The 144179-nt window shown below is 35.5% G+C and overlaps 5 protein-coding genes across 11 annotated transcripts; 4 read left to right on the top strand and 1 right to left on the bottom strand.

Moving 5' to 3' along the window:
• The first annotated feature begins 8044 nt into the window (after positions 1–8044).
• Positions 8045–40972, top strand: LOC128858360 (coactosin-like protein). 3 transcript variants are annotated; one of them, XM_054094553.1, is made up of 6 exons: positions 8045–8144; positions 9760–10060; positions 39596–39678; positions 39756–39996; positions 40154–40253; positions 40636–40971. In XM_054094553.1, the coding sequence occupies exons 2-6, from the start codon at positions 9968–9970 to the stop codon at positions 40641–40643; spliced, it is 525 nt and encodes a 174-aa protein (XP_053950528.1). In that variant the 5' UTR covers positions 8045–8144; positions 9760–9967; the 3' UTR covers positions 40644–40971. The 3 variants fall into 3 exon arrangements, with proteins under 3 accessions (XP_053950528.1, XP_053950527.1, XP_053950529.1); XM_054094552.1 differs by having other exon boundaries at positions 8050–8428; XM_054094554.1 differs by lacking the exon at positions 8045–8144 and having other exon boundaries at positions 40636–40972.
• A 4818-nt stretch (positions 40973–45790) lies between these two features.
• On the top strand, positions 45791–47587 carry LOC128858359 (polymerase delta-interacting protein 3-like). The gene is made up of 3 exons (XM_054094551.1): positions 45791–46015; positions 46098–46507; positions 46566–47587. Exons 1-3 carry the CDS (start codon positions 45948–45950, stop codon positions 47282–47284), a joined length of 1197 nt encoding a protein of 398 aa, XP_053950526.1. The 5' UTR covers positions 45791–45947; the 3' UTR covers positions 47285–47587.
• A 1549-nt stretch (positions 47588–49136) lies between these two features.
• Positions 49137–132279, top strand: LOC128858357 (serine/threonine-protein kinase S6KL-like). 2 transcript variants are annotated; one of them, XM_054094548.1, is made up of 8 exons: positions 49137–49822; positions 78975–79081; positions 79206–79494; positions 79670–79793; positions 85006–85104; positions 85184–85342; positions 106126–106214; positions 132238–132279. In XM_054094548.1, exons 1-8 carry the CDS (start codon positions 49517–49519, stop codon positions 132262–132264), a joined length of 1200 nt encoding a protein of 399 aa, XP_053950523.1. In that variant the 5' UTR covers positions 49137–49516; the 3' UTR covers positions 132265–132279. The 2 variants fall into 2 exon arrangements, with proteins under 2 accessions (XP_053950523.1, XP_053950524.1); XM_054094549.1 differs by lacking the exons at positions 106126–106214; positions 132238–132279 and adding an exon at positions 100142–100241 and having other exon boundaries at positions 49138–49822.
• Positions 85349–92555, top strand: LOC128858358 (autophagy-related protein 101). The gene has a single exon (XM_054094550.1). It carries the CDS (start codon positions 85897–85899, stop codon positions 86551–86553), a length of 657 nt encoding a protein of 218 aa, XP_053950525.1. The 5' UTR covers positions 85349–85896; the 3' UTR covers positions 86554–92555.
• On the bottom strand, positions 113727–129227 carry LOC128858356 (protein bangles and beads). Of its 4 annotated transcripts, none has more exons than XR_008454002.1 (3): positions 128902–129182; positions 114657–116329; positions 113727–114591 (listed from the first exon to the last, which is right to left on the bottom strand). XR_008454002.1 is itself a non-coding variant. In XM_054094545.1 (3 exons), exon 3 carries the CDS (start codon positions 116326–116328, stop codon positions 115072–115074), a length of 1257 nt encoding a protein of 418 aa, XP_053950520.1. In that variant the 5' UTR covers position 116329; positions 128902–129029; positions 129136–129152; the 3' UTR covers positions 113727–115071. The 4 variants fall into 4 exon arrangements, 3 of the variants coding, with proteins under 3 accessions (XP_053950520.1, XP_053950521.1, XP_053950519.1); XM_054094545.1 differs by having other exon boundaries at positions 113727–116329; positions 128902–129029; positions 129136–129152; XM_054094546.1 differs by having other exon boundaries at positions 113727–116329; positions 129136–129227.
• Positions 132280–144179: the final 11900 nt, after the last annotated feature.

Raw genomic sequence — 144179 nt, 5'->3', positions numbered from 1 at the left:
ATATTGGAGTTTTGAAGCGTTTGTGGCATCGCATTCGTCAAATTCGCCCTGATACCGCGAAGGAGAAAGCTGGCGCTTATTGCATGATAATGCACCATCTCATCGATCCACTCTTGTGACTGATTTTTTGAATAGAAATCGCATTTTAACCATCAATCACTCACCGCATTCGCCTTTTATGGCTCTTTGTGACTTCTACCTATTCGGAAAATTGCATTTGGCCAGGAAAGTAAAACGTTTTGCGTTTGTAGAGGTCATCCAAGAGGCTTGTACCGACATCCTGAAGGACATTCCGGTCAATGACCTGAAAAACTCTTTCGAAAAGCTTTTAGATAGCGCCAAACCACTGATCGAGGCCAGAGGGGACTATTTTGAATAAAGACACTCGAAGTTATAGGAACAAAGCTCCTGTCGTTTCTATTTTAGCTCAGTCTTGTTTATTTTGGACTTCACCTTGTAGTTGTAAAATGGATTTCCAGCATTCTTAATTTTAATTTTAATTATTAACTACAATATTTTTTTTTTATTTTGTTACATTTTTTTGGAAGAAAATTTATGCTTATGTTTCTTGGCCACAAGAAATTCATTTTCGATATTTATATTGTTCAAAACACAAGTTATAAATACTATTATATTTGTTGTTGTGCCCTCTACATTTCATTGAATGAGAGCTCGTCATCTATATGATGCATTGGAAAAATCTAAAGCAACTGTGCCATGGACCTCAACTGACTTGCAGACATGGCAGTTGGATCAATGTGAAAAACTACAGGTTGTGACTGATGCTGTGCTATTTAATGGAGGGGTTTGAATAAAATGAATATCAAAAGTTAATATTTCGTATACAAAAACCACATCTTCGGAAAAAAAAAATTGTATAAAAAGAAACTTATGGGGATTAATAATTAATATTAAAACTCCATTTCAGCACTACGATTCTATGCGCTTTTTGTTCTAAATTGCCAATGGGATGCCTTATACTGCACATAAAGCAATCAATCTCAGTGAACGGTTCATATTTACGAATCAAACAGATGAGACTCAATTGTGATATATAAGTCCATTTATGTAATTAGTATTTCCAGCAGTAATACATACCTTCTGCTCAAATATGAACGAGACGTTATCAATAAAACGGTCCGCGGATGACATATGGCAAAAATAAATTTTTTGTTTTTTTACTAGGACTATTATAAGCTTACATGGCAAATTTCAGCGTGATATGTCACATAGTTTGTTTTCTGTGCTACTGTAAACAAATCAAGCTCGAGTGTGTTCTTCGAATTCTCTTTTATGACTTCAATTGTCTCAAAATGTTTTCCACGGAGCGGCAACTTGAGCTTGGGAAACAGGAAAAAGTCACATGGAGCCATATCAGGCGAATACGGTGCTTGCGGAACGATATTAACATTATTTTTGTTCAAATAATCGCGAACAAGACGTGATGTGTGAGCTGGTGCATTATCGTGATGCAAGAACCATGACTTGTTGTCCCACAATTCCATCCTTTTAAGACGAATGTTCTCGCGCAAACGCTTTAAAACGTCTAAATAATATTCAGCGTTAACCGATTTTGCGATTTGTGCGATTTTCAATCACAATTTCCTTTACTTTTCCGATGCTTTCGTCGTTTACTGATGTTGCTGGACGACGTTCATGAGGCAAGTTTTCAAGCGATGTACGGCCCTCTTTTAACGATTTGTACCACTGGAAAACACGTGCACGCGATAGAGCAGAGTCCCCATAGGTTGTCTGCAACATTTTTAAGGCGTCTGAAGCCGAAATTTTGCTGGAATAACAAAATTTCAAACAAATTCTTTGTTCAACTTGAATTTCCATCGTTAAATTCGAAGAACACACTCGAGCTTGACTTGTTTACAGTAGCACAGAAAACAAACTATGTGACATATCACGCTGAAATTTGCCATGTAAGCTTATAACAGTCCTACCAAAAAACAAAAAATTTATTTTTGCCATATGTCATCCGCGGACTGTTTTATTGATAACGTCTCGTTCATATTTGAGCAGAACGTATGTATGTATGTACGTATGTAAATATTCATGTATGCAGTAAAATGTAGCTCATATACTTCAATAGTAGACGCGCATATGTAGGTATGTAACTGCGCTTACTGCCATCAACAATTAATTGTCTTTAATCCGTAAAAACATTTGGCATCACTGTTCAAATATAACTGCAAAACGCAAGCGGAAAGAAAAGTATTTAATTAATAGAAAAATATATTGTATATTGACACACATGTCGTGATTGTTTTCTAAATTCTGAAAGTGTGCTGCTCGATATGAACGTACGTCTCCCCTGGAAAAATACAAGAGTTGACACAATCTCTTCTTTTATGCTGTGTAAAAAATGCATGGCGATATCTCTTAATATTTAGTATCTTACTTTTACTTAGGTAGACATAGTGGTATGTACATTGAAAACTTTGAAGCCGTTTTTCTCAACATTTTGGCTTTTTGCATTATGACAAAATCGAAGTAAATGCGCGATATCTTCATCAATCAAAACAAAAAGTATCAAGCACTACATGCAAATACATATTTACATTAGCAGGTCATACATATTTACAACAAAAGGCATGTACATATGTATGTATGTACGTATAAGGTGGCGCAAAATTAAGCATCCAGTTTAGTTTTTGAATAATTTTTTTACTAAACCAAAAAAACAATAATTTAAGTGATAGAAGTATTTTGTCGTTTGTGCGCTTCATTGCTTGCCCGTTTATATACTGCAGCTCTCCAGTTCACAAGTGTCAAATATGATTGACATAGGATGACATTTGCAAAAACTATAAATCTTCCGATAGAGTGATTCATTTGGTGGCACCTTGTACTATTATTCATGTCTTGTACATATAATATGTATTTATGCTCACATATTACTTATGATTGGTATAGTTCCTTAAATATTTTTATTGCATCTTAAAAACGGGTTTTTCGTTGTTTGTATATGTAAGTAGTTAGCCACTTAGTTTTTGATCAATTAAAACCTGCGTTATTTTCACTGAAAATCGTTAAACAAACATGAAAATATCAATAACAACAACAAAAGTCAAATACACAACAAACATGACAAACTTCATTATCAGTGCCAGACACAAATAGAGTCACACAAACACATCACCAAAATCAAACAACAACAGCAATAAGGCGCTCCATTATAAAATGCATGCGTATACACTCGTACATATGTACATAGTTAAGTCTGTATGTGTTTGTTGGCAGACTCATACAAATAACAAAAATGTTAGTGACGATAGCACTAACAATCCCTAACGAATGTGCCCACACACACATACGAGTATATATTTCAACAACAAAACCAACTGAAAATGCAAACAACACTCGGAAACTATTTACATGTATGTATATGTGCTTGTGCATAAGTAAACTTCGGCGTCTGCAATGCGGGATTCTATCGAATGGTGGTGTAGGTTGAAAAATACAGGGTACTCACGCTTGAACAGGAATCCCAGTGAAGGATTATGCGCGGTGTTAAAATCACTTTCACTCAAATTCATATACCGACACACTCGTCCCTGTAGGAACTAGTTTCGACATATAGCAAAAGAAAAAGGTCGACAAATTAATTTATACCGCTAAATGACATAACTCTAAATTTTAAGAAAAATAGCTTTTTCATCGCAGAAATACACTTGGAGGTTTGCCATTGCCTGCCGAGTGGCGATCGCTACTAGAAAAAAACTTTTTCTTTATTTTGGTCTTTCACCAAGATTCGAACCTACGTTCTCTCTGAATACCGGCTACTATTCAACTAGCTTCTATAAAATACGTGATTACTGTACACAATAAGTATACAAGTATAACTAAATTTTAATCTTCACATAAAGAATTCAATGAACCATAAGTTACTGAAAGGGCTTTTTACAACCTCAGTAAAACCGGTAATCTGGACCCCGTCATATCAAATGTGCAGTATTTTCTTTTCTTAAGGAATTAAGAGATTTTTTTAGAAACTCGCTATGTGATACAATAGTCGTCTAAAACTTATTAATCTTCCCCCTCTTGCGAGTAGTAGAAAAATGCGAGAAATAATATTTATAGTCAAAATGCTACAGGCTCCATTTTTTTCGGTTAATCTAGCCTTAAAATTCGCTCTGAAGTATCCACACGCTTTAGGTGTATTTTTTGAAAACCATGTAAAACGAATCACAATCTTAATGAACCATTTCGACTTTAATGCCAAGATTTTAACTCTTATTTCAGCTTTTTGATGTATTGTACTCAATTTATACCACTAAGAAAACAGTACTTTCCGCTCTCAATAAATGGTTGAAGGTGACATGTCTCTAATTTTCTATTCAGCTGATGAAATTTTTCTGTATCTGAGTGGTTCTGGATCTCAAAAGTCAAAACTAAAATAATATAAAAAAATATTGTACAATTGGTTAGCACGATACGTAGCCATTTTGTTTAGTTTGGAATGAATTTTTGAAGAAAGAAATACCAACTCAAAGAAAGGTAGCAGATTCAAGGCAAAAAAATACTTTAGACATGAAAACTTAACCTTCAAATTCTTATTCAAAGCAAGCTTCTTCGTGGCCGAAGGGATCTTTTGAAACTTAACATCTGCTCCTCTTAATTTTATCTGAACCTCTTTAAGGGTGTTGCGCCTTGCAGGCGCTGACATCTGTTTTAATCAGAATCAGCATAAAAAGTATTAGATATATACTTTAAATAAATACTTTTTAGCGTATTAAATAAATACTTTTTATTGAATGATTGTTTTCAGAAACATGGTACTTTTTGTGTACAAATTTGTAGCATATACGGGTTCAATATCCATAAAGCTGTAAACTACTATGTTCGCACCTAATTAGTAATATTTATAATTTATTTACTTAAGATGTAAATGCAACAAAATGCCTGGGTTGGCAGCGCTGTTTCTTTCTACTCTCGCATAAAAACTTACGAACACTCGTATGCACACATAAGGAGCATACGCAGCATATCAGGTAGAGGGAAGCTAATCAGTGTTGCCAGACTTTTTTTAATAACTCCAAATTCTGTTCAGAATTTTCGATACAGATAAGAGTTCTCATTAAAACTAAATTTGTATGTATTTTGTGCGCAACTAAACTCTCGCTGTTTTTTTGATGAAAATATTGGTTACATTTATTCTGAAGAAATGGTTACAAGTGAATCATTGAAATTATTGCCCATCGCTGGCTACTACTTTTTCCCATCTTTCTGGTAGATCTCGTATACCGTCGCGGTAAAACTATCTTTTGAGACTATCCACGGATCAAGCCATTTGTTGATACCTTCCTATGAATGGAACTGCTGGTCAGCTAGACCATGTGCCATCGATCGGAACAGGTGATAATCGGACAGCGCAATATCTGTAGAATATGGCGGATGGGGTAGGATTTCCCATTTCAGTGTTTCCAGGTTGATTTTAACGGGTTTGGCAACAGTTCATAATAAATAACACAAACTTGGTCCCACCAAATACATAGCACAACCTTCGCAGCGTGAATATTCGGCCGAGGCGACGACTTGGAAGCATGACTGGGCAGTCCCCATGACTTTCTTTTCTTTGGATTGCTGTAATGAATCCATTTTCCGATGAAGAAAACCCTTCCTTTTTCAACATCCCTTGGTTTTAAGTCATAAGGAACCCAAGTCCCCTGTTTCTGAATCATTCCCAAAGCATGCAATCGCTTGGAAATGGATTGGCGGGTAACTCCTAATACTGAAGCAAGCTCTTCTTGCGTTTGACACGGATCCTCATTGAGCAATGCCTCCAATTCAGCGTCTTCAAAGGAGTTTCCTTCACACGGGCGGTCGTCAGCATTAAAGTCACCGCCTTTGAACCGACGGAACCAATCTCGGTACGTTGTCTCACTTAAAGCAGTATCTCCGCAAACTTTTTGTAGCTCTCGTTGCGCTTCAGCCGCCGTTTTTTTCGAATGAAAGAGGAAAATCAACAATTCGCGCAAATGACGATTATTCGGCATAAAATCAGACATTTTCACAAAACCAAAAGTATATTTTACCAAAGCGAAATCACTAATGTGTCGAAGCAGTTTGTTTACCATATGTCTAAGCGTTTAGGTTATGTTAGAATCGACTAGCACACACTGCTGGTGGCATCTATTGAGAACTTAGTTGCGCACCTAATAAATGTTTACTTTACAAAGTATTTGTAGACAAATTTATATTTGATTCGATACCAAAAGAAATTTTATTTCATAAGCAGCTCACTCAGCTTCTCTTTAGCAGTTTTCTATACGCATTCATTTTACACAAACCTAAACAAAATAATTAATAAATTAATACAAAGGATTTCCCCATACATATACGGGGAATGCTACTGAAGTGACAGCCTTTGGCCGGATATGAATCCGGGTCGTTCCGGTTACTTAGAACCGACTGTCGTGGGAACAGACAAAGATCTCTCTACTGTTGCTGTAGCGTTTTGCAACATTAATTTGCTTGCTTTGTTATTGTCAATGTTCATATTCCCGTAAATTAAAATTGATTAGAATTGCTTAGAGTATTTTATTAAAGTTGTTTGTGTCTATATTAAAAAGTTACTGAAAGCTTTTACTAATGAAATTTTAAGAGCTGATCGCTTTCTTCACACAATTTGTGGTCCCTTGTTCTAAATTATATCATAAAAAAATAAAAATAAAAATAGATACTTTTTAACCAGTTTTTATTTAGACGATTTTACTATAAGTAGTGTTTAAATCTAGGTTGAAATTATTTATACCGGTTTTAAGCTGGAAGTCAACTAAAGAGATTTTTCATCTAATCATATTTCCTCTATTTTGAACAACGCCCCAACATTTTCTTACACTACATTTTTTAGTTGTATTCAAATTAAATCTATCATTGATATTTTTTTAATAACCATATTTGGGTTGGAAAAGTTGCATAAAATTGTAAGTTTCTAGATCACTATCGAATTTATCAATCCAACCATCTGCAATTACGTCAGAGTCAAATTTTAGCCATGACGCAATATCTGAGATCCAAGTGACGCAGTTGCGGCAAACCTTTCCTATAGGGTCGGGCATACTCCCACAAATCTATGCACACGGAAGCAAATATTGATATGCATGTGCTTGAGTGTGAGTAAGTGCATGCATACATGCATATATTTGAGTAAATGTGTGAAAATGTAGGAGTGATATGTACATATATGTATGTATCTATGCAGATATTTGCGTCAGCTGGTGAATTGTAAAGTGTGCAATCGTCCTTTTGTACTCGCCTTTATGCCTTTGCATACTCATATCTACACACATATCTATACATGAATGTGTTGTATGCATATGCAAGCAAACAACCGTATGCACATATTTATGTAGATAAATGCAAATTTACATGTAGCCATATTACACACATACATACATATATGTATGTATGCGCATTACTGACGAGCCGGTTAACCCTTAAGCGAGGAAAGGCATGGCATTCCATGCAGTTGCTGATACCACACCACCAACACGTGTATTGTCGTGTTGTTCTTGCGCTATTGTTGTGCTTGTTTTTGTTGTTAAGTCTGTTGTTGCCTTATTTTGCCAGTTGTAGTTTTTCTGCTTTCTTTTTTTTATTCGGTTGGAATTGTTGCAGTTTTGTTGTCGTTTTTGCTTTTATTTAGCGTCAAGTTTGTCGATGCCACACCAAGTGTTCATTTTGAGTCACTTGTTATGCACATACCTACACACAAAGATTAGCTTGCATACATATCTACACATACATATATACATATATGCAGATATTGCATTTGTATGAGTGTGTGCATGCTGTAGGCAATACGAAGTGCCGGCATTCGCTATCGCTGATACTCCACTGACGCTCTGCTGCGCTCTTCGTTAGCGCTCCACTCCACTCCAACCACTCCTCTTCGCCCCACTTTGCTCTTGTGCGGTTTTGCTGCTGATATGGTGAATGTTGCTGTGGTTGCTTTTATCGTTGTTATTGCTGTTGCTGTTGCTGTGTCTGATTCAGCTTGCTCGCTTCGCGGAGGTGCAGCTCTCTGCCAACCGGCCAACCCGTCACAAGCCAATAGTTTAAGTTGCTCCAACTTCACTCGTTCGAGTCGTAGTCGAGAGCAACAACCCGCCGGAGTCGGACGCATTTCTGTGGTATCATCTTGTTTTGTCGCTATTCATACTGTACAACATTTGTATATATATTTTTCGCTGAACGTCGCGAAGTCGGTATATTTGCAGACAAGAATATTTCTTAATTTTTTTTTGTAGAATCATTTTTCCGTTTAATCATTTATCGTTCAACGAAATCCGAAATTTAAACTAATTACATTTGTGCGAAACTTAGGTGCTGAAGCTTGCATACATATACAAGCGTAAATAATTTGCCAAAAATACAATTAACGAAAACGTTACAAAACGTGACTACAAGAATCGAGGTGAATAGATTTTTAATGTCAAAATTTTTAAATTCTCGGAAAGTGGAAAATAGTAACTGATGTTACTAATGAATTATTACAATTTTTTTTTCAAAGTGTGTGTGTGCGTATGTTATTTTATAAGCTGCTCATTAAAGCGTATGCTTAATCTGTACACATTAATCTATACACAATATTACGAAGAACATTTGCTAATACAAAATTTTGAAATATAGCAAAAAGTTTATGTTCGACTGGATAAATTAAAACAAACAAAAGAAAAAATCACTGTGTCCTATTAAATCCTGAAAAGCGTAACTGAAACCCAACCCATTGTCGTTGTCTGTTGTCACTGTGTGCATGCCTGTACACACATACTTGTGTACATGTACATTCATATAGACGTCCAGTTGCGAACTTACATACATTGTGTCTTATTTGAAGAAATTCATATCAGCAAAAGCAGATACGCGAAACAAGTTTTACCATCACTCGCGCTTCTTTCCATGGAGTACATACATATTTACATCAATTTTTCCTTTTTTGCAATTCTGTTTAAGCAATATACCATGCACTCGTCGTAATCATAATAATGGTTGTAAAATTTAACTAACTGTAGTTTTGTAAAAATTATTTCGCTAAAGATGAATTTGATCCTTTTTTCAAATGCGAATTTCTTTATTTTTCCTGTTATAGTGGGGCAATTTAACTAAACTTAAATGAAAAATTCATTCTTAAGATAAGGTGTTAACAAATGTTTCTCTATAACAAAAATATTTATTTTTGCCTATTTTTCAATTAAAAAAATTATTTTTGGTCGAACGACAGCTTTTTTATGATTTTTGGCCCGAGAAAAATTGGAAACTAATTTCCTACAAAAAATTACTTTTGAGTCCACCGAGTGTGATTAAAATGACAATTTGCTTAACCAGATTGACTGGAAGTCAAAAATTCAAAATTACATTACAAATCTCAAATAACAATTGCAAATACAATTACATTTTTTGAAAAAGATATGCACATTTTCGAAAAAAAGAATCAAACAGAATTAACGAGCTACTTAACTTCAAAGGGATTTAGCAAAGAGTTCTTAAAATTATCGAATGCACAAAAATATTTTGCACCATAAGCATTGTTTTCCTTTTGCTAGTCCATGTTGCACTAAATGTTGTAAATGGCATAAAATCTTTGGCTTCGGACAAACTTAAATTTCTTCTACGGCAACCGGAATTTATACGAGTAGATATTTTCTCGCTAAATTATTTAAATTCACAATTATTATAATTGTTATTGCACTTATTATTAGTTTTCTTAAATTCAACTTTCACAAATTTCAATTTTATTCCATGTAGTGTGCGCCATCGATATCCATATAGCGTTCGCTCAAATAGACTCACCTGGCCACATCCAGTGAATAAAGCAATCGAGAATCAACCACAAAAACAACTCCTAATACAAGACAGTTCAGTGATTGCCGAAGTAACAAAACTACCTGAAACCGTCACCAATAATCGCAGCAGCAGCAGTAACACCAACAAAAACTACAGAAACAACGATAATATGGCTGAAGTTGAAGTAGAGCAAATCGTTGAAGTCACAGATGAAGTGGCCAAGGATGAAGAGGTGGACGAAGTCGAGGACCAGCCACGAAAGGTAAGTGTAGACAGCAGTGCTGCTGACTTTGAACTTGAAGTGGTGGATGAAGTTGATGGGGAAGATGAGTCTGCTGAAACAGACGGAGAAGATGATGAAGAGGTGGTGGTAGAAGAAGAAGAAGTAAGTGAAGAGGAGCCGATGGAATTGGCGTTGTTTAGTGGAGAAGCAATTGAGGAGGTAGAAGATGAGGAAGAAGTAGAAGGGGAAGTTGTAGAACAAGAAGAGGAAGAAGAAGAAGAAGAGGAAGAACCTGCTGAGGAGGAAGAACCAGGAGAAGATGAAGAAGAAGAGGAAGAACCTGCTGAGGAGGAAGAACCAGCAGAAGATGAAGAAGAAGAGGAAGAACCTGCTGAGGATGAAGAGCCAGCAGAAGATGAAGAAGAAGAGGAAGAACCTGCTGAGGAGGAAGAGCCAGCAGAAGATGAAGAAGAAGAGGAAGAACCTGCTGAGGATGAAGAGCCAGCAGAAGATGAAGAAGAAGAGGAAGAACCTGCTGAGGAGGAAGAACCAGGAGAAGATGAAGAAGAAGAGGAAGAACCTGCTGAGGAGGAAGAACCAGCAGAAGATGAAGAAGAAGAGGAAGAACCTGCTGAGGATGAAGAGCCAGCAGAAGATGAAGAAGAAGAGGAAGAACCTGCTGAGGAGGAAGAGCCAGCAGAAGATGAAGAAGAAGAGGACGAACCTGCTGAGGAGGAAGAGCCAGCAGAAGATGAAGAAGAAGAGGAAGAACCTGCTGAGGAGGAAGAACCAGCAGAAGATGAAGAAGAAGAGGAAGAACCTGCAGAAGATGAGGAAGAAGAGGAAGAACCTGCTGAGGAGGAAGAGCAAGCAGAAGATGAAGAAGAAGAGGAAGAACCTGCTGAGGAGGAAGAACCAGCAGAAGATGAAGAAGAAGAGGAAGACCCTGCTGAGGAGGAAGAGCCAGCAGAAGATGAAGAAGAAGAGGAAGAACCTGCTGAGGAGGAAGAGCCAGCAGAAGATGAAGAAGAAGAGGAAGAACCTGCTGAGGATGAAGAACCAGCAGAAGATGAAGAAGAAGAGGAAGAACCTGCTGAGGAGGAAGAACCAGCAGAAGGTGAAGAAGAAGAGGAAGAACCTGCTGAGGAGGAAGAACCAGCAGAAGATGAAGAAGAAGAGGAAGAGCCAGCAGAAGATGAAGAAGATGAGGAAGAACCTGCTGAGGAAGAAGAACCAGCAGAAGATGAAGAAGAAGAGGAAGAACCTGCAGAAGATGAGGAAGAAGAGGAAGAACCTGCTGAGGAGGAAGAACCAGCAGAAGATGAAGAAGAAGAGGAAGAACCTGCAGAAGATGAGGAAGAAGAGGAAGAACCTGCTGAGGAGGAAGAGCCAGCAGAAGATGAAGAAGAAGAGGAAGAACCTGCTGAGGAGGAAGAGCCAGCAGAAGATGAAGAAGAAGAGGAAGAACCTGCTGAGGAGGAAGAGCCAGCAGAAGATGAAGAAGAAGAGGAAGAACCTGCTGAGGATGAAGAGCCAGCAGAAAATGAAGAAGAAGAGGAAGAACCTGCTGAGGAGGAAGAGCCAGCAGAAGATGAAGAAGAAGAGGAAGAACCTGCTGAGGATGAAGAGCCAGCAGAAGATGAAGAAGAAGAGGAAGAACCTGCTGAGGATGAAGAACCAGCGGAAGATGAAGAAGAAGAGGAAGAACCTGCTGAGGAGGAAGAACCAGCAGAAGGTGAAGAAGAACAGGAAGAACCTGCTGAGGAGGAAGAACCAGCAGAAGATGAAGAAGAAGAGGAAGAGCCAGCAGAAGATGAAGAAGAAGAGGAAGAACCTGCTGAGGAGGAAGAACCAGCAGAAGATGAAGAAGAAGAGGAAGAACCTGCAGATGATGAGGAAGAAGAGGAAGAACCTGCTGAGGAGGAAGAGCCAGCAGAAGATGAAGAAGAAGAGGAAGAACCTGCTGAGGAGGAAGAACCAGCAGAAGATGAAGAAGAAGAGGAAGAACCTGCTGAGGAGGAAGAGCCAGCAGAAGATGAAGAAGAAGAGGAAGAACCTGCTGAGGAGGAAGAGCCAGCAGAAGAAGAGGAAGAACCTGCTGAGGATGAAGAACCAGCAGAAGATGAAGAAGAAGAGGAAGAACCTGCTGAGGAGGAAGAACCAGCAGAAGGTGAAGAAGAAGAAGAAGAACCTGCTGAGGAGGAAGAACCAGCAGAAGATGAAGAAGAAGAGGAAGAACCTGCAGAAGATGAAGAAGAAGAGGGGGAACCTGCTGAGGAGGAAGAGCCAGCAGAAGATGAAGAAGATGAGGAAGAACCTGCTGAGGAAGAAGAACCAGCAGAAGATGAAGAAGAAGAGGAAGAACCTGCAGAAGATGAGGAAGAAGAGGAAGAACCTGCTGAGGAGGAAGAACCTGCAGAAGATGAAGAAGAAGAGGAAGAACCTGCTGAGAATGAAGAGCCAGCAGAAGATGAAGAAGAAGAGGAAGAACCTGCTGAGGAGGAAGAACCAGCAGAAGGTGAAGAAGAAGAGGAAGAACCTGCTGAGGATGAAGAACCAGCAGAAGATGAAGAAGAAGAGGAAGAACCTGCTGAGGAGGAAGAACCAGCAGAAGATGAAGAAGAAGAGGAAGAGCCAGCAGAAGATGAGGAAGAACCTGCTGAGGAAGAAGAACCAGCAGAAGATGAAGAAGAAGAGGAAGAACCTGCAGAAGATGAGGAAGAAGAGGAAGAACCTGCTGAGGAGGAAGAACCAGCAGAAGATGAAGTAGAAGAGGAAGAACCTGCTGAGGAGGAAGAACCAGCAGAAGGTGAAGAAGAAGAGGAAGAACCTGCTGAGGAGGAAGAGCCAGCAGAAGATGAAGAAGAAGAAGAAGAACCTGCTGAGGAGGAAGAACCAGCAGAAGATGAAGAAGAAGAGGAAGAACCTGCAGAAGATGAAGAAGAAGAGGGGGAACCTGCTGAGGAGGAAGAGCCAGCAGAAGATGAAGAAGAAGAGGAAGAACCTGCTGAGGAGGAAGAACCAGCAGAAGGTGAAGAAGTAGAGGAAGAACCTGCTGAGGATGAAGAGCCAGCAGAAGATGAAGAAGAAGAGGAAGAACCTGCTGAGGAGGAAGAACCAGCAGAAGATGAAGAAGAAGAGGGGGAACCTGCTGAGAAGGAAGAGCCAGCAGAAGATGAAGAACAGTTAGAAGAAGAACCATTAGCCGAAGATCCTGCTGAAGAATCTACTGCAGTAGAAAATGATGGTGATGAATCTCGAAGTGAAATCGATGAAGAGCAAATTCAAGCCATTCGAGCTTTGGATGCAGTTTTAGATGAGGAAGAACAAGAAGAAGAATTACTTGAAGATGAGGAACAAGAAGAAGTAGAAGAAGACACAGATGTTGAATCAGTGGTAGAAAATGTAGAGGTAGAAGATTTAGCACAATTAGAAGAGGCAGAAGAGCATGAAGAAGTACCAGAACCTGTATTGGAGGTAGTCGAAGAAGAGGTGGAAGTCGAAGATGGAGAGGTAGAAACGTTGAGTGAAAGGGTCAATGGAGAGTATGAGTCACAAACGGTAAGTGAAAACAACAATAAAGTAAAAGAAGTAGAAGAAGAAGATGACGATGACGATGAGGAGGAGGACAACGTGCAAAAGTTCGAGTGCCGGCCACGAAGGGTAAGTCAGAATGTCAAGACAAAAATACCACCATTTAATAAACATGCAACAACATATAATTTAACATACTCGTATCCATATACATACACATATAGCATAAATGCATACATTACAAATAGTTATCATTTTTTTATTACGCTAGACGGAAAATGCATATTCAAAAATGTACATATTGTACATACATATGTAGTTATATACAAATATACACTTATATAATATTATGCAAAATTACACTATGTGCAGCAAATCCCGATAGTACTCATCTTAAGGACAATAACACTCTGACATTTACGAGTGGCCACTTGAATGCTTAAAGCTCATATTTTTCGAAACGTGTAATTCAAAGGTACGATGTAGATTTATTAGTGTCTACATACATACTTGCGTATTTGCTTTCGTTTGTATAAATATGTCTGCTGCATGGCATTATCTGCATCTTGGGACCGCGTGAGCACAGTCAGTTAGAGACACAAAATGTTTTGAGGGACTGAAAAAAACGCAGAAATGGAGTGTTTAGCAAGAAAAATTAAAGGTAGCAAATGTAAGGGTAAATGTGTGGATTTCCGGCATTACTTTTGAGGCATTATTTAATTGGCTTAGTTAATTTGAAAATTAAATTTATGTAAGTGCTTTTAAATGCAGTTATAGATATTTGATATGATGATCCATGAGAATCGAAGTACAATGTATTCTTTATTGATCAAAAAAATATTTATTTTATCAAAAAAATTTAAAAAATAACTGAAGGTATTTCACTTCAAAAAGCGTTATACCATAATTTCAAAACATTGAATAGATCTCAAAAATTTTAATTGTTTTTAATTTTCCAGTTTAATTTTTACTAAAAAAGAGTTATCTAAAAATTGTAAACGAAAGTCAATAATCTTTTTTTTTTCAAATAATTTTTTACTGAAGCGTTTTTACTTCAAATAGCTTGATACCAAAATTTTCAACATTGAATAAATCTTAAAATTTTAAATTTTTGCTTTTAATTTTCCAGTTTAGTTCTTACTAAAAAAAATTTTTTCTAAAAATTTCAAACGAAGGGTAATAATTTTTTTTTTTCAAATAATGTTCTTACTAAAAAAATGTTTTCTAAAAAATTTAATCGAAAGGAAATAAATTTTTTCTCAAAGAATTTCTTACAAAGCATATTTTATCAAAAAAAATTTAAAAAATCCATTCAAATTTTTGAACGAATTACACCGTGATTTTCAAAATTGAAAAATCTCAAATTTTTGTCCAAAAATTTCCAGCTTAGTTCTTACAAAAAAAAATATTTTCTAAAAATTTGCAACGAAAGATAATTTTATATTTATCAAAAAATGCATATTCAAAAAAAGTTAAAAAATTCATACAAATTTTTGAACGGACCGAAGCTATTTCTTTTCAAAAAGTTGTTGTCGGTTGCTATCGGTTGCTATTTCGGTTGTTCTTACTAAAAAAATGTTTTCCGAAAATTTACAACAAAGGGTTATAATTTTTTTCCAAAAAATTTTTTATAAAGCATATTTTATCAAAAAAAAATTACAAACTCATACAAATTTTTGAACGAACCGAAGCTATTTCACTTCAAAATTGAATTAATCATAATAGTATTTTCAAATAATATTTTCAACTTTGATTTAATCTCAAAATTTTTAAATTTTTTTCAAATTTTATCCAAAATTTTAATTTTTAGTTTTTACCAAAACAAATATTTTCCTAAAACTTTCAACGAGGTATTATTATTTTTTCTCAAGTGGTTTTCGACTAAGCATTTTCTATAAAAAACCAAAAAATGTGTAATTCATATTTAAAATAACCGAAGCTATTTAACTTCAAAAAGCTTTATACCATAATTTTTAATATTGAATAAGATACAAATTATTAAATTTTTTTCAAAAATTTTCCAGTTTGGTCTTTACTAACAAAATTTGTTTCCCAAAATTTTCAACGAAAAATTACAATTTTTTCTCAAATAATTTTTGACAAAGCATTGTTTATATTATATATATATATTTTAATTCATATAAATATTTAAAAAAACCGAAGTTATTTCACTTCAAAGAGCTTTGTACTATAATTTTCAACACTGGATACATCTCAAAATTATCAAATTATTTTTAAAAGTTACCCAGTTTAATTTTTAAAATAACCAAAGCAAGAAATGTTTAAATGCTTAAATGAACCGAAACAATTTAACTTCTAAAAACTGTGTACCACTATTTTCAAAATTGAGTAAATCTCAAAATTATTATTTTTTTGTTGATTTTCAAGTTTACTTCTTGCTATACTCAACCCACAAAAAACCCAATGCTTAGAAGAATTAATGACAGTGTCCGAAATGCTTTGATCGCTCGGCATGGAATTACTCAATTGCGATCGTACATATGTTTGTAAATGCACATGCAGCTATATATACGAGTATTTACTTAAACAACTGACTTTATATGAATTTATGTTTTATGGGGCACCATATGCCACCATCTTTATTCATTTTGAGAACAACACGACTTGTCGGGAAGTAAGCATTTGAAATGCTTAATTAAAGAGCGTAAATAAACGCCGCTACTCATGCGTATTTGAGTATGAGTGTCTGCTTACATATACATATGTACATATGTACTTACAAGTAACAGTATTTTCCATTTTTTGTTTTGCCCCCGTTATAGAAACGGGCGTCGTTCTACTTTTGTTAATTGTTTACTAGGCTGCTGATAGAAGCACAAGGACTGCCTTAGAACAAAATTCTGTGATTCAAAATTATAAAGCAAAAATTCTTATACAAAAATAGATGTATTTATTATTAAATCACTCATTAGTTATGGTGTAATATTGGAGACTTAACTTTGGTGCATTTTACATAGAAATTTCAAGAATATGTTAACACGAGTACATACATATATACATATGCATGTAGATGCAAAAGCATTCCACTTGCATTGCTGTAGCAAATGCTGATTAGTTGATTTCTTTTGTTTTCTTTAAGACATCGAGCTCAAGGTAAGCCAAATCTTATCGCAATTCTTACAATCAATTTACGCGGCGGATGTGTATAATACTGATAAATTTCTTTGATATAACTTTTCCACTTATTTTTTGATATTGACATATGTAGAGGGTATTCCAAAAGATCTATCTATTTTTACTTGCCAAAGATATAATTTAAAAGGAATGTACAGAACACATTAACCCACATATGACCACCTTGTCATGTTGCGTGCTTGGGCGAAATTTTCCATTTCAACATCGGCTATTCCAATCTCGTCTTTCAATTCAGGAATCGTTCAAGAATTTCAAAAAAAAGAAATCGAACGGCGTCAAGTCGAAATTTCATGGTGACCAATTCACAATGTCGCGACGTGAGCTAAAATTTTCATACCGTCTCCGCAAAACTCTCACCACTTCGGTAGTGGATATTACAAAAATTTGTACGTTGGTTACGTTTAATTGTCTACTAAGCTCGATGTGCTATGTGAAGAAAGATATTTTTATAGTAGTTCTGTAGTTCTTCTTAAAATGTCATCGAAAATTATATTATATTACGTATATAAAGAGTTTTCCAATAGAAGGTGCTGTTTTGATATCCAAAGAAAAATGCTATTTTTTAATAGAAAAGATCGGATGTTTATTTAATTATAAAGAGGAAGGTATGCCGTTAATAGTGGAAAATAACATCAGGCAAATTACCACCACGACCTCGCTAACAGGACAATATCCTTTTCATGAAATATTCCATAACCGAATTGCAAAGTGGCTGCCCCATGTCCTCGATAGCCTCACGAATTCCATCTTTGAGGTCATGAATCGACCCAGGGCTGTTGGTGTAGACCTTCTCTTTCACGTCGCCCCAAAGAAAAAAAGTCTCAAGGTGTTAAATCCCAAGATCTCGGTGGTAAATTGTGATCACCTCAGCGAGAGACAACACGGTCCGGAAGCTTTTCCCGTAAAAGATAAATGGTTTCGTTGCTTGTGTGGAACGTAGCGCCGTCTTGTTGAAAATGAAGGTTGTCCAGATCAATAACATAAAAAATTGTTAACCATATCTCGATAGCCCAATCCATTCATCTGTAACACCAGTTATTGGAAAACCCTTTATTATCAAGGAATAAAAAAACAGCTCGCGGTTCACATAAGAAAGCTGTCAAAAGTGCTTTAGGGTCGACCAAACTAATGAAGCTATACCGAGCAGATATATACAGCTGCAATACATTCTTGAAATAGCTGGGATATCCAGTCGTTGTCATTAAACGAGAACTCTAGACTGTTGTTTTAAATAAGCATAGTTCAAAACTCAGCGTTCGTTCCTTCTTAATTGTTTTCCTTAATATAGTCAGAACCAGAAAGAGTTCAAGATATCCCTCCTTTCTCTCCTTTTACTATTCTAACTCGATCTTATGACATTTTGTGGTACTTAACATTTATTTAAGTAACTGATTCTTTGAATTCTTCAGTATTTTTTAATGTGACTATTGCACTTAATTGAAAACTGCCCTAATAATTTCTTTTATAGAAATCGTGTAAGTAAGCAAGAAATTTTGTATTGATGCTCAATCTGAATGTGTCAAGAAAATTTTCGAGCTAACAGATTACTGTAGTCAAATTCTATTTAAATCAAGCAACTGTTTTGGCGTCATTAATTTTAAAAGACTGGCTTAAGCGAAAATTATAATTATATATAATTTAAAGACCACTTTTTATAAAATTTCAACTTAAGCATCTTTGAAACTGAGCTATTTGATCTTTGCATTAATGTAATACAACTTAAATAATACAGGCCGATAAAAACACTTTTTTTTGGCTCTCTGTTACGCTCTCAACGCACAAATTCTGATGCTAGACATCGAGAAGCACCAAATTTCGCCTTTTTTAGTTTTTAAAGTTTGCTATTTTCTGTTTGGTTTCAGTACATACAAATTTACAAACACAATAGGTTCTTGGCCTAGAGCTTCTACCCTCCTGACGAAGCTGCCGCCTTTGTTATGCTCCGAAGGAAAGGCGTAATGAAAGTTCAGCCGCTCGATTCAAGCCAGGCGCTATTGTTAGCCGCCAGCTAACAGACGCTAAACATAGTTTTGCTATCTTTTGGTTGACTCTGCGGATTTTATTTCCGTATCAGTATCAGAAATATCTGCTGAGCGTTCCCCTATCCATCCACTGGAGAAGCGTCCGATAGCAGAGATAACGAACTCATTGCCACTATGCGCCTCATAATTGGCGCTTAAGCAAACTGTAATAATAATTATTGTCTGTTGTACTTCGATAAGAGAGAAAGTCCATACAAACATACGAAAAACACTAAGAATATTTTCTTTTGAAATTGAGTTTTTTTACATTTTTTTGCCATTAGACTGTACAGCAAGGGGATGCGTGGTGGACAAAACCAACGTGTTTTAAGAGATTGAGTTATATGTATAAAAGTAGTCTCAAAATATCGGCCTTCGAAACTCGAAATTGGATGTTTCGTAAAAAAAAATATTTTAAATAATTGTGTGTAAATAACTATAAAAGTCAAAATATGGGCATGGCCAGCCATTTCCGCTTATTTACAATAAATGATACACAACTTTTTTTTTTGCAAACTTATGTAAATTAAAGGTGCTATAAAGTGCAAAAGTCAGATCTTTGAAATTACAAATTTTTAATTTTATTTATGTATTATTTTTATAGTACAATACCTATAACAAACAAGTTATATATAATTTGAATAAGCGAAAAAGGTGAACCGCACCCTTCATTAAAAATATTTTTTTACAAAATGCCCAATTTCAACCTTCGAAGGCTCTTATCTCTATTTCTGATACTAACTTAAAAAAATGGAGAAATTACTCCTTTACTTATGACTTAATGCCTAAAAAAATTGGTTTGGCGCAAACCCGGAACAAAAACATGTTTTTGCCGTATAGTGTTATTAATTATTATTCTTGAATTGAAAATACTCCGCTGTTAAACACAAATTTTTCTGATTGTAATTTATAATAAAATTATGAAAAATCGGTAATTTTAATTAAAACTTAGAAAAATTTCTGCGGTTTGTGGAAAAACAAACTTTGATAAAAAAATGAGTTTTCCCTCTATTATTAACATAAAAGCAACTAAAATGCGAAAATCAGAAGCCAGACCCAAAAATCGTGGCGGTCGACAGTAGTAAAACCTATACAGTTCTTCACATTACTTTTTGTTTTTGTTTTTTTTTTTGCTTTTGTATTATTATTATTAGAAGTCCATTACGCACTGCGACCAGAGCTGATCTATTGTGAAAGGCCTATTTTTGTAGCCCTAGAGTTTTAGGCTTTTTAAAAATTTTAGCACAATTTTAGGTTTGTTATTCCAAAGATTGCATGAAAATACTGCGATACCACCAAGGTGATGAAGTCTCTGTCTGCCCAACGCAGGACATTCACAAAGCACATGTTCTGAGCTTTCTATATCCATTTCGCAAAAGCGGCAGACATTGGTCTCTGATAGACCAATGTTATTTAAATGATACCTCAGGCTGCAGTGACCTGTGAGGTATCCTGTTAAAAGACGCAGATCTACTCTGTTTAGTGAGAGTAGCTTGTCTGATATTCCTTTGTTGGGACTTAGAAATAGTTTGGCTTGATGCTGACCGGTACAGTTAAGCCAGTGTGCAGCAAATTCCTTTCTTCCCACTCTCTATGTTGAGGTTTCCTAACGTGTTGAGAAGGTTTAGGCAATCATTTACCAATTTAGAGGTGATAGTTGTTGATAGAAGGGCTTTTAGAGTCGCTTGGCTAACTAAAACTTTTGTAACTCAAATACAATGTTTATATAAATTGTAGTCGACAGTAGCTTATATTGTCGATTCTATTTTTTTTCATTGCAATAAAATATATTTTATAATAAAATCAATTTAAATAAGTAAAGTTATAATATTACAAATTCGCCTAATTTTCCACCAACTATCGAAATACAAATTTTGTACGAGTAATTTTCCAAGATTGGCCACTCAATGGCATTTTTAAATTTAGTTTCACGCATTAAAAAATTAATTTGGGTTTTTTTTCAATTTTGCACATTGAAAAATTTAGTTTTATATACAGAAATTTCAAATATTTACAAGTACGTGGTTTCTATATAGTTTCATAGGAATTATAGTATTGACCCTAATCCCATATCGTTGCATTTGGCACCTTAGTCCCACGTCGAAGGGTCGGCCCTTATTTCTACTATATACCGCCAACAAAAAATTAGAAAAAATGTATAAAGTATCTTCTAAGCTTTAACTAAACATATCCGATGAGATTTTAATAAGATTTTATCATAAAAAAATGGTATGAAACATGCACCGAGCAGTAGTTTCATAAAAAACGGGCCGGACAAGAACGACCATCGACAGAGAATTAGGGTGAATTGTAGTAAATCTAAAAAATAATAATATGGCGCTAAATTAATCATCCAATTTCGTTAAGAATAACTTTAAAATAATATAAATATAATATATATAATAATAATATAATAAAATAAAAATGAGTTTAAGTGATGGAAATCTTTATTTTGAGCTTTAAGCACTCCATTACTTGTATATTTGTCTACTGCAGCTGCCTCGTTTACAAGTGTTAAATATCATTGACATGTTACGTCATTTGCAAAAATCATAAATCTTCCGACAGGGTGATTAATTTTGCGCTACCTTGTAGGTACCTACAGACATACATATATATTTATATATCGACATCTCTGAAATACTACTATAAAATTATTTTGGAAAACCCAACTGATCACCCTTAAATATTCACATTCAAGTTGCCGTAGCAAGAGGGTTTCGCAGTTATCTTTCATATCATTTTTATCACTAAAATTTATTAGTTAACATTGTTCTTTAGTTTACCAAATCTAAATCAGTGCAAATTTTATGACACTCATACCCATACGGACATACATACAGTGTTCATCATAATCCAAAAAAAAGTAATTGCTTGCTATTTTCTTTTTCTCAATATACACCTACATCCCCCGGTATACATGGTGATTCAGTACGTACCCACACCTCTGCGTGTGTGTGTGTGTGTGTGCATGTATTAAAGCAGAAGATAAATTGCTCTAGAAAATAAAAGAGATACTTATATGCATATTTATGTAATTACATAACTACTTCATACAATTGCTTTCATAATTGCACGCAAAAAGACTTGACAACAAAGGCTTTATCACGCCTACAAAAATTGGCTGAAGCTTTCTACTTTTTGACTTTCAAAAACTAAAATAAAAATACCATTTTTATGGCATGCAAATTGTTTACACATTTAAGAAAATTTTAGCCAAAAGTGAGTACCGTTAACGCGACTTGATCGAGAAAAAAATCGCAAAGCTTAAGCGTAACAATACCCATACCAACATTTACGAGCAAATAGCACATGCATACACTTGTAGTACGTCAGATATTCTACATATACGTACATACAAATGTACTTATGTATGTGTGTAGATGCACTCTTAAAGTGACTGCTGACTGCATAAATCATACCATATAAATTGTCGCCATCGAACCTCTTAAACAGCTTCAACTGGAAAAGCAACAAGAGCAAAAAAGAAAAAAACAACTGCCAAAGGTGACACAAACTCTATTGTCCATCACCGTCCGGCTTGATTGCATTGATAAACGTTTGTGCCGTATAAAATGCAAAAATCCAAAACGCACAAGTGAGTAAATTTCTTTTGCTAGCTAGCCAGCCATTCAAGCTGTAAGCGGATTTTACAAATCAAGCGCATCACGCGTATCGAATCGCAAATAAATACGCGTTTCGAGCAGCACAAGCCAACCGGCAACTGATGGTCCGGTCAGCAACAAACAGCATTCAGCAGCCGGGCGAATGTCTGAGAGGTGAAAGTATTTAACTGAAAATTTTCGATGCGTTGAAATGTGAAATGTGAATGCGGTAGCCAAGGTGGTGGCTGGTAATGATCAGAGCAACATCAATTGGTTGATTGTTTTCGCTGTTGCGATAATATTGTACATTCATGTATAAATGTATGTATGTATGTATGTACGAATGCACAAATGTACATATGTACATGTAAAATTCCATAAGCTAGTTGATCCATACTGCAGTCGTGAAATATCGATCGTAATAATCTGTGAGCAATCAATAGCGGTCAGACTGTTACGCGACATTCAGAACGAACAAATCACAAAGCAAATGAAATGCTGGAGCTATTTTCTAATTTAACAGTTGTTCAAAAGAAAGCTCGACAATTAGCAAAGCAATGCTACGTATTAATCGTAGTCAACTTTTCCTTGTCCAACACCAAATATTGGCGCTGCTATTAGCAAGCAAGTTAAACGCTCTCTCAGTAAAAAAAAAACTAAATAAAAAATGTTCTCATAAAAAAAATTATGTACTCTTTCAATAACAAATAATTAAAAAATGTTTATCATGGAAAAAAGTGTTGTGTTTTGGTGTTATCCTTGTTATGAAAGTCACAACGTCGCGATAGTTTTATGTGTGGTGTTCTAGCTTTACAGTCCCGTTATAGAAAGCATCTTCGTCGTGAAATGCTTAAGCTAGAATTCCATACTATACTTTCAAGCTGACATTACCTATGACTGAATAAAGCACTAAAAGCTAAAACTCCACGATCGTTTGACGTGGAGTTCTAGCTTTCGAGATTTACTCGGTAGGCGCTACATAAGCAACTACATCTCATTGTTATAGTTGTATTCAATGATAATAAGAATTAAAAGATTTGGCCATCCGAAGCAAAACTGTGTGAGTAACTTCAGCAGCCATGTCATAGGGGAGTGAACAGCAGAATTCTGCTCACACACTTCACACGTATTCTTACGCTCTTCCAATTAATTGTTGTTCAAACGGCAACGATATGATAAGAGGTGGCGGTGTGGCTTTTTTCTTATATCACCAACTCAATCTCAGTTTTGTTGTAAGCAAACCGCCATCATATCACCTGTTACATCAGGGAATCAGCTGATTTCTTCAAATTCTCTGAGAGCCAGTTAATGGTCTGATGTTAGTCACATGCAGATTTTCTACACTCAATATTTTATCTAATAACTATGTAGCATTTTTCGATAATACACTTCGCAACAGTGAGATTTTTAAGGTTATTCAGTAAATAAGTTACGAAGGCGGGCTGACAAAGGTCTAACCCCATAAGGGAAAACAATGTTTTTTAGGAAAACTGTATTTTACTTTTAAACGCAGTCTGCTCTCTACGTGATATACTCGTTCCAATGGTGTTCAAAATTTTCATTACTTTTCGAAAAATATTATTTCCTTAATTCTCCATGAAATGTTTCAGTCTCCATATCGCGAAAATATCTTATATATATATAATTGGCGCGTACACCCTTTTTGGGTGTTTGGCCGAGCTTCTGCTCCTATTTGTGGTGTGCGTCTTGATGTTGTTCCACAAATGGAGGGACCTACAGTTTTAAGCCGACTCCAAACGGCAGATATTTTTATGAGGAACTTTTTCATGGCAGAAATACACTCGGAGGTTTGTCAGAAAAATGTTTTTTCTTAATTTTTGTGTTTCACCGAGATTCGAACCTACGTTCTCTCTGTGAATTCCGAATGGTAGTCACGCACCAACCCATTCGGCTACGGTGGCCGCCGAAAATATCTTACCTCAGCTTAATTTGTTCAAGCTTGAAAATAGATTCAATTCATTTAGTTGAGGCATTTTTTCGATGCGTTCTTTCATTTGCGTTTTTGATCCATTCAGGATAAAAGCGGTACCCACCTTATGGATAACTTCTTTATAACCAGCTTTTAATGCAATGCGCGCTCTAGATGTTCTTTTGAGATCCCCACCTTGTCAGCTATCCCAATGTGGTTCAATCTCTGATTCTTTATAAGAAGATCGCGAATATTTTTAATGCATTCTTCAGTAAAACGTTTTTTGATCATGCATCACTTAATTCACTCTTTTTGCAATTACAATTCAAAATCAAAACGGCGTGAAATATGGATGCTGTTACGCCATGAACTTCGTTCAAGGTCTCTTTGACTCCCTTTATTTTTTAATTTTTGTTTTTTTTTATATGCTTTTTTACCAGTTTTCACAGCAAAATAAGTTATGCTTGCATGATTATAATAAAAACTGCACACAAGGCAAGCTTAGGATAAAAACAAGACGCGTAAAGTGGCGGACATAACTGGGGAATTATTATTTTTTATATAATTAAAATGTTTTTCGAGCTAAAATTTTTTATTTTTTTTTTATTTTTTTACTTTAATACCAAATGCATTGTTTTACCAAAATCGTAAATGAAATTTTTAAACTTCGTACAAAATTCTTACTGAATTCAACTAGTTTTCGTCTACATTTAGAACTTTTCCGTTTTAAATGGCTAAAAAATCGCGCCGAATTAAAAGAATGTTTTTTTGGTGGCGGCGCTTGTAACTTTTTTTCTATACCAAGTTCTTTTAATTCTTATTAATTTTTTAATTTTTTGAAAACGGTCTTGTGCTTTTTCATTCACAAGAAATTCTTTAGTTCTTAAAGTGCAATAAGTTGGCAGAAAATAAATGACTAAAAATCCTAGCGATTTTTCAAACGCTTAGGACTTTCATTTTTTTTTGTTTTTTGACTAAAATTTCATAAGCCATATTGCTGCGTCCGCGAAAATTTAGAAAAATTCATGAAAATTTGTCGAATTTTTTCTAAATTTTAAATAAAGTTGGAAAGTTTGATTTATTTGGAGTTAGTCACAGAAAAAAACAAAACAAAAAAAATAAACAAACTTCAACTCGAAAAGCCTTGTAGTTATGTATATATGGTGAGTTATGTTAGCCACTGTAAGCAGAGTATTTCGTTAAAAGGGGTTTTCAGTTCAAATCTAAACAGAATTTATCCCCAAATCAGAACTATTTTTTTTAATTTTAAAAAGGGGTAAAACTCAAATATATATTTTGCAAATCTCAGAAAAACCTTATTTAAAAATTCGATGCAACCCGTAAAATAATTCATCATAGCAAAAACCCTTTCAAACACGGCGTAAAACTGGTTAGCTCTCATGATTCAATTATTAAAGTTTTGCTCACTAGTGACATTCGATTTTTGACACTCCCTTACAAAAGGTTGTATTTAAGAAGGTGAATAAAGTGGAAAATATTTAATCCTCTTTGGTAAAAATGGTAACAAAAAAGTATTTTTTTACTTAAATGGAAGCAAACAACGAACGTTTTTATTTTTTTTTTTTTTTTATTTGAAAATTGGAAAAGTAACGAATTACAATGACAATGAATTAAAAAGCATTAGCGACTAGGCCAACGAACGTTTTAAAAAATAAATTTTAATTAAAATTTGAATGTAAATAATCGTGCAAATAGAAATATTTGTGGCATGCGTCTTGATGTTGTTTCACAAATGGAGGGACCTAGGAGAGAGTTTTAAGCTGAATCCGAAAGATATATCGCACCCTAAATACAAAAGGGGCACAACTCAAAATTTTCCACTCTTGAGCTTGACTTGTTTACAGTACCACAGAAAACAAACTATGTGACATATCACGCTGAAATTTGCCATGTAAGCTTATAACAGTCCTACCAAAAAACAAAAAATTTATTTTTGCCATATGTCATCCGCGGACCGTTTTATTGATAACATCTCGTTCATATTTGAGCAGAAGTACATTTTGAGTTGTGACCCTTTTGTATTTAGGGTGCGATATGGTTTTTATGAGGAGCTTTTTCATGCTGGTACGCAGAATGTAAAAAAAAGCAACAAGAAAAAGAGATCACTTTCATATACAAACCTCCAAATCGTAAGAAAAACAGAAAACAAGCGTTATGCTTTGTTTACACGGCACGTACTATAAATCTTTCTCCGATTCGTAGTTCGGTTTCTCATTCGTGATTTGCTCTCTCATTCGTAATTCACTTACTAATCGCCCTTCGCTAGTAAATCAGTCTCACTAACCTTGCGAACGAATTACGAACAAATAATTGTCTTCCCTAATTTGTACCGCTATTTTATAGAAATCTGCTGTCAAGCCAAAACGAAAAATAAACCAAACAAAATTAACAAACATTGAATAATAACAAAAAAAAAATATTTTATAACGGAAGTAAAAATAGATATGTGCTCAACGAGTCAAGAATTATGGAGGAGACCGAACTATATTTTAGTTTCTTCAACTCCTCCATCATCTTAACTTTAAATTTTTATTTTCTCCATCACCGATATTCACAATAAATAATAATAACAAAAAGCAAAGAACAAAAACAAGAGGGAGGGCTGTTAAAGTGAATTACGCATGCGCCATGGAAATAGGGTAATTCGCGAATCACTTAGCGAATTACTTAGAGCGCGAAGTACGTGCCGTGGGAATACTTGTATAGCATTATGTATGTTCAGACATGCACCTTAATTGAGGTAATTGAGTTTTTAACTGAGTTATCAACTTTGGTGCTCACCCACATTCCATTAGCATTTAATAGCTGAAAATGTTTTGATTTTGTTTGTGAAAATAGAAAAATGGCGGCAATTTAGCTTTAAAAGAAAGCTAGAGAGGACGATCGCGAGAGCCGCAATTCAAGGAAAGCCGCCATTTTATACTCCTCCCGTCTTAGTCTCTTTCTTTTTGGTTTTGATACTATTCATATTACAATTTTAAAAGAAATTAATGATTGAAACAAAATTTCATATTTTTTTAATTAACTCAACTTCAATTTTGGCTTCCACTTGCTTTGTCTTTTTTGTCTCATTGACATTTTGGTTTCTCATTGAATATACTTTACTTTTCTCTTTAAATATGGGAAATCTGACTCAATTTATGCGCAATTAAATATGGATTGCTCAATTAATTAAGAGAGTTTTTGTATAAAAAATTGAGTTCAATTAAATCCTTAAATGCCGAAAAGTCCTAATTGCGTAATTGGGGTGCATGTCTAAAACAAGTATTAAATATATATTCGCGTTGAATAAATACCTTTTTTAATACTTTTTTCAAAAATAGAAAATCTACTTTATAGATAGAAGTAAGAGCTTGGCTAGAGCCATTTTTCTAATAGCGGTCGCCCCTCGGCAGGCAATGGCAAACCTCCGAGTGTATTTCTGCCATGAAAAAGCTCCTCACAAAAATATCTGCCGTTCGGAGTCTTCCTGAAACTGTAGGTCCCTCCATTTACCGACCAAATACCCAAAAAGGGTGTACGCGGCAATTATATACATATATATAAGAGCTTGGCTCAACTTATTTTTAAGAGTTTTTGTATTTTTAGGTTATTTCGAAATGTTTTCGTGTCAGTTTCTTCAATTTATTATAATGCAAGGCTACAGCTGCATTGCCACTCTATAAAGTACTTCTTTCAGCATTAAGAGGGGGATTGATGTTATTTTTAAATGTACGCATCCATACATATGCATATAGAAATACACATATAGAGATATATGTATGTGTGTATGTATACTTTTATAGTTGCACTTTATTTTCTCCTTTCTCTCCTTTAAATTCTACAAAATATTTCTATATTTTTATGCATTGCATTCAACTATCCGCACCCCCACACACACACACATACACATATAACACGTACTACACACATTCGCATGTCCATATATCCACACGTAAAGTATTTTTTCACTCTCACCTTCATGATGAGTGAAGCGACGCGTCGCCTGGGTGGGTACAACGGCACTAGTGACGGTGACGACGACGTAGACGGCTATGCTAACAACAAAAACAACAATGCCGCCAACACGCACGCAACTCACACGCAACACTCGTGCATTTCCTACGCTGATTTTAAACTTGAAATTTATTAATAACCTTGCGGCGCATACTCAAATCGCATTCAATGGATGAGTCCATTCGCCGCTTTTACATGCATACATACTTGCATATATGCCTATGCACATACTCGTATATGTTTATGTATGTAAGTATGAGCATTATTTCAGTTAAGTAACAGCACACTGCGGTGCAATGCGAGGAAGTTGCTAAGTGCACGCGAGTGCATGCTATTTGAGCTGGGGCGGCAGGCATACGAGCCTAATCGAACACACGTTAAATCGGTTCTACGGCGACCAGTGCACATTTTTACCGCATATGGGCAAAAATTTACGAAAATCGCCAATAAAAAATATGAGCATGAAAATACGTGGCACAAAACAACAATAACAAAATAAGTAACAATAAAAGTGGCAATCCATCTAACAACGCCATAAAAGTAATAATGCAAGTAAGCAGAATAAAAAGTAAAGAAAACAAAAACAACCACTACTATGTTACAAAATATAAACTTTGTAACAAATGAAACGAAAAGAAAGCAATAAAACTGAGAAACAATAAAAATGCAACCTTTTTCCAGCATACAGTACGCCCGTTTTGGCCAACAAGAAAAATATGGTATCCGCTATAAATAAATACAAATATTTATGCCTTCTCCTTATATGGGTATATGTGCATGTGTGCATATATATGTATATATAAATATTTCCTTTACAGCCTGCTCGTTAAATTCATGCAGATGCATTCTCTGTTGATTAGTAACAAATTACTAAATCACTTTGCATTACACATTTGCGATTCACGAGACGAGCGGCGAAACAAAACGAAATGAATGCTGAGTTGCATGACTTATGGCAGCTACTGTTTGTTGCCCAGTATAACTTACATACATACATGCTCGTAGTAGATGAGTCTATTCGCTCATTCATTATTGTGCAAATGAAATAATTATTTGGGTTTATTTTTGCCTCTTTTTCGCTTTCGATTTCATTAAATTCGTTTGATTTCACACTTTTCCATGGTAAATATTACGGTTTAATTTGGTTTGCAAAATTGGTGCAATTTTAATCATTTAATTAATTATCCATGAAAATGAAATGAAAGCGTCTGGTGATAAGTGATGATCAGTGAAAGGTTCTTCAAAAATATACACGAATTGTAATACAATAAACCTCGTTCATTATGACGGAATAAAGGGGGTGGGCCAATATTACGTTATGGCTACAGCTAAGTTTTATTCATATACAGTGAAAGCTCGCTTATCGGAATTAATGATTGCAGACCACAAAGCGGATGGACTATAATTTTGGGTTAGCGATTGTAGCTGAAAATATTCAAATGCACAAATTCATAAGAAAATAAAACGCCATCGTGTTTCTTTTTATTTTTTTTTTTTTTTTGTAATTTTTTTATTTACCAATTCACTCCATACAATGATTGGTTGAACTTTTTTTGCATTTTATATTATATTTTTCGATAGCAGTCATTTCAGTTGGTTTGTAAAAGAAAACGAATTCTAATTTTTGTCCACTACGGCATCCTTTAGTGCATAAAATTAAATTCGGAGCAATAATTCATAACAAGAGCGAGAAAAGAAGAAGCACGATCCACAACATTCAATCTAAAATACTACTAATAGGTAATTCGGATCACTAAATGATCATAACCTCAACCTAATGAAATTTCATTGAACATAAAGAATATGCATTAAAATTTTAATTGGCTTAGTTTTTGATGTTAAAAGTATAATTCAAATTGAAAACGTGTACATCCATTCGTAATTCTTTAAGCAGAGGCACATTTTACAATGAGGATACGTTTGATAAAGGGCCACCAAACGCCAACACATTCACAATTCATTATGTATTTAGATTAGGAATGTAAATTTCTACGATTTTCACGTTCATAGAGAGATTTCGTGATTAGTACCGGGATTTAAATATTCGCTATTTTGAAAACACCATTTTGAGAAAAACGCATTTCAAGTGCTCTGAAACGCCTTGCAAATTTGTGTGTAACTTCGAAAATATTCACCGGAACGGTATTAAATTTTATGTGTATATTCTTAAATATATGTAAATTAAGAAAACAAAAATAAAAAAATCGATTTTTTGAAAATTCTAACTATGTATAACCCCTTAACTCAAATAATTGCAATATAGTTTCAATAAAGAGCTAAAAAGCTCTCCTTCTTCGTCTTGATTGGCGCTTACGCGATTTTGGCCGAGTTTAGCAAAGCGCACCGTCGCTTCTTCCTCGTAAAAGCTTCCCTATAGTATAATAAATAAAAAATAAATGGGTTTTAAATATATTTTTTATTTAAAGTAAAAGTACTTGATTATGAATTCATCATTCATAAAAAATTCTTTAAACTAACTTAAGGCATGTCGTTCGCAAAATTCGTTGCAAAAAATCTGAAATGTTAAGCCTTCCACAGAAGAAGCTTATATATTATATATTCGAAAGAAGCTTATATATTTTGTAATATCTTAGGAAGTAAGTAAATAAGTCAATTTTGCTTTTTTCTCCTCTTATAAGAGAGGGATTTTTGTCTCCCTGCATCTCGGTATTGAAATCCCTAATGTAGAGAGCAAAACTTTCGCCATGTAGCCTTTTACTAAATAAACTCTGTATAGTTTGAATTTATTTAGAGTTTTGAAGTATTAGAAGCTGTCAATGGTTTTGTTTATCTAGTTAAGGTCATTAACATGTCGGGGAATGCTGCTGGAGTGTCATTCCTTGGCTGGATATATAGTAAATACAGATCGTTCAGTTAACGTAAAACCCACTGTTGTGAGAACGCATTAGCATTGTAGTTTTAGTTAGGTTGGGCTAGGGCTACGGCTAGGGTTAATGGCTACTCATTTAAGAGCCTACTTGGACAAAGAATCAAATTCGCTAATTGTAATACCATTCAGGGGAAAATAGACAAACCGAACAGGGGGCAAAAAGGAAGAGGGTGCTTTGTATTAGAAGGCAGCATAAAACATTGCCCTTCAATTTTTGGAGAATGCTAAAAACTGTAACGTACACTCAGCTGTCTTTTCGAGCTCGGTTTATAAGAATTGATCCTTGATTCTTCCAAATTAGCAAACCTTTTAGTTAACACGCAAACGAATGTTTCAAACGATGTCACTTAATAAAAGTTGAGACGGCTCAGTCCGGATGCAATATACTGATTTCACTTCATGCTTCTAGAGCCATAGTGAAGCTAAAATGTGAAGTCTCTAGCGTCAGGTTTTTGAGAAAGATAGAGGCAAAAACATCGAAAAAACAAGCCTTTATGGATTTTTATCCCCACTTTTCTGAAAACAATGACAAGATGGGTACTTTATACCCCAGAATCGTGCTCTGCGCAACGTTATATGGTTAAAAAAAAACACGCACACTAATTGCTGAAGAAATTCAATTCATTTTATTCAATGTGTGTGCCATTTAGTGTTGAGCATAACATCATTCAAATGGCCTCCACGCAACTCAAGAAACGAGTCTGATGAACCCTATTTTCGAGCACGTTTTCGACTAAATTTAGTCATTGAAAGCATGAAAAGCAGTTTGGTTTATTCGCATCGTCCAAGGGTGTGAAATCGCAACTTCTTGGAGACATTTCAATGTCACAACTTCTTGAAATAATCGAATCGCCAAACTTTTTCCACAATAATTCGATTATTTCACTTGCTGTATGAAAAGTAGCTCCGTCGTGTTCAACTCAAATTCAACTTTTCCCAATTTTGGCCATAAATAGTTGGTTATCATTGAACACTATTCGCAATTGACACCAACTTCATTTTGTAAGAAGTGCGCACTGCTGTTTCCATCCGAAGTTGAATAATCGTTGTTCGTGACTTGTGTGATTTGTGGACTTACTTCGTACCAGAACCGAAGAACTACTCAAGCGAATAGCGAGCATGGAGAGAGGTGTGGCCAATATCAGACGGTTAACTGGCTCTCAGCAATTTTGAAGGAATCAACTGATTTGCTAACGTCATGGGAGTTGGCGCGGCAGTTTGTTTACGAAAAAACTGAAAATGTGTAGATGATGTTCGAGGCGCACATTTTTCTATGGTGAATTTGTAAACATTATTAAGTACATTGGAAAAGAGCTGACAGATCATGACCCAATAAACATGGCCAAAGCGTGATGGAGAAATCACGTTTAATGAAAAGGTCTTGGCTTACCTAAAAGAATTTGTTTAGCAAAAAATAATTAATTATTAATATTACTATCCCATATACACCTAATTCCCTTTTTAGATGATAGATAAGTTCCCGAAAAATTCGTGTAAAAAAAATTTCATGTAAAAAGAAAATTAGGTGAAAACACCACTAAAAAAATCTTTCTAGAGTTCACTTAAGAATTTATTTCGTGCTTACACAGTTTTTGTCATTAATTATCAGTAAAGAAATGAATTATTATTAAACGGCGAGAGCAAAATCTACCGATTCTCAGAGACCTTTCCTGAGACTAATTTAAACGCTTCGTACATGCGTCGAAAAATCTCACTCTTTCTCATAAAGCGATTCAGGAAAAATTTATAAAATATTGAAAATCGCGTAAAAAAAAAACCAACCCTTGTAAAAAAAAATTTTTTTCTATTTAACTCGTTTTAAATAAAATTCGTGTAAGAACAGAATTAGACGTTTATTGCGCAGACCTTCCGGTAACTATTGCAACTGCTATTAATATTAGGATTTTCACGAAAATAAATAGTATGAGCCACTTCTTATTCCAGTTATTACACTCGGTAGTACTTATCCATTTTTAAATCCTGCAGTAGCCCAAAAATTAGCTCAAAATAACTAAACCCTTATGAGCACTTTATTCCATTCATTAACTGGCAACACCCCAACATTTCCACTGCTCTACTGCATTATAACCAATTTTAATTAAATGCCACACTAAGTGATAGTAAAAAGGTGGTTTTCACAAACATTCCTGGATTTACATTCAGCATTGCTTTTGCGCCCATGTATTTATTATTAATGTATTTGTGTGCATTTCCTTATATGGATATGAAAAATGTCAGAAATGTCCATCTGGAATCGGTTAGTTTTTTATGAACATGTGAACAGCTAAAAAGGCAAAAAATAGGTCGTTGGCAATGGCACACTCCACTGCCACGAAGTTAATTAAACACTTGAACATTGAATATAACATGACTTTATGGCTTAAGAAGAGTATATACTTGAGTGTATTTGAAAACGCAAGTGTTGGCCATAAAATGGGTATGTTTTCATAAACACATGTTTGCTTATATAGATATGTATGTGTATCACATTATATATGTGCATATGCATGAAGATATATATTTACATTAATTACAAGAAACGAAGAACATAGACATGTACGTATGTATTTGCCCAGCAGTGAAACAAATTTTTCACACAACTACATATCTAATATTATATTTTCAATTGCCTACTTTTACCTCGCAATATAAGTTTGCACAAATTTGACACTTCATTTTGGCATTCAGGACCCATGCATATAATAAAATCGGTATAAAAGTGCGTACTAGGCTAATGACAGTCCCAATGCCAGAAAGGAGAATTAGGAGGCTTTACGTATGATTTTTTTGGCATAAGGATTTTCTGATTCAACATTTAATTGTTCCTTAAAATATTTTCCATATTTGTGTAGTCATAAACTATAATTGAAAATAGCAACTTCCAATAACGGAAGCAAAAATCAACTCTTAGAGCTGCTTTTGACATTTGTGGTAAGAGCAACGATCGTCTTTTATCTCTACACTTCGGTTTTGAGGGCTGTTCAATGCCTATTTTATTGGCTTTGTACGTATAAAATATTTTATTTATTTATTTATTTAATATAATGAAATATACTTATAACTAAATATATTACATATTTGTGGCAGCATTAGCAACAATGCCTTCAGCTGAGGACATATAAAACATAAAAGTCATGTTACCTCCAAGTCATGAGTGCTCAGGAATGATTAATTACAAGGTTCGGCCGTGAGAGTAACTTCGACCGGCACGTCATAGGGGATTCGACAGTAGAATTCTGCTCACTTATTTGACACCAAAGAAAATAGATTATAAGATTTGACCATTCGAAGCAAAATTGTGAGAGTAACTTCGGTAGCCATTTCAACGGGGACTCGGCAGCAGAATTCTGCCCTCTCATTTCACACGTATTCACACTCGTCCAGTCAGTCATTGCTTGCACAGCATCGATAGCATGGGGATGATTTTTTTCGTATATCACCAACGGAGTCTCAGTTTTTCCGCAAACAAATCGCCGTCACAATCCCCGTGACGTAAGAAAATCAGCTGATTCCTTCAAAATCGCTGAGAGCCGTTTAACGGTCTGATGTTGACCACACCTCCGCATTCTGAACATCGTGATTTCACACGTATTCTACGCTCTTCCAATCAGTCGTTGTTCAGGCGGCAACGAAGTGTAATAACAATGGAATGTGTTGATTTTTTCTTATATCAGCAACGCAATCTCAGTTTTTGCCGACTTCTATCGTAAACAACTGTTATCACATTCCCTATTACATCAGCAAATCAGCGAATCAGCTGATTCCTTCAAAATCACTGATAGTTGGTTAACGTTCTTCTGAATTCTCTCCACCATGATAGCTGCCTCTAAGGCCGACACTTTGATTAAAAGAGCCATCACTTGTGGTTCCATTAGGAACAACAGATCGAGAATAAAACAAGATAGACAAAAGCCACAAAGAGCATGTTCGAGCAGTGAACCATAAAAGCTTCTCAGCACAGCTATTAAGTAGATGCTGAGATGTTTCCACCATCAACGAACAGTAACCGGTTAATACCCCTACAACTAACATGTGGGGCAGCTCGGTTACCCCAGAAGCTCACTCTCTAGCCCCCTACCCGTTCATAGCCAAAAGAACTTCGTAACTCTCTAAGTCAATGCTATCGCCCAACCAGACTATTCCAATTTTTCTGTAAGGTGATACAAGTGAAGCATTTAAAAAATAAGGACATTTTTTTTATGGACAGCCAGAAACTTTTGTGCATTTTTTTACGTTTAAGTACAAATTTTATATATCCATGTGTGTGTCTGGAGAACTGAAAAACTAACCAGCCGATGGAGTTCAAACTCACAGGATAATTTTATCTTCAAGTCACTTAGAACAAAATTTCTATAGGAAATGGGTAGCGCTGTGATCGATATATCTATAAAAATCGAATTTATTATCTACTTCGGCTCAAATTCGGGGCATATATTCGCCACACAAAGAGAAATATTTTATTCCAAACTTGACTGAATAGGTGGCGCTGTGATTGATATATTCGTAAAATCGCATTTATGAACCAAATTCAAAACATATGTACATCTATCAACTACGAAACATGCATCTATTAGTAACAAAAAGAAACATGTTATCCCAAAATTGCATGAGCAGATATTATATAGGGTTTTCCAATAAGAGGTGTTATTGGAGGTCTTTTCCCGTGAAAGATCAATGGTTTCGTTGCTGGTGTTGCATGTAGCGCCGTTTTGTTGAAAATAAACGTTGTCCAGATCAATACCATCTAATTCCGCCCATAAAAAATCGTTAATCATCACTCGATAGCGCAATCCATTCACCGTAACTGTTGCTCCATTTTCATTTTGGAGAAATGACTCCGCCGGACCATAAACCGCGCCAAACAGTCACACGTTGAGGATAGAGATGCTTTTCAACAATGACTCTTGGATTTTCTGAGCCCCAGATCAAGCAATTTTGCTTGTTGACGAAGCCACCGAGGTGAAAATGGGCCTCATCACTCAAAATGATTTTTCGATGGAATTCCGGATCGTTGTCATGCATTTCAACGACCCAATCAGCAAAGACACGACGTTGTTGATGAGCGTCCGGCTTGAGTTCTTGTGTTAACTGGACTTTATAAGCCTTAAGACCCAAATCTTTATGCAAAATACGGTGTAATGACGTTTATGGAATGCCTAATTCCAAAGAACGACGAGGACTGGACAAACCTGGGTTTCTTCAACACTTTCGGCTACAACAGCAATATTTTCGGTTGTTCTTGAGCGACGTGCACGGGTTTTATTCTTCACATCACTAACTTGTCCCAGCAGCTCCAATTTTTTCAGCAATTTCTGTATTGCGGTCCGACAAGGTGCTTGATGATGACCCAAAACTGTTCGAGTTTTACGAACCGTCTCTGCCAAATTTTCACCAATTTTATAGTGAATTTCAATCATTTCAATGAGTTGTTTAAGCGTGTATCGTTCCATTTTTATTAATGGCGTAGATTCTACTTGTCAAATATCAAAAAAATTACAGCTCAAAAGTGACATCTACCGAAATAGCGGGCTATTCAAAATAACACCTGTTATTGGAAAACCCTTTATAATGTTATTGTATTGTACACTCATACATAATTATGTTTTTGTGGCAATGACAGCTTTTTTTTAACACTCTACAATAGTTTGAAGAATCGCAAAGAAATTAACCATATGAAAATAGTTAATCTTTTGTTTTTAACTATCTAAATACTATTAAACTATTATGTATGGCGAGGAATACTTTTGAAATTGCAAAAAAAAAATTAAGAAGATTAGAAACAGTGAACATTATTTTCTTACTACTTGACCATTTGACTCATCAAATGCAACACACAATTTTCAAGATTTATTTACAAAATAAAAATAGAGGGAGTGTGTGCATGAAACGCCTAAGAAAGGAAAGTAAGGAAGAAGTACGTACAAAGAATTCCTTGAATTCGATGGCTGAACTGTCGCGAACTGAAGTGAACCAGCAACAGCCATGAGTCAGATGATTAAAATATAAGCGTACCCTAACTTTCACGCATGTACACGTACATATGCATGCATGTGTGCATTTGTAGTCATATATTACAAAAAAAAACTTATAAATAAAAGTGTGCTTAAATGTATGTTTGTGCGAAAGAATACCTACACATGCACATGAACGCACATGAGTTTGCACATGAATCACATTTTAAGCGCGCATAACTCACACAAATAAAAAATAAAGAAGCGAAATTACTTACAACAAAGCATCAGTATTTAATAAGAACAAAAAAACACGCCAGGAAAATAAGCATGTAGCGATATTAGCGCAGTGTAAAAGACATATGTGCATACATACACACATATGCAAGCTCATATGCACATCCTTATATACAAACATGCAACGGAAGATATACTATGTGCATACTCAGAAATCAAACAGAGGGTAAACAAGAAGCGTGGACTTTTGAATCGAATTTTATTATTAAAATATACGGCACTATATGTAGTAAAAGAACATATGCACATATATACATATATATTTATAAGTAAAAATATGGTATTGCTGATATTTTTGAACCATATCAATACACATACATACATATGTACATATGAGGTTGGTTGTTAAGTTAAAAATTTTTTCACTTTTAAATAAAAGCGTGAAAATTCAATGTCAAATCAGCAGTGCTTAATGGTATAGGGCGACACAAAAGCTCTTAAAGTAGAACTCCATACAGGCGTTGCCGCATACACCGCTTGGCTTAAAATATGAATTACATACTGGAACTACTAAGTTCTTCAATAAGTTTTGCGGTTCGATAAGAAAAACATAACAACACAACTTTGAACGAATGCATCTATTTTATGGGAGCACCAAAGGATATGTAGAACTAAATGCAAAAAAATTGAATTTATTTCTATGTTAAATACAGTAGATACTTCATAGCATGGTAAACGTAAAACAAGAACAACAATACATATAAATTCGTGGTGGTCCATATACATATTTACATGCACTTTCGGCTTCTCATTATTGAAAATTTAAATACATAAATGGGTTCACACAAGTTCAGCTTTATGAAGAAAAGTGAGCTTTACATTTTCTGAGTAAAGAGAGCCTTTTATGTGTCTACAAATTGTTAATTTGCTCTCATCCATCTGTCTATATGAGTTCAAACGCTGGCGTTGAGATCAAGCTCACATCATAAGCATGCAAAAGGAACCATTTTCTTAGTAAATTGAATCTGAGGTAAAACTCACTCTTTCTGCATAAGCTCCATTAAGTATCAATCACATGATATACCATATCAGACAACAACATGCATTTCTCCAACCTTCGAATTTGTATCTTCTTCATTAAATTCTTCCTGCTTAAAGTCTTAAAGACTTTTAGAGAATTGAAGAAGAGAAACAAAACATAATTTTCATTACTATTTTCTCATTAATACTCTTCAATATCCATAATAAGCCATTCACTGGTGTTTTTGTCATAGACATTTTCGAGCTTTGATCGTGAATGGTACGTATTGATTTTTTTCTCTCTTTAAACTCATAATTCTCGAAACCGGAACAAAGTAAGTATATTATGTCAAAAACTTCGTAATTTTTGAGGATTCCGTTCCATCAAACTACTAGTTACTATACTTTAACATTACAACACCGACTTTTACTAACTTTGAGCTTAACTTGGTAACACTGTCTGACTAAAAATACAATTTGTTTGACCTTAATCGATTAACTTTCCTAATTTGAGCCACAAGTGGGAAGTAACTTGAGCTAATAAAATTAAAACCGACTAAACTAAAACTTTAAAACTAAAATTTTAACCAGAAGTGAAAAAAGGAATAAGGGAATATTCTCAAACAAAAATCTAACTGACTAACCTAAACTAACCTTAATTAACTGCATGCAAAGATATCCAGCTGTCAATCGGCCTGACTTCAGTTTTTCAATGCAAGTTTAACTCTGCTTTCCAACTAAGCTCCGTTTAAAAATTATTGAGCGCCAAAGTTAGTTTAAAAATTCACCGCAATTAAACTAGCACTGAAAAGTTGTGTCTTAGACAATTTTTCGTATTTAGAAATTTTGAGTAGAGGCTTTTTATAACACTTTAATTATTTACGTTCTTATTCAAACATTTTAATATTAGCAGAGATTATTTTACTCTTACAATGTACAAAATTTTTACTATAAAAATACTTATTAATCAGTACTTTCAGTTATTTTCTTTTTAATAAATGCATATTAATTGCTTAACTATTTTGAAACTTAATTTCTGATTTATATATTTTTATTTAAGCATTACATCTAATGAATAAATACTTTATTTTATTTTATATTGAAGCAGAGATCGCTGTAAATACGCTACCTGAGGCAGTAAATAAATAAAAGCGGAGCATTCTTAAGACTTTTATTTTTGCCAAATAATTTACCCCTTCTATCTACATTTTAGATGTTTTCGCCAACGGAACTGGACAAAGATGCCATTCGTGAGGCCTACGAAGATGTTCGGTCTGACCAAACAGATACCGATTGGTAAGTTTTGGATTTTCCACTTTATGATTTTATTCGCAAACAAAACATTTCACATTTACATATTCAATCTACTTTAGGGCCGTCTTCAAGTTCCATGGCCCGACTATCACTTGTACTGCACGCGGCCAAGGTTTCACCGAGTTCCGCGAACAATTCGGTGATAACGACCGCGCATTCGGTTACATCCGCATACAAATGGGCGATGAGATGTCCAAACGACAAAAGTTCGTATTCCTGACGTGGATCGGTCAGGATGTCGGCGTATTACCACGTGCCAAAATGTCCACGGATAAGGCGCTTGTACGTGAGGTGCTAAGTGTAAGTACTTTATGATTTAACGCACAATGGCTGACTGTATTTTTATTGATGGCTAAATGTGCAAAAATATGCAATTGTTTTTACAATATAAATATATATGTATGTACATATGTACACATTTGTATACTTATATGGGTATTTATTTTATTCGAAACAGAATTTTGCTGTCGAGTTATACGCGGGCGTTGACGATGAACTGGACATTGAACTTTTCCGTGATGCCTTGGAACGTGCGGGTGGCGCCAACTACGGCACTGGTGAGCCTAAGTGGTAAAGCGCGAGAGTGTTGGTAGAGCAATAAAATTGTACGTTGTACTTGAAATTGGCAAAAACAAAAACAAAAAAATACCACAGAAAAAGAAAGCAACAAAAAAATTGGAAAACAATTGGAAAAAAAAATTAGCTAAATTACTTGCATACATACGTACGTATGTATACAAATATGTGCAAGTACAATAAAAATTTTATTGCCCAGAGCCAAGCATGAAGCGTGAAGATGAAGAGAGAGAAAATGAAAGCAAGACGATGAAGTTTTTGAAGATTGAAGATTGAAAATTGAAAATTGAAGATTGTGTGGATTGATGTCGATCGCAGGAGTTAAACCCATACTACAGTAGCATAAATTTTAATTCTTTTTAGGTGTTTAAGTACATATTTGAGACGTGGCAACGCATCAACGAGTCCCTGATTAGTCATTAAGTTTATTAATTACATAAAAATATACATATGTACGTGCATATTTAAGACATTTGGAACCAACATTTACATACATAAATATACATGTACTGAGAAGCGTATATTTTATAAGCTTTTCTCATATACATACATAGACCAACTATGAAACAAATACATACATAGCAATTTTTTGTAAAGTCCAATGAAGCGTTTTAACCAAAATCCACATTAAAATGTATATGATTATATGAATTTGTAAGAAAATGCATTGCAAATAAATATTTGAGAAAAAATCTAAATACCAAAAGTTTATTAGCAAACAAAAATATGGAACAGGAGTCAAAGGGTTCTAAAACTTCAGAAAATTCGATTTTGTATTATAATATAAATATACTTTGGTAATTTTCTATTATTCAAACCATTGACTATTGGGAGTACCTACCATGCCACAGAATCTCCTAGTTTTCCCCAATATTCTCTCTGTATGGAAAATACATTCAAGGCATTGCCCTTTTAGGTGCATATACTATGAGCTGTCAAATTACGACTGCCTGTTTAGGGATGCAATGTTGTTTCTGGGTATGTGTTGCAGTTACAGTTGCGTGACTATATTCAATCCTGATTCTTGCGTCCACGTCCGTACACCCTGGCCAACATGAACAACCTATGTGCGGGAGGCGGCAGCCAGCTCGTGTGGAGCCAAAGCTAACGGGAGAAAGAGACGGAGCATTAGTGGCGCCAATTTCAAACATTCGGTTTACAGGTCCACTAAAATAAATAGCGTCTGTCTAGTAGCAAGCGGCTAACTATATAAATGTATATATGAAATTTAAATTGCACAGAGCGGTGTTGTGCGCTGGCCTTGGAACCCGCCGCGTAAATATACTTTCGAATGAAAAGCAAAGCAAAAGTATCTGATGAGACCCCAAAACGCGATGCGTGCACCACCGGGAGTTGAGAAAGAAAGCAAGAAATAAGAACCGGCTGGCCGAAATACATACGTAAGTCTGAAGAGCTTCAGATGTTGGCCGATTGGAAAACTGATCGTAAATTCTTCAAAAAACTTCGACAGCTTACAGAAAGTTTCAGAGCCAGGGTGTTTTCATGTAAGAACAAATACGATGACTTGGGTACTGACATCAAAAGTATACTTTAAAATAGAATAGAATAGAATAGAATAGAATAGAATAGAATAGAATAGAATAGAATAGAATAGAATAGAATAGAATAGAATAGAATAGAATAGAATAGAATAGAATAGAATAGAATAGAATAGAATAGAATAGAATAGAATAGAATAGAATAGAATAGAATAGAATAGAATAGAATAGAATAGAATAGAATAGAATAGAATAGAATAGAATAGAATAGAATAGAATAGAATAGAATAGAATAGAATAGAATAGAATAGAATAGAATAGAATAGAATAGAATAGAATAGAATAGAATAGAATAGAATAGAATAGAATAGAATAGAATAGAATAGAATAGAATAGAATAGAATAGAATAGAATAGAGTAGAATAGAATAGAATAGAATAGAATAGAATAGAATAGAATAGAATAGAATAGAATAGAATAGAATAGAATAGAATAGAATAGAATAGAATAGAATAGAATAGAATAGAATAGAATAGAATAGAATAGAATAGAATAGAATAGAATAGAATAGAATAGAATAGAATAGAATAGAATAGAATAGAATAGGATACCGCTATGGTTTTACCCCGCTCAGTTTGATGAAGGAAGACTTCCCAGTACCTGAGGGGGTTAAATCTCCAGCAGAACTGATCGCTGCATGGAAGGCAAAAACAATACACAGTGTTCATCCCCATGATCTTGAAATGGAATGTATAGAGGCACAATCATCCAATTTATGATTGAAAAGAAGAATATTATTTTCTGAAACAGAAGGTTTCGCAATCGCTATCCAGGATCGAGTTATTCCGACAAGAAATTTCCAAAGGTCGATACATGGCGAGGTAATAGAAGATAGGTGCCGAAGGTGTACCATTTATGGTGAATCAATTGACCATGTAATTGCTAGGTGTAGCGTACTTGCCCCCCGGAATATGTCATTAGACATAAAAATGTAGCAAAGCCCCTTCACCAACAACTTGCGATAAAACACGGACTCTTACAAGAAGAAGTCCTGTATTTTAAATATGAAGCAAAGGCAATATTGGGCAATGCAAATTTTAAACTGTACTGTACTGGGACAGATTTATATCCACAGATCAAACAGTAACTGCCAACAAACCTGATATCATCCTGTTCGACTAGGCAAATAAAAAAATCGAAGTGTTTGATATTGCGGTGCCTCTTAATCGCAACATCCAAAGAACATACTCCACTAAAATATCGCAGTGTGCAGCTTTGGCCAAAGAACTAAAACGGTTGTACAAAGCGAGGGAAGTGAATATAATTCCAATAATTATATCTTACACTGGATTAGTGTTTATATATGTATAAATACATATAAATATAATTGGCGCGTACACCCTTTTTGTGTGTTTGACCGAGCTCCTCCTCCTATTTGTGGCGTGCGACTTGATGTTGTTCCACAAATGGAGGGACCTACAGTTTATGAGGAGCTTTTTCATAACAGAAACACACTCGGAGGTTTGCCATTGCCTGCCGAGGGGCGAGCGCTATTAGAAAAATGTTTTTCTTAATTTTGGTATTTCACCGAGATTCGAACCTACCTTCTCTCTGTGAATTCCGAATGGTAGTCACGCACCAACCCATTCGGCTACGGCGGCCGCCCTAGTGCCTAATCATCTAATAAAAAAATTGAAGAAGTATGACTGCCAACACCTTTTAGAAGACATGCAGAAGTCGACCATACTGGACACATGTGCAATAGTTCGAAGATTTTTAAATATTTAAACAATAGCAATCGTATGGGCGTAGAACTTAGACTACGCTCCACCAGAGCACATTGTCTTGAAAATTTTATCCGGGATGTGTAACCTCCGGCAATAGCCGGAACGGGAGCTGACGAATAGCCGGCTAAGCTATTCAAGCGTGGTATGCGAAGGGCTGAAACCCCTATCTACCAACTGATTGGACTTTATCAAGGTGTTTTCAGACATGGAAAATCAACGAAACGACCAGATATTCACAAAACGTCAACTCTGACCCATTAAAGGAGAATCGACACACTCCATCTGCAGTTCGTCGATTTTAAAGCCGCTTTCGACATACAGAAGTCATATGTGGCATAAAACGTTAGGCTCCTCCATTTGTGGAAATACATCGGGACGCAAAAGCTCTTGCCCACGCGTAAGAACCGATCTCTTGCCGTTCTGATATAAATTGACCACCGCGATCAATCGATTTGCAGCTATCAGTTTGGAAATATAAGGTACATGTGCAAATGACTATTATTGAATCAAAAAACGATATTCGATGCACCACTAATAATCGTGAAATAAGCCTCTAATCTCCTTCTTCTTGATAGGCGCGAAAAATACTTTGCTCGAGATTAATACACCAAGCCGATCTTCCTCATGCTAACTGGCGCCGGCCGGACACATCAAGTGAAGGTAAGTCCTTCCTTACTTGGTCATTCCTCTGCTACAATCAGCGAATACTTTCAGAGCTGAAGCATTTTTAGCTGAAGCATTTTTATTCATTCGAAAGATATGGCAAAGTCCGCGGAGCCGCTGGATCATTATTGGCTACACTATGCCGCCCTAAAGCTCATGCAGCACATTGTTCCAGCGTCTGCGATACTCGATACGTAAGCGCTTTTTAACATAAAAAATTTGCAGAAGGGAGCCAAAGAGCGCGTAAAATAGCGAGAGAGCTGCAAAAATTTGCAATCATATGATTTTATCCATCACGAAAACATATGATTGCACTTTTTACGGACGTACTAAATTTTTTTTTCAGATCTGGTACTTAGTGCCCTTCTCTCTAAACAAACCATACACCTACATCTTTTAAGTTTGCATATTTCGTTCTTAGCGAATAGCGAAAATGCTTCTTAAAAAAACTTAAATTATCAAATGAAAATCGTTAATGAAATAAAAAATTAAATAAATATACCGTTCTTAATTAAATTTACTTAGCAGTTAGTAAACGAGAATAAGTTCAGCAGTTTTCCTTGCATGTCATTAGAATAAAAATTAAGATTACACTCTTAATTTAAATCTTTTATAACTTTTTTGTGTGCAAAAAATGGCGCCAATGTTTTTTACATGCTAAACTGTACTTTTCGCCAATCTGCTACCAACACCTATAAAAAGTGAGAAACACGCCTAATAACTCTTTGCTTGCAATGTAAAACTTTTATCTTTAGACCATTTGCAAGAATTACTATCCTTAACCAGCTATCCAGATATTAAAAAGTCGTGAGAGATCATAACAGCAATTAGCCAAAGAATTTTGGAAAATTTATCGACTATACATTGAGCCCAAGGGCCTCCGCACACGGGTCGTATCGTCATCGTAGCGTATGCGACAGAATGTACGCGAGGCACACGCTTCGTTGCCGCACATTGTATTCAAATGGCGAACCGCTATTCGTACTCGTCACAGCAAGCAAGCGGGATGACGCTTATCGTATCTGGCCAAGGACTGTCACTCCAGCAGCATTCCCCTTATGTAAGTATGTGGAATGTTTATGCTGCTACAGCAACAACAACAATGCTTATCGTGCAGAGTCGTCAAATATCCTGTAAGCTTGAAGTTTGTGTTTGATTTTCAGTTAGTACTTTGTTTTTGAATAGTCGGCTTCAAAATTTCTGCAAGCTCCTTAGACATTCCGTCAAAATGTCAAAAAATGTATAATCGTCCTCTTGTAGCTCCCTTGTGACAATGAATAATCTACTGTTTGAGTTTTTCCTACTTTATTTTTCCTCCCAAGCAGAAGATAATACAATAAAATAAATTCCCCTTCATTGCTCGACATATTGTCAACTCATAGTTTTATGATTGCTAGTTGCATTGTGTGCGGACAAACCACTGACGATACGACCCGTTTGCGGAGACCCTAAACATTCTTCAAATTGAATCTGCCTTGTGAATACCTAGCAGCGACGTTGAAATAAATTTTGCTTCGGCATAAGTGTCTTGCCTTTGCCTAATAGCGCTGCTTACATACTATTCACAATAGAGCAAGCGCAGCCAACTTTACACTAAACATCAATCGGCTTTTTTTACAGACGTACACGGGGACAAATTTGATTCTTTTTCGTAATATTTGAAGGTAAATTAGTTAAAAAAATCTTTAATTACCAAGGAAAACGAGAGTTACGGTACGCCACGACTATGGATCTGAGCTTGGACGAAATAATTAAAACCAAAAAGATTGCTCGACCATCAGCAGTTAAAAAATTGTAAGTATGTCGAAATATATTTCCCTGTGTTCAAGTCTGGGCAATCTGAAATCTTTTGGTTAACGCTTTTCATTAATTGCAGCAACAATTCGGAAAACCCACGTAAAGGATTAACATTGCGAAAAACATTAAATAAGCCTATATTTAAACAGAGCATTGTGACTGATGCCCGTAACAAAATAATACAAAAAAATCGTGAAAAGATACGCGATGCCCGGGATAAATTATCAGAATTGACGCGAGCCAGTGGTGATGTACGACAAAGACTGTTAGCTAAGAAGCTATCTCTTGGTGGTGGACTTAAAACTCGCGGCGCAGCAAAAAAATTGTATACAACTGCGTATCGCAATGGTGTACTGAAACCTAGGCCAGGTTTGAAGAGCACACAACCTTTTATACGCCAACCTGCACATGTATCAGCTCGGTTGCCAGATTTAATAAATGTGCCTCGTGGTTACGTAGACTATGATGATATGGAGCGTTTGGAGGAAGGTTTGTTTATAGTACAAAACGTAATTGAATAATTAATTAACATTTTAATAATTTGTAGAAGAAATAGCTGCTGCAACTCGTCTTAGTCGTACTGTCACCAATGATTTTGCATCATATGGCCAACATGAGTTATCTCCACCACCGCCAACGAGACGCTTGAATTCATGGATAGCTCCATCTGATGTTTTCGATCCATTTGATGTTTACAAACCGCGTGAACGTCATATGTCACCGCAGTTGCCGCCACCGCCTCCTAAAGGTATTTTACGGCCCAGTACGCGACAACTAAGTCCAGATATTTACCAACGCCGCTATGTGCCAGAGCCGTCTTCACATCTTTCTTATGAGATGCGTTCACGTTTAGAACGTGCACCTGATCCACACGCCTCTATGGGAATCTTCTCTAATCCGCTTAAATCATCATCCTCATCAGGTTACCGTATTGTAGTTAGTAATTTGCACAGCAGTGTTAGTCAGTCAGATATTCAAGAACTTTTTGAGGATATTGGTCCTTTGTATGATTCGCGTTTAGTGCGTCCCGGTGTTGCTGAAGTTATCTACAAATCGCTGACAGATGCAGAAAAGGCCGTGGATACTTATCATAATCGGCAATTAGATGGGCAACCAATGAAATGCCTATTGGTAAACCCCCGCGCTTCGAACAAGCCCACCGCACCTGCAATACCCTCAACCTCGAGTTCACGCAGCTCTTCAGGAAAAACACCTTTGGAGATCGATATAGACGCTTTGCACAAAGTACTCTTCCGACGCCATTAGCATTATGCTTTATTAATAAAAACTTTGAAAATAAGTAAGATACAATGGGCAGATAAGAATATGGTTCAAAGTAGCGGCAGTAATATAATTGCAAGCAATGCAAATTAAAGAGGCGTTTAGTTAGTGTCTGGGTTTCCCAGAAGACAGACGAACCTAAGTGTCAATAAATGTAATTGTTACATATGTATGTACGTGCATATACAAACATCTAAAAAATAAGAAAATTATTTGAGTATCGTAATTAGTATTTTTGCTTGTTCTGCTGCTGAGAATAAACTTTTCTGATGTATCATTATAAATAAACTCATTTACGTACAGTTTAATTAAATTTGTGTAAGTTCTACGTCACGTGGAAGTTGACTGTTGCCTGTTGCTTGACAACTTGACAACAAAATGCAACAAATTATGATTTATTTCCGGAAATTTTTTGAGTGGGTAATATCAATAATATTGATTTAATGGCATTTAAATTTATGCTGAATCTTGTCCTACAGTTTCATACAAAAGGGTATTCCGAAAGTGATCGTTATAATGCTGTAAGGCTTTGAAGTGTTCTGACAGTACTTGTATATATATTTACGTCGTCCTAGTAGAATCAACTGCCTTAACAGCATACGAGCGTTTTTTTGAAGGCTTTAAAAATTTTAAGAAAACACTTAAAAATTATATTAAAAGTTTAAATGATTTAAAGATAATATAGGAAGTGAACAGCAAAAGATATTAAATGATATTTGCCGAGAACGTTAAACGTTCTTTGATATGTAGATGGGCTATTGGAACAAAATATGCATTGACTGCGCTCTCATTAAACTTGGAAGAATGCCGGAACTAAGGCGCAATTACTTTACCTAGCAACTATGAAAAATTAATAGAAATGTACCGCACGGTCTATTCTATAATTTTTGAAAGTACTGCAATGTATGAAAGTTGGGCAAATGGTAGCTTTGCTCCACTCCTAATGTTCTACATATTTGACAGCGTTTTGGGGTTTGAATGTCATGCATCGCTTTGTTGTCGATTATTCTGCGTGCAAAGGCAGCATTTCAAAAGCAAAATATTCTCTATATCCTTATTTCAATATAGAACATATTATATTAAAAATGTGAATGCTCAGATTCAAATAATTGTAGACAACCATACAAACAAAAAAGCTAGGTTATGTAATTTTAATTGTACCCAGAATAGGAAGGTAAGAATTATTTTTAATCCAAACTCAATGATTACATCAATTCAGTATCTGACTATGATAATTTCGCAAAGAACCGAGTAGCGCTGTACAAAAATATTAATCATTTTTGGCTTGATCGCGGATAGTAATACAAGTGGCGGTATTTATTTATTGTGTTATTATAGCATTGCATTATTTTTAAAGGTTTACAGCCTTGTTGCAAGGGCTAAGCTAACATTTTTCTCATGTTCGGCAATTATTTTACAGGGATAGGTGAAGGAAATTCATAAATAAAAACAATGGAGTTTTATTCTTTATAAATATTTATAGATATTTTTCTAGATAATTTTGATATAGACTAATTTTCTATCGAATATGACTAAAATGAAGCAGTTATGCAAAGAAAATGACTTTACGCGCAATTTTTGGCAGTTCGAATGCTGTACTTTTGCCAAAGTTGCCATAATTTCACATCGAACGGTGTACTTTAAAATATCGTACATCCAGTGATTGGGCTTGCAACTCAAACAAGCCTCTTCTGCATTTTTAATTGTATTTTATTTTTGAAAATAGTCCGACAACAATAAAAATCCAAGTGTTTACATATTTTAGTTATTTTCATAATTTAGTTCATACGGCAATACTAAAATGAACTCGTCATTTGAATTTATTCGCTTTTATGTGCTAGTTCGTTTCTGCATTTCTCGTTTGTTGCTTGAAGTAAGAAGGAGAAGAGTTGGTCTTGGCAATTTTAATAACAAAAGAAGTTATTGAATATTAAAAAAAGACTAAAATAATACAAAAAACGCGGCGTCGAGGTTTGTCCGTACTGAATTTAGTAAAGAACAGTTATATTATTGCTAGGAAACACGTTTTACACCGAGGAAAAAATTCCCCAATTTTTGTTATCAGAAAGTGAAAAATAAAGCAAATGACAAAATAGTAGCAGCGAGTATTTTGTAGAAAGTTGTTCAAAGGATGAGGCGGTAATAGAAGAAACGATAGAAACAAAATACGGTGAAAGCAAAACAAACCCAATAAATGCATTGTAAGCGGAAACTTTAATGGGAAACAGTGCCAGTGCGTCCAGGAATGAGCAGGCCACAACGTCGTCCAAGCAACGGAAGCAGCAGGAGAGCAACGCAAAACAACAGTTGAGTGAGCAGATACGGGACAAAGACTTGAACGAGCAGAAGGCCTTAGAACTAGAACTACAAGAACAGAACGATAGCCACACCAAAAGAAGCAACATACACAGGACGCGCAGTAAAAGTGCTAGCACCAGCAAGAAAGCAGAACTGACTGAAACAGGACATACCAGTGAGGAGCGATCAGCTGCTAACGTTTACGGAACACATCGCACACGACAGGTATTAATTCAAGAAATCCTAGATCGATATATGGAGCAGAAACTTTTTGTTGCAATTAGTGTAAGGCATATGCAGTTTTAACTGTTAGTCAACAAATTCGTTGCACGAGTAAAGGTGTTACTCTAGTTGCTAGCTAAGAAGGTTTACAACACTGGGGGTCAGTTAGTTAATTGTCTTTAGCATGACATATTAAATATCTATCCGTTGACATCATTACGCAGCAGCTTCTCTGTTGGCAGCGCACAAACAGTATACATACAAACGGTAATTGAAGAAAGAAATAAAAACAGACAGGAAGCAATGACAACTCGCCCTCAACTACGTGCGCCTATGCCTCAACTGTGTCAGTGTCATTGCTCGCAGCAGCTGTAGCTTTGCCACTATAAGCAGTGAGTGCTGAAATAGCAGCAGCAGTGCTTGAATGAAAGGCATCAATCTGGACGCATATACATACATACATGCATATGTATATATTGCATGTTTTCGCCATAAGGCGTTGCTGGAGTGTGAACGGAAACCCAAGTGCGTCGCCAAACGTCGTCCAACGACCATTCGCTTCGGACCAACGACCATTTTTATTTTTACTTCCATTTTTGCGCAGTTTTCTTTCTTTTTTTCACAAAAAAGGTAACAAAAGTATTTACACCACTGTCTTTGTGGTATTCTAACTTGTGAAATACATGTAAGCAACAAAAGCAAATAATTGTGCGAGCAATAACAATCCTGAAAACAGCTGTTAATTCTTTGTTGACGTGCATTTATATACGTACATAGGTACATACATAGGTACATAAATATTTTTGGCAAAATTTCGTTTGTATTTATTTTTGTCTTCTAAAATATCTACATTCATATGTGACTTGTCCTATTTCTGTCTTTGTTTATATTTTCCATTCAATAAGTTCGTGATTTGCTGTTCCCTCTTTAATTCTATCTCCTACAGCACAAATCTGGTGTTGTGTTTTGTATTTGTGAGCTTCCTATCTACACACAAATGTATGTATGCATGTACTCGTACTTAAGATTTGCTCTTATTTTCGCTGCTTCTCTGTTATGAATGCACGAACATAATTTATGCACGAAATTGTTTGCTTAATGACGTCGTTGCTTATTTTTCAACCCGATTTGATATGGCTTGCCTAGTTGATTTTACAACACTATCACCATTACCATTAAACTATTTTACTAGTGTGAATTCCCGGCAGGGAAATATACCGGTTCCCAAATGAGCGCGATGTAAAATTTCCTATGTTTCAGATCTGGTACATTTTGTATTTCTTCTATAGCCTTTTCTTTTCTCGTAATATGATGCATTTATTATGCTCTTTGCCAGGGCTATACAATTTTCGTATTGTTTTCTTAGTATATTCATTGGGATGCGTGTTCTTTTCTCAAAATATTGCACTGAAACGGGGAAAAGTGCAACGTTTTCTTTCCTATACAAAGTTACCATAAGGTAGGGCGTTGTCCAGGTGATATTAATTTATCTGGGTATAACAGTTTGTCAAAACGGTTTACCAAGTGCTGTAATTGTTCCAAAAAAAAAAAAAAAATGATACCAAAAGTATCCTTTTTATTATATTCAATATGAAATCGTATGATTTCATTTTCACAGGTGACATTTATTCGATAAAAGAAAACATTATGAGTTATATAGTATTTTATATTTAATACTCCTATACTAACAGTAGCCTATCTGCGCAATGTGTTTGGATTCAGCAATGAAAGAGAGATAGTTTAGATATAAATGCACGTTTTGTGCATGCGCAGTTTTTACATGTATTACAATTTGTGAGTATATACGACAAACACATTCCATTTTTAATATACGATTATTGGGTTTTCCTTTTCTTTTTTTATATGTATATATCTATACTGCAACGTTTGCTGAGTGCACTTGTTGACACTGCCAACATATAGATATGTAGTAGGAGGATTTTATATAAGGTCTCTTCTATTCGTCATTTCTCTGCTTGCTGTTTCTCTGCTCGATTAGCTTGACGAAAAATTTGCATGCGAAAGCAACAACAAAGTTGTCGAGCAAGACTCACCGCCAGCGAGTACGGCTATACCTCATAAAACTGGTATACATAACTCACTATTTCACAAATACTAAACTACATGTATTAGAGGTAGCTCTATTCCAGCGTTGCCAAGATATGTTCATTTATACCAGTTGCTTCATCTATTCGCCACTTGCTAACTCTTGGCGAAAAGAAGAGGCCTACAATATATGTTTGGTGTATACTACTTCGCCAATCGGAAACCACTTCCCTGTTTACGTACAGCGTCAAAGTCGAAAAGTAAACGCAAATAATGCTTCTTCTTGCGCATTTTAAGGCGAATCTAATAGATTCGTCTTCCGCATTATCATGTGATTTTCTTTCGAAGCGGATTGGGTGTGGTCCAAGGTGGATTTAATAAGGTGACAGCATTCACCCAGCTGAATTTTTCGCCGTAGGTATGGCTTACGTCAAAATGATATGCTTTGTTTGTATGTATTGGTATGTTTACATTGGTATGTTTACATTTGCTTGCTGATTTTGACATGATGCTTGCACCAAACGCAACAACAAATACATGTAGGGTTTTACTTATATGTGTTTGCTGTCACCTGTAATAAATTCGCCTTGGTGTGGTCTCATATTACTCTAATAAATTTGAGTCTTGCCCGATTTACATTTTAACATATTAAATGTATACATTGAAAGTAATTAATAACAAAAACCTACTGTCAGAATAGGACAACTTCAGCAGCCCAAGCAGTGTTACAGATTTAATTTTCCCTAGAAAAAGATTGAAAATCGATTTTTAAGGCCGAAATTGGACAAAACTCGGTTCAGTCATTGTTTCAGTTTCCTGCAGGGTACTTCTGTAATTCTCTGAAAAACATTGCATTCATACACTTGCTTACCTGCTATTTCATTGCCCCCATATCTCATCCCCCATCCCAAATTTACTAACTTAGTGCAAAATTTCATCAAGGAAATAAGTGTTTCTCAATGCATTTATGTTTGTATCTACATATATATTTATGTATGTATTTTAGTAGTACGTTTTAAATAGATGAGTATCTGAAAAATAGTTTTTCCTTATTTTGCTTTATTTCTCATTTTCTATTACTTTTTTGAAGGGATGGTTGTTGAAATACATTCATATATACGTGCTATGTACATAAGTATGCGCATATGTGTATACCAGGATAATGGGTTTTACTCGTTTTGCTTTGTTTCTTGACGCTCGTTTTTCCTTTCATGCTAAAAATACCGAAGAAATATTATAGCCTATTTCCACGCAGCGCTAACTGTAGTTAACATTTTATTTAAATACCCTGTTTATTTGTAGAAACTCGAGCTCGCTGGTTTATCATAAAATGTTGGCCTTTTATAGAATTTGTATCTAAAATTCATTAATTTGACACACTCGAGCTAAAGTTATTGCATTTACTCTCTCTTAAGCGGACACCTAAGCGACTGAAAAATGTGTCCTCTTATGGAAGGCGTCCGCTTCTGAGAAAAGCGTAGAAAAGTTAAAACAATTTGTGACTGCTTTTTAATATTCAATCAGTTTTATTTGCAAAATCAGAACAGACATACCGAGGAATATTGGACAAAATTAACAGAATTTTCATTACGATGAAGAAACACGAGAAATGTAAAAAACAATTTGTTATGCAGCACTGAAGGCCTTAGTAGCCAGTGTGCTAATTCAGTTAGGGTTATTTTGTATATATCTCCTATAAATAATAATACTAATTTGTTATGCAAGGTATGAAATTCATTTAAAAAATTCAGAAATTTTAGCTTCGCGAGTTTCCCCTTTAATTTCAATATCTTGGAGGTGTTGGAGTAAGATCAGTATGCAATTCAAGGGCTTTGAGGTCACTGTGATATATAAAGAAATAGTGTTTAGTTTTCTCATTGCTAAATAAGCCTCTTTATAAGAAGAGTTAACTCATTTATAGTTCATCTTCAGAAGAGTTGGCCAGCGAGAGTTACCACTTCAGTATTGACATTTTTTGCTTTTTCATCATTTATGAAGACATGATTACCTAATTGAAGACAGTTTTAATGTCAACTTGAATTTGTTGGTGAGCTAAGTAACTTCCAATAGTAAATAGAAGCTCATCCTTTGGGGTATAACCTAGGACGGTGATTTGGGAAGTTTTTTTTGTCAACATTAGCTTTGCTTAAAAAATTGTTCATTCTTTCTGGACTCACTTGTTCCCACGTTTTGTGAATGAAATAAACATCTAATAAATTTATTGACTTTAACAACTCCAAGTCAAAGTTTGTGGCTGTCCGCTTATGAGGTAACTAAAATATCTTTGGTGAGGAAAAAAAGTGTCCGCGTCCTGTTATAGGAGGGTTGTCCGCTCAAAAGAGAATGTTTTTGAAAATCTCTACTGAAAAAAGTGTCCGTTTATGGAAAGGGTCCGCTTAAGAGAGGTGTCCGTTAGGAGAGAGTACACTGTATATGTACATACATATTTCAATGAAACTTGGTACAGATCTTACCCATTTTGTCCAATGTAGGTTGGTATTGAAAATGAGCGCAATTGATTAGTAACCACACCCTCGTTTCATATAACGTTAATTCTCAAAACGCAGACAAAGTGATTTTTCTGTTATAGATGAATCAAAATATCCCCAATTTGATATACGCCCACTTTTGGGTAAATAATCTCGATGACATGTCTATAACTCTCATTTGTCATGAGTTGGGTTGATTACCGAAATTAACAGTTAACTCGAATAAAATTTTACTGAAATGTGAGCGTTTATATATAAGTAATGTTCGGCCCGGCTGAACTGTTTAACTTCTTTTATTTTCCTATTTTATTTTCAAGCATTGTTATTGTAACATTAATTTTATTAAAATCGGCTAACCTTTTATCGGTTTTCATATGCGGTTACTTACTCTGGCGTTTTAAAATTTGTTTTTAAAAATTCCGATGCCCGGTTAGTTTGGTTACCGAATTCCTAAAGTAAGGCAACATTTTGACGGCTTAATGCATAAAATTTGATGAACATAAAATTGTAAGTACCTATTCATAAGGCGAAGGAAGAATAAATTAGTTATACTTACATGCATGCCTATTTATATATGTATGCATTTAAGCACGTACATATGCATGTATGTATGTACACATTCTGTTCTTTGAATGGGGGTGCAGTTTTTGTTTTACTACATACATATGTATTTATGTCCGTATGTCTATAAACGGTAAAGATCCAAATAATAATTCCCTTTTTTTTTGGTAGACACAACTTTAAGAGAGCAACTAAAACTTGTTTTACAGGTTTGAAGTAATTCCTGTTTTCGTAATTTTTTGGTAATAGAACATGTGATAATTATTCATTCAGCCATACATAAGCGTGACGGCATGACATGCCCGCGTTAGAAATATTTCCGAAAAGAACTAATGTATAGCAATAAAAGGCTGAATTATTTGTTTCATTTTAATATCTATTTAAGATCCATATGTATGTAGTTAAAAAAAAAAAACTACAAAAGAGGAAAAACACATTTTTGCCCATAAAAGTCAGTTGTTTGTTTATGTGTATCAACATTTTTATCAATAAAATTGTGTTTTATTCCAACTTAGCCAACCTGAATAGGAAAGCTTATGATTAGAAGTGAAGGAACAGAGAAGAAGCTCGAATAAATGTTGCTGCTATGAATTTAAATTACGCACTTAAAAATTTTATATACATAAACATTTGCACACATACCTATGCACATACACACATGTTTCTACGTATAGTTTAGTGAAATCACGGCCTTGAAATGCCTCATGCGCGAAAGTAAATACATACATACATACATATGTATGTATGTACAATATGTTGTTCGTTCCTTTGGCTGATAGTAATGATTTAAATTAATATTATTTTCAGACACTACCATATGTATGTACATATGTATTCACAGGGTCCAAGTGTGAGATTACTTAGGCCCTTCGAATGATTACTATCTGGCCTCTTAACTTCAGCGCAGCTGATTTTCGGCCAAGCAAAAATTTCATCATTCCCACATTGTTGTTGTCTGATTTGTTTTCATACCATTTTTGTTTTGAAACGCGCATTGTTTATTTTATTTTTTTTGTATTATTTGTTCTACTTATTTTCTTTACTTTTATACTTATACGTACACCTTTGCCCGCTCTGTTGCAGACAGTGTCATTGTTTAGCTGTTGGCTAAGCGTGAAACGTTGCATTGGTCTTCACCCCACTTCTGCTTCGCGCTTGTTATCAGCAAAAGTAAGAGATAGTTTGTTTTGTCGTTCCTCTCTGCCGCTCTGTTGATAAATGCTCGTCGCTCTCGTCGCACAGTAAAAGTAGTTTCTCTGCGCGAACCTGTTTTTTATATTTTTATTTTATTACCACGGGCGGCCGCAGTAGCCGAATGGGTTGGTGCGTGATTACCATTCGGAATTCACAGAGAGGTCGTTGGTTCGAATCTCGGTGAAAGAAAAATTAATAAAAAAAAAACATTTTTCTAATAGCGGTCGCCCCTCGGCAGGCAATGGCAAACCTCCGAGTGTATTTCTGCCATGAAAAAGCTCCTCATAAAAATATCTGCCGTTCGGAGTCGGCTTGAAACTGTAGGTCCCTCCATGTGTGGAACAACACCAAGACGCACACCACAAATAGGAGGAGGAGCTCGGCCAAACACCTAACAGAAGTGTACGCGCCAATTATTTATTTTTTTTTATTTTATTACCATAGCTAGGTTCATATCAACTCGCTTTCTTGTTTATCTGAGATTTCGGTAGGAATTTTGCAGTGGATTTTTAAGCAACTTACCGATGAGCTAGAGACTTGAAGGCCGTTCCGACGACAGTCGGTTCTACGTTACCGGAACGACCAGAATTTATATCTGGCCAAGCACTGTCACTTCAGCAACATTCCCCATATATGTATGGGGAATGTTTATGTTGCTACAACTTGAAGGTCTTGAAGGTTTGAACATAGCTCACTGTAATTAAATATTTAGCACTTTGTTGCAGGTTTCATCGAATTTTATAAATGTTATAAATGTTTTCAATTTCATGCTTATTCTAGTTATTATTATACGAGTAGGTAAATGATTGTAGCAAGTAGGCTATATTCTTTTGCATCCGACCTGCAAAAGAACAATGGGAAACTTGCGAAGTACGTGGGTAGCAACAACACAAAATATCGTACTTGAGTGGAAATAACCAGTTTGAGTTGAAGGCGCATAACTATATGCGAACTGATTAATAATGGGCCATAAGCGTTTGCTTTTTGAACCACCTATTTTTTTGAAAATGGTAACACAAATGACATGTGAAATGTGTTCATAATTTACTTAAAGGTTTGACATTTACGAAATGGGACGCTATACGCTTGAACAAAATTGGGAAATATTGAAAACCTATTTCCAAAGTGGTGAGTCTTCTTCTTCTTCCGCGGTGACAGTAAATGGCGAGCGTTACAGTGACATGCTCAACGAGTTTTTGTTTTCAAAAATTGAAGAGGATGACATGGACGACATTTGGTTTCAACAGGACGGTGCAACTAGTCACACTGCCAAAGTTACACTCGAACTTTTGGCTACCGTTTTTGAAAACTGAATAATCAGCCGAAATTCCGATATCAATTGGCCGCCTCGGAGCTGTGATTTAAGCCCATTGAACTAATTTTTGTGGGGAGCCGTTAAGGACAAATGCTATGCGAACCATCCAGAGACGATTGATGCTTTAAAACACGAAATCGAAGTTGCCATTCATGAAATTGGAGCCCAAACAATCGAAAATGTGCTTAAAAATTGGGTTGATCGAATGGCCTACTGTAAAGCCAGACGTGGCAGTCATTTGAACGATATTATTTTTCTTTCATAAATGACAATGTTCAATCTTCAAAATAAAAAAAAAAAGTTTGAAAAAATATTGATTCGTTTCTTTTTATAGCCGATTCAAAAAGCAAATTTTACATGGCCCACCCTATACATAGGGAATTCCAGCTAAGCTTGAAACTGCTGGATACACACAGAAACCCGTAGAAAGTAGAATAGCTTATTTTTTTACGTTTTAGTAGTTTCAACGGCAAAGTGATCTGCAAATCAACAAATTGCAGAAATAAAATACATTCACAAAAACAAAAAAACTTGGAAATTTGGGTTTTGTACTTCTGCTATCCCCTTTTAGGAATTTGCCTTCAATAAAACGAAACGTCCAACTGCGGCATACACACATTACGCGAAACGAAATAGAGTAAGTAAGTAAATGTAAAATATAACCGATTTTGGGTGACTTTGGCGCTTAGCACCATGCTAGTTCACTAATTGTGTATACATACAAGCTGTTGGAAAGCGCTGTATTCAATATCCGCATCACTATTAGAGCTCTGTTAGCTGTAACATAGCATAATTTAGGCAGCGCACCATACCAGCAACACGTGTTTTTGGTTAGCCACAACTTCACTTAGCTTAGAAAATATAGAGAGCTGCAGGTTTTAGATGCCCAAATTATGCGTTTTACATAAATTGAGAGCCGGGAGAGAATCATGCTGCTACCTTTTTAGAATAATATTCCTCCCTATATACCATACAAAGTGAAATTTTCGTATAATTGTAAAAAAATGGAAGCGAAAATAAAGACAAACAAATAAGCAAAAGCAAACATTGTACTTACATATATGTACATATACATATGTATGCAATGGATGTTGGAAAATATCGCTGGTGCAATCGTGTTGAGTACTAACCTCTAAGTTTCTATGAAAACTAAGTAAATTCTAAGTATTGTCTGCTAGCTCTTATTGTGTCTTGAAATATTTAGCAAAAATTTGTTTTATAATTCATTAACAATTCCATTAGAATTAATTGATAAGTCTTTAGACTATGATATTAAGTTTTTCAATCAAGTTTCAAACAATATAACGCGTTTTAAATTTTATATTGTTTCTAAATATTCTGCTTCCTAACTACCAACTTCAGATCGATTTTATTATCGATTCAATTTTCATACCATTTCAAGTCTTTAAATGCGTCCCACGTTTTTTATTTTAACTCCCATAAATTGTTTATAATTAATTATACATTTTAAAATCAATGAATGAATGAATGAAATATAATTAGTCTGTTAAAATTCTAAGAGTCTAAGAAAAATTATTTTCTATTTTTTAATCCATTTATGGTATAGTAACGTGGTATATGTATGCAAGTTTTTTTTTTGTTGTATTATTTTGTTTATACATTTAATAACATTGTGTTACAGTGAGGCCCAAATAATAGGGCTTAATGTTGTAGGCAATGAACTATTGGGCGTTTTATTGACTTTGAAATAATGCTAATCATCGAAGAGTTTTATATTAATTAAGCTAATGCCACATAACAATTTTGCATTTAAATACAAACGAATTATTTTTTTATAGTCTACCAATGGAAAAATGTAAATCAAGATTTTCATTTGTGCCCATGGGGAAATTCGTAAACAAGCAACGTTTGGGCATTATTAAAAAGCATTACCATTTAATTTAAATATAAATTGTTATGTGTCTATGGAAAGACCCTTTATACGGCTTTTTTACATAAGGTACGTTAAAAGTATGTACATATTTGTTTCAGCGTTTTGAAATAGAATTCCTAATAACGATGAATAAGTATATATTAGTTAAACAGTTTGAATAAACTTAAGAAAATTTTGCATGCAAATATCAACGACATATACGACTTCCTGTCAGCTAAAAGTCGGAGGTCAAGATGTTTCCTTCTTGAGATGTATTCTGGAATATCCCGGATGTTGAATAATTTGTTCATAATCTGGTGAATTTCCTTTGGATTCTTTCAATTCTGTCTGAGTGATTTGCGTAATATGGGTTCCATATTATCGCCCTATATTCTACAATACTCCCCATATTCTACCAAGGCAATAGAAAGTGCTTTACCAGTCAAAGCGTCGGTAAAATTTGTTGTATTCGTCATTATGAATCCCACCATTGTCTCTCAACGAGACTAAATCAATGTGTTTCGAAAAAGTAAATTTAGTGCGAAAAATAATTCCTTATATTAAGTATAAGGTCTTAAAAGTCATTAGAAAGTTAATACAACTGGCTCTCTAACCTTTTTCAGTTTCTTTAATGTAAATTGTCCAGGCGGTGGATATTTTCCTCTCTCAGCTTATCAAAAACTTGAGAGTTACTTTAGAAGCCTTAGGATTCAGTACTGCTAATAACTCTGTATTACTAGTGCTAGAGTCACCGTGTCTAGGTATTAGAGAAATTAATTCTCCACTCGAACACAGCGGTACTGAATTTTACACGCAACAGATGAGAGCTGTTTGGCTAGATACTATGTCTAGAACTTAATGATGTCATTGTCGTCGTACAGTCGTCTATCTAATCTAATGAAAAATGCTGCTTACGTATAGTTAAATAAATGTATCCAGATCATAATAGTGACAGTAGTTTCAATTTTCACGGGCAACTTGAGCTCTTGGTCTATAATAAATAGTTGATGGTTAGAATCCAATAAAACATTCATTCGACGAAAGTTTATAGTTTTAATTTACTCACAGTGAATGCTATTTGAATCCTATCAAAAGTTCATTCGGAGCAAGGGTTGTTAAACTTATTCTTGCGACTCATGTATGTTTTTTTGCCAATTTGGTGGTTCGCTTGTCAAAATGCCGATGAAAGTGTAAAAAAGGCAACAACAAAGAAGCCGGGTACTTTGACACTCCAATCAGCTGGTATAGCAAACTCACCATGCAATCGACTTGTTACTTATTCTGCTAATTTTTGGGTTTAAATGTACGTAAGTGTTTATATATCTACGTTTTTATATGTGTATATTAATCTTATATTTCCAAAGTTTGTTGCTGCATTATCTGTGTAATACTGTAATGCAGTTTTGTAGTGATAAGCGTGCTTTACTTTATTCATCATTTCAGTACTGGTTTGACTTCCTCATTAAACGAGTACCTGCTGGAGTGTGTTGTCATAGACAACGCATTTTTGTTGGTTCCTTGACGACAGCGACAGCGACAGCGACAGCATTGCCGAAGCCATCGCATTCGCCGTCGCCGTCGCCATCGCAAATCTAGTTGGCTATTATCATAGTTGTTAGCAGGGGATCAACGTAGTCTGTAACAGCGTTGAAAAAAAAATTCTGCTCGCTAACCAATCACTTAAACAGCTGCTCAATGATCTCTGCCCCAACGTTGTCAGAACAGGCGCGCGCGCGTCAGAAAATGGAGCTACGTCGTAGTGACGAAAGGTAGCGATGTTAACGTCAGTAGTAGCAACAATAACAACCACGACGGCAACAGAGACAGCGTAGGTAGTCGTCGACAACAAAGTCACACGCGTACGTATTTAGGCGCTCAATTTTGCTCTTCGGCACGGTTGGCGTCGTTGGCACATTCTGTGACGCGTCAGTTAGCATTAGAGACTCTAGCTAGTCGCTCAGCTGAATGCTTTGGCTCACAACGCGTTTAACAGTCTTAAGAGCATAAACAAAAATTTGAAAAGTTAGTAAATACGCAAAGGCTAAAATAATATAAAATATCTACCTCATTTTCGGCGTGACGTTTTTGAAATATTTGTACACAACTCAGGAAAAGCATTTTGTGTTATTCGTCGATGTATACTGATACATTTATTTATTTTGTATTCATAACGCATTAAACGCTACAGCATCGCGTCTCGCTTTATTGAAAAGCGCACATTCCACGCGCTTTACTCGGGTAAGTTAAACTACAGGGTGTAAACTGGTTGCTAGCATTCTTACACCCGTTACTATTGCTTGTTATTAGTTGGCGGCGGTACGAAAAAATCGCACAGGCAGACGGCGCGCTGCGCGTTACGCGTGTTACACGGCCGCCATAGTTCGCCTAGCCGACCAACTTAATTTTAATGTGTAATTGAATCGTGTCAAGTGAACTGCATCAAGATTGAGTATCGTTACACGCCGTGTTTTCTTTTGTTTTACTATATTGTAATTGCAATCACCTTTTTTCTGTGCTGTGGAAAAATTGTTGAGTAATCATAAATGACACCACCACAAGCACTAACAACAATAAAAGGTGCTTAAAGCAGCGACGTCTGTAAACAACAACGTAGCACACGTGCGATTTTGTTTTTGTTTTTGTGTTTATTTGTGTTATTATTATAGTTTTTTGAGTTGACAAGGTGGTGCTGAGCTTGGCGATAGTGTTGGCATTCTAATATAATGCACTTTGATTTTTGTGATTATTGTGTTGACATTTATCATTATTTTTTTCTTTTGATGTTTACTCAACAAAGTATTTAACATAACGCGTAGAATTTTTTGCGACTTTTTGGTGTTTTGAAGAAGTCTGGAAACAACTTCACCTTGGTTCAATGTACATACATAAAAGAAATAAAAATATCAGGAAAATATTGAAAAACAATTTTTTTAATATTATCTAATCTAATCTAGCCTGATTGAGGGCAATATTCTCGTGGTGAACTATTATCACTTTTATACCGTAAAAAGTGGGGCAGTTGTTTGACAGAATGCCGTGTTTGGACTTTGTTTACTTGCTGCGAGGCTTCTAATCAATCAATCCACCAGCTTTCCTCAGAAACATCAAAAACAAGTAACAATCAACAAATTTGAGCAACAATTGACTGTATACCCCCTAAAACGTCATTGTGTGCAAGTGCTTCTCTATATATGGATGTAGGTAGGTAAATTCGATAGGATAACGCAGATTGGATAAGAATCACATTATTAAAATAAAAAGTTTTTAGCTTGAAGTCGGGTGCGTTTATGAACTCTGTGTCCAAATATATAAACATACTTATTATCCCCTTAAAAAACAAATAGGAACCTAATATTTATGTGTATACATACATACATAGTACATACATATCTGACTTTTATTATCTGGAATTTGATAAACCTAGTCTAGAGAAATAACTGTAAATACAAATAAACTACAAATATTCTTGAAATGCGTTTTGGACGCTTCTATTACAAAAAATTAAGGGCTTTCAAATGTATGCCGCTTCCCTATGACGGCTAGTATTTGTAAGAAGTTATTTCAAAGCAGTAATGCTCGTATACCTACAGGTTTGCTGTTCTCAGTCAAAGGGTATCTTGCAAAAACTGTTACCTGCATGTTCAAGAAATTCATACAAAAAATAAAATGTTCAAAGAGTAAAGTTGTGAAATGAAGTACAGTCTGAAATAAAATACAGTAGTGGCAGGTACTTACCTCCGTAAGTATTTAGTGAAGCGAGTGTTGTCTTTGTTGACAGTCAGGCATTGAAGCTGCATTTAATCCGCCATTATGTCATGTCGTGATTGGCATAAACTCTCATGATGTCTGTATGAATGCTCTTCGTATGGATCCGTTTTGTATGAATTTCCAACTGTTAATGCCAATTTAACATCTTGCTACCTACATGCCCTCGATAGGATTACCCGATTTTCACGAGGAGACATCTGGAAGGGAAACATTTTGTTCGGCGGCGAAGGACGGTCGGGGAAGAGAGAAGGGATTTTGTCTCCCGTACTCGGCGACACGCTTTGCTCTTCTTATTCGTATTTCTTATCTTAAAGCAATTTTTGACAGTTGCTTCATTCGTTTTCTTCCTTTGTGGAAGAAAGTTCTAAGTTATGTGTTGGTTTTCATACAAACGGAAGATAACAACGATGACAAACATCCGAACGCTGCTTGGGAAATGCACGATTATTTTTGCTAGTAAATTAGGTATAATTTAAAATAGTTATGGGACATGTTTATGTTGATTTCTAATTTTTTCCTGCATTTCTAGATACTCGGCTCTTGCCGACGTTTTTTAAATAATTTTCCTGCGTTCTGTACCACATGCTTTTCTCATTTTCGAACCTGAATTATATTTCATTCTTACATATGCTTTACATTTTTATTAATAAGAATATTTTCGCATATAACTTTTGGTGTGTTCAAAACAAACCGGCATTTAAGGGCGGTTTTCTTAGCGTTCTGTTAAAATGTGTCTGCTCTTTATGTACATGTTCGTTTCCACTTTTCTCGGCTGCCTTAATGTTTGTAAACAACGCCATCTGTTTGTAAACATAAAACAGCTGATTGAAAAGTTATTTTCTGCAAGTATTTTAATATGCTGAATTGTAATGCAACTCTGCTGCGCCCCAATTACTTGCATACAAATTACCTTTTCTTTAGAAATCAATTCATTGCTTCGGTTATTTTTTAGATTCATTTTCCATTTTATTTAAAAACAAGGCAAAATTGGTTTTATTTTTCATTTTGTTTTAAGCAGCGATTTTGACAGTTTTCCTTATTTTGATCTGCGATGCTGCCATGTGTTCACTAAATTATTTAACAGCATGCTGATAAAACGAAATGGAATTTATGGTGTCGAAAAATTGATCTGTGTATTTCAGATTAACAAGAAATTGAGGAAACGGCATTATTTTAACTCAGAAATAATAAAGAGTAATTTATTCTAGAATAGCCATATTGTGCGTGATAAGTAAAGTTTAGTTGGCTATTGACATTTATAATAAAGTTAATGTTTTTAAACAAAGCGTGCGTGACTCTCTTATATCACGCATTGTTATTTAGCAAATACAAATTTTCATATAACCACCAGTACCGAACTGGTAATAAATAAAGAATCAGAATCATTTCGATTTGCTTCTGTTTTCCTTATAAACAGCAGATTAAAAATGCGTGAATATGGCAATTGTCCTCCCCTGTATCACTTCTTCGATAAATAAAAAATAGTAGTAAAAATAAATCCGTTTCCGTAGTCAACGCGGCCTCAAGGCTCTTAAAACACTCCAGAAATCATTTCCATATTCAAAAATTGGGTAATAGTGAAAATTCAAGCGTAGTATGCGTTTTCTGACCAAAAACAGCACGAAAGTAATGTTTATAAAATGGTCTGCAAAGGTATGTCCTAACTTTATTTATTTAAAAAAAAAATTTATGTATGCATTCATTATTTTCTAAGTCTTAAATGTAGCCCTATGTTACTATCAGGAGAAGGGTTTTTTTGAAATTTATTAAATGGAAAGCTAATAAATTGTTCAGAGTTTACGGATTCTGATCTTTAATTGCCGTTTATCGTTTTTCATCATTTGACAAATCGTAAAACCAAAAACAAGTGATTTGTCTGTATAAAATACTATATGTTCTCTCACTTATGTACATGCGATTTTATCTCAGCCCAAAATACTCGTATACGCAAATAGACACAATTGTAACCATGTCGTTTTTAGATTAATCAGTATGTTAGACGTAACATTCTGTGGGCAGACAAAAATATTTCAGTGCTTGTTTCAGAATAGTAATCCAATACTCATTTCTTAATATGATTCGAACACTAAAAATGTATCCCAATAAAGTGAAGGTTTCGAACGTTATACTGCATGTTCCAACATAAATATATGAAAAGTCAGAAAAAAAGGCGAAAGTCAATTGGCCAGTTTTCCTCGCCGTGGCCGATAAATTAAGTCATTCTTTACTTTTGTAGTGGGGTTTCGAGTATCCCGTGCGGATTGTTTTCGCTGTAAATAATACAAATTTTGCTTACCCACATATCGATCAAGTCAGAAATGAGCCTTAAAGCTTAATTTTTGGTTGAAAATCCTAATCGACTTTCAGTTGATTGTCAGCCCATTTACCAAAGCTACGACATAACTCAAGGTCAAATGTTTTTGATTCCTGCATCAGTTGGATCTGCATCATCGAGATCTTTTCATAAAAATTTCCACATAGATGACGGGCAGCATAGACTGAGTTGTTAGGAACGTCGTCGAATTGACAAACTTAAGTCTCCTCACATCACACAACGAATAATAATAACTTAACAAACGATTTTCGTATCGTTTCAAAGAAGAATTAACGTTGAAACGAAAATAAATTAACGAAAAAGCGTTTACTTTGCTGGCATCATGTAAACGAAGCACTACGGCTTTGTATTTAAGCACACGAATGTGTTCATTTGCGGACGATGCTTTGATTGCCTTCGTGCGTATGCGCTCGTTAGGACCAGTGCACTAAATTTAACATTTAAATGTAAACGATTGGATTTCATTTACATTATCCCACATCTTCCCCTACTAGATGTGAATTAACATTTGTTAAATATCTATTTTGACCTTGTCCCATTTTCTCATGTGAAAACTTGACATCTTAACAAATCAGATAGTTGATTTGCATGCAAATGGCGCAATGAAAAAATTGAGTTGTCAAACGAAATGGCAGTTGATGTTTTGGTAATTTTGTAAGATAGATATGTTTTAACGGTGGATATTCGCGGTGTCCACCTGGCATTTCTGTTTTATTAGAGCTTTTTCAACATAATTCATAAACCTAATGAATTCGCCTTCGACCGTACATTTTTGAAATAAACTTTCACCATTTGTAAACTTTGTTTGGATGAGGATATATAGTAAAAGGCTTTGCGCGATAATTTGGCAAAGTATACCAAAGGGGAAATGTTAAAAAATTAATTTAGTTTAGAACGTTAGTTCAGATGTTCACTTAGGTATCATACAAATAGGGATCATATAGGTATGTATGCGTATGTGTGTGAGCCTGTATGCTACAGTAATTTCATTTCGTTCCATGCTTTGCCAAATAAAATTATAACCACTATTTCATCTGTAATGAATGCGAGTTACAACACGTCTGAACTACAGTGAAATCTCGCTATAACGAGCCTTGGTGAAACAAAAAATTCAATATAAAAAATGTTTGTTAAGTCGCCAGATCATTGTCGAACATCATTGTTGTGGAATCTTCCATACAAAAATGTTTCATGCATGTAACGAAGAAAATTTGAGCAAGCTAATAAACCTACGAAGTATATTGAAGGTTAAAGTGGCGTTAGCAAAAGCTTCTATATAACGAAATGTCGTCTATAAAGCCTCTACATAGCGAATTCTGAATATGTTGACAATTACAGTGTACATAACGATGTGTAGTGTGTCAAGATGAGTTATAGAGTGAAGCGCCGCAGGCCGATTTGTCTACGCGACAAAATTTCTATAATTGATAATAAAAAATAAAAGCAGTGTATGTAAAAAACTAAACTAGACTTATAAGGATTTTTATTGTATCGAGGTTTTGGTATTCTATAAATTTAACGAAACTATTGATATATCGAAGAATTTCTCCGGCCCCTTCAACTTCGTATATCGAGGTTTTACTGTACTTACATTTACAAGTTGTATAATCTAGTTCTGACTATGAAAGTCATTAACTCAAAGAAGCAATTTTTATTGGAAAGTGACACATTCTTTTGAGCGTGATTAATTTAAATGCCGGAAGCAGTCTTGAAGTTCATTTCACATTTTCGAATTTATTCATTGCTATGTTTATGCAATACAATGACATCAGGAATATAATTTCCATTGAATAAATATGTATTAAACATTTTTTTAATGTTGGTTCGTTTTAAAAAGTTTCTATAGTTTTTTCAAAAGTGTGTGAGTGTTTCAATAGAATTACCGATTAGCTTGATTTCATTGAAATGTAAAGTAATTTGGCCGTATTCATTGTCATATTTATTTTAAATTGCCAGACATATTTTCTAAAGTTATGACTTAAGGTATGACTCGCGTCCAGAGTTAGCAAAAGTCTGGATTAAAAATATTACAAATATTACAGAGCTCTCAACGTGGCTGGCATAGTGGTGTTACGTTATGTGTTAGTGGTTATAAGCTTTTGCGTTTAGATAGAGTTAAGCGAGTTGGTGATTTGTCAAAAGTAGTTCGTCTGGTTCCTTTAAGTGTAATTCAGAAATTTCCCACTTAATCGAATATGTTTAATTCAAATATAAAAAATGAAATGATAAAATATTTATTGGTTTGTTTTAAGTTTTTCTAAGCACGTTTTAATTTTTTTTTGCATTTGATTTCAATCGGCTTCCATTTATATCGCGACTTTGTACATATTGATTATAGGCATCTTGAGGAAGCTGTGGGTATTTAACCGCAACTTTAGATCTAGTAACGTTCCAATTAATTTCCTTGAAGCAAATATTAGTTCACTCTTTTATCAGTTTGTGAGAGTTGTAACAAAATTAGTCAGTAGTTAATTGTAAAAACGGTCATAGTTCAACTTCTATATTAAAGATCTCTTTTACAAACGCAAAGTGCGTATGGCAGCTTAAATGTTTAGATAGCTAGAATACTTTTAAAACTCGCATACGAGATGTCACCAAAGCAGTTCAACTGAGAAAACTACAATATATGAGCATCAGTTCAGTATGACGCTTGGTTCGAAGCAGACGTAGATAAGAATTCGTGAGATCGGGATTGTACACAAAAACATTCTGTCTCTAATTCAGTTAATGAAAATGTGTGAAATCTTAAAAATCTTACGCACGCTCTGAATACAGCTTAGGCACTTAAATTTTTTCCAGCTTTTTTAAGAGGGTTAAGATTATTCCGATGAAGAAAGAACGAATGGCGCCCATCGGCCTTGCAATATTGGAATTTTTGTCTAAAGTACTTGAGCGTATTATAGGTATGTCGCCAAATTAACTACTTTCTGTATTACAACTTGGGGGTTAAGTCTATGTGAATAGGCCAACAACGATTCCAGAGCTAAAACACAAGATTCGGATCGAGATTGCTGAAAATTTTAATTCTCGTACGACAGCCTGTAGACGTGCTCAGGGTGGACATTTTAATGATGTAATTTTTCATATATATTTATTAAGACCATATCTTAAATAAAATAAGTGAATCTGAATCTAAATTTTTACATGTTTCATTTAAAAACCACATCTAAGCGCGTCTTTTGAAATACCCTTTATATTCTATTCCTTACCCCCTACTACTACCACTACTTTTATCACTACTCTCTGACACTTATACTTCATCCTTTTATATAATAATTTAAGGTTCCATTGTTACTTTCAGTTCAACATGTGCTATCTAGTAGGTCTAAGGTCGAACAATGTAACAACTTGTGTTTGTATGTTCGAATAAATACATAAATAAAAAAATCGGGGTAGATTGGCATATTTAATCTACTCATTGATACAGTAAATCAAAATGCACAACCAGTTGTGTTTGTGATCATTATCTCAAAAAATGTTTCGACTGTGACACGCTTCCAGAGTTCTTATCAGCTATCAGCGTTCATTCTACCCGAGCGCACTAACCGTATTATAACTTTATTCATATAGAGGTTGTTCGTAATAACCTAACAGAATCGATAAGAGAGCTCGACATACGACATATGTATACCGAATGGCAAGAGAAACCAATTAGCCATGTATGTAGGTATGTCCGTCCATTCATCCATTCGTTCACACGATAACTCGAATTGAAATTGAACTATCTGAACTCAACTTGGCACTTATGTTGCACTTGCTCCAAGAAAGGTTGGTATTCAAAATTAGTAAAATCGGCAGCTAACCACGCCCTCCTGTATAACCTGTGAAATATAAGATATTTTATTATATTATTTAGTAAGGCGAATTTGCTTCAATTTTGTATGCGGGATGTTATTAAGAACTTCTTTTTATTTCCAACTTTTTTCAAATGGGTGAGGCTCAACCTAATTTCGAAAATATATTGGGTATGAGAATAAATTTCCGCCCTCGTAAAAGAAGTGTCGCTGCTGATACAATTTTTGTGTTCGCTCTAGTAATATACTGGTGATTTGAAGGTCTCAATCGCATTCGTTTGAAGTGTAAAGATCCTTTTTTATCTGACGTCAAAAAGGTCTACGTTCGACTATTCGTATGACAGCATTTGCGGGAAGTAATGCTTCATTATTACATTTTAAAGAAAAGTGCAGCTAAGGTGTCTTATATTGATCAATATTTACGGTAATCACGCTCCATCAAATAAAACTTGTAAAGAGTTGTTTCGACGCTTCCAAAGTGGCAATTTCGACGTGAGTGATAAAGATCGCGAAGGAGCACCGAAAAAAACAACTAAACTCAACTACAACAATTATTGGATGAAGACGCATGTCGAACCCTTGATGATATGTCTAAAGAGCTGGATGTTGACAGACCGACGGTTGGTAAACGTTTGCACGCGATGAGAATGGTCCAGAAAGCAGGTAACTGGGTGCCACATCAATTGAAGGAGAGGAATATCGAGAGACGTTTGATGACGTGTGAGATGCTTCTTGAATGGCAGAAAATCGCCACAAGCGATAAAAAATGGATCTATTATGATAAGCCTAAGCTTCGATAATGTCGATAATGAACCAGGTCCATCGACAGCAAAAAAAATATTCATGCTTCAAAGGTTATGTGTTGTGCATCTGTTGGAATCAGAAAGGTGTAATCTATTATGAACTCCTTAAACTATCTGAAACCATCACTGGCGATCGTAACTGGCTGTAGCTAATGCATTTGAATTGAGCTCTCAAAGAAAAGCGGTCGGAATGGGACGGTAGGCGTGACAAACAGATTTTGCTGAATGGCAACGTCAGGCCACACTTAGCTAAATCCGTTCAGAAATATTTAGAGGGACTGAATTGGGAAATCTAGCGCCACCCGCCGTATTCCCCAGACGTTGCACCTTTGGATTACTATCTGTTCCGATCAATGCAGCCAGCCCTTATTGGAGAGCGGTTCACTTCTTACGAGAGCATCGCAAACTGGCTCAATGAATGGATTAAGTCAAAAGAACTCGAATCTTTCGTCAGAGGAATCCGTATGCTCCCTCAAAAGTGGAGTAAAGTTGTAGCTTCCAATGGCACATACTTCACATAATATCATGTATAATTTATTATAATTGTTTAAATAATTCGTAACTTTGGCTAAGAAAGGACGGAAACTTATTCCCATACCCAATATCTATGAAACTTCTTTATCGAACTCCACCAAACTTGGTATACGAGGATTGCCTCTTACATTTTGCACCCAGTAAGGAAAACACAGTCTTCTTCTACTGCAAACTTTGCTCCTATTGCCAGAAAGGGCAATGATAAAATTGACAACCATCCCAGTAGGAAATCACAAGGCATAGTGGGTAGTAATACGATTCGTGAATTGAAGGTCACATTTCGCGTGAAATGGCTTCACCTTTCATTTTTTGCGAATTCTGTCACTACTGATAGCATCGTATCATACGTTTCGAAACACACGTCGAAGATGTCGATGGTTCAACATTGAAGCGAATTAATTTTAAGCTAAGCATCCCGGCCTCACATTATGATATTCTTCTGAATTCAGCATTATAACTTACTGATGTGATTGTACGACCGTTCGAGTTTTTTCGGAAAGAAGCTTCTGTAGTAGTAAAACTATAACAGATTCGGCTCCCAAAGAAATTCTTTAAGCCTCTAAGGATTTATTTCCAAAATACTTCCGGACTTAGAACTAAGTCTAAGGCTCTACTTAATCTAAGTGCTCACTTGGAGTGACATATATGTTCTTGTTGAGACTTGGCTGAATGCTGAATTTAATGAAAATGAATACTTTGATTCGAATCTCTTTATCGGAAAGACCGAGATTCCTAAAAAACAGGACTGTCAAGGGGTGGAGGCGTTTTATTAGCTGTTTGGCATCAGTATCGATCATCGCTAGTGCATTTAAACAACGAGGACTCCTCCCTTCTGGATCAGCTTGGCATCCGAGTGCAGGGAAATAAAATCTTTACGTCAGTGCTAGTTATATTCCACCGGCCAGTTCAGATAATTTGTACAAGATGCATGTTGATAATATAACATCCCTTGTGGATATTCAACAGTTTCTTCAAGTGTTGATTCGCATTTTATTTTTGATGGTCGGAAACAAGAAGAAATCATTAGGTGCCAAATCTACAACCGGATGCTCAAAAACTATTTTGTGTAAGCCGATACGTGAGAGCTCGCCCTGTTTTAGTGAAGAATTAATCGTCTTCGGCGGTTGATTTTCCTTAATTCTGCTTTGAGCTACTTCTTTCGTGAACAACTTTTGTTGGATTAAGTTGTTTTGTTTTCGGCTCATATGCAGAGATCTAAAATTAGCCATCTATTACAATGTTATAGACGTGCTTTGAATCACTGCGGCTGAATTTCTTCAAGATTGCTTTACAACAACCGACACGAGTCCTTTTTTGGGCGATTGCTAAATTATGCGGCATCTAATGAGAACAAATCTCCTTGACGCCCAAATATTCAGGCTATATTGAATGCGTGCTTGCCCCCTGTGCCACTATTTGGCGATATGTCACATAACGCATTTGCGTTATTAATTGACGCACAACAACGATTGTTTCTGGAACATCAACCGTTTTTGGACGGCCGTCACGAAATTCATCCTGCAAGAATCCACGGCCACGTTAGGACTCGTTGTATCAACGTTTTAATAAAGCATCGCACGAATATTTTTACAAATTAATTCCATCCTTTGGGCGAGATGAATTTTTCAACTCACTGAAAAAAAAACAAATAAAGTTCGTAAGTGAAAACGTTATATGTAAGTTTATGCTGAAAATCACAAAACTTTTCTATAAAAATATCGAATTGCAGTTCATCACACGTAGTGTTGTAAAGGCGCCAAATATAAAAGGCAACCCTCGTACACTTAAACTTCATTTAGTCTTACCAAACTGAACGAAATATTTAAATAAATGTGACAAAAACCACGTTTACCTCCCAAATAATTACAATTTTGTGTTTTTCTTATTCGAGGTCCAAGCGAAATTTGAGATATCTGAAGGGAACTTGTGCACTGTTATCTACTCTTCAGCCATGTATAAAGTTTAGTCCCTCCTAAACTTACAACTATTCCTAAATTGTAGCGCTGACCTTAGGGTTTTCTAACGTTGGCTTGTTGCAGTGCGCCTCCAACTTAAATATTAGGTTGGGGAATAAGTAGCTTTTTTACCGAAGACTTTCCTTTAAACAAAAACTAATAATTATATCAATAAGTTAATCAATTACATATTTGTCGTTGCTGTTTACAACCTCTTCCACCACTCGACCAATTTGTTGATGCCGTTCAGACAAAAATCACCTGGTCTGGTGTCAAAGAAGTTATTGAGCCAGTTTTTAAGGATCTCTTTATTATCGAAGGTAACACCCTTCATTTGGTTTGACAGGGAGCGGAAAATATGGTAATCGGTCGGTGAAGGTCCAGAGAATACGGCGGATGCTGATGAACCTCCCATCCGAGCTCTTGAAGTGCGGTTTGCCGACTTGTGCAACATTTGGCTTGGCGTTGTCATGAAGGAGTATGGTTTGACCATGTCGGTCAGGTCTTTTTAGTCGAATAGCCTCATTCACGCGATGTAGCTGGGCAATATAAAACTTCTTGTTGACCGTGGCATTCTTTTCGAGCATATTCGAGTGCACCATACCCTCTCAGTCCCACCAAACATATATCATGATCTTCTTTGGATGAAGATCGGGCTCGACTCTCGGCTTTGGCGTATCTCCTGTAGCCACCCACTCACCCACTCCTTTCTTTGCTTCATATTGATGTAAACGCTTTATTTCTTATCTCCCGTGACGATTCGGTACAAAAAGCGCTGTTTATGACCGCGTGTTGCTAGATGGCGGGTGAGATGTTGAGAAGCAATTTGAAGACGACTTTCTTTGTTTTTTTCGTTGAGCTCGATAAATCCCATTGAAGGTAATAGATTAATCGTTTTATGATCGCAGTAAATTTTTCCGCCAACTCACGACTGGTTTAACGAGCGTTTTCCTTCAGAAGTGATTTGATACGTTCTTCAACGAATTCGCCGCGGGACGTGCCATTGACGTCAAAGTCGCCATTTTTGAACTTTGCAAACCATTTCCGTGCTGTAGACTCGCCTATGACACCTTCTCCATATGTACACGTTGCAAAAGTTCCGGGCTTCTCCGGCAACTTTTTGACCTCGATGAAAAGCAAAGAAGGCAGGTGTCGAAAATGTTGATTTTTGCCTCCTGGAGATTCCATTTAGGCTTATAAAAACTAATAAAATATTAAACAACTCAAAACACAATTAACTTACTTTTGTAGAGCAGAAATAGTTCTATCGAATGAATACTTACCCTTTGCCAAACGGCAAACAAATCGTCGTAGAATAAAAGAAAATAGAAAAACGCAATGAACTTATTCACCAACTCAATATATGAACGATTGTTTTTTTTTTTTAATTTTTTCATTCTCTGTATGTTTTCTCGTCATTTCAAATCTTAATACTGTGCCAAAATTGAAAATTCCAATTTCAAGGCACTAAAGCCACGTTATTGTGTTATGATCCATATAAATTGTATGGGCACGGGGCTCCTTATGAAGGTTCTTGGACGCTGACATGATTCTTAGTTACGGCTGTTAGAGTATTTACTCGTTTTTGTGTAATTTTTTACTTTTGACGTTCGTTCTATAATTCTCAAAATTAATCGTTAAATCAGAGTTGCAAAGCCATAGGTGTTGTTGTAATATATGTATGTAAATATTTCATAACTGTAGATTATGTATTAAGGAGTAATTGTGTGGCTTATTCAATCTACTTGCTTTTTTTTAAATACGATTTAGAATATTAAGCTGGAAAATGCCGATAATTGCTATCAAATGTATATTAGTGCATATGTGTGTACATATGTATTGTAGTGCTTAAGGTCTGACGCAAACTTTTCTTAACAAATCTAAAGCTCTTTATTAAAAACATGTACATGTAATTTCCGAGTACGTAAATCCAACTCCTATTTACCGCTTGTGATTTGTTATTTATTGCCTAGTTCTGCTATGCCTTCGTGTTTCGTACTCTGTACATTCATTGAAATTGCGATTGAAAATACGCTTTTTCTCACGTGCTTGTAATGCGTTGTTCATAATAAAAATCGCTCACACTATAACATTAGAAAACAAATGCACTTTATGTTATTTTTTCGAATTTAAATTTTTAATATCCAGTGGCATTACTGTTTCTACTAGACAATACAATAAATGTTAAACATTCGTTTCCGACTTGTTGTAATTTATGTATGTATGTAAAAAGTTTTCAAATCGCTATTAAAATATTTTATGTGCATAACCGACGAACAATTATAATTATTTAACTGGTTTTTATGTAAACGTTTCTATTACCAATATTTTTGTTTTTCATGCAGAATTCCGTTACATTGCCGGCTAAGCCAAACAAACAAACCTAAAAATTAGTTCAGGTCGGTTATAACAGTGAGTCAGCTATTCTAATAAATATTTCTGCTAATAGAAAATAGAAAATACGCAATTAATTTTAAGTTCAAATGCTTTTTTCACACATAAGCAAATAAATGCTTTGCAAATGCACGTAGGCTATTAAAAGGTTCATTACTCCTTATCTAAGTGAAAAAATACGAATAACGCGTCATATCAATTTTTAATAATGATCGCCTGCCCTAACACCCTGCGCGAAACGGAATCAATAATTTAATATATTTAGTAATAATACACGTACACACATACTTAAAAAGATGGATAGATGGATAGACTTGCATGTGAATGAGGTTTATGCTGTGACTTTTGGACCACTTCTCTTAGGAGGTCCAAGAGCGCACTTAATGATAGCGAATCTAAGTTGGACACTGGCGATGTGGGAGATCAGGATCTAACTTGTGCGAATGTCTAATAGCGTTTTCTTGTATCGTAATAATGCCGCATTTATTCTGCGCTGCACCAGGGCTGTCCAATTTTTTTGTTCTTCTCTCGGCACATGCCTAGGGCTGCGTGTTCTTTTCTAAAAATTTTGCCCTCTAGCCGGGGGAAAAGTGCGAGTGACTTTAATTTATCTGCGTACACAAGTTCGTTAATGTACATATGCATATAATTGCCTCTTATACCTTTATTGGGTGCCTGGCGAGCCCTTCCTGTTATTTGTGGTGTGCGTTTCGATGTTTTTCTACAAATGGGGAAACCTACATTTGACAGAAATATATTTGTAGATTTGCCATTGTCTGCTAATAGATAATAGATAATAGAATGATGCACCAACCCACGGCAGCCGCCATCCATAGTTGTACTTTAATTGTTTCAAAAAATGTAAGCAATCGTTCAATTTTATTATATTTAATATTTAATTTATTCATTCAGTAAATCTCGAAATACAAGGTTTCTTATAGACTACATAAAACTAACAGAATTTGTAACAGTCATATGTGGATATTTCTATTTAAACTATTTACAAAATTTATTGAGTGATACTTTCAAATTATATTTCGATAGCAATAAGTCAAAGGGCAAATAACTTCAAATCTGGTTAAACTCATTCAATGTTCTAATCAAAGGTACATTCGAGGCGTAAACAGTTCTAATCCGCTCTAGGAAAAATAAATTATTACTCCGAAGATTTTTTCGAGGTATGTATGTGAATGCGCTCTAATACGAGTCAACTGTCCCATTTATAATATCGAAAACAAAGCAGAGTGTGTATATTTTTTCTGCTTTGTAACGAATTAAAATTTTATAATGCAAACCTTGCATTGTATGAAGGAATCGGATCAGCGAAGTTGAAAGATCTGAGTGCAAAAGGAAAAACAACTTTTGAATGCGTTCAAGTCTACTGATGTGGCACTGATGATATGGGGTCCATGCAAAGACTGCATAGACTCCAGCTAAGACCGTACGAGCGAGGTAAATAGTGACTCTAAAGTGTATGAATTGATAAAATCAGATTAAGGCGATTAGACGATGACTAAATTCGCATGACTAAGAAACTGGAAACTGAAAAATAGAATCAAAGATAACTCCCAAATCAGAAATTTCATTAAGAGTATTTAGACGCGAGCTCTTTATAAAATACTAAAGGGTGTTTTTTTTAGAGGTTAGGTTTTCAAGATGAAATAAAACGTATATAATTTAATGTTATGGCCAAGAATTTAGCTTTATTATAAAGATAAGGGTTTGCCATTATGTTTTAAAAATGATTTCGGGCAAGTGGCCGCCGCGGCTGGCTCGAATAAATTCCAGCCGAGAGGCCCAATTTTCGACCACTTTTTGCAGCAATTGGGGCCGTATGTCAGCAATAACGCGCTGAATATTCTCTTCCAAGACGTCAATCGTCTCGGGTTTATCTGCGTAGACAAGCGACTTCACATAGCCCCACAAGAAATAGTCCAGCCGTGTTATATCGCACGATCTTGGAGGCCACGCCACAGGTCCACGGCGCGAGATAATGCGCTCACCAAAAGTTTCCTTCAATAAATCGATTGTTGCGATGGCTGTATGGCATGTAGCGCCGTCTTGTTGGAACCAAAGGTCGTCCACATCAACATCGTCCAATTCAGGCACGAAAAAGTCAGTAATCATGGCTCTATAGCGCTCTCCATTGACTGTAACATTATGGCCGGCTTCATTTTTAAAGAAATATGGGCCAATGATTCCCTCTGCCCATAGAGCACACCAAACAGTGACTTTTTGAGGATGTAACGGCGTCTCAGCAATGGCTTGTGGATTATGTTCACTCCAAATGCGACAATTTTCCTTATTGACATACCCATTCAACCAAAAGTGAGCTTCATCGCTGAACAAAATTTTCTTGTGAAAATCGGGATCGGTGGCTATCTCGTTTTGGGCCCATTCACCGAACGTGCGACGCGCTTGATGGTCGTTCGGCTTCAATTCTTGCGCGGGTTGGATTTTGTAAGCCCGCAAACCAAGATTCTTCCGCAAAATCTTCCATAAAATGGATGGGCACATCTCCAATTGCTGCGCGCGAAGGGGGAATGGTCTCATGCGGGTCTTCTTCGAAACTCTGCTCCACAGCAGCAATAGCGTCTTCGGTGCGCACTGTACGACGTCTCTGAGGATGCGTATTATCCACTAGAGCAAACGTGGTGCGAAACCGATCCATGGTTAATCGAATTAGTGACTCTGATGGACGATTATGTCGACCGAATATGGACGCAGCGCGTTATGCGTCGCGTGAACCGAACCATTATTTTCGTAATAAATTTGCACGATTTGCAAACGTTGTTCAGGTGTAAGTCTATTCATTATGAAATGGCAAACCAAACTGAGCATAAATCAAGTGACAGCTGTCAAAAAGACCATCTACGAAAAAAGTAGTGCCAACTTGAAAACCTAACCTCTAAAAAAACACCCTTTATATGATGTAGAGATTGAATGTTTAGACTTAGGAAATGACACATTAGAACATTTCTTAAGATTTAGTAAAAGTGGATTCTTATCGCACCAACGTCCTGGCGTTGTTGAGGTCTGATTGAAGATTGAATATATAGGACTTAATGTAATTTTAAAATTATTTAAGTCGTTTGCAAATAAAAAAACCTTAGAGAAATGAAAACATTCAGATGTCATTAATGAAAATTATAAGGAACAAAGGGCGCAAAATACTCCGTGAGGGGCACCGGAAGAGACAATAAAAGAATAAGAAGATACGTGTGGTAGAGTGCAATCCTGCTTGGAATATCCTCATATGAAACACAAAACATTTTCATAGGGCGTATGGCGATTTTTCGTAATGCTGCCGCCTATTAAAGTGAATTTTATTTCGAGAAAATAAAGCACTAGACCTAGAAGTTCCAAAAAAAAATATTATTCTCTTTCTTCTTGCTTTCATTGAATTTCGACGAATGGCTGTGTGTTTTTCGTGGTTCAGCGTTTTGTTTGCCATTGCTCTCAGCTGTGTAGCGTGAGTACTTAGACCCGTTTTTCCTTTTCTGATCTTTGTTATGCCAGCATAAATCATTCTCTAAACAATTGTGGAAAATCACTCCTGACACTTGTGAACCAGGCAGCTGCAGTATACAACAAGACAAGCAATGCAACGCGTAAAGGTTAAAACAAAGATTTCCATCACTCGAAAGCATTTGTTTTTATTTGGTAAAAAAGTTGTTCAAGAACAAACATTACTTTTGCGCCACCTTGTATAAATCCGAGTCTTTTCGATACCGTACAGCTAACTATCATTGGTGCATCAGTCCTGAGCCCTACTTTTGTATGAATGTTGTCCTGTTCTTTATTGTATGTTGATCCGCCGCAAAATAAATCTCAGGCCCCACCAGAGTTAATGCCACAGCCTCTCTAGTCAATAGATCTACTTTCCGTTCCCTTGTTGAATATGGTTTTACGTTGCCAATATATTTAGACCCCTTAATGTCTCACTCTCTTTTTTTTGTTTTTAACGCACAAAATTTTGAATCTGCATTGCCGCCGATTTTTTTATTCAAACGATTTTTTTTGTAACTGGGAATCAGAAATATTGTTTACATCAATAATATGTACCTCTCCCTTCACTCTCTGTTCGTTTGCAGATTTCCGCTTGGAGTTTCGGCAGTTTAAGTGGCCGTCTAAATTGGAGCTTTTCTGGTGGTGCTAATAGAAATTCATTCCACAATCGCAATAAGTCAATCAGGAAAAGGTAATTGAACTCAAATTCTCTCTACCTATTATTATATATTAATATCGCATATTTACCTATTTAATTGTGCATGAATATAAAATCGGTTGTTTTTTACATGGTTTTTAATGTTTGCTGTTTGCAGTTTAACGTCAGCACAGCAGCGGCGCTCCAAGACTCAATGGCATAAGCCGCTTACCAATGCAATTTTCAGTTCGCATTTCAAGGAGGCCAGTCGAAACGAACAATTCCACATTGCACATCTGGTGGCCAGGGGCGCGTTCGGCGTTGTCTTTAAAGTAATTAACAAGCGCTACGCGCAAGAATTGCAGCAGCAACAGTCATCAGTGGCGGTGCAAAAGAAAGACGTTCGCACATTAACGCTATCACATCCTGCGCCTATTTACGCACTCAAAGTGTTGAAAAAGTCCAGAGTAAGTAAAAATGCAACTAAACATTTTTTTATGACGTTCCAATCGATTTCACAATTAAAAGAAATGTTATATGTTATTGTCACTGATGAGTAATTAACGTTACCTACAGATACCTGTTGTGTTCGTGTTTTTGGTTTTCGCTTTATGATTAACTCATGTACTTATTACTTTACAGATAATTGAGGAGAACGGCGTGCAGCAAATAAAAGACGAAGCGGATATTCAGAAGTTGTGTGGCCATCACCCTTTTATCGTGCAACAAGTGGATTCGTGGCAGAATCGCCGTAATTTACATATACGTAAGAATATTTAACAGCATACATACATGTATATACTATGTACCTATGTATGTACTATATAGTATATGTGACATAGAAATATTTTGAGGGCAAATGTGAAATTGTGAGTTATTAAGAGTGAGTTATTACAGGAGTTTTCAAAATTCTACCTAATTCGGTTAGCAGGTTGTTATTGTTCTTGGTAAATGTTTGGCTAATGCTGCTGAAGTTATGGTCCCTGACCAGATACAAATTCGGTATGCGCCGGTAACTTAAAAGCGAATATCGTGGGAACGAGTGTAACGCGGTTCTCACGAAGCAGCCGAAGCTATACGAGTTAATTTCGATATTTTCCGTTATAGTTGTGATTTACACAATTTTCATAATTCAAATCTTCTAGCTGATTGTCTCGGATAATCGTATTCTTGATGGCACCCACCGATTCTGCAAGAACATTATTCATGACAGATCGCCCTCTTACCGGTTCATCTGCTTTTTGTTGTTATTGTAGCAGTATACTTATCCCATGTCAGTGTTATGTAGATTACTGGTCATCGTCGTCTAGCTTATCTAACGGTAGGCCCAGGAAACTAGATATTTCGACAGGTTGGGTCCAGAGGGAGAGAGGTGTTATATGAGTGAGTTTGATGGGGCATGTGAAAAGGTGGTTAGTGTCGTGGGGCGTGTCTTATCTAACGGTAGGCCCAGGAAACCAGCTATTTCGACAGGTTGGGTCCAGAGGGAGAGAGATGTTAGATGAGTGTGTTTGATGGGGCAGGTGAAAAGGTGGTTAGTGTCGTGCGGGTTGTCTTCACATGCTGGGCATGTGTTAAGTATGTCCGGGTCAATTCTGAATAGGTAGAAATTTAACCACAAAACGTAATAGTGCCAAGGTTACGCGGGTCTTTCGGGATAGCTGGAGCTTTTCATCTGCTATGGGTGGTGGTTGGACTTCGATAACGGCATTCTGGGGTCGGGAGCTTAAGGAGATGGTGAGTGTCTCCCGATGAATGTCGTTTATAGTCTGTCGATTTGATTTGTCCTGGACCTCGTCGGCGTAATTGAAGAGGTGTCTTTTGACGTGCATGGGAGGTGGCTTAAGTTCAAGCAGGTGTCTGCATGGGTGGAACCTGCGGTAACACCCTAGAAAAAACTGCTTCATGAGCAGTTTGTTGTGCCCCTTCACAGGGAGCATCTGTGTCTCGTTATGAAGGTGTTGCAGTGGGGACATCAGGAGGCATCCCGTCGCTGTACGAATGACAATGTTTTGGCATGTCTGAAGCTCGTCCACTGCGTATCATAAGTTCCAGATGACCAGACAAGCGCAGCGTAATTTAGAACCGGCGGGCCTACTGCTTTGCTCTCCAATAACATTTCTTTGGCTTTGCTCCAAGTACTGCCGGCTACCGCGCAGTGAAGGAGAGCAAGTGGTCGAAGGCAACTGCCAAAATTTTGGGGTTGTTAACAGTCGATATTGGTGTGTCGTCCACTTTGGCCTTGAGTTGCAGTTTGACCCTCATTGTCCAGGTGGTAAAGAGGGTAGCCGTGGACTTAGGGGGAAAGTTGTAGATTCCTCGCAGTGCAGAAGCGAGAAAGTCAGGTGGGGTAGACGGTTAATTTGGCGCACAATGCCACTAATGTCATTGCCGGACGCCATTATCGTACAGTCGTCGGTGTAAGGGACCAGGGCAGCCGGTTCTACCTTACCGAAATAACTCGGGTTTTTCCCGACCAAGGGCTGCTGCTCAAGTAAACTAATGTTCCGGTGTCCCGAAACCCAGATTAAGGTAAAGTTATGGTCTTCTTTCAAGATGGTAAGGCTATTCCTACTTTGTTCCACCAGTTTAGAGGTTGTTGAAGCCGAGTCTAGTGTCTGGATTGCAGCTTGGCTCTCCGAAAGAATAGCGATATTACCCTTAAAATGTGAATCTGCGATTAGTAACCTACAAACTTCCCCAATTGCCAGTACATCCGCCTGGACACTTCAATTCAATTCAAGAATATACCTATATCTGCTCCAACCTCACAATCCATTTTAAAGCCATTTTTATAGACTATACTGTCGAAGTTCTTTAGTGAAAATACCTTACTCTATTCCTCCTGAGATGGAAAGATAGTGGCAAAATTTGTATTGAATGTTACCATCGGAACGATATAATAGACTGACATCACCAGAAGTTTTATTCTTCCAGAGACCCGCTTATTTTTGATGTTTCCTTTCATTCTTCTTCTTCGCTTCTATAAATCTCACCAAAGGTTTTCAATGGAATTTAGGTCGGGTAACTGGCTCGGCCAATCCATACTTTAACATTATTTAATAAAAACCGTCCACGTACATCCATACAGAAATTGAGGGGTGTTTTGGGTCGTTATCTTGCCTAAAAAGCCACCGAAATAGTAGCAACACTTCTTGAAGAATGTCCATGTAAATAAATATGTCCATTTTATTGCTTAAGCGGCAAATAGGCCCTAATCTATACCGATATAATGCGAGTCGGCACTGCAAAACCTTGTTGCTAGGGTAGAGCTGGCCATCGACAGGAGGGACTACGCTATGGGTATCTTTTTAGACATAGAGGGGGCGTTTGATAATGCCACTTTTGATAGTATGTGTAACTCTGCTAGTAGGCACGGCGTAGACCGGGTGCTAGTAAATTGGATTCGTTCGATGCTGGCCCAAAGAATCATTTCGGTGCGAGCAGAGGAAGATCTGCTGGTGTCATCTGGGGTTAACAGAGGCTGCCCCCAAGGCGGTGTGCTGCCTCCGTTGCTCTGGTGCATGGTAATCGATCCTCTACTCACCACCTTAAACGATTCGGGAGTCTACGCACAAGCATATGCGGACGATGTTGCTTGTTTGGTAACAGGCTCTTCGCTTATGAACATCTGCAGGAAAGTGCAGAAAACTCTGGATCGGATTGACACTTAGTGCTGTGCGAACGGGCTGTCGGCAAATCCCGCCAAGACTGGTATTGTCCTCTTTACCAGAAGGAGGAAGCTCGATGGACTCGTTCTGCCAAAGCTAAAAGGAGTCACAATCCAGCTATCCAAGGAAATCAAATATCTTGGAGTAATCCTCGATAGCAAGCTCCTATGGAAATCACACGTTGAAACAAAGGCATCAAAAGCGCTGACAGCTTTCTGGCAGTGCAAAGGTGTCTTTGGGAAAACGTGGGGTCTCTCTCCTAGCAAGGTCCTATGGATCTATACGGCTATGATAAGACCCATTATCACCTATGCATCAGTGGTCTGGATGAGCAGACTCTCCCTAGTGGGAGTCAGGAGGACCTTATCGAGACTACAACGCACTGTGGCCATCTGTTGCACCGGAGCATTTCCGACTACTTCAGGCCCGGCACTAGATGCTCTGATTGGTTTACCACCACTTGATGCTTTCATCCGAGGAGAGGCCTTGAAGGCCATCTGCAGACTGAAACACAGTGGGAACTGGTACGGCCCTTGTCCGGCATTGGAACACAGAGAAGGCATGGACATCGATCCAACGATTGTCTCTATGCCCCTTGACTCCATGCCATCAAGGGTCGTACTTGAAAAGAGATACAGTGTAGTGCTACCAGAGGCTCAGTTGTGGGGAGACTCAGAAAATGAGCCCGGCAAACACTGTTTTCGCATTTTTACGGATGGCTCCAGGACCGAGCATGGCTCCGGCTCTGGGGTCTACGTGGAATCCAGCGGGACAAAACTGCACTTTGCTCTTGGAATGCATGCATCTGTGTTTCAAGCGGAGGTGTATGCAGTTCAAGAAGCGATGAACTTTGTTGTGGAAAAACGATGGAGAGGCAGGTCTATATGTGTCTGCAGCGACAGCCAAGCAGCGCTTATGGCCTTAGACAGTCCTCAAACCACATCAGGGGTAGTGAAGTCCTGTAAATCCAGGCTGAACTATGTCGGCAGACATAATAGCCTGATGCTAACATGGGTCCCGGGACACGTGGGTATCGCGGGTAACGATACCTCTGACTCCTTAGCTAAGATGGGCTCTGAGGCCAACTTCTTTGGCCCAGAGCCCGCTTTGCCACTCCCCTCTGCGGCCATCACGGCCACGGTTAGCAAATGGGTAACTACTACCCACAAGCGAGCTTGGCAGGCTGAGAGAGGCTGCAGATGGACAAAACTGATGTTACCTGTCATGTCCGATCGACTGTCGCACACCCTTCTGTCATTAAGCAGAGGGGAGTGCAGACGGCTGGTAGGACTGATGACGGGCCACTTTCTGTGGGCAAAGCACATGGAAAGGTTGGGCATCTCAGACAGTGTACTCTGCCCAGCTTGTGAAGAGGAGGATGAGACGGTGGACCACTTCCTGTGTGTCTGCCCCGCCTTCGCTCGAATCAGGTTTGAGGTCTTTGGCACTGATGTGTTAAGAAGCGACCATCTTGGCTCCTTGGCACCACAAGATCTACTCAGATTTCTTCGGAGATCGGGTAGATTTAAAGAAAATTAAAAGGGAATCCAAGTGTAGTACAATGGACTCAATTAATGTCTGAGTGCTGCACTTGCTAGTTGTCCCGACAAAAAAAAAAAAAAAAAAAAATACCGATATAAGCATCCCCCAATCAGCCATCCCTCACCGTGGTTGACTATCTACTTAACGCGGTAAGAACTTTTATCCTTTAGGACGGCTGAAATTTCGCCCAGCTTCATTTCCCAATAAATTTATTTTTGTTTCATCGCTTCAAATTCTGTTATACCATTTTTTCATACCCTCTGGTCGACACCAAAACTTGTGCTCTTGAGAAAAACCTTTCCTTTTCCTTAAATTTGCTTGTTTCAACAGAGGAACTTTACTTACGTTCATTGCTGATACCGTGTACAGCGTTCATATGTACAAGGTGGCGGAAATTAATCAACCAATATGATTTTTGAATAAGGTTTTTATCAAATAAAAATATGATTTTAAGTGATGGAAATCTTTATTTTGACTTTTACGCGCCTCATTGCTTGCCTACTTGCATACTGCAGCTGTCTTACACAAGTGTCAAATATGTTTGATATGTGACGCCATTGGAACTATCATAAGCCTTCCGATAGGGTGATTAATTTTGTGCCCCCTTGTATAAGTACAAATATATTTTCATTGAGACATTTGATATTTATTCGATATGATTTAATGAGAAATTATTATTATACGTTTGATTCTTATTATAATTTCTAAATACATAAATTCTGATATCTTATTTTAGTACTAATCCCTTCACTTTACGTTATCTAGTTTTAGAATATGTGCCGAATGGTGAACTCTTCTCCAAACTGACTCACTTTTCCTTGGATCTTATACGGATATATCTAGCGGAAATCGCCCTGGCAATTGGTAAATCGAACACACTTTTGAACTTAATTGTCTGTGCGATGTCTAATAATTGTGGTATTTTTTACTTTAATCGCTTTAGACTTTTTGCACAATGCTGGTGTAATATACCGTGACGTTAAACCTGAAAACATTTTGCTGACCACCAATTTTCACATCAAATTAACTGATTTCGGACTCAGTAAGTGGCTGCGCTTGGGCGCAACTACGAGAACTATGTGCGGCACTTTCCAATATATGGGTACGATTTAAAAAAAAATTAAGCAAAAACAATAACAATACACAGAAAGTGTCCAAACATTGTTGTATATTGGCACATGGCCACTATTTAAAAAGTTATAAACTCAAACAAAATACCATTTATCAATCAACCAAAAAGAAAATCGATTTCTGAAAACGCAAATTTGTGCAAAAACAATCAACTAAAAAGAATCTTTGTAAATCAGGCGAACAACAGCACCAACAAACAAAGCAAAAACGATCACCGTGTTCTAAATATCAAAACAAAAGTAACCTTTTGTTTTATTTGAGAAAAAACAAAAACAAAACTCGTATCAATTATTTAAACATCAAAAACTGTACAAATTTTGAATCGTATTCTGAAGTTTTAACATACAATTTAATTTAATTTATTGCCAAAATTATTTAAAGATTACAGTTAGTGGATATTTATTTATTAAGCGATTTAGATAGTGTTAAAAAGTTAATTTTCATTGTTACGAGATATTCAAAAGTGATCATTTTCAACACATACGGGCACCCTTCATATTAGGAAGACATCTTTTTCTGACGAAAATGAACGCTCGCTCACAAGTCTTTGACCTTACGATCGAGGGTCGTCAAGTTGACGAGGCTGTTGCCAGCATTTTTCATACGGTGCTTTTTCATCGCTGCCAAGGAAAGTATTTATACACAGGCGATGCTCAATATTCTATCGGCACAATCGGTTACACTGACGTTGATTGTGATTTCATCGACTTTACCTACGTTTGCTGCACTTCGGATGGTCTATTGCGCTCTGTTAAACGCGCAATTAACGTTTTCAGCGAGAAGCTGCGTTCCAATGAAAGTTGCGGTTCGGGCCAGATTAGTTTGGAGTTTTTCCAGAAAAGGAAATCACGTTGGCTGTTCCAGCAGGAGTGTATACCGTGGGAGGTGTGGACAGTCCATTTAGATTTAGTAAAATACGAAAATGAAGACGAACGGCAAATGAGTAGAGAAAATGTTTCAGACTTACTCACAGAGAAAGTTATATACATAACTGAATTGATGAATCGTTCAGACTATGTGCCCAAGACACCGAGTCAAAGTGAGCTGGATCTCATCTTTGACACCTCGTATCCCGATGTGCAGCCATATCTATTCAAATTCGACTACTCAACTGCAGGCTCACAGACACCATCGGTCACCAATACTGTTAAAAAGATCATCAAGGAAACATTTACGTTGTGACGTGTGGTTCTCGCGAGTGAGTGCAGCCACCGCCAACAACAAGAGCAGCAGCAGTTGCAATTAGAACAGCTAAAAATCGAAAAGCTACAACCTGTGTGTGCTAAGGATACGATTGTTGTGGCGGATGGAAAGTACTTCAGTGGCGGTACAAGTATTATGATTTCTCAAGTATGCCGAGCGCAGAGTAGTACAGCAATCGATGACGACACAAAACAGCTCAAGTCCACCTATGTAGGTGGTAAACAAAGCGAACGCAAATCAATTTTGGCCATTATGGGTGGATTAATTTTGCTATTTTTGTGTCAACACAATCGCTTGGGCTCATTTTAGTTGCACTTAACTAATTACACAATACAATATGTATACACATGCATAGATAGTTGCTAAACTCAACTTTATTGTTAATTATTTACGGCTAAATTTACTTGCAACGTAAGTGTGTTCCACTCTGCGCATACTAAAGCAAGGAAACCAATGCAAAGAAGGGCTCAGTTTGTTAAATAAAACGAAGGAGATTTAAAGCAAATAAAATAGAATAAACGATTTTCTAGCGAAACAAATATTTATTATAAACTAACGTAACAAATAATTTTGAATTCAGAAACATAAGCAAATAAGCATAAATCGTTTATAAATTAATTTAACAACAATCGATTTGAATTTTTAATAACTTTTTAATTTTTCTTTTGCGGTATTATATGCTATAACATTAGTTTAATGATCTCCAACGATAATTAACCCTCAAATATGTTTGTATAGATTGAACGCCTATTTGTATATTAAGTAAAATTAGAATGCGGGATTGACCAAACTAAGGGCATATTATGTATTTCATAATACTTGAGCTTGAGGAAAGATCTTTCGAATATAAATCTAAATATATGCCTAAAATTAACTGCTTTTCGTTTTCTGAAATTTATATCCCAAAAATTACGTCTATTGTCTTTTATTTGCTTTATCTGTACACATTTTGATAAAAACAAAAAAACGTATGCCACCACCAAGAGCTAACCATGCAACTTTCATTAATTTATTCGTTCATTACTGTTAACGATTTTTTACTTGCTTTTTAATAACTTTTTTACGATTATTGTTTAACGCATGCAAGCAGTTGGCGGCAAATACGTTATTATAATGCGTAACTAGGTCTCTGTTTTGTCAGAAGCATGAATGTGCAAAATTTACAATTTTGAGCTAACCTTTGGATATGCTATACCAAAACCCGGTATATAACAGGTGTACAAGGAACCCACGAACAACTTTTTTATCAGAAATTCAACCATCTGATTTTAGGAGAGCGAAAACTTCTTACCTACCAACATTTTCATTTTTACTCATTCAGATTGCTGGCATTAAGGAGGCGGTGTTAATAAAAAAAAAGAAAATTAATTCTGATTAAATCGACACTTTCATGTGCTTTTAGTTTTTAATTCCTTACAAAAACTTTAATTTTTTATCTGGAGAGTTTTACTTTCTTGCTGGTTTGTGGCTTAGTTTGCGTTGTATTGCCAAGACGTGGAGAAAAATTAAAAAAAAAAAAACCTAAGCCTCAAATATTTAAAATTGAACTGCAGCTAATTTTTATATTTTATTTAAAATCAAAAATTTAAAATGAAATGCTTGAAGTAATTCAAGTGTGTTCAAATGCGCCTACATTGATTTCCGTTAATGCTGAATCATTCTTCTGCCAAAGTTTGGGTTCCAAATTTGGCATTTTAATTTATTATTTTTATACTCGCTTGCGTCTTGAATTAACTTTACGTTTCACTAATGAACGGCATGCAATATTATGTATATTTTTTATATTACGTTATGCATTACTATGTTATGTTACTTGAAATTAAGGTATATCGTTTAAGACATACAAAGCGTACCTTCGTTAGAAAATTTGTAACCCTACATTAAGGGGAATTAATTCAAGTTGAATAAGTTAGGCTTATGTTTTATTTCATATGATTTTTGTGATCTGCAAAGATATGAATTTGTGCAAGTGTGTATAGTTTTTATTACTAATTTCCATGTGTCAAACGTGATATCTAAACGATGTTCAACTTGCATAACGAAGCGGTAGTTCGTTTTCCTTAAGCAATTCGATAACTATGTAACTTGAACATATAATATTTTTCTACTATTCAGTAGTTGTAATACGTGGGCGAATGAGACGTTATTTTTTTTAAATAATTTTGTTAATTTAATATTTTTTACTTTTTTATATATCCATAAAATTGGAATATCTGTAAAAGCAAACCTCATTAAAAAGGAAGAAGAAGAAAAAAACAACAAAAAGGTAACCATGATAAATATAGCAAATTGAAATGCTGTAAATTTTTTGTTGTAGCAAATGAATTACATATTATCAACTGAACGAACTCACCTGACCCAACGTACATACTATGTAGTTTATTTGTCCACACACACGTTTTTAAACAAATAAATAAATAACTATGAAACATAGAGATGAAAAAGGATGTGGTATATATAAGAAGTGTAGATGTGTTTTGAATGTGTAGCATTGATGTTGTTCATTGTTGTGTGATGTGTATGTATTGCATTGATGTACTTGTATAAAAAAAGAGAAATTGAAGAAAGTATGAAAACAGGAGAAAGAAAATGTCAAAAACGATGCTAGAAAATATGATATCAAAAATATGGGACAATTAATCATTTTTTTTAATAATGATTAATTACTTAATTGTAGTTTCCAAAATTGTTTCTCATCTAAAAGCATATAAAAACTCTTTAGATGCGAAAACAAAGATTTAAAAGCAATGTTTTGCAGTTGGAGAAGAATGGCTTCTGCGATGGTCTGAGCCCTCATACGAATCGCTTAAAAAATCGTAACTAAATTGCATACAAATAATTTGCCTTTATTGGGTAAACAAAATTATGTCACTCATATGCATATGTATGTATATATAAAATTTAGGCTTGTCCCACACTTACGTTTACAATTTTACACACATTCATATTCATAATCATAAACAATATACACAAAAAAGGTATTTAGAACAAAAAGAAAAAATTATTTCAAAAACAAAAATCGTTACTGAGAAGGTAATGTTGACGAACGGTTAACTTAGAGTGAGGAGATTGCCTTAAGCACACTCTTAATTATTTATGAACAATTATGTAAGGGCGTATATCCATGTATTAAAAACACAAAACAAATTTTAGCAATCGAATCATTTTAGCACACACACCATTAACTAGAAATAAACAGGGATCGGTTGGAGTGTTGCTCTATTCGTTGAAAGAAGATGTTGCTCAATGAAGCTATTTAAAAAACAAAAGATTACTTATTTTTGATTAAATGCATGAAAATTACAAAGAGTGGGCGAAAAATGCTATGAAAATTTGTTAAACTTTTCGTTTCATGTTGACGGAATTATTTTAATTTCATTATTTTAAATCAAAAGAAAAATATGTTAGCGCCTATTTTTTAATTCTATGTATTATTGATTAAATTCATCATTTCGAGTTTACAAAAATCTTTTCTAAGCAATGAAATACAATATGTAAGCACACTTTTTAAATTATATTATTGATTAAATTCACTATTTCGAGCTTACACAAATCCTTTCTAGGCAATGAAATTCAATTTTACTGTTTTCGCTACTCACTGTCCTTAAACAGTACTAAGAAACGTTCTGATAATATTTCAAGGGTTATAAAAAATATAAATGACGGGTCTTTCACAAGTAACACGTAGATATCGGTAGTGAATAATTCGTCGACGGTACCCTTTTTTATGTCATCTTTGACATTAGTCAAGTAGACTATACAGATGCACAGTTTTTTTTTACTGGACTCAATAGCTACAACCTCTGTGTACAACTTGTATGCAGTGTTTTTACGCTAATACGTTAATAAAACATTTAACAAAGTCTCTGAAGATCTAAATTCCGTCCCTTGAAGTAATAGTGTATATGCGTAATTTCGGTCGATTATTAGCGTACTAAAATGAAATCCACTTTTTTTCGTTTTTGCATTACTTATAAAAGATGGTCCCTGAGCACAAAACCACACCCACATTTACAGACAGACAAATGGTAATATATTTTATACTTGCTAGTGTATATTAAACTATTAAGCAGCACTTTATATGTATGCTACCTTACAGCAGAATAAAGTAAGGCAGTACCATTGATTTTAGTCAAACCTTTACCACTGGCCGCCACCACGACCCACATACATACAACATATAGGTATACATATATTTTTATGACTACACGTATAAAGTAAACTTAACAAAATTTTATGTATTTACAAGCACGAAATAGTAATTTATTTGAACTTAACGGAAGTGTTATCAATATGTGCATACCCGGAGAAAAATGCAAAAACAAAAGAGCCGACTATAAAAAAAGAAAAGAAAAATTATAATGCAAAAACAATGAGAAATGCATTTCTGTTTTGTAATCTACATCACTTAACGGCAAGCTCCAACTACACATATGTAAGTAATACACAAAACTACACTTTTAAAAGATAACTACAAAAAAGTAACTACACAACAACTTAAAAACTACGTAATACCCAATATTTACTATTTAAATAACGCATACATATAAGTAAAATACATATATAGTATGATGATACGATAAATGCTAACCATTGGTTAATTGATCGATGGACAATTCGTGTATTTTCTGTAGTTTGTATTGTAGTGAACCAACTTACGAAAAGCTTTGTTAAAAAAAGTGATTTAAGATAATCGGAGAACTCCACACTTATTGCTATTATTTAGTGCAACAACGATTGACCCATAAATATCGGCTAGCCGAAAGCAGTGAGGAAATAAAATGAATACAAAAAAAATCCCCAAATTCTAAATAAGTGATTAATTGACACTCCTACTCGCACTATGTAAATGTACGTGCATACATTTGTGTGCATATACTCGTATAATAATGTGTGTATATAACGCTAAGTATGAAGGAAGAAGCATTGCATTCTTGTTGAAAATCAAAATGAATATAATAACGTGGAAAACTATTATATAACATGTATCCATCCGCCATTATATTATTAGTCAGTAGTGAAATCTGAAAATATTTCTTAAAATTTTGTGTAATATTTAATTTTTAATAATTCAACCAACTGCGTATCACAAACTATTATTTTAAATTATCATTATATATTATATATATGTACATGTAAAAGCATTGAAAATAAGAGCCTGTCTCAACGCAAAAAGGTTCATTTTTTAGTGGAAATAAGGAGTTAGAAAATAAACTTATTGTAAACTATCTGAGTTTGCCACCATCAGTAATAATTGATACGACAACAAAAAAGAATTGTGATTCATACATAAAGTAGTTAACTTTAAGCTATTAACACTTCTAAGCATACCTGTTTTCGAAGATGCAAATGCAAATGCATATACATATATGTGTATGTATGTAGATATGTACATATATACATATTTACATGTGACACACTTGATTATGATGTTGAAGCTTAATACGAAGCTGAGAGCATCCGTGCGAAATAAACGTTAAATGTTTATTAAGCAGACATACAAAACATGCAACATTTACTTTAATATAGATTTGACACTTTTTTCTTGTAATTTTACTATCTACTGTATTTTTTAGGTACAAATAAATTTGAACTTTTACGATATCTAAAGTTTTTTAAATTAAAAAGAAAAGTATAAGATATGGAAAAGCAGAAATTGAAGTACACTTTGCAACACGAGTAATGATGATAATGCTTATTGTGCATAATATCTTCAATTCACTATGATTCATATAATATTTATTATAAAATAAACAATAATTATGTAGTAATTTAATGATAATGACTAAAATAACAATAATGGTGTTTATGAAGATTTCTACCATATACATACATACATATTTAAATATTATTCAATTAGTTGTAGCAATGAATCTAAAATAATTGTATATTTAGTTGAGTATGCCCAATGAATGCAAAAACCACAAAATAACAAAAAAGAAAAAAAAAACATACAAGAAATGAAAAATGAAGTGTGTAAATATATTAAGTAAACAGAATTTTTAAAAAATATTAAATAATTGCATTGTTATTTATTCGGACTATTTAGTGCATATTGCTCAACGTTGGTTCGACATTCCTTCACCCACCGTTGTGGTCTGTCTGTTTGTTCGTCTGTTTCTTCTGATTTGATTGCACATAAATTTGCGATTTTCTTTTATTTGTTCATAATAAACAATTTTTTTTTGAATACGGATTATGAACCACAAATTTAAATTTTGGAAATCTCAATTCCAGAAGTACCCTACTTTGCAGTTGTTGCTACTCAGCTACAGGGTGGGCCATGTAAAATTTGCTTTTTGAATCGGCTATAAAAAAAAACGAATCAATATTTTTTCAAACTTTTGTTTTTTTTATTTTGAAGATTGAACATTGTCATTTATGAATAAAAAATAATATCGTTCAAATGACTGCCACGACACAGTAGGCCATTCGATCAACCCAATTTTTAAGCACATTTTCGATTGTTTGGGCTCCAATTTCATGAATGGCAACTTCGATTTCGTGTATCAAAGCATCAATCGTCTCTGGATGGTTGCTACTCAGCTACAGGGTGGGCCATGTAAAATTTGCTTTTTGAATCGGCTATAAAAAAAAACGAATCAATATTTTTTCAAACTTTTGTTTTTTTTATTTTGAAGATTGAACATTGTCATTTATGAATAAAAAATAATATCGTTCAAATGACTGCCACGTCTGGCTTTACAGTAGGCCATTCGATCAACCCAATTTTTAAGCACATTTTCGATTGTTTGGGCTCCAATTTCATGAATGGCAACTTCGATTTCGTGTATCAAAGCATCAATCGTCTCTGGATGGTTCGCATAGCATTTGTCCTTAACTGCTCCCCACAAAAAATTGTCCAACGGGCTTAAATCACAGCTCCGAGGCGGCCAACTGATATCGGAATATCGGCTGATTATTCGGGTTTCAAAAACGGTAGCCAAAAGTTCGAGTGTAGCTTTGTAAGTTGCACCGTCCTGTTGAAACCAAATGTCGTCCATGTCATCCTCTTCAATTTTTGGAAACAACTCGTTGTGCATGTCACGGTAACGCTCGCCATTTACTGTAACCGTGGCTCCTCGCTCATTTTCGAAAAAAATGGCCCGATGATGCCGCCAGACCAAAAACCGCACCAAACAGCGACTCGTTGTGGATGCATTTGCTTCTCTACAGTAACGTGTGGATTTTCTGAGCCCCAAATCAGACAATTTTGCTTATTGACGTAGCCACCGATGTGAAAATGAGTTTCATCAGAAAAGATGATTTTTTTTTCAAATTTCTCACAGTTTCCCCAATTTTGTTCATGCGTATAGCGTCCCATTTCGTAAATGTCAAACCTTTAAGTAAATTATGAACACATATGACATGTCATTTGTGTTACCATTCTCAAAAAAATAGGTGGTTCAAAAAGCAAACGCTATATATGGTATAACTGGCTGAAAAAATTGGCCTAGTGTTAATATTAGTTTGGGGAAAAAGAAATCCATTATTTTCTCGGTAGACGGCTGTAGGGGCTGATATCTCGTAAAGTATCAATCAAAAAAATGTCAAGGTGATATTTCACACTAAAAAAATTCGTTTGGTGTTGATTGTTTGTGCCATTCAGTTTTGAGTTACAGGGTGTTAGCGATGGAAGTCAACAAAGAGAAAAGTCGTACATTTCACAGTTTTTCTTTGATAAAGGCGAAAATGCAAGCCAGACCGCTGAAATTGTGAATGGTGTTTATGGTGCCGATACTGTAACAGCCAATTAGTGCAATTTTGGCTTCGACGATAGCGTTCAGGCATTTTTGATGTTAAAGAAAATGTCGATAAGATCAAAGAAATTATCCAAGTTTACCGGCATGTTAGTTGTCGTAACGTCGCCCAGCATGATTCAATTATTAAAGGTTTGCTCACTAGTGACATTCGATTTTTGACACTCCCTTTGACACTAAAGTGGAACAAATTAAATCCTTTTTGGTAAAAATGGTAGCAAAAAAGTATTTTCTTGCTTAAATGGAAACAAACTGCGAACGCTTTAAAAAATTAATTTTAATTAATATTTGAATGTAAATAACGCTACAAACAGAAGTTATAAGCGGAAATTGCGTCAAATATTAAAAAAAGAAATTATTTCACTTGATCCAAGATTTTATTTTGTGAATTTATTATTAAATTTAAAAGCGATCGCGAAGTTGCGAAGCTTCGCCAATATGAATCTATTTTGTTAAAAATAAATAAATAATTGGCACGTACAATTATGTTAGGTGTTTGGCCGAAATCCTTCTCCTATTTGAAGCGCGTGTCTTGATGCTGTTCCACAAATGGAAGGACCTACAGTTTTAAGACGGTTCTGGCAGATGGTTTTTTATAAGTAGCTTTTTCATTCTGGTACTGTGCTCTGCTAAGCCTCCTCTGGACACTTCATTCATCCATGGTAAGGTGGGCTCTTTGGAAACAAGCTCCGTCAATCCTAACTTTTTATAATGAAGTATGCAATGCTATCGGTCGCGTCGGAACTATCCAATTATTCTCCCTGTCGTAATTCTTTGGGAAATGTAAGCAGACCATTTTGAAAATGAAATGCTTTTTCTACAAATTTTACTTTTCCTCCACTTTCTTTCAAAATTTCTAGAGCTAGCAACCCAATGTCTTGCTAAGGGAGCCGATTTGTCAAGAGAGAACGAGAAAGCTGCTTACTGAGCAAACCTTTTATCATTGAATCATGGTCGCCCAGGAGCTTAAAATCGCCATAAAACAATTTTAAACCATTTGCGCAAAAATTTACGCAAACATAATGAATTTGTTTTTCCTCAAACTAATATAAGGCCAAGTGATACAGGGATTTATGTGAAGCTTCATAGACATAGTCCTATTTATAACTAAGGAACGGCATCATACTTACCTTATAAAGCGTCTTTCAAAAGTGACGCCTACATGTCAGTGATGAATAGTTCCTAGACTGTACCTCGTTTTATGCCATATTTGACAAGTACAGATGTGCAATTTTACACGATAGAATAACGCGTTAAAATTATTGAGACTTGACTGGCCGATCTTTAAAAACAACATATCGCAAAATTCGTGATTTTTTTAGGGGAAATAATCGTCCGAATGAGGCAACAATTTAAAAGTTGATGACAAAATTCCAAGAAACTGGTTCTGTCGAGCATAGAATATTGCTGCGCGAAGTGTTGCTGAACAATATTCAACATCGATACCTTGCCTTTCTTAACAATTAGGTATTCGTGAATCGATAGTTTGGTGGGTTTTCCTGCAGACATGCTCAGGGTGGGTATTTAAATTATGTCGTTGTCACATTTGAAACCTCTTAAAAAGTTCTTACTACTGTGGAAATCAGGGATCTTCTATAATTTTTGAAAAGTTCACATTGCTTTTAGGAGCGATAAGTGCCCCAGACGACAGCACATTGGGCTATGATCCTGAGTGTGTCCCAAATTATCAAACACCAGTGGCCGAGTGACTCAATTTAAAGGCAATTTGTCTGTTAGTCATCCCAGTGATTTTGAGGGCATGGACCGGTTCGATTGCTTCGTGTGCTAGTAGTTTTCATTTTCCCATTATGCATTTTTGTAAGAATTTAAGGCGTATTGAATGATTTAATAGCTGAATTAAATCAACATTTTAATATGAAACGTAATGTAAATTTCATGGATTTTATACCCAATACAACAGCATTCATCTCCTAACGAGATGACTGAGTCATTTCACCCTAATGTAATATGGGTTCTTGTTCATTGTAACATTGAAAGGAATTGTAGGGCCGATGCACTAGCGAGTCTCGGCACCTATGAGAATATTGAAATTATTATTGGTATACTCGCGGCGGCTGCCGTAGCCGAATGGGTTGGTGCGTGATTAAAACTGTAGGTCCCTCCATTTGTGGAACAACATCAAGTCGCACGCCAAAAATAGGAGGAGGAGCTCGGCCAAACACCCAAAAAGGGTGTACGCGCCAATTATATATATTATATATATATTGGTATACCCGTACTAACATGTAAGCTACTTCTTTTTGAGGCATTTTTAAGAAAATCTAAATAAATGAAAATGAAAATAATACAAAATTAAGAATCAATTTACTTTTGCTCGGTATGATCACCTTTTGCCTTGACTATGACCTTGAGACAGTCAAGAAACGAATCGCAAGCTGCCGAATGTTACTTGTACGTATTTTTGATCCACTTGCGGTCAAGGCTTTTTTCAGCGCCTCGAGACTGGTGAATATTTTAGTGGGACCTTGCTCTCCAAAATGGCCCAAAGAGAATAATCCATCAAATTCGCGTCTGGTAAATTTGAGAGCCATCATGTAGACGTTATGAAGTTCTGAACGTTTACTCAAGCCTTGTGAGACGGTGCCGAGCCCTGTTGAAAGATCCATGATCTGCCACCGAAATTTTTGTATGCCACGGCATCAAAGCAACCTCTAGAATATTTCACATTTACCTTGACGCCAGGCTCGATGAAAACGATTGGAGAGCGGCCATCCGCGATTGCAGCGGTCCAAATAATTACCTGATGGTCAATCGATGACTCAAATTCTCGTACGAACGGTCAGTAAAACAAACCCTATCGTTTTGGGAGTTTACGAATTACTCAATTTGAAAATTTTTCTCGTTAGAAAACACAATATTCGGAAATTGACCGCTTTTGGCCAAGCTAAGCAACTCCTTCGCTCTCTCAAGTCTGATTTGTTGCTGCTTTGGTGTGAGATCATGCGTCTTTTGGATCTTGTAAGGCTTGACTTTGAGATCATTTATCAGTATGCGGCGGATGCTATGGTTCTTTCCCCATTTGATTGGCACTTAGTCTGGAATTTCGCTCAAGTCGCTTCTTCCCTTTTTGAACCATTTCACGTGACGTTGTAGTCTTTTGATGACGAGCTCCATGACGTTTTGCGATGCTACCAGTATCATTGTAACGAGTAATGGTGTGATAACAAAAACTACTATTTAAATATATATATATATATATATATATATTGACCGTGATCGTCTAGTGGTAAGGGCCCTACGTTGTGCCAAACATTATATGCAATATATATTGTAATAAATCAAAACAATAGAATAAGTACAAAAAGGACCTAAAGGATTAAGTTATATTTTACCGTTTTCCAGAAGTTTATATCTTTAGCTATTCAGTGACAAATGTCATGTTTTACGGACTAAATAAATAAAAAGAGGGCATACAAAATAATCTAAAGCAGCATTTGCTTATACATTGTATAAACCCAATACAGGGTGTAGGGTGGCTGAATTAGGAATTAAAATTAAAATAGAATCATTAATAATAAAAGTTTAGAAAGAAGATTTTATTTTTTTTTTTAATTATTTTCCCTAACCGTTTCACCGTTACGTCGGATACACTTATAAATTCTAGCCTTCGTACTCCGTGCAACTCGCTAGAGACGTGATGCCATAAATTGTTTGGCATGTACCGATAATAAATACCGCGCTTGCCCCCTGACGATTTTCGTAAAAATAAGATCCAATTATTCCACTGCTTGACAATGCACACCAATCCATTTATGGATTGTGAAGGAATATTTTAATAGTGGGTTTTATAATTCAGAGACCACTAACGCCAATATAACTTATTTACACTTCAATGTAAATGAGAATGGGCTTTACCACTCCAAAAGAGTGTTTATGTACCAAAAAGTGTTTACCGCACGAAATCGCTCCAATATTGTCTCGCAGAAACTTTTACGTAAATTGTAATCATAAGGCTTAAGCGCTTGTGCGATTTGAACTTTGGGTATGAAGTCTAATATTCTCCCTAAATATTTCATGCACAATGGTTTTTGGAAGCCCAGGACATCGCACGGGCTGACGCGGATTATCGTGCAAACTTGTAGTGACAAGTTCAGTAGATATTTTCATTTGTTATCGATGTCCAGCTGGAACCAGACAACCAAATTTTAAAGCAAAAAGTTGTGGAGTAGTTGAGTTTGATTGCTTTGATTTTAAATGTTCATTTTCAACATGATTCTCGAATTTTGCGCATGTATCAGAGATGTTTTGATTAAAATGGTTTGAAACACAGGGTCCGTGTACGGTTATTAGAGTGTCAGTTTCTTTTTTTTAGGTGTTAGGTTTGCGGCTATGAGACTGTCCTTTTATAAGGGTCCTAAAATTGGGATATTCAGGAATTAAATAACAGTAACGATATATTTCCACCTCTTTATATGCATTCATACTCCAGATAACTCTAATTGAACCAAACTTCGTGGGAAACATAAATAAATAACTTCGAGTCGAAATAACGTAAAACAGTCTGTAAATGAAGTATTTGATTAGGTTCGGAATGATTGCCCAAATGTTGGCCCTTGTAGTATGAAAGGAAAAAGAAAGAAAGAACAAGATAGGGAAGTGAGGGTTGTGTTTAAGGATTATGGAGAAGACCGAACGATGACGGTCTACGGTTGGGTTAATCGCTTCATACTACTGATGAAATTCATTAGGTGTGTGATATCTAAACCAGCTATACTGCAGGTGTATCAAAAAAGTGTGTGTCCAGATGTCTAAATCTCCGTTCAGCAAGAGAACGACAACCAAGGAGAAGCTGCTGAAATGATTCTACCTCAACTACAGAGAGTACTTGGAAAACACTGATGGGGAGATCCGCCAAACCTTCCGTCCTACTTCGAGCCATTTGTGAACATGTTTACCATGCCCTACCTTTAGGGAATATGAATGCAAACTGTCCCGCTTGGACCCAGCGTTGGAGTGCATTGATCAGTCACTACGCGGATGAACTAAAAATTTCCTGTGAAGTATGAACACGAAATTATTTTTTTGTGAAAGGTCCATATATTGGATTATGTATGGATTATGCTGCGGCTTCGCCCAGTGACAATAACTTAACTTTCTATGACGTAATGCAAAGATCCGGCTGAATTTGAGCAATGGCCTGGGTAATGTTGACCTTGCAGACATCAGTCGATTGCGGTTTATTTGCGAATTTAGAAAACCCACACGAAAAAGTCCAGCGATGATTTGACATAATGAAGAGCTGATTTGGAAGGCCATCGTCGGCCTATCAGGAGTGCATGGAGGTCTGGGTTAAACGTTGGCATATGTGTGTTGCTTCAGACGGGTCATATTTTGAAGGAGATAAAATAAATTTGCCTGAAATTTAACTCTGTTTTGTTTTATTCAAACATTCCCGGTACTTTCTGATCATAGGATATGATTAAAAAAAATAATACTATTGTATATAGAGCACCCTGTAATTCAGTAGCATTGAGTTTATTTTTGGTTGATTCGTGTCTAATAGTTTGACATCAAAAGTTTCTTTCTTCCGATTTTGCGATTTTTTATAAAAAAAAATATAAATTTTTTCTTTCTCTGACAAATATTTTTCTTAAGGACTTCTTTTTACCTTCTGGAAAAATTTAAAGAAAAGACTACTGCAGTTTGAAATATTTAAAAATTTTTACTAATTTTAAAATGTGAAGCAATGTCGTCGTGGTGCGTTGGAAGAAATATTTTCCACCATAGTTATTCGTGTGTTTAACAAATTTTTTATTTTGTATTTGTGTTTGTTTTTTCATTGCCAGCTCCCGAAGTATTGCGTGGTGAGCCCTACGGTCATGCTGTCGATTGGTGGTGTTAGCGATGGAAGTCAACAAAGAGAAAAGTCGTACATTTCACAGTTTTTCTTTGATAAAGGCGAAAATGCAAGCCAGACCGCTGAAATTGTGAATGGTGTTTATGGTGCCGATACTGTAACAGCCAATTAGTGCAATTTTGGCTTCGACGATAGCGTTCAGGCATTTTTGATGTTAAAGAAAATGTCGATAAGATCAAAGAAATTATCCAAGTTTACCGGCATGTTAGTTGTCGTAACGTCGCCCAGCATGATTCAATTATTAAAGGTTTGCTCACTAGTGACATTCGATTTTTGACACTCCCTTTGACACTAAAGTGGAACAAATTAAATCCTTTTTGGTAAAAATGGTAGCAAAAAAGTATTTTCTTGCTTAAATGGAAACAAACTGCGAACGCTTTAAAAAATTAATTTTAATTAATATTTGAATGTAAATAACGCTACAAACAGAAGTTATAAGCGGAAATTGCGTCAAATATTAAAAAAAGAAATTATTTCACTTGATCCAAGATTTTATTTTGTGAATTTATTATTAAATTTAAAAGCGATCGCGAAGTTGCGAAGCTTCGCCAATATGAATCTATTTTGTTAAAAATAAATAAATAATTGGCACGTACAATTATGTTAGGTGTTTGGCCGAAATCCTTCTCCTATTTGAAGCGCGTGTCTTGATGCTGTTCCACAAATGGAAGGACCTACAGTTTTAAGACGGTTCTGGCAGATGGTTTTTTATAAGTAGCTTTTTCATTCTGGTACTGTGCTCTGCTAAGCCTCCTCTGGACACTTCATTCATCCATGGTAAGGTGGGCTCTTTGGAAACAAGCTCCGTCAATCCTAACTTTTTATAATGAAGTATGCAATGCTATCGGTCGCGTCGGAACTATCCAATTATTCTCCCTGTCGTAATTCTTTGGGAAATGTAAGCAGACCATTTTGAAAATGAAATGCTTTTTCTACAAATTTTACTTTTCCTCCACTTTCTTTCAAAATTTCTAGAGCTAGCAACCCAATGTCTTGCTAAGGGAGCCGATTTGTCAAGAGAGAACGAGAAAGCTGCTTACTGAGCAAACCTTTTATCATTGAATCATGGTCGCCCAGGAGCTTAAAATCGCCATAAAACAATTTTAAACCATTTGCGCAAAAATTTACGCAAACATAATGAATTTGTTTTTCCTCAAACTAATATAAGGCCAAGTGATACAGGGATTTATGTGAAGCTTCATAGACATAGTCCTATTTATAACTAAGGAACGGCATCATACTTACCTTATAAAGCGTCTTTCAAAAGTGACGCCTACATGTCAGTGATGAATAGTTCCTAGACTGTACCTCGTTTTATGCCATATTTGACAAGTACAGATGTGCAATTTTACACGATAGAATAACGCGTTAAAATTATTGAGACTTGACTGGCCGATCTTTAAAAACAACATATCGCAAAATTCGTGATTTTTTTAGGGGAAATAATCGTCCGAATGAGACAACAATTTAAAAGTTGATGACAAAATTCCAAGAAACTGGTTCTGTCGAGCATAGAATATTGCTGCGCGAAGTGTTGCTGAACAATATTCAACATCGATACCTTGCCTTTCTTAACAATTAGGTATTCGTGAATCGATAGTTTGGTGGGTTTTCCTGCAGACATGCTCAGGGTGGGTATTTAAATTATGTCGTTGTCACATTTGAAACCTCTTAAAAAGTTCTTACTACTGTGGAAATCAGGGATCTTCTATAATTTTTGAAAAGTTCACATTGCTTTTAGGAGCGATAAGTGCCCCAGACGACAGCACATTGGGCTATGATCCTGAGTGTGTCCCAAATTATTAAACACCAGTGGCCGAGTGACTCAATTTAAAGGCAATTTGTCTGTTAGTCATCCCAGTGATTTTGAGGGCATGGACCGGTTCGATTGCTTCGTGTGCTAGTAGTTTTCATTTTCCCATTATGCATTTTTGTAAGAATTTAAGGCGTATTGAATGATTTAATAGCTGAATTAAATCAACATTTTAATATGAAACGTAATGTAAATTTCATGGATTTTATACCCAATACAACAGCATTCATCTCCTAACGAGATGACTGAGTCATTTCACCCTAATGTAATATGGGTTCTTGTTCATTGTAACATTGAAAGGAATTGTAGGGCCGATGCACTAGCGAGTCTCGGCACCTATGAGAATATTGAAATTATTATTGGTATACTCGCGGCGGCTGCCGTAGCCGAATGGGTTGGTGCGTGATTAAAACTGTAGGTCCCTCCATTTGTGGAACAACATCAAGTCGCACGCCAAAAATAGGAGGAGGAGCTCGGCCAAACACCCAAAAAGGGTGTACGCGCCAATTATATATATTATATTATATATATATTGGTATACCCGTACTAACATGTAAGCTACTTCTTTTTGAGACATTTTTAAGAAAATCTAAATAAATGAAAATGAAAATGAAAATAATACAAAATTAAGAATCAATTTACTTTTGCTCGGTATGATCACCTTTTGCCTTGACTATGACCTTGAGACAGTCAAGAAACGAATCGCAAGCTGCCGAATGTTACTTGTACGTATTTTTGATCCACTTGCGGTCAAGGCTTTTTTCAGCGCCTCGAGACTGGTGAATATTTTAGTGGGACCTTGCTCTCCAAAATGGCCCAATTCGCGTCTGGTAAATTTGAGAGCCATCATGTAGACGTTATGAAGTTCTGAACGTTTACTCAAGCCTTGTGAGACGGTGCCGAGCCCTGTTGAAAGATCCATGATCTGCCACCGAAATTTTTGTATGCCACGGCATCAAAGCAACCTCTAGAATATTTCACATTTACCTTGACGCCAGGCTCGATGAAAACGATTGGAGAGCGGCCATCCGCGATTGCAGCGGTCCAAATAATTACCTGATGGTCAATCGATGACTCAAATTCTCGTACGAACGGTCAGTAAAACAAACCCTATCGTTTTGGGAGTTTACGAATTACTCAATTTGAAAATTTTTCTCGTTAGAAAACACAATATTCGGAAATTGACCGCTTTTGGCCAAGCTAAGCAACTCCTTCGCTCTCTCAAGTCTGATTTGTTGCTGCTTTGGTGTGAGATCATGCGTCTTTTGGATCTTGTAAGGCTTGACTTTGAGATCATTTATCAGTATGCGGCGGATGCTATGGTTCTTTCCCCATTTGATTGGCACTTAGTCTGGAATTTCGCTCAAGTCGCTTCTTCCCTTTTTGAACCATTTCACGTGACGTTGTAGTCTTTTGATGACGAGCTCCATGACGTTTTGCGATGCTACCAGTATCATTGTAACGAGTAATGGTGTGATAACAAAAACTACTATTTAAATATATATATATATATATATATATTGACCGTGATCGTCTAGTGGTAAGGGCCCTACGTTGTGCCAAACATTATATGCAATATATATTGTAATAAATCAAAACAATAGAATAAGTACAAAAAGGACCTAAAGGATTAAGTTATATTTTACCGTTTTCCAGAAGTTTATATCTTTAGCTATTCAGTGACAAATGTCATGTTTTACGGACTAAATAAATAAAAAGAGGGCATACAAAATAATCTAAAGCAGCATTTGCTTATACATTGTATAAACCCAATACAGGGTGTAGGGTGGCTGAATTAGGAATTAAAATTAAAATAGAATCATTAATAATAAAAGTTTAGAAAGAAGATTTTATTTTTTTTTTTAATTATTTTCCCTAACCGTTTCACCGTTACGTCGGATACACTTATAAATTCTAGCCTTCGTACTCCGTGCAACTCGCTAGAGACGTGATGCCATAAATTGTTTGGCATGTACCGATAATAAATACCGCGCTTGCCCCCTGACGATTTTCGTAAAAATAAGATCCAATTATTCCACTGCTTGACAATGCACACCAATCCATTTATGGATTGTGAAGGAATATTTTAATAGTGGGTTTTATAATTCAGAGACCACTAACGCCAATATAACTTATTTACACTTCAATGTAAATGAGAATGGGCTTTACCACTCCAAAAGAGTGTTTATGTACCAAAAAGTGTTTACCGCACGAAATCGCTCCAATATTGTCTCGCAGAAACTTTTACGTAAATTGTAATCATAAGGCTTAAGCGCTTGTGCGATTTGAACTTTGGGTATGAAGTCTAATATTCTCCCTAAATATTTCATGCACAATGGTTTTTGGAAGCCCAGGACATCGCACGGGCTGACGCGGATTATCGTGCAAACTTGTAGTGACAAGTTCAGTAGATATTTTCATTTGTTATCGATGTCCAGCTGGAACCAGACAACCAAATTTTAAAGCAAAAAGTTGTGGAGTAGTTGAGTTTGATTGCTTTGATTTTAAATGTTCATTTTCAACATGATTCTCGAATTTTGCGCATGTATCAGAGATGTTTTGATTAAAATGGTTTGAAACACAGGGTCCGTGTACGGTTATTAGAGTGTCAGTTTCTTTTTTTTAGGTGTTAGGTTTGCGGCTATGAGACTGTCCTTTTATAAGGGTCCTAAAATTGGGATATTTAGGAATTAAATAACAGTAACGATATATTTCCACCTCTTTATATGCATTCATACTCCAGATAACTCTAATTGAACCAAACTTCGTGGGAAACATAAATAAATAACTTCGAGTCGAAATAACGTAAAACAGTCTGTAAATGAAGTATTTGATTAGGTTCGGAATGATTGCCCAAATGTTGGCCCTTGTAGTATGAAAGGAAAAAGAAAGAAAGAACAAGATAGGGAAGTGAGGGTTGTGTTTAAGGATTATGGAGAAGACCGAACGATGACGGTCTACGGTTGGGTTAATCGCTTCATACTACTGATGAAATTCATTAGGTGTGTGATATCTAAACCAGCTATACTGCAGGTGTATCAAAAAAGTGTGTGTCCAGATGTCTAAATCTCCGTTCAGCAAGAGAACGACAACCAAGGAGAAGCTGCTGAAATGATTCTACCTCAACTACAGAGAGTACTTGGAAAACACTGATGGGGAGATCCGCCAAACCTTCCGTCCTACTTCGAGCCATTTGTGAACATGTTTACCATGCCCTACCTTTAGGGAATATGAATGCAAACTGTCCCGCTTGGACTCAGCGTTGGAGTGCATTGATCAGTCACTACGCGGATGAACTAAAAATTTCCTGTGAAGTATGAACACGAAATTATTTTTTTGTGAAAGGTCCATATATTGGATTATGTATGGATTATGCTGCGGCTTCGCCCAGTGACAATAACTTAACTTTCTATGACGTAATGCAAAGATCCGGCTGAATTTGAGCAATGGCCTGGGTAATGTTGACCTTGCAGACATCAGTCGATTGCGGTTTATTTGCGAATTTAGAAAACCCACACGAAAAAGTCCAGCGATGATTTGACATAATGAAGAGCTGATTTGGAAGGCCATCGTCGGCCTATCAGGAGTGCATGGAGGTCTGGGTTAAACGTTGGCATATGTGTGTTGCTTCAGACGGGTCATATTTTGAAGGAGATAAAATAAATTTGCCTGAAATTTAACTCTGTTTTGTTTTATTCAAACATTCCCGGTACTTTCTGATCATAGGATATGATTAAAAATAATAATACTATTGTATATAGAGCACCCTGTAATTCAGTAGCATTGAGTTTATTTTTGGTTGATTCGTGTCTAATAGTTTGACATCAAAAGTTTCTTTCTTCCGATTTTGCGATTTTTTATAAAAAAAAATATAAATTTTTTCTTTCTCTGACAAATATTTTTCTTAAGGACTTCTTTTTACCTTCTGGAAAAATTTAAAGAAAAGACTACTGCAGTTTGAAATATTTAAAAATTTTTACTAATTTTAAAATGTGAAGCAATGTCGTCGTGGTGCGTTGGAAGAAATATTTTCCACCATAGTTATTCGTGTGTTTAACAAATTTTTTATTTTGTATTTGTGTTTGTTTTTTCATTGCCAGCTCCCGAAGTATTGCGTGGTGAGCCCTACGGTCATGCTGTCGATTGGTGGTCACTGGGAATGCTTGCCTGCCAGATGCTCATTCAAACGGTAAGTTCTCATTGCAATAGTCGTAAGATTCAATACATTTTTTTTGTTTTTTAAAAATTTCTTAAATATTTGTTAATATTTTCTTAATATTATGCATATGCGCTAACTATTTCTACGAAATGTAAACATAAATAATTTTCTTATTGACATCGAGGGAAAGAGTTCTATTAATTTATGTACATTAAGATGGATTCTTTAAAATTAAAGTATAAAGAAACCAACTCTTTAAAAAAACTTCCCCAGGGAGTTGTTCATTTTATCTTTTGGAAAACTATTCAATATATCTGTTGGTTGAGTAGTTGCTCAGTTGTTGTAGTTGAGAAAGAAACTTTTTGTTTAATATTTTAAATTTTGGATAATTAACATTTTTATTACCTTTGATCGACTTACTTATTTTTTTTTTGTTTGCGAATGTTCAATATCTTTGTATAAAAAAGTATAGCTCATTGTCTAATAAAAACCATATAAATCCAATTTTCAAATTTTATGCTTAAGTTAGAAAACCCCACAAACTTTTCATACCAAATCCACCGTTTTTATTTAGAATTTCTAGAAAGATTTTTCGTATGCAGTTTTAGAGCTAATTAAATTTTAGGCATAAATACATTTTTGCTTTTGAATTAAATGTTATTTAACTAAATAAAATAAAAATAAAAAATATTTTGAGTGATGGAAATCTTTATTTTGACACACTCCTTTGCTTGTCTGTTTGTATACTGCATACTGTACGAGTATTTTTTCCCCCCTTGTTCCCTCCTCGCGGAAGCATAGGGCCTCAACAAGACTCAGTCTTGTGTTGGTTTCGTTAATCTATGTATTTTGATTTCTGACAGGGTAGGTGATTAGCCTGCCGGTACAGTCCTAAATAGTGGGAATGCACACCTGTCGCTGCTTAGGAACAACGCCTTGGAGCGCCATCTGTGTTTCATTTTTTCTGGCAGAAGGATCGCACAGATTGTTGAGAACTTCGCACAAAGATTAAAAATTTTCCGTTGGCTGATTAATTTTGCGCCACTCAGTAGAAATGCACGACAAATTTGCTTCAAAGAGATTAGTTTTATGAAGATATCCATCATTTGAATACTAAATGTGTAAAACACCATCAGTAGATGTTTTAAATTCACTGCCACCAAAATGTCATTGACTAGCGCGGTGCCTAAAGTATTCTTCAAAAACAAAAAAAAAAAAAATAGTATGTATAGATATATGTATGTATACAGCAGAGCAGAGCAGGCAGCAGAGCTTTTATGTACAGTCGCAACAATTAACTGCGCAATTAACTTCTGCGTGGGTCACCAAGCGGCTAAAAAAGCGATAAAATCATACTGTGTATCATCCAAAAATGTCCATGAATGCAAGGAAGCACTCAGTAAGCTCGCTCATAACTGCAGGCTTTGTGTTTATTGGGTTCCTGGGCATAAAGGCATAGAGGGACACTAAGCGAGGATCAAATAAGTCAGATACTTAAACTCCTGCGCACAATTCAAAAATAACTAGAGGAACGCATCTATATAATAAAAAATGTTCAACTACTTTTTTGCAATTGTTTCTACATGAAGTCGCTCGTGCCAATAAAGACGATCATTTTGAACCCAGAATCATTAAAATCGGTTCATTTTTGACTAAGTTATGAGCATTAAAAAAAAGTTCTTATATAATTAAAAAATTTGCCGATAAATCTTGAAAAAAAAATGTTTCGGGCGAACAAAAAAATACGTGTCTCATTATTTTGACCAGAGAGCAACATATTTGAGTTACATCGAAATCGAAGAACATGACCCGAATAGCCCGGTTGAATTGAAATGGAAAGGCACGCGTGCTAGTTAAGAGTTCAGAATTATTTTGTTATACTATACTCGTAAAGGGTTTTTCAAAAAGAACTTGGTTTTTGAATAGAGACCAAGTCTAACGGTTTTGAAATTTACCGTTTTAACATGTACACAGTGGAAGTTTTGGCAATTGTTACAATGAATTAAATTTCGCTAGAAATTCGCCTGAAAATAATTAAAATACACTCTGAAAACGGGAAATCTGTAAATGTTTCATTTCGTAAAATTTGGGATATTTTCGTCCATCATTAAGAATTTTGGTTGATCGAGTCGTTTGGTGCCTTATGTGGTCTGGAGGCGTGGTTAGGTCATATTGTTTTTTTTTTATTCAGCTGGAAATATGTGCTGTGATTACGGTCAATACATTACTCCATCGAAAGATTTTAGCAACTGAATTTTGGTTTATTATTGATGATGCGAATATCAGTGACAGGTGGTAACATCAGGATGATGTCATCGAAACAATGAATTTGTTGCAAAACAAATTTCCCGGTCGTATAATTTCACGAAGTTAGTTGTTGTGGGGCTATGTTAAAGATGGAGTCTATACGGGGCCAATCGAATCGATTACAGTCTTAAAACTCACAATCCCTGGAATCATTAACGAAATATCTACCAAACAGTGATTGAAAATGTTGATGAAAGACTCGGCATATGTTGTTGCTATGGTCGGCATGGGTATCTCGAAATTTGAGCGAGAAAATGCATCAGAGCCACTTTTTGTTCAATGAATGATTAAGAAATATGAATTTACTGATGAAGTATATTTATTGAGCACAAGAAGAGCACAATTAAATTTGTGCGAGCCGGAAGTGAATGTTTTGTAAGGTTTCCCAAGAAAATAGTTGAATTTTTACAAAGATGTGAATGCCTTAATGCCGCATCTATGCGTTCAGTTAGTGACGAGCACAGAGAACCCTTTTATTATGATGTCATAACATTCGAAAAGTCTTACCAAAAATGATGGGAACATAAAGGGTGTTTTTTTTAGAGGTTAGGTTTTCAAGATGAAATAAAACGTATATAATTTAATGTTATGGCCAAGAATTTAGCTTTATTATAAAGATAAGGGTTTGCCATTATGTTTTAAAAATGATTTCGGGCAAGTGGCCGCCGCGGCTGGCTCGAATAAATTCCAGCCAAGAGGCCCAATTTTCGACCACTTTTTGCAGCAATTGGGGCCGTATATCAGCAATAACGCGCCGAATATTCTCTTCCAAGACGTCAATCGTCTCGGGCTTATCTGCGTAGACAAGAGACTTCACATAGCCCCACAAGAAATAGTCCAGCGGTGTTATATCGCACGATCTTGGAGGCCACGCCACAGGTCCACGGCGCGAGATAATGCGCTCACCAAAAGTTGCCTTCAATAAATCGATTGTTGCGTTGGCTGTATGGTATGTAGCGTCGTCTTGTTGGAACCAAAGGTCGTCCACATCAACATCGTCCAATTCAGGCACGAGAAAGTCATTAATCATGGCTCTATAGTGCTCTCCATTGTCTGTAACATTATGGCCGGCTTCATTTTTAAAGAAATATGGACCAATGATTCCCTCTGCCCATAGAGCACACCAAACAGTGACTTTTTGAGGATGTAACGGCGTCTCAGCAATGGCTTGTGGATTATGTTCACTCCAAATGCGACAATTTTGCTTATTGACATACCCATTCAACCAAAAGTGAGCTTCATCGCTGAACAAAATTTTCTTGTGAAAATCGGGATCGGTGGCCATCTCGTTTTGGGCCTATTCACCGAACGTGCGACGTGCTTGATCAGGTGTAAGTCTATTCATTATGAAATGGCAAACCAAACTGAGCATAAATCAAGTGACAGCTGTCAAAAAGACCATCTACGAAAAAAGTAGTGCCAACTTGAAAACCTAACCTCTAAAAAAACACCCTTTAGTATGCTCAGATGTTTCCTCGGAGCTTCACCACATCTTCACCAAACTCCTACACTATCTAACCCACGGGTACCGAGTCAGACACAGCCCTAACCCCTAGAAACCACCCCTACCATACCGCAAGCAAGTGTAGGGGTGTGGTGAGTCAGCATACTTATGGTGTGAGGCAAAATTTTAAGAAAAATAAGACTCAATTCAAGAAAATCAGTAATCGACTATATCATGTCTATGTTATCTCAATCGATTTTCAGGTGTAGGAAAATGTAGAAACATGAAAATTTCAAAATGCGATATCTCAGCGAAAAAAAATGATATTTGAGCAAACGCAACGCCATTTGAAAAAAAGGCTTGTATTTAAAGATGCCATCCTTTAATTTTGGTGAAAGAAAACATCTGCAATGCTACATAACCTCAAATATGGGCAAAAACGGTGTTTTTTGCACTTTTAGGTTAGGATATCTCGAAAACCAGAGCTGATAGAGCAATTCTGAGGCCAGATTTGGATTCAGCGCATCATAAACCTTCGGAAATATATAGTCTGGTTTCTGGGTCTGAATGTTGGTTAAATTTTGTCGGCCTGTGTAATCATGTACGCGCTTCGCTAATATAATGGTTGCTCCGCTTAGCAGCTCAAAATCATAAGACTAAATAAAGATAGCGAAAAAAACTTATGAACAAAAATGTTCACAAAAGAATGCTCTATAAAAAAGCTCTGATGTATATTTTCCATAAAATCAATAAAAAAAAGTTATTGCGCTTGAAAAAAAATGCATCCCTTAATTTTTCGCGTAATTTTGTTTATAACTTCTTTATAATTAATTTTATATTACAATAAAAAGTTTTGAATGAAAGTTGTAGATAATATTATTATCTACAAAAAAGTATTTAACAAAATTTTCGTAACTTTCGAAATTCACGAGATAATCGCAAAAAACCAGTTGCACCCTTATTTCCAAGATGGACTACGAGACGTGATAGAAATTTCTTATTTACGCATTCTTATTATACCATTGAGGCTGAATTAGCGTGGTTATCATTCAAAAATTCACGGGTTCGAAAGTTTTTTCTGATAGCGTTCGCCCCTCGATAGACAATGGCAAACATCCCAGTGTGAAAAAGTACCTCATGAAAAAATAAACTGAGATTGTGGTGGCGATATACAAAAACAAAAAAAAACACCAACTCTCATGTTACTTCGTTTCCGTCCGAACAACGACTGAATACATGTGCAATAAGCGGGCTGAATTCTGTCACCGAAACACCGATGAATCCCAAGTTACGGATCGGATTTGCTTCGGATGACCAAATCTTAATGTATCATCCAAATGGTTGGGCTAATATCAGACTGATAACCGGCTCTCAGCAAATTTAAAAGAAAAGAATTAGCTGATTGGCTGACGTGACCGCGGTCATGACAGCGGTTTGTTTCCGAAAAAACTGAGATGGGTTCGTGATATTCGAAAAAAATCTACACAGCCTTCGCTTATGTTGCTTCGTTGCCATCTGATTGGAAGCCAGAATTATAAAAACAAGATTGCGCCCATCAGAGAGTGCGTGACGTCACGTTTGAGTTGCCAACCATTTGCTCTTCGCAATAAATTGAGTGCTTTTTTATAAAAACTGAGAAAATTTTTAAGTTTGATGTTTGTTTCTTTTTTTTATTATAATTTAAAGCTACCGAAGCTGTAAGTAAAAAAAAACTATATTATTGACCAAAGGAAGTTAAAAAAGTTCACTATGAGAAGATTTTAGTGCTAATCGAAATTTGTTGATTCTTATAAAATTTGAAAGTGCAAATTTAATTTTTTGCTCCTTTTAAGATTATGTTAAAATATTAAATCTTCTTCTCTCAACTCTTCTTAACATTGAACACTTTTTTACACCATAGAAGTGCAATCATTTCTTTCGGTCATCAATCCTTAGTGGGACATAGGGCATTAAGAGGCGTATTCATAGTGAAAATAAGCACACAAAAAATACCAGAAAATACTAAAGAAACCATACTGACATTTTTACAAAAAGAGTACCTTTTCTAGTTACACAACCTCAAATATAGCAAAAAAGTCGTTCCCTTAACAAAAGAGTTTCTCTTAACAAAAAAGAAACTCATAAATTAAATTGTACACAACCATAACACATTTATATAAAAAAGCGCACATTTTAAAGACAATTTGTCACGCATACAAAATTCTTTAAGTAAATCATAAAAAATTTGGTGTTTTATTTTCTTTAAATGGGCATTTTAGTGGGTTTTTTTATCCAAAGCTAGGCAACACTGCAGTGGCGAGAGAGAGATTTGACTACTGAAAGCAGAAGACCACCAACAACAACTGCAATCGCGGGCAACGATGTTAAAAAAAGTAAAGCTAAATAAAACTAAGTGAATTAATGAACTAATTTAAAAAAAATGTATATTTTACAAAATTATAAACATTACTTTTAATTAGAACAGGCAAGAAAAATGTCATGAAGAAAGAACTAAAACTCCGAGACTAAATAACAAAAAAAAGCTAAATCAAGTCACGAAAATGGTAATATGGCCATACTGATGCCAAAACAATGTTGGTGAATGATGCCAAAACAATAATTGGCGCGTATACCCCTTTTGGGTGTTTGGCCGAGCTCCTCCTCTTATTTGTGGGGCGCGTCTTGATGTTGTTCCACAAATGGAGGGACCTACAGTTTTAAGCCGACTCCGAACGGCAGATATTTTTATGAGGAGATTTTCATGGCAGAAATACACTCGGAGGTTTGCCATTGCCTGCCGAGGGGCCACCGCTATTAGAAAAATGTTTTTCTTAATTTTTGGTGTTTCACCGAGATTCGAACCAACGTTCTCTCTGTGAATTCTGAAGGGTAATCACGCACTAACCCATTCGACTACGGCGGCCGCCAACGTAACTCATTGTCAAATTCGCTGGCCGCAAAGTAACGGTGCCACAATAGGCGCCATCTCGTTATTCTTTCCATCATGGATTGGAAGATCGTGTGAATACATGTGAAATGAGCGGGCAAAATTCTGCTGCCGAAACGCCGACAACGTGGCAACCGAAGTTGCTCTCACAATATTGCCTCATCCTTAGGTCAGAAACGATATCTGTTACTTGTCGTAACTACTTCCATAAATTGTTATGGGCTCACACACTGTTCTGGAGCACGGTACGGCCATTAACAATGTTAAAGTTTCTTTTTATATCGTCAGATCCGTGACTAAAAACTACATATGTATGTATGTTTATCCAGCTGAAGAGCTTGCTCATCACGTTGGATTTATGGAGTGCTGTTAACGAACGAGACCAGGGAAAAGGTTCTGGCTGGTATGTGGCAGGACGGCTCATGCAATTACCCGCTGAGCGTTAAGCAAAATGAACTCGATTTACATTAAGAACTTTAACTTACAAAATAGACATAGCCTGCTGAAAGGTTAATTTGTTTGACAACAAATTTAAAGTACCAAAATTTTATATTTTGGGTTCGATTGAATGAAGTTTTGTTTGTAAATTTGAAAAACATATAAATCTAAAGTTGCTGCTGGCAAATGGGTTAGTTCGATGACAAATCTGTTGACAAATAAACGTGTCCAAAGAAAATATGTCATATACTGATTTCACTTTGTTTAATACACTTTGGAAATTAAATGTATTACAATGCTAGAAAACAGCTTTCTCCATCTTTCTATCCATAACTTGCACACCCATTTAATTATATAGAAAAAGTTAATATTTCCCTGTTTGTTCCCTAATTCCATTACTGAAAAGAAAAATTAAAACAGCAGACACTTTGATTTTTATTATTTTTATTTTTTTATCCAAAAATGTCAGTCTATATAAAAATCGTACAAATACATCTTGTTCATATGCGTGTATGGTATATAGGTGTTATGTAATCATCGTATTTTGTTTTTTATCTATACACATTCGAATTGAGTGCGTTTCAACTACATTTCAATTACAAAAGTGCGTTTTTGTTCGAAATGTAATTCAGAGCTGCAGCTACCATAAATGCGCATAGATAATTAAAGACCTAAAAACTTGAATTGCAAGTGCCAGCAGAGATTTTATAAACATTAAACATACATATAATTTATAAAATTAAACGTAATTGGTCCATAATATTATCTAACGTAGGTTGGTGTCTGATATTTTTCAAAAATATTCATGTATTTCCGTTCATTGTTCGGTGTGTGCATTGTTTATTTAAAGGCGGACGTTTCTGATGTCGATCTTTTGTAATTGTGTGTGTTAGGATTAACGCTACACATACATACATACTCGTACGTAGTGTATGTCTGTTTTTACCAATTCGAAGTGGGTTATAAACTTAAAAGTAGTTGTGCATTTTTCATAATGATTGGCTTTCTTGCTTCCCTCAGCAATTACTACTCGTACAATATAACATTAAAATTAAATATTCCCTCATGCTAACTTCTCCTTACAGCTTGTTGTAGATTTAGTTGTATTTTTTTGTTTTTTGTTTAATTTAATTAAGCTTAGATTTATTTTTTGATTTATGTAAATAATTTATGATATATCATAATTACTTGTGTAAGTATTATTGCTTGTATGCCATCTTCTTGGTTTGTCCTTGTTTTCAGTATTTAATGCTGTTTGGGAGTTGAAGATCTCTGGATCTCCGATGTACGATCTGAAATGTTATGACGATATCTGTATGTGCGGTTGATGTCATTGAACTGGGCACATGCTACCTACCACTGTGGCTATACTTGACTATACTCTCGATCGTCATCGGCATCTAGTTAATCCTGATTTTTATCATAACTACGCTGGTTCTTTACACTGCCTACGTCATAATAATGATTGCCTTTTTTTGCAAATATCCATTCACCTTTCGGTCCCTCGTTTTGTCCGTTATGTTGATTTAGTTTCTTTCTAAATAGTTTTAACAACTAAAAATAACTAACTAAATATTATTAAGAGCGTTGAGTTTGTGACCACTTAGCATAGGTCGTTCTTGTTTTGTTTTTTGTTTTTTTTGCTTGCATAACTTCTTTCCCCAATTGATATATGGTTGTTTGAAGCGTGGTGGTCAAATAATTATAATGTTATGTTTATTGTTTTTGTAAACTCATGGATGGGAGGTATTTGATCTTATTCGTTTAGATTTCTAGTCTGATTTGTCCTCCTTTGATTCGCTGCTTTCCTTCGATTCGGAAGAATCGGACGAGTCGGAGTCCTTAGATCCTTCGGATTTCTTGCTACCACTTGGTTTTTCAGCCTCAGCAGCAGGTTTCTTCTCCTCCAATGTCTTAGGTTCGCTTTCCTTTACCTCGGGCTTGATTTCCTTCTGCTGTTCTTGTTGCAGTTCAGCTGGTGCGGATGCAGCAGCGGCAGGTTCTTCGGCTTTTTTGGCTTCTGGCAAGGCGGCGTTGGCGGCTATTGCGGCTGGTGCTGGTGCGGACTCCTCAGCCTTCAGTGCCTTGGCGGCGCTCTCCTCGCTTGCTTGCTGAGGAATATCTCCGGCTGGCGCTTGCGCCGCTGGTGCGGCTTTCTCAGCAACGGGCTCAGAAGCGGCAGCTTTCAATAGTTCCTTGGCCGCTTCTGGTTGTTGTTGTTTTTCGGTTTCAGCGGGCTGTTCGGGCGCAGCATCGGCGGTGGAGATAGTGGAAGGTGCGGATTCTTCTGCTGGCAAGCTTTTGACTTCTGGCACTACTTCGGCAACAACAGATGCAGCAGGAACAGCATTGACATCAACTTCGTTCACGGCTTCACCGACACGTTCTTGACGCGCGATAGTTTCCTCCTTCTTTGTTTCAGCAGGAGCGGCATCAACAGAGGCAACTAGAGCAGCATCAGTTTTCACCACAGGCGTTTCTTCAGCGGCAGAGAGTTCATCCTTTTTCTGTTCGGAAGGTGCGGCTTCAGCAATAATGGTAGATTTGCCTTCAATGTTAGCCAGTTCCTCAGCAGCTACCAAAGGCTGAACTTGCTCGGCCTGTTTTGGTTCTTCAGCGGCGGCAACAGTAGCGGCAGCGGGCGCGGCATCAAGTACGGGCAAAGCCTTTGCTTCCTCAACTTGATCATCAGCGCGTGTCTGCTTGTCCTTCTTCTCCTCTTTCTTTTCGGCGGGCAAGCTTTGGCTCAATTCCGCATCGGGAGTATTCAAAGGTAATTCAGCAGGCTTCTCCTCTTTCTTTGCCTCGGCAGCTAAGGCGGGAGCGGCAGCGATGGCAGGAGTTTCAGCAGCACGTGACTCGGCAGGCTTGATCGCATCGATAACTTTTTCTTCGGTCTTTTGCAGTTCAGTGGCTTTCTCCTGGATTTGTGGCGCCGCTTGCACTACAGGCGACACTTCCTCATCGGGTACGGGTAAAGCGAATGCGCTGACAAGCAGGGCGGAGAGAACGACTAATTGGAACTTCATACTGCAAAGAAGAAAAGAAGGAATAGTTATAATAAATGTATTGAATAATCTACCACCTAATTATAATTGTTTCTTTTTACTTTATCTGACAATTACGTAACTGAACTCTGACCTCTGGTTAAGTGGAAATGAAATGGCGCCTCTTAGGGCTTTTTCAATTGGAAAGGTCAAATTAATGCAACACAAAAGTGTACTAAGTATTTATCTTGCTTACACAAGACGAATAGAATACCTGACAATTGAAAATATGCAAGTATTTTTATACATACTTATGTACGACATTTAAGTATAGACTTGTGTGTATTTTTAACAATCTTTTCGTAAATCGGATGACAAATTTTCAACTTGGACAACAGCTCTGCGCGATGAATGCTGCTTAATTTGATTGAATTGTCTGCGCCGCTTTTCAAATGACGGAAGCTTACAATTTAATGAACGAAACAACAACCGAAAGCCGGCGAGTGTAATCTGGAAGCATCTATCTATTGTGCTTGTTGCACATGATTACGAGGGCAAATGTGTACGCGTGAACGCCGTGACCACTAAATTCAATAAGCAAGTTCAACGTATGGCGTATGGAGCAAGAGGTGCTCGTCGTGATTTAGTCCCGTTTGCCAAACGTACACATACATGCAACCAACTATATGTATATATGTATGTGTGTTTGCATATACGATTACATAAAAATTCCATATTGCGCCCACTTTATGGAAGCTGAAAAATTCTAGAACATTCTTTAGATCGGCTTAAGTGCTAATTATATTGCTAAATGCAACAGTTAAATTTTTTTTTTAATTTACAAAAAATATCTGTATAAGTCGGGATTGGTGAAAGCAGGGGAGCAGATGAAATGCAAACCAATGACGTATGCGCGAGACTGACGCATTTATTGATCCAATAAATTTTCGCACAGAATACATACTATGTATGTACTTATAATATACAATACATACGAGTACATATGTAAGTACTCGTAAGTCATTGAAATTCAATACTCTATTTTTCGTTGACGTGATAATTATCATAAATAATCTATTCGATCAATTGTTTTGATTAATAATAATCGGTTATTGAATCGAATACAAGCTCAAACGTTTGGATTGTATATTTATATCCCATATATGTATGTGTATATATGTGTGTAGATGTAAATATTTACTACAGGTATTGTTTATAACTTAGCATGCAAACAACGAATAAGCGGCTGAGCAGCCACAAACATACATATATCGTGTGCGAATTTTATGTCTGGTTTACAAATGTAACCCAATATAGTACTCCTTTGCGTGAGAGCAGAGTGGCAGCTCCTCATAACCCCTTGAATGGAAATGACTCAAGGTTTCTGACACCCGCAGTATATATTTTTCAATTTTTATTTAGTATTATTTTGACTTAAAAAGTCTGCTGTATTACAAATAAAATAATTTTAACTTTTATAAAAATATATTAAATAAAACCAAAAATACATATTTAGGTTTTATTTTGCGAAAATTGTGTGCACTCGTGCTATTCTTAGAGATTTAATCGTAAGGCAAGAGAGTTTTTCACTATTTTAAATAGCAGGTGTATGAACCCTCATAGGTTAAAAGCTTAATTTCGTTAGTTGAATTGAACAAATTGTTTTGGTGCAATTTCAGTAGAAGTTACTGTACACATTTTCCGTTTTGACTTATTTCAGGCGTTAAAGTTGCATCTTGAGCTTTGATGTATTAAGAAACGTATAGTAGAATTTTATGACAAATATTTTTGTGGGACATTTCAAACCGTTATATTCCTCTGTTATGCGTATTTTGAGCCCTTTCTCACAAAAGGGACAAATAAGGACTATCTATTTTGGTGTTAGAGGGTTAAAATGTTTCACATAAATGTTTCCCGTTGTTTTTTACATAGAACAGCACAGCATAACATAACGGGTGTTTTTTAAAAGCTTGAAGAAAACTTATAATACAAAACAGTAAAAATAATGCTGGATTAAATTTTGTATTATAGTCTGGTGATCATTTCATGACATTTATTTTTTGAATATCATCTCTTGTTATGTGCGCCGCGGCTACGATCAGTCCAGGTTTTGACTACCTTTCCTAATAAATCTAGCATTATGGCATCAACGGCGCCTTGCATATTGCTATAAATCGATTGTTGTTCGATCGTGTTATATGGCAAGTGGCACCGTCTTAGATGGTTAATTTTTGGAAACAAAACTTCAGTCAGCATGGCTCGATAGCGCTCGCCATTCAGCATAACGGCAGCTCCTTCCTTATTTAGAAAGAAACAATGGCCGATGATGCCGCCAGTGCTGTATGAACTTCGCGAACAGATATTTTTTTTAAGTAAATTTCCACAATTTGGAAACGTTATTCTGGGGTTACACGATTCATGATGACTTGCCAAACCTTACTAAGCAAACCAACACATTTTGCAATTCTGAGCTGTTAAACAATAGTTATCAATATCGTTAGCTTATCCTGCAGCTAAAAAAACAACGGATGTAACTAAAATGTAGGGATCGTATAGTTTCTTATGCCGATTTACCATGAGAATGTCGAAAAGGGTGAACCTTAAAATTTGAAATTTAAACGTAAACTTTTAAATCGGCTCGAAACGTGTATTTCGTTTGATCCCTCTAACAGAATCCAGCAGCGGAGCATTCTACTATAGTTTTGGAAAAAGTGTGATTCTGATTCTTTCTGGCAAGTAAGGGAAAGTGTTTTCATAAGATTCCAACTCTCATAAATTTTATATATACAAGTATATTTAAAAATGGCGTCTACAAGCTTTGTCGGTCGAGCTCCTCCTATCAAGCACATGCCGCAATTAATTTCGGTTTTGTAAGAGAAGCCTTAAATCTATCAAAATTGTATTCGACACACGTTTTTCAGCTTTCTAGTTTTTTACTACAGTTAGTTTTGAAAGCGAAAAGCGAAATATTAGTCGTCGTGAATACAAAAAGGTATAACTTTCGGTACGATATACGATTCTTCTCTCATTTTGCATATAATAATATATATATGTATGTGTGTACGAGTACGTGTGAAAGGAAATGGTAAGTTAGATAATGTTAGCACTACCATGCAAATGAAAACATTTCTAATAACAATAGGCCTAAATTACTTCAAACTACCAACAAATAATAATATTAGTGAATTTAATGTCGCGAAATATCTGACAAGTATGTTTGTATGTATTCAGCAGCTTTAGCGATAAGTTTAGTTTTGCGCAAAAATATGTTTATATTTTGAAATTCGCAACACTTATCAGATGACACTTTAACACACATTAAAAATTATTGGAATAAGCGAGTTCAGAAGTATATGCCGAAAATAACTTGAAGTCTTGCAAAGATTGCGCATGAGAAAATAATCACGGAATAAAAAATCATTTAACGGTCATGCAATTTTTCACTTGCTTTTACGAATCGAGAACCACACCAACTTTCCATTTAAGGCACATTTTTTAGCCCAAAGTATTCATTTCATTACATCGTAGACTATACACTTACGAGCATAAACGATGCACTTGCACAGCGTGATCAGACTTATGCGCATATGTAAAGGGTCTTTCATAAGTGAGGCCTAGATGTCAGTAGTGAATAATTCCAGACGGTATCCTTTTTTAAGTTATCTTTAACATTTGGCAATTTTACACGATTGATCAATGCCTTAGAATTACTGAATTTTTTTATGAAAGTGGTTGATCTTTAAGAACAACATATCTCAAAATTCTTGATTGTTTGGTGGAAATAATCATCTGAAAAGGTCAACAATTAGAGATGGTGAAAAAATTTCAAGATAACTGGTTTTGTCGAGCATAGAATATTGCTGCTGTAGCGCAAACTGTTGCTGGAAAATCTTCAACAGCGACATCATCTCGACGTTCTCAACAATTAGGCATTCATGAATCGACTCTTTGGCGGAGTGTGCTTGTAGATGGTGGATGGTGCATGGTGGACATTAAAATATCATTTTTTACATATAATGTTAAGAGCGGTATTTTGAAACCTGAAATAACCTAAATGTTAGCATGTTTATTTTTTTAAACAACATCTAGACACGTCTTTTGATATACCCTTTATAACAGAAATCTGAAATTCTTATATTTCATTATTTATTTAACTTGGTATATATGTCATGTTAAATATTGCGTTCCATATTTTCATCAAAGTAAATAGTTTTAATTTTAAGCCACTAAGCTATGCCCGTACAACAAAAACTACAATAATATGAAAGCCAATATTAAATATAGCCTCAATTCAACTTTAACGATTTGAATTTTTGTTTGTCTTATCTATCGAAAGATTTTAAATACAAACTGGTGCAAAATTAATAATCCAATTTTGTCTTTGAATAATGTTTTTACTAAATAAAAAAATGATTTTGAGTGATGGAAATTTGTCTTTTGACCTTTACACGCTCCCTTGCTTGTCTGTGAGTGAATTTGCCTTATCTATCCAAAGATTTTAAATACAAGGTGGAGCAAAATTAATCATCTAATTTTGTTGTTGAGTAACTATTTTAGTAAGTAGTATATGTTATAAGTATATTGTATAAACATTTTGCATGCGTCACAAGAAATATCAGACGTAATTGCAAACCGCGCCATTATTTGCCATGAAGCCCACACCTTTTAAAGCACAAAAAAACAAAAGCTCAAGAAAAACTTTCCACTACTTTGTAGCTGATAAAATTACTTGCCAAAATAATGAGGCAGGCATTTATTTATTTCATACAAGAATTTTGTAGACGATTTTCTTCGCGTTTTTATTATGGAAATTTAGCTTTTCTTGGGTGGTGTGAACAGAGCTTAATTGGAATTGGGAGCTCTATAAATTCAATTAGAAACATTGTCTAACAAAAGATAAGCGTTTAATGTAATTATCTGCTAGTGTTGGTTTTTTGTGCCTAATAAAATTATAACAATTTATGCCCATCGGGGAGTGCACGGTGCTTTACATTAATCTCAATACATATCTATAGTAGTAAGTACATTTTTATAGAGAAAACACTGTGGGTTAGTTTTTGTAATACTATTCTCAGTTCTGCGGCATGATTTTAAAATTGCTTAAGCGTGTTGAATATTAAGTGGCTGCTGCAATCGTAAATACTTATAAAACGCCTTAATTGCGTGATTTCTTCATTCTAAATGTGCCGCTTTGCATATTTAAGAGCTTTAAGCTGCTATAACGCAACGCTTTTTCTGCGCTTCGAATTGCATTCGGAAAACAACAGGTGGGCATTAATTTGAACAGTTTAAGAGATAAATAAATCATTATCGGTATTTATGTCTACTACCAACCATTACCAAATCACCGCATACATGCATGTGTATTTATGCCATAAGTCATGACTGATTCGTCTCGTAAAAGCTTGTATGTGAAAACCAAGACTGTCGACCCAGTAGCACATTAATAAGCGCATTTCCTTCAAAATCGGTGGCAATCAAATCCAAAATAAATGCATAATATAAAAAGTGACAAAAATTAAAAAAAAAATTTTAAAATATATACATACATACATACATATGGTACATGTGTAGCGCCTACACCTTCACAAAACAGTGACGGCAATTAATAAGCGTACCATCAGCATCTGTACGTTATACATCATACAACCACTTATGCATGTTTTTGTATATAGAAACATACTACCAACATATGTATGCATGTGCCCATAAATGTATTGACCACTATTACATAATATTCGTAAACGGTTTATAGCGACAAGAGTCTGCTACTACTGCAAGTCGCCTGCATGCGGTTCGATCTTAAAAATGCAAAGTTTATGTCCGCTTGCTTTATTTTTTGTTTTTGCTTGTGTCGCTTTTATAAAATCAAAACAAAAAAAATCAAAACAAAAATCACTTTTTTGCTGAGCATTTCATTTTTCTGCTTCGCAGGAGTAAATAGATAAAACTCGTTTTCATGCCAATTCGTCTCACATTACGCGCTCCTTCGCTCTTCCTTGCGCGCAACGCTTTTATATTATAAAGTTTATAACATGAATGCCTGCATATGTACATACATATGTAGCAATGTATGTATGCCTATATATACTTATATGTATATGTTAAAGCCTATGTGCACATACATACATATGTATGTCCATTGATGACTGGTAAATGTTTCTACCATTTTTTGTTTTTTGTTTTGGCACATATAGTATCCCGCATTGAGTTTGTATGGGATTATTTAATATTTAACAATGCGAAATGCGAAATGTTTAATAATGGTGGATAGTCGGAGTACCTGCCTGCCATGTCGCCGAACTATGCCATCCACCATCTCCCAGTTGGTGGTTGGCATCTTTTACAGCAGTGGTTTATCTTATGACTCCAGCAAGAAGTTGAATCTCTGTGTTGTTTAAGAGCAACCGCGTTCATTGACTTTTTCATTGCGGTGGCTAAGAAACTCGTTTATAGAATAGTTAGTTTAAATCGTTAACTACCATCTACCAGGTAGGCATCCAATAACTGGTACATCTTCTACATCATCTGGATATTTGCGCACCATGACACATACTACATACAGAATTGCGTGCATGCATATGTTTGTATGCATGTATGTATTTATGTATGTATATAAGAGTTCTTGCAGATATGCTGAAAGCCGCCAGGCTACTCAGCTTTTGAGTTTGAACTTTAACAGGATGCTCGAACAAGCAACTTCTCTACTTCTGCATATTTCTATTGGCGCTACCTTTTTCCATGTGCATAAATATGTGGCTATGTATTTGTATGTAATATATATGTATGCATATTTGTATATATGTATGTATGAATGTATGTATATTTGACTGCTATTGCACACATTTTAAGTTGTAAGTTGAATCAAGATGTTTTTTACTTGGGTACAGACGTTTATTGCTTTTATGACCCAACAAAAAATATTGATGGTAGATTAATCACAAATGCCACTTCGGTCAGGTAGCCATGGCCTATAGAATTGTGCTGAGTGAAGCCGTAAAGATCAAGTGTCCCTTTTTACGTTTTTACAGCAGCAGTTTTTTACAGCTTTATACACATGTACATATATATATGTACATATGCATGCAAGCGAATCATTGCACATTTGTGCGGTCACTGCAGCCAAGTGTGTTTGCGCGTGATGCATTGGTCATCAAACAGAAGGTCATGTGTTCAATTCCTACAAAAAAACGATAGTACACTTTTTCGATGACAAATCGTTTTTTGTTGGAAAAACGTCATAACCCAAAAGAATTTGTTTTTTATATTACTTACATATATATCGGGTGTATTTTACGAGCTTGAGAGCTTAAAATGGTAATAAAGGGGTTTTCAATTGGCGCGGGTCGATTTTGGCGCCCTGTGGCAGCCATTTTGTTTTGGTGACATCTGTCAAATCTTTTGTTTATTATTCAGTTGTTTATGCCAAATCATCATGGCAAGTTACACGATTGAACAGCACGTTCAAATGATAAAACTTTATTATCAAAATGAGTGTTCATTAACGCAAACGTTGCGCGAATTGCGCCCATTTTTCGGTAGACGTGGTGGCCCTTCCAATTTCTTATGGCCCATATTGAACTATATGGACCTAGACGACATGTAGTTCCAGCACCACGGCGCTACGTGCCACACAGCAAACGCCATTTTATTCCATTTCAACATCTACCAGCGCTTATTGAAAACCCCTTTACAAAACAGAAATATTTTTGGAATGCATTTTTTTGAATATGATATCCGACATATGTCCGCTGCGGCTACGAGTTATATGGTCCAGTCCAATTTTTGCCTACTTTTTTCAAGAAATCTGAGTAATAATTCTAAATGAGCCCAATGAGCAAAAAATGTGACGCAAACGATAGTCATTTGGTTTCTATTCTTGTACGAGCTGCATTTTATAGGCACGTAAGCCGAGATCTTTGCGTAAAATTTTCCACGTAGTCGAAGAGCAAAGGGCAATTGGTTGAAATTGATGAAGTATCGATTTTTCGGCGTCTTTTTTAAAAACTTCGCTAAATTTCCACAATTTGGAATTGTTGTTCTGGCATTAAATGATTTATGATGAGTTTGGCAACCTTACTGAATAGAAATGTCGACACAGTTTGCCATTCTCAGCGGTCAAACTGTAGTTTATTTATTTATTTGAAATATAATTATAAATAATTATATTACAATAGCAAGGCAAATAGCATCTGGGGCTATCAACCTGACAAACTATACTTATCGATATCGATAGTTCTCATGCAGCTAAAAAACACGCGACATTTTTTTTTCGATAGTTATGCAGTAATTACCACCAGCTCATATTTTATGCTGTGTAAAAAATAGTTGGCATTATCTGTTAATAGTACCTCATTAGAGGAAAATGTGTTTCTTTTCTTTTGCTTAGGAAGGCATAGAAAATTGTAGACTTTAGACTTATTTTAATCGAGTTTCTGGTTTTTTGAGTTATAGAATTCTTCCAGGAAACGAGCGAAACCAGCTCTCATGATTTTGATGTATCCCAACCTGCCTAGGCTATATGCAAGGAAATAGGGGGCAAATCTGTTCTATTGCAAGCCCAGCGTAATCAAATATGAAAATCGCAAATGTTGTTTCTTCTATGCACGTAGCATATGTACTACGCAAATTTTTAATTAATTTTTTTAGTTATTTAAAAAAAAAATTGCGTTCAACAATGCCTGCACTGAAAATTATATCTATTTTCCATACTTTGATAAGCTAAATGAGTGAGTAAACTGGCTGGCGCGGTGACTTTCTGGACATGCGCAAGTGCTCATATTTCAGTTAAATGAATGCATAGTGCTAAGCAAATGATGCAATTCCTATAAAAATTATGGCAGCCCACTGTACTTGGCATAAAGCAAAGCCAGTTTCTTTTTCTGCAGATAATTCACTGCAAAAACGTTATTGAAAAATTACTAACTGCAACTGTCTGTCATCGTTGCAACGTCATAGTTGGCAAATAAGTTTCCAAATTGACTGCGCATGCTGCCCCGAATGACACCACACTTTTCAAAGAGACACATACTTGCTGCCTTACTGATCAACCGCATAACTATAGTAGTGAGCTAGTTGCCAATATAATAAATACATATCTTCGAGTGCCTAAAGGTGGCTGAGATATACAGTTGCTATGTATATCTGTTTTTATTTCTTCTTCTTGTTCTTGTAAGCATGACTTACAGTTGCTTTAGACGATAGTAAATTACTACGATGCAAAAAAAAAAAAAAAAAAAAAAACACAAAGTAACAACTATTTCTTCATAAAACATACAGCGCGGAAAATCTAGTTTCAAAAGAATGCAAGTGGTTTCTATTATTTATTTACCTATTATGTCTTTTATATTTTTCTTGTTCAGTATTCTAGAACACCGTGTCATGGTACAGAGTCACTACTGCGACTCATTGGCTGTAATTGCAATGGCTACCGCGCACCTATTTCTAATAGCAAATATACATACATACATACATACATACAGACATAGTAATAACAAAGAATGTACAAGTAATAATGCAATTGCGCACTTTTCAACACATTTCTTTATATACATATAAATTATAAATGTATGAGTATATGTTAATTACGTTTTTGAACTTTGCCAAGCGTCGCGTCTAAATTGCAGAAGGCCCTGGACCATAATCACGGATGAAGTAGACTAAACTTTAAACATGAATTATGGCACGAAATACACTAAGCGAGTTTATAAGATATACATCACCTACATACATAAGCATTGTAGATCTGGTTTTATTAGCTGGTTACGTTATGCAATCAAGCTCTCTTTCCTCTCTGTTATGCCGTCGCGCTTGAATATTGTTTCTAGTGGTGGGCGTTTGCATTCCGCACCACTGTTGCAATTGAAATGTGGTTGCATGAACTTTTCCAAAAGTCAATACGGACATACATACATACATACATATTTCATCAGAAGTAACAAAAGCTATGCAGCAGCATATAACTGCATATGGCATACTCAATTCTTTAACGGCCTTTGGCGCTTGAGAAACTGTGCACATTCATACATACAATAAATATGTGTGCATGTGAGTAGGTGTGTTTGCAGCATTTTTCTTTGGATTTTTACTTTTTTCGATTGTTTCTTAATGCTGTATTGCATATGCAAGATACCACTGTTATTTATTCGTACACCTTGAATATCATTTAGACAAGTGGTTTGCATTGCACTTTGTATATTATTTATATTATATATATTATACATATATATAGATATGAATGTGCATGAGTATACTTGCATATGTATGTATGTATGTATATGCTTTTGTGAGTAGTCTTAACCTTTTTCTTTTAGTTTTGCTATGATTTAAAATTTTTTACCAGTCTTGTCTGATTTGCTTCTCCAATTCATTGATCTACAAAGTTAGATCGAGCTCAACAACATGTTTCGGTGCTTTGATTTATGTACTCGTATGTATATATTCAAATGTACATACATAGGTATATACGAACAGGTTCGTTTTGCGTGTGAATAATTGATCATTGGTTTTTTCAATTCAATGTCAAGTTTGGTTTGGTTTGCTAGATATACGCTCTTTTCATAAAAAAATTACTGTGTACGATGCTATGAAGTATTGTCACCCGAGGAACCTTTGACCTACGCATGATAAAATCATGCCTAAGGCAACTAATGGAACTTTGAGCCAAAGCAAATTGACGTTTCAGTAAAAATAATGAGGGAATGGCTAATTAAGAATAGAAGAGCGTCTCGGAAAATATTTAAAAAAATTCACAAGTTTCTATATGCTCTAATGTTTGAGAAAGAAGGGCAAATCGAATTTGTAATACTTTTTTTTTTAATTATTCATATATAATAATACAACAATTTTAAGTTCTAAGAAAATTCGAAATGACTAATAAACTGCATTATTAGTTATAAATAAATAGAAATTCATGGAACAAGTGTTTTCTAGTAGACGTCGCCCTCAGTAGACAATAGCAAATATCCGAGTGCATTTCTTTCATGAAAAGGATTCCCCTCAGACCATTTGCCGTTCGGAAGGGGCATAAAATGGACTCCACCGTTCATTTCAGCATATTCATTCCAGTTATAGAACAATATCAAACATACTACAAAATGAAGGGGAATCTCCATCAAGCAACTAGCAAAGGCTGTACACACATACATATGTGTGCATGTACGAGCATGCATGTATATGTAGGTGTGTAAGATCTCAATGTTCCAAATAAGAAGAAAGAGCTTTTTTAAAATTGTCTCTACTGGCATGATATGTGTCAATACCATATGTATGTATTAAATGCAATGGTTAGGGCTCAAATAAATAAGAAAGAAAGTAATACCCTCTTTGTAAGAGCGAGTGTCACTCAATGGAGATAAATGGCTATGAAAAATTTCAATTGTAGAAATAAGTGCGACCGCCCGTTATTTATCAGCCAAACATTATCTGAAAATTTTGGTTATTTTCCATTAATGTATGTATGTGTATGTATTAAAATAGAAACCCCAATTTTTGTTTTGTTGGTGTGAGTAATAGATGTTAAGGAAAGAATATAAGGCGTGCTCAAAAATTCAAGCACATACAGTTATATGTTTACCTATAAAATCATTTATGTAAATTATTGAGATTTGCGAAAATTAAAAATTCAACTGGTATAAGCCGGAAATATAGATTTTTGTTGAACATATTAGTTCCAGTTTTATAAAATAAACGCAATAAATATATTTATGTGATTAGAATTGTTAAATTGATTGCTTCCCAAAAAAAACAAAATAAATAAATAAATGAATAAAAACTTGAAAATTATTCACAAGATGTTATAAATTCTAATTGTGAGATAGTTTGATCTCTGCCTTCTATTGTAATATCCAAAATCAAAATATTTTAATGATTTCAAAAGTTCGCATACACCACACATTTGTATGTATTTATGTGTATGAAATGATAGCAATAAAATCAAGTAGAAGAATTAATTAAAAATTCTTGTTTAGACTAACTCGCTTTTTTTCAACCTAAAAACTTTACATTTAAATCATATTTCTAAATATTTTAAAAGTTGTTTTAACATAATATGCGGGCCAATTTATTTGTGAATATATTTTTTGAAAAATGTTATCCAACTATTAAAATGGTCTAATTTTGTTTGTGGAAATTCTGTTGGAGAATGTTCCTGTTTTTCGGGTGTATGTATAACATCTACTGACTAAGAGAAGTGATTGCAATGTTGTAAACCAAATAAATAGAAATAATTTTATTTAAAGTTGTACTAATGCCACATTTAGTTTGAAAAAAAAAAAACAAATAAATGTATTTGTTACAAATTTCAAAAAACTTTAAATAGCATAAAAAAATATACAAAAATTTAACACAATTTCCATAGCCTGCTCTAGTTGTTGAAATAATTTCATACGTTTTCCACAAATTAGACCACTTTACAAGTACACTTATTTCTAGTTTGCTGAAATTTCGCATTTCGGTGATTTTTGTGTCCCTCATTCAGTTCATTAAACACAATAAGTACAATTTAAAATTTGTTTTTCGGTTCGCACTTAATTAACTGCCACATGTGAAATTCTACACTAATCACAGAAATTGCCGATACTTTGTGTTGATTATTTTTTATGCCTAACAACTCACCTGATATTTATAATATGTACTCGTATACTTTAATTTTATTACTACTCGATGCACACAGAAGTTTTGCGAACTAATTTATTTTCTTATCACAAAAAACTTGTAATGGCCCACACCAGTAAATTTCCACGCTTTAAAACAAAATTGCGTTAAAAAAATGTAAGTTCAGCTTCAGCTAGATTATTTTTTAAACAATTTCAGCGCGCTAATTCTATTTTTGTTTTCTATTTTCTTTACCTTGTATTTATGCGCAGCGGACAGTTTCGAAAAGCACTTTGATTAGCTGAAGACGTGGGCCGGCGTTTATATATCCCCGGCAAATGGCTGGTGGCTGGATATGAGCAGGAAAATTGTTATGATCATAGTATTAATGGTGATTATTTTGCTGTTGTACCGTTTGTGCATGTGTACATTGATGTGTATATGTGCACACTGTACATGTATTCTTTATACGTACATGCATACATGCATAAGAGTCGGCACTGTTGCTATTGCTACAATTCGTTTTTTCGGCTTTGTTTTTATAATGCTTCTATTCAATTTGTATTCGCTATATGCATTGTTGTTGTTGCAATCCTCAGAAAGTCAAGCGCAGCTCTGGCAAACCAACTAACCGGTATGGCCCGTGCCTGCTGATTCTCTCACTTGTTGCACTCTCCGTTTCCTACAATTATACATATGTATGTATGCATGTATGCATGTACATCGTGTGATAGTGTGTTGGTAGAGTCTTCGTATTTGCGTTTGTGTTCGTTCGTTCACACAAACTTGCACACGCTAGCTGGATTTGTGCATAAGAAAGCTAAGTAGGCAAAAAAATATCGCATGCGATTTTCTATTAGGAGAGAATACTTGCTGGTGAACAGTTTTTATACTTCATCATATCCTCACGCATACAAACACATACACACAGAAGCATCTCACGATTTTCTTATATTAATATGTGTGTGCCTTGTAATTGTAATAAAACGATTTTTTACATTGTTCTATGTGTGCAAGTAGAAATATACTTTTCATCGAGCTCTGTCCATGCCGTTCAGTGCTAATATTATATTTGCTTAGTATGGAAATAAGTATATTCTTGAATCTGACCACAGTATTTTCAAAATTCAATAACACTTATTTCAAGGAAAAAATTTATAAGAGAATTTAATTAAAAAATATATAGTCAGCTCAATGCTCACATCACAATTCAAGCAATAACATGAAAAAATAAATGAATAACAAAAATCATAGTCACAAAAAAAAAAAAATAATAATATTATCCCTGAAAAAAATAATGCTGTTGAATTCTAAATGAAAGAATTCTTTTCGAAGAAATTAAATGATAATATTATTCATAGCGGAACTGGAATTCAATAGCCAAAAATATATTCTTTGCTTTAATAAGATCGGTTCGTTTATGCAATGATTACCTCAGCAACTAAATACTAGTATTGCTCTATAATTTTGTTCTGTATTTCAAATAATGTTTTTTTTTGTAAAAAGTATATTAAATGTGTAGTATACACCTATACTTTTTAAAGAAATATTCAAACCATTTTTGAGTTTGAGAATTTACTCAATAATTTCTAAAATGTTTGAAAACTTGGAAAATTCTTAGTTCAAGATACATACATTTTGCATTTACGGGCGCGAAAAAACCGAAGTTTCCCTTAATATACATACATTCATGCATATGTATGTAATTGCACTGTATAACATTGGTTTTTTCATCCAGAAGGAACTAGCTGGTTTTGCTTGATTCTGGCACGCTGAAAAATAGTATATGTGACCTGGTCTATGAAAAGGTACCTTACGTGTCAAAAAATCATTTTTCACTTTTTTGTTGATTCGAATAGTGTGTGAAAGACTCTTTAAAATGGTGAAAACCAGAAAGTCATAATTTGTTTAAAAGTTTGTTAAAAGTAAAAAAAAGAAAAGTACAAATACGAAAAAGACTAAAAAGTTTAAACTTTAACTGCTGTTTTCTCGAAAACTTGTTTTCTCACGTAAGGTACCTTTTCGTAGACCAGGTCACATATATTATTTGTTATACATAAATTATAAATATGTGCCTCATATCACAATTTAGTAGGAATTTTGTTAAAAAAAGGCAATTTTTTCCACAGTAGTGCTTACTACTTTGTGCAGAATTTCGGAAAATTTGGAAACTATTTGAAAATGAAGCAAATAATATACTTTTTTTTAGTTGCATTCATTTAGGTAAAAATTGTTCCCAAGTGATTTTAAAACGCTAAACTGATTTCTCTTGAGTGTTACGTACATATCCCCTTTAACAGCCAGTGTTAACATAAACCTGTAAACTTACATGCAAATTAACATTTTGCTGTGCAGGCGCATATAATGAAATGCTGACTAGTTTATGGTGGCTAACATTTTAAACAGTGCACGTGAAAGTTTAAATAGTCACCGTTTGTGTTCGAAGTTTTTACATATTGTAAATGAAGTGGTATTTTGCAGCATTTTTAAACAAAAGTTCGGAAAACCCTGACGTGCTGAAAAATGTTTGTTTAGTTTCAGCGTTGTACTATATTAAATGCTTACTTTAATTAAAAAAATGTATGCAACTGATGTAATCCACAGTCATATACAAAAGCTTTCGTACCAGTTTATCCACAAAAAATTAACTTATAGTTAGTTATTTTCTCGATGACGAAAATATTACCATACGCCCTGCGAAAATGTTGTGTAGTTCATAAGAGAATAGAACAAGAAAAATTCAATACTTCCACAAAATAAGCAATATTAAAATAAAATAGAATAATTTACTTCAATTTTTTGTAACAATTAAAGTTTTCGCACATTTATTTTGATAAACTTGTGCAAATTAAAATCAGCTGGTCAACGCTCACCCTAATTTTTTGTACAGAATAGAAAATGTCGCACTTTTATCAGTTCAGAGTTCACAGTTTTTTAAAAAGGTGCTCGCATTTCTGTGAGCATGTGTGTGCGAAAAAATGTTAATGCCCTGCCGCAAGGCAGAATAAATGCGGCACTATTACGACAAAATAAAACACTATTAAATAATTTTTAGTTTGCTCCAGAATGCCTCTATCCAATTCCGTGTAAAATCGGTGGCTCAATTAAAGAATTCATACTATTTTTTTTTCGCCAAATAAAGAACTTCCACTTTCAAAGGCAATTATTGGTATTCGAAAAATCGGAAAGTCGATTTTGAGAGAAAACCCTCAATATTTCAAAATTCAATTTAAATGAAAATGCCTTTTACATTTATTTATACTTGCTCGTACTTTAAATCTTTTGCAAATATACTGTCTTTTTCAAATTTTTAAAGTACTTTTTTTTTGTTTTTTTTTTTTATATTTTGATTTGCAGTTTTTCGATTTCATATTCAACTGCTAACTCGTTTCTGGATGGTTGGCGTGATATTTATCTTTAAAAATAGTCGAATAGAGTCAATTGTCAGTTGCTAGGCGATCGATTGATACCACCATTTTCGAAACTCGATTTTTTTTGAACTATCAAAGTCCGTTAGATGGATGACCCTGTATAGAACACAATTTAAATATGTTTTCCCAAACATTTTTTTATTTATTTCTTCTTCCTTGTAGAAAAAAACTGCTCTGATAACTTTGAAGTTATGCTGAAAACGTATATTTTAGTGTAAGATGAGAAATATGCAAAGATTTAATTACCAATGTTATAAATTTTAATTTTAAAATTTTTTTTTAATTAAATTTTTTTAAATATAAAACACTAAAAAAAAATTTAATTGTTTTAATTAAAAATTTTTTTTATATGTAAAAAAATTAAAATTGTTTTTAAATATGAAAGAAAAAACAAAAAAAAAATAATTTTAATTTTTAAAGTTTTTTGTTTTCATTTTCATTTTCATTTAAATTTTTAAATTTTTTTAGTTTTTTTAGTTTTTTTATATTTCCTTGACTATATCTCGAAAACGCCTTTAAAAAAAGAATGCAGCGAATCAGCTTATAACGGATTTGGATATGCGTTTTTGACTCTAATCAATTAACAAACAACTACTTACAATCATACAAGGTGGCGCAAAATTAATAATCCATGCTTTTTAGGACCTTTTTTTACTAATATATATAGAAAAAAAATGATTTTGAGTGATGGGAATCTTTTCTTTTTACCTTTGCGCACTCCATTGCTGTTTGTATATTGCGGCTGTTTAGTTCACAAGTGTCAAATATGATTGACGTACAACGCCATTTGCAAAAATTATAAATTTGCCGATGGGGTGAATAATTTTGAGCCATCTTGTATAAAAAATACCCCAGTGCTTTCAGAATTTAAGCGCTCTACCGCTAACATATTTTTGTTACAGAGAACTGAAACTCAGTAATTTCGTCGATCTAAAATTGTTGCTGCAGATAGTGCTATGAATATGGTTTTAGTTCATTCTTGCTGCTACTAGTTAAAAAAAGAGAAACCTGAAAACCCGTATAGAGTGTGCCTAATTGTGTGTCAAATATTAAAATGGCGGCCTTTATTTCAATTCCTACCCACGGCAATTGATACTTCCTATAACACGTATTTCCTGACCTCAAATTTTGTGTTTTACAAATATGTAATCATTACTTTTTTTTGTACATATTTACTGTAAGTAGAAGCAAAACACAAAAGAAAAGAATTCGACAATGGGTATCGTTGCAAATCTCTAATCCAAAAACTCCATCGCGAGCCATTCCATTATATGCCGCATCATTGGAACCAACATTTCGAAATTGGTTATTCGTCTTTTGATCGCTTTTAGGGCTTCTTCGCATGCGCAGCTCACAATCGTCTCATTCTCCCTTTGCTATGCTCCTACCAAATCCGATCCACCGCAAACTATTTTTAACTAGCATCAATCTGATTAATAATTATTAGCGTTTGTGCATCGAACCCTTTTGTGGTAGCCGAGAATGATGCTAGTTACCAAGCATTAAGTACCTCGTAAGAATCTATGATACATATTAACCAATAAATACTATGAAAGAGTGTGCGGCAAGTTGCTAGCCATTTCAAGAGATGGACAAAAATAGCTACAAGAAATCCTCAAACAGGCATACGCACACACCTACACACGCACATGCCTACGCGCCACAGAGCCATGGGTAAGTATGTACAAAGAGGAAGACGATTTGCAGACAACTCGCAGGGGCATAGGATATGGGCAGCCAAGTTAAATTCATCCATATAATGCAGTGGGACATAAGGACTGGACAGATGGCGCTGACCGGCACAACATTCAAGTACTGATGACGGTTGTGCCAAAGTGCGTGTCACCTCGTATAATTCCATCCACAATGTCACTGGTTCGATTCATATTGATGTAAAATAGCAAATTTTTTACCAGAAGAGCAGTTTAACAACAGCAAGAAAAAGTTCCAAAAATGAGATACAGCAACAATCATTTTCAATCATAAAAAGCCAGAAGTGGAACTCTATTTAGCAAATATTTAACAAATTTAGTTCACCGCAGCTATAAAATCTCGGCCTAAATTGAACGCACCTCGCAAACCAGGAGGTATGTACGTACCTACATGCATAAGTATGTGTGGAATATAGTACATGTTGGTAAAATGCGCAACCGCATTTGTTACCCGTGGAAGTCATGGCTTCGATTGGCTTCATTGCATATCATAAATTTGAGCATAAATAGAAAATGTTTAATTGTTCTTGCGGCTGGAAAAACCTGAAATTATTCTATTTTTATACACTTGCAAAAGCAAGAAGAAATTCAAGAAAAGAAGATAGAAAAGCGCAAACTGCAATTGCCATGAACAAAAAACATTGAACTTGTATACTCACAAACTGTATTAGGTGCTTCACAAGGTGTCGTAAGTGTCGTATTGTCGTATGTCATAAAGCTTTTAATGGTTGAATAAATATTTGGAGAACTTGAAACCTAATGCGATACGGCACAATGCCGAACTAGAAGACATAGTTGAGAAAGAAACTAAAACAAGATTTATTAAATCTCAACGACTTAGATGGCTGAGACATGTGGCTAGAATGCCAAGGGAGCGATCAACGAGAAAGGCACAAGATCTTGGTCCAATTGGGGAAGAAACAGGGGACGCCCGAGGAAAATTTTGCTAGAAGATGTGGAAGCTGGAAGGAAAATGCGCGTTCAATGTTGGAGTTAAGTGGTGGAAGCAAGGGTCACCAAGGACTGTGACGCTAAGAAGAAGAAGAAGAATTTGAAACCAGGTCCAACTATTTTACTTATGGGATGCTTGGCCGAGCTTTTTCTCCTATATGTAGTGTAAAAAAACTTTCCCTATCATCTGGTGCTGCAAATATTTTCCAACTGTATGAAAATTTATAAAATGACTCGGACGGTGCCTAAAAAACCTTCTTTAAGTTTACCAAATACAACAATACGATACTTACAATACCCTTGTGAATACCCCTTATGTTGTTGGACGTAAATATATATGTATGTCGTGTATTCATATGTGCATACATATATAAAAAGTGCACTTAAATATTGCTCTTTTTCGATCTTACTATATATGGAGAGGAAATCAAAGCTCTCCTCATAAACAAGTGCCACTTTTTCCCCGCAGGAGCACATGTGTGCATACATACATGCATATATACAATACAAGTACAAACATGCACACACATGCGCGCACCTATACTTTGAAACTCGCTGTATATATATGTTCAAGCACCTGGAATACTCGTAGGATAATAATAGCACAAATAACACGGGAACGTGTCCGAAATCAAAGCTTATCTTAGTTAGGTAGCTTAGAGTATTCATGCGAGGATCGGCGCGAGCACGAGTTGACCATCATCAACCTAAACATGGTTGGAATTGTAAATGAACAAGATAAATCTAGAATTTAGCAGATAGAAAAAAAGGGAAGAAGCAAGCAGAAGAATTGGCGTTTATTAAACGTCACATATAGGCGTGCATCCGCTAAATGGCGGAACACTCAGTGAATTCAAAGAACTGGTAGCACCATTATAAACGGCTGCGTGTGTTGTTGCAGCAGCTGCAACGTTTTTCGCAATTGATTTTCTTCAATTTTAATATAGAAAATAATTGGCGGATGCGCGCATCAGTTTCGCCGTCATAGGAAGTTAAGCTTATAGGCTTCTAAAAATTATTTTAAATGCGCGTTTCGTTTTGCTATTTAATAAAATCAACTTCAAATTATAAATCTCAATGAGTCAATACATTTTTTTTTTTCTACAAATACAACGATTTTCCAACTTAGTCAATGCAACAAAAAATTGTATTAATTCGGTAAAAATACAAAATACAAAAATCTTGTAGAAATAGGTCAAAAAGTGGCCAGAAATTTTTAAAAATTCTACGTTGATGTTGAGTTTTGGAAAACTTTTTTCATGCAAACAGAATCGATAAATCGCTTAAGTGAAAATGTAAACTGAGAAAGACGGAACACAGATCCGTATTCTACGATCCAAAAACAAATATGCAACACCACCAGGGAAAAAAATTATCTAAAATAACAAAAAAATTTAGCCACTTTAAACTTGCACTTTGTTCTAAAATTTCATGGTTATAAAACTGCGTACCATTTTTTTGTTGATGAAAATTTGGAAAATTTGTATAAATCTTATGCACAGTCTAAAACTGGCTTATTATGGCAATTCTTATAAAATGATCTACATAAAATAATTGAAATTAAAGAATAAATAAATAAAATAAAAATAAATAATTAAAACTTGCCAATATGTGGTGATTTTATAATTTTGCAACGCGGTATACCTACCTATACATAGCAATTTCGTACCAACTTTTCTAATTTTTAAAATAATTTGTAGTTGTAATATAATTTTTGTAATACATATGAGTCGATATATATCAAAAGGGTCCAAGTCCATTAAGGAAATGTTTTCAGATTTTTGATTCAATGCATCGAACACTAAATAGTTTAAACTAAAGCAATGACTATTCATGTAAGAATCACAAAACACGTTTTTAATGTTAACGATTTTTTCAATATTGCTTTAGTCTATTCTAGCAAATCGTATTGAAAATTTTGATTCGATAAGCTAAATGCGTCCCAACAACTTGGTGTCATCGCCAACATCATGCGACTCTTCATCTTCAGCTTTGTTGGTTAGGAAAATTCTGACTTTCTGACAATGCGAAATATTAAGTGCGGCTTCTGAAAAGGCGGGGCTATGACAACGGTTTATTTACGACAAAATTTAAACTGTGTTGGTGATGTTACTTCGTTGCCGTCTGAATAACGACTGATTGGACGAGAGTTTGAAGGAGTGGTCGCTAATCTGCTCTCATCGATTTTCAACGAGTTAAGTTACGGGAATTCTACTATTTGAACTTTCAGAAATTACTGAGTACAGTCTATTACGTCCCCTTAGTTTTTTTTTATTGAATTTTTGGATTCTCCATCGTCGATTTTATATGTGGTCAAAATTTTGTCAAATTCTAGTTCCACAAAGTGGGTCAAAACGTCAGTCAAAAAATAATAAATATTTACAGACATAACGAGAATTGAGTGAGAGCTACTTTCGACAAAAAGTTTGAAATTCATTTTCTCAAAACATCAAAAAATGTATAGGCTATTTTAATACTAAGGGGACGATTAATGAAAAAAAATTAAAAAAAAAAATTGCGAAAAATTAATTTTTTTCCCAAAAAAACATTTTTTAAGTTGTACGTATATAAATAGTGCAAAAAAAAACAAAAAAAAAAAGAAATTACAATATAAAAATTTGAAAAGAATCAAAGGTATTTGACTTTAAAAATTCCTTATAAAAATGCAAAAAAAATTTCATAACTTATATTATGTCATAGAAAAGAAACAAAATTTAGCAAAAAATATTAATAAGAGCGAAAATATTTGGCTTTAAAAAAGTCCCCACAAAAATTTTCAATATTGAATAAATCTTCAAATTATTAAATTCTTTTCAAAATTTTTTCAGTTCACTTCTTATTATACTAAAGTCTGCAAATAAACCAATTTGCAGTAAAACTTGAAACAATGTCAAAAATACTTGGATCACGTGAAATGGAATCGTTCGACAAGTTCTATTTTAAACTTAATAGGAAATTAAGTAGGAGAATCCTATGTCTGCGTAAGTTTCTCATCTTCACCCGCTTGGAGTATTTCAAAGAAAGACGGGCATGTGTTGCAATTCGCTCGCGCTTGAAATTGTCACCGAAGACGAGCTGTCCCATTTTGGGTTTCGAACATCAAATTGCAACGATTTGGCATGTGCCGGAAAGTCACTTTGGACACGGTACCCGCTCTAAAATACTATAATTTAGACATCAGCCTTATATCAAGAGCAATATGTGAATGCTTTCCGATGGATCGTTGGCATATTCGTTCCGCAAGAAATCTCAATGCAAGTAATTTCAGCTCAACAAGCATGGACGACGGCTTAATATCGTTAATAATATTCTGCAAGACTTCTTTTTTTATCCAGTAATACAAAACATTAATTTTGAGAAGGCAGCTTTGTGTTTGCACTCACACAGGCTCTGGAATATTCAAAAGCTTGGTGTGGTCTCTTAGAAGGCGTTACTCAACTTTCTCACGGCATTTAAAGTTGTTTTGATATATTAAATAAGCAGAGAGGGTAAAAACGCTCACTTTAACGCAAATCCTCCATTCAAAATTAAATATAAATTTCTGTGGTCTGGTAATCTGCTTCTTCAAATTTCACTTCGAACCTTCGTAAATTCGTGTGAGTTTCATTACACCTCAAACTAATTCATGCGATTTGCTATTTCAGTTTCGGAATGAGGTCGTGTGGGGCCCGATGGACTAACATACGGAGATATTGACTTATAGCAATGAATAAATATTCGGAAGCTACGTGGCTCGAAATATTGAAGAAATTTAGACACGGTGGTTCAAGCTGACGAATCTTGGAAACAAAACAGCAATCGACAGTATAGGTGTTCCAAAACGAGCTTAATCTAACAAAAGGTGCTTGCGAAAGAAGCAGCTCAAAGCAAATGGTCCCCTGTTTTTCGGAAAATCTGGTTATGTTGCAATAGTGGCACTAAGGAATCTTAAAACATTCAATTCTGAGTGGCTCACAACCATTTGATTCCTAGAAGTTTTCAGAGAATTAAGGAAAACCCATCGCCAAAACGAATCATCTTTTACCAAAACAAAGCGAGCTCTTACGTATCAGTTCACATAAGAGATCGACTTAATTGGTCAGACTCCTTACAGCCTTGATTTGGCACCTAATGATTTCTTTTTTTGTTCTTTTCCCGAACATCAAAAATAAAATGTGGGGTCCACGTTCCTCCACACCTGAAGAGCCGTTGAGGCTTTAAACAGATCGTGTTAGAGGGATCCACTTGCGTGTGGCAAAAGTGCTTTGAAAATTAGTTCAAGCGAACGTAGAAGTGTATTGAATTCCAAGGAGAATATTTTGAAAAACAATGAAGCCACTTTCATTATTCATTTACTGTATTTTCATTATGGCTCGCAGAAATATAAAAGGCAACCCTCGTATCAGACCTTATTACTTAAGACAAAATCTCAGAAAATGTAATTAGTTAACCTTCGAGATGACCCCACATTGCTAATCGAAACACAGTTCTCCAGTTTATATATAAAATGCAAAGAAAAAAATATAAATAAGTTCTATGCTAGATCGGCAATAAATAAAAATGAGGAAGCAACTAAATTCTAGTTATGAGATGAGCGAATGCAACAAATGGCCAAACATTTTCATCAACACCATCAATAATCCACTTAATTGCAGTTTATCTACGCTAAATATCAGCAACATAAGTGTGTAAATACAACTTCATATATGTATGTATGTACATATGTACCTAGGTAAATGGTATGATATACATATATACGTGTATACTTGAAATATTGATGCTAAACTGACAACATATGAAAGATAATAACTAAATAAATCACATGATAATTGAATAAAATAAGTTTGCTCGTTGTTGCTGGTACTATAGAAGATTCTTAGAACTCGTCTTTTATTTTAGTAAAGTTTTTACTACCTCATTTACTACTTAATCAAAACAGTTGCCCTCTTTAGGGTTTGTGTATATGTATAGTTATACAATATAATATCTGCTTTTTTTTAATTTTATGTTTATCATCTTTGCCTCACTGCTGTTGAGTCTGTTCTTACGTGTTGCTGCAGAACATGATGAGGTGTGTTAAGGTCACAACGTAATTTTTGGTGGAGGTATTGTCATTGCTCAGAGTCAAACTAATACTGGAAAAAATATTGTGAATTAAGGGGGAACTGAATATTTATTATAGTTAAAACATATTGGAGACCGATAACAGTATGAAAAAATAGTTAAAAGCTGTGGTAATACTAAACCTAAACCTGCATGTAATACCGGGTGCACCACGTACATATATTTTTTAGAGTCATAAGTGTACGCACCATATGCTTTTTAACACATTCTGTTTTTACGTTGAAAATCTTAGCCGTCGGTTTATATATAAGCACTTTATTCCCCTTCAACAACTTTGGGAAATACTGCAAGTGTAAGTATGTTGTACAAGATGGCGCAAAATTAATCATCCTATCAAAAGATTTGTAATTTTTGCAAATGACGTACGTCAATTATACTGGGTATCTGCAGTAGAGAAACAGCCCAGTAATGGAGTGCGCAAAGGTCAATAAAAGATTCCCATCACTCAAAATCATTTTTTTTTATAGTAAAAGAGTTATACAAAAACAAAATCGGATGATTAATTTTGCGCCACTTGAATATTCAAGCGGAGTGCTGTGCTGAAAAAACTTAGAGAAAAAAGAGGTTGTCTGTAAAGTCGGTTTACTGACGATAGTTTAACGTGATAACGTCATAAGAAAATACTGATTGAATGGTTGCATTTTCAAAAGAAAATTTTAATTTTATTTGTTTGATAGATATTTTGTATGGATATAGAGAATGAGTTAACATTAACATAACATAATATACTTTAACATAACATAACATAACATAACATAACACAACACAACACAACACAACACAACACAACACAACACAACATAACATAACATAACATAACATAACATAACATAACATAACATAACATAACATAACATAACATAACATAACATAACATAACATAACATAACATAACATAACATAACATAACAAAACATAACATAACATAACATAACATAACATAACATAACATAACATAACATAACATAACATAACATAACATAACATACCATAACATAACATAACATAACATTACATTACATAACATAACAAATTACCCCGTATTAAAGCACTTATCAACAGCTTTCATTTGATACCCATATTGTACATACACAACCAAAGGTTAGCCGGGTCCACGTTTTGACCTATACCTCGAGACCCCAGTCACGGAGCGGCATGAAAAATACTCTGTACTAAAGCATTCACCAACAGCTTCAATTTGATATCCATATTGTACAAACACATTCTAGGGTCCACGTTTTGGTCTCTATCTCGAGACCCTAGTCACGGAGCAGCATGAAAAATACTCTGGACTAAAGCATTCACCAACAGCTTCCATTTGATACCCATATTGTACATACACATCCGAAGGTTACCCGTGTCCACGTTTTGACCTATATCTCGAGTCCTATTTCCAAAATAAAATATAATCCATGTTACTCGTGGATGATGTAGCTTTCGAATGGTGAAAGAATTTTTAAAATCGGTCCAGTAGTTTTGAGCCTATTCATTACAAACAAACAAAGTTTTCCTCTTTATAATATTAGTATAGACAACATATCTTATAAGGTATATGGTAAATATTAAAATACATTTTTTCCTTCATATATAATAAAAAAATTAATAATTATAACATTAAAACAACAGGTATTATTAACAAACTTGGTTTTATATTAAATTCTTCAAGTGAATCAAATTAATAATAATCAATAAGAAGGCATATGCAAATACAAATACGTGAATTTATATATGTACATTTGCGCATATACATACATACATATATACGCTCACTTAAGTAGGAGAGAGCAAGATGTCGAACGTTGCCGTTCGTTTGCTTTGTTTGCTTTGTCGTTCGTTCCGCCCTTTCGCTTGCAGTTCATTCAATGCAATGAGCAAGGTAACGGCAATGAGCAAGGTAACACTAATATGAGCAAGGTAACACTAATGAGCAAGGTAACACTAATATGAGCAAGGTAACACTAATGAGCAAGGTAACTACATATGAGCAAGGTAACGACACATTTTTTCGTGCGTGCAGCCTGTTAAATCGAATTATAAGACGTTATCACGTCAAAAGTTTCGGCTGAAATGAAGCACCCACCCAACATGATGCATACAGGTTAGTGTACAAAATTTCGCAATCGGACAGAATGGGGAAAACTGAGTATGTAGCAGACTCAATTAGCACAAAAGGTCTCATTTTGGTACACCACTGGTAGAACAACTTATTTAGTCAAACTATCTTGATTTGACTATAAATCTGCCTATGACATCTATTTTCATTCCTGCAATTTCTACCAAGTTGCTCATTGAGAATTTCACCCGCATTCTATGTCATAGAACACCCAGCCTTGGGCACTCACTCAGATAGTGGAAGTCCGTCTCCTTAGAATCCTCTTGATTGCAGCTTCTACATCTATCGTTATACGGCCACCCCATCTTCCTAGCATGGTCTTCGATGGGCCAATAGCCGGTAATTCTAATTGTCTAATTGTATGTCCTTGGCTTTCGTAACAGCTCATCAGTTCTCAACTTGGATCAACGTGGCCAGAGTACGTTTCTTTCACTATGTATTTCGCAGTCTGTCATGCGTGCTAAGGCATTTAATCTTTCTTTGCATTGTCTGACAATTTTTGAATTGGTTGTTGGTGACTTTATCGCTAAGATGGCTGCTTGACTATCCATAAAAATACGTACTTCTGATAGTTGTTTTGGATGATTCCTGATTATCCAGCAATCTTCCCTTATCCCGAGGACCTCTACCTGAAAGATGCTATTCCAATTAGCCAGGCGAAAGGACTTGGAAGTTTCGAAGTCTTTCGAATATACACCCGTGCCAACGCCGCAATCTATTTTCGATCCATCGGTGTAAAGTGAGGGGGTATCTTCCTTAACTACTAAATTTGACTTCCATTCCTTTCGCGTAAATTCTAGTCCGAAGTCTAGGTTAGCGGTAAAGTAGTCTGATGGATTTCCATTTAGCTTCCGACTGTCAAGAATAGTTCTATGCCCAAACACCCTAGCATTCCATCAACCACCCTCGTTAATTCTGATGGTGGTATTTGTTGCTGTTAGTCGTAGTTGTAAATCTAATGGTAAAAGGTTCAGTATGGCATTTAGTGCCTCTGCTGGGCATTATTTTATAACTCCAGTTATTCCTGCGCAAGCTGCTCGTTGTACGATATTTAACTGTCTAACGTTGCACTGTGTGCTTAATGCCACCATACGAATGCCCCGTAAGACAAAATCGGCCTTACTATGGCGATGTACATTCGGAGGCTTTAAACCGCGATTTCTGCTAATAACTATTTTACACGTATAATAAGCTACATACACACGCTTTTTCTACATTGGATCTCCAGTTCAGTTTCGGATCTAGCACTACTCCTAGATACGTCGCTCTGTTTGAAAGCGGAATTTCAACCCCCATTGATTGACGGTGTTTAAAACTATGATATCTTGCTTTTATTTGTAAACAATATTAACAGGGTTTTGCTGGAATTAACCTTAAGACCAGCCTTAAGGCCCATTTAATTAGCTTTACCAAAGCCCTTTCCAGGATTTCAGTGATAGTGGAATTAAACAGGTCCGTTGTTAAGATCACGGGTGTACGCGACTACTTTCTCCCCCTCTGTTAAGTTGCAGTAACATTTTGTTTAACGATAAGACGCATAAAGTGGGGAGAGGACCCCAGCATTACTATATAAAATAATATAATATAAAAATCAAATTTTCATAAAAAATTACGAACTTTTTTATCCAAAATTAAAATTTAAAAAATTTGGGTACGCAATTTTATAGCCCAAATTCTCGTTAATTTTTGATAACTTTTCCGCCTGACCGGGCTGCGTATTTTCTCCATATACTTTTCGTGCTTTCGTAATTAAAAGCAATCAAAATATCGTAAATTTATTAATTTCAACATGAGTGTATATACAAATTAGCGCAAAATTATTCGCCCAAATCGTCCAATAGATTTAAAATTTTTGCAAATGGCGTCGTACGTCAATCCTATTTGACACTTGTCAACTAAACAGTTGCAGTATACAAACAAATAAGCAAAGGAACGCATAAAGGTCAAAATACAGATTTCACTCATTCGAAATAATTTCAAATTAATAAA

Source organism: Anastrepha ludens, chromosome 3 (assembly GCF_028408465.1).
Source record: "Anastrepha ludens isolate Willacy chromosome 3, idAnaLude1.1, whole genome shotgun sequence".
Lineage (NCBI taxonomy): Eukaryota > Metazoa > Arthropoda > Insecta > Diptera > Tephritidae > Anastrepha > Anastrepha ludens.
The sequence above is the reverse complement of the archived record's forward strand: the minus strand, read 5'-3'. Positions and strand labels throughout refer to the sequence as shown.

Coding starts and splice junctions, on each gene's coding strand:
- LOC128858360 (XM_054094554.1), top strand. CDS start 9,968: ATGGCTGAAGTTGAAGTAGAGCAAATCGTTGAAGTCACAGATGAAGTG. Junction 10,061..39,595: donor TCGAGGACCAGCCACGAAAG/GTAAGTGTAGAC, acceptor TCTACATTTTAG/ATGTTTTCGCCAACGGAACT. Junction 39,997..40,153: donor TTGTACGTGAGGTGCTAAGT/GTAAGTACTTTA, acceptor TATTCGAAACAG/AATTTTGCTGTCGAGTTATA.
- LOC128858359 (XM_054094551.1), top strand. CDS start 45,948: ATGGATCTGAGCTTGGACGAAATAATTAAAACCAAAAAGATTGCTCGA. Junction 46,016..46,097: donor CCATCAGCAGTTAAAAAATT/GTAAGTATGTCG, acceptor CATTAATTGCAG/CAACAATTCGGAAAACCCAC. Junction 46,508..46,565: donor TATGGAGCGTTTGGAGGAAG/GTTTGTTTATAG, acceptor AATAATTTGTAG/AAGAAATAGCTGCTGCAACT.
- LOC128858357 (XM_054094548.1), top strand. CDS start 49,517: ATGGGAAACAGTGCCAGTGCGTCCAGGAATGAGCAGGCCACAACGTCG. Junction 79,794..85,005: donor TCGCCGTAATTTACATATAC/GTAAGAATATTT, acceptor TACGTTATCTAG/TTTTAGAATATGTGCCGAAT. Junction 85,105..85,183: donor GGAAATCGCCCTGGCAATTG/GTAAATCGAACA, acceptor TAATCGCTTTAG/ACTTTTTGCACAATGCTGGT.
- LOC128858358 (XM_054094550.1), top strand. CDS start 85,897: ATGAACGCTCGCTCACAAGTCTTTGACCTTACGATCGAGGGTCGTCAA.
- LOC128858356 (XM_054094546.1), bottom strand. CDS start 116,328: ATGAAGTTCCAATTAGTCGTTCTCTCCGCCCTGCTTGTCAGCGCATTC.